At 41.5% G+C, this 131,709-nt stretch overlaps 1 protein-coding gene across 2 annotated transcripts; it reads left to right on the top strand.

Annotated features, from left to right (window-relative positions):
* The first annotated feature begins 34,141 nt into the window (after window positions 1-34,141).
* TMEM181 (transmembrane protein 181) lies at window positions 34,142-131,374 on the top strand. Of its 2 annotated transcripts, none has more exons than XM_089669722.1 (17): window positions 34,142-34,526; window positions 66,307-66,410; window positions 70,753-70,808; window positions 73,211-73,301; window positions 77,548-77,669; window positions 77,873-77,992; window positions 81,233-81,313; window positions 93,195-93,294; window positions 93,808-93,938; window positions 96,162-96,253; window positions 102,272-102,329; window positions 117,822-117,924; window positions 119,688-119,739; window positions 119,878-119,960; window positions 123,713-123,802; window positions 126,016-126,082; window positions 129,289-131,374. In XM_089669722.1, exons 1-17 carry the CDS (start codon window positions 34,396-34,398, stop codon window positions 129,365-129,367), a joined length of 1,560 nt encoding a protein of 519 aa, XP_089525848.1. In that variant the 5' UTR covers window positions 34,142-34,395; the 3' UTR covers window positions 129,368-131,374. The 2 variants fall into 2 exon arrangements, with proteins under 2 accessions (XP_089525848.1, XP_089525849.1); XM_089669723.1 differs by lacking the exon at window positions 34,142-34,526 and adding an exon at window positions 41,363-41,508.
* Window positions 131,375-131,709: the final 335 nt, after the last annotated feature.

The following is a 131,709-nucleotide window of genomic DNA, read 5'->3' as shown; positions in this document are numbered from 1 at the left end:
CATCAGGGTCAGAATTTGGTGTAAACAACATGAAAGCATGGATCCATCTTGTCTTGTGTCAACGGTTCAGGCTGGTGGTGGTGGTATAATGGTGTGGGGGATATTTTCTTGGCATTAGCAAGGTGTACCTAATAAAGTGTCCGAGTGTAGTTTTAAAATGGGCTCCTTCATGTGACTTAAAAATAGCTGACACTTTTGCCTACTTTTATTGCTCTACAGTGGTAGTTAAAGTGTGCCTTTCCTCCTGCTTTCTGTCTGATGGAACATTTGTCCCCAAGACGGTATGTGAGGGGAAATCTCAGCTGGAGCACAGAATATTTATAAACCCATTCTTCCCCACACTATCCAAAATGTTTTTTTTTGTTTGTTTTTTTTACTGGATATACATGTTAACCTCTTCACGCCGGCCACATGCAAATGTGCGGCCTCCCAGCGTCTGGGCCTAGACGCCGAGAGGCCGCACATTTGCGTATATTAAAAAAAGACATATGTGCTGAGAGCGCGTGCCCTGCGCTCTCCCAGCACACAAGTCTGGTACTCACGGAAAGGTCCCAATCTCCTCTTTCGATCGGGACCTTTCCCGATAATGTGACGGCGTGTCACGGCGGTCACATGACCCTAAACCCCACCCTGCCTCCCGGCTTCTGAAACCCTTACAGGGCCGGGAGGCGCCGACATGAAGGGGTTAATATCTGGTCAAGTATCTGATACCCTCCATTTTGTGTCTGTTCTGTTTTGTACCTTGTATATGTACACACAGCTTTATCTATAGGGATAACATGGGATCTGCCACTTCATGTAGAGGTGCAGGGCTTGGTATTGGATTTATTGCCTGGTACGTTGCTGACCTGTAAGTATGAAGAAAGGACCTCAGGCTTTTCAGACTGCACTGGCAACATGCTTTCTCCTGGTCTTTGAGACATTAGTGAAGCCAGTCTCAGGATCATAGTCTCAAAACCTGGAAAGAGACAGATCCTCCATGGCAGCTTCTATATTTCCATCCATTCCATTATAGGTTCAATAAAAGGTGTAACTAAACTGTTGTGTATAACAAAAAATTAAAAAAAAAATCTTGTTAAATACCTTAAGTTTGTCATAAAAGATTAACAAAATTTAGCTCCTGGGACTTCTTTTGTAAGGGTGACAATGCTATCTTTGTCTGTCCTGTACACAGCAGCAGTGTTTTCGGCTTACGCGTTTGTCCCACCAGCATCCATCCAGCACCTCTGAGAGCTTCCTGCACCACCCACCAGGGTCACGAGTTTCTCTGCAGACCCAGAAAGCTCAAAACTTGGTAGAAGTGCTGAATTATGTTGTCTAATAGCCCACTATGGGAATAAGCATACTTCAGGTTTACATCTAGGTATAGCTTGGCTACAATAAATCAATCTATTCCTTTTTCTTTTTTGGTTACCTTGGAACTCACTTGCTTGTTCAACTTCCCTGCTGGCTTTTACATACGGCAAGTCAAAAGTAAAAATTTGCCAATTCTAACATGGTTTTTAAATGACACATTTAAGAAATATTTTAATAAGTAGTTCACAAATACAGGCATACCTCGGTTTACAAATTTAATTAGTTCAGCGGGACTTTTCAGATTGTGAAAATTTCGTAAACCGAAATGCTGTTTCCCATTGGAATGCATTGAAAACCAATTAATCCGTTCCAGAGGTCAGAAAAAAGTAAAAAAAAAAAAAAAAGTCTTATCTGTTCAAAACTCTTTATAAAGTGCACTTTAAAGGCATAAATACTGTAATACTGTACAGGGACATGATTAAAAATTAATTTGGAAATGCATTGAAAACCAATCAATCCATTCTGGAGGTCAGGAAAAAGTTTAAAAAAAAAAAAAAAAAAAAGTCTTATCTGTTCAAAACGCTTTATAAAGTGAACTTTAAAGGCATAAATACTGTACAGGGACATGATAAAAAAACAATTTGTAAATGCATTGAAAAACTATTTTTAATTCATTCTAGAGATCAGAAAAAAGTCTTTTATCTGTTAAACTCTTTATAAAGGGAACTTTAAAGGCATAAATACTGTACAGGGACATGATAAAAAACAATTTGCAAATGCATTAAAAAACTATTTTTAATCCGTTCCAGAGGTCAGAAAAAAGTAAAAAAAAAGTCTGATCTGTTCAAAACTCTTTATAAAGTGAACTTTAAAGGCATAAATACTGTACAGGGACATGATTAAAAAAAAATCGTAAATACATTGAAAACCAATTAATCCGTTCGTACTGCGAAAAAAATTCATAAACTGAGCCATTGTTTTCAATGGATTTTTTTTCGTAAACCGAGGTATACCTGTATAAACATTTCAAACTTGTCTTCTAATTGGTTAAGTTACTTTACAATATTGTTAGCTGTAATACAGTTGCCTTGCAGTTAACTTGTATGCTTTATTTCTGCACACAAAATATAATGAAAAATGATTATATATTTGATGTACTTGAACTAAACAAACACAGTCTTATGTATTCCGTGGCCACCACTGCAAAACACTGGTATCTGGGGGAGAATGTGCTCTCCTCCCATGATGCAGTGAAGAGGCTTAGATACCATTCTCCAGGCCTGAGAACTGTCAAAGGGAGATGATGTCACTGCTCCCCTGAGCTCCAATACCAAGTATAATGCTGGCAGCTGTGAAAGTGTAGGAAGCTGCAGGAGATCACTTGATGCACACCTGAGCATAGTAGCTGGGATATGGGGGGGGGGGAGGTGGATTTTCCATAGACACTGTTGTTTTGCTCTAAATGGGCACAGTGACGGTGTCTCTTTAACTCAAGTACATCAGATTGGTTAGCAGTGCGTGCACATTTTGTTGGGCTGGGATAAAAAGTGTAAACACCCCTACATGTAAAGGAGAACACATTTACACTAATACCTAATCTGTTTAGAATCATTTGCCATCTGTTTAAAATGGAACTGTCAGAACAGGAATATGAGAGCTTCCATTGCTGACTTGCTGTGAAAGTGCAAGCCACAGGGCTGAAATCTTTACTTTTCTTCATTGCCTGGTAAGTCACAAACTTGAAGCACGTAAGGATGCATATGACAGACCCAGAAACAACAACTCCCAAAACAATTTACCACTGTCAGTTTCCAGATTTCTATCCAGACACCTTTTCTTTAAACCATATACAGTATTTGCAGTTGAATTGTTTTCTAGTGTCTCTGTTCAGCCTTAGAGAGTTTTAGGTAACAAAGTGACCCATTCATTTTTGGGTTCAAAGGTCCATTATTTAGTTATTAATGATTTCTACTATCAACGTCACCATTAAGCCTCTACAATAATCCAAGCAAACATGATAATAAAGATAAATGAGAATGTATCTGCACCCTGAGAGGACTTATGATATGTTTTATGTCAAAAGTCTTAAACTTGTACTTCTGCACTATATTCCATTGATAATATTTAACACGCCATACTTTCTTTGGTACTATACAAAGTGATGATCTTTGGGCCAAATATATATCCTAAAATTGCCCTTGGGATAACAGGCTTGTTATGTCTGTTCTTACTGGTGTTTGTTTTGATGCAGCTTTCAACATTAGCAATCTTTGACCACATCTCATTTATATTTACAAGATTCCTATTCATTCCTAACCTGATATACAATTTTGGAGGGCACAACTTGCTTATCTGTTAGGAAAAGCACAGTGTGCACTAACATCAGTCTCTGGACTAGAACAAACAGTGTTGTAATGCAAATATCCCCTTATACCCAAATATCCCTTAATACAGTTGTGGCCTAAAATATTGGCCATTCATTTCTGTCAGATAATGCACCATTTCGCCCAGAAAATTATTGCAATTACAGATGTTTAGGCATTCTCATGTTTGTATTTGTGTGACACAAAAAAAGTGGAGGAACAAAAAGCCAAATCTGACACATTCCACGCAAAACCCCAAAAATGGAGAGGACACAATTATTGGCACCCTCAATTTAATATTTGGTAGAACACCCCTTGGAAAAAATAACTAAAATCATTCGCTTTATGTAACCTTCAATGAGTTTCTTACACCTTTTGAATTTTGAATCACTCCTCTTTTTACCAACTGCTTCAGGTCTCTCAGATTGGAAGGGTTCCTTTTCCCAACTGCTCTTTTGAGATCTCTCCACAGGTGCTCTATGGCACTGAGATCTGGTCAGTGTCCTGCTGTAAGACCAATGACCTCTTACAGAGACCCAACTTTCTGACACTGGGACCTACATTGCCCTCAGAATTCAGATTTCATAATGCCATGCACACAGTCAAGACATCCAGTGCCTGAAGCAGCAAAGCAACCCATCAGTGAACCTCCACCACGTTTGACTATAGGGACCGTAATCTTTTCTTTTAAAGGCCTCATTTCTTTTTCTGAAAACAGTAGAATGATGGGCTTTACCAAAAAGCTGTAATTTTGTTTTGTCTGTCCACATTCTTCCAAAAGGATTTTGGCTTCCTCAGGTAAGTTTTGGCAAACTCCAATCTGGCTTTTTTATAATTCTGTGTCAGCAGTGGGGTCCTCCTGGGTCTCTTACCATAGCGTCCCTTTTCATTTACATGGCAGCGTATAGAGGGAGTTGACACAGTTGTACCATGTGTCTGAAGGTCAGCTTGAATTTGTCTGGAAGTTGATTGAGGTTCTTTATCCACCAGTCGAACAATCCTTGGTTGCAATCTTTGATCAATTTTTCTCTTTCGTCTAGGGAGATTAGCTACAGTGCCATGGGCTGTAAACTTGTTGACAATGTTGTGCACAATGCACACAGGAACATTAAGATCTCTGGAGATGGACTTGTAACCTTGAGAATGTCCATGCTTTTCCACAATTTTTGTTCTCATCCTCAGAAAATGTTTTGCTGCTCTTTCTCTTCTCCATGCTCAATGTGGCACACAGACACATAACAGAAAGGTTAAGTCAATTTTTCACCATTTTAAGTGGTTGCTGGTGTGATTACTATATTGTTAGCACCTGTTAATTGATACAGGTGAGTTTAATTACAAAATCACAGGAGCATCACAAACGTGGAATGCAATTAGTTCTTACAATTTTGAGAAGGTGCCAATATTGTTGTCCTGTCCATTTTAGGGGTTTTGCATGGAATGTGTCAGATTTGGCTTTTTGTTTCTCCACTTTTATGTGTCATACCAATACAAACAATGAGAATGCCTAAACATTTGTAATTGCAACAATTTTCTAGGTGCATTATCTGACAGAAATGCAGGGGTGCCAATATTTTTGGCCATGACTGTATGTTTATATTTTTTATTCTCTAGCTTGGTGCAATGGGACAAGGTATATGTAAAAGTTTGTGTACTACTGTCTGTCTGTAAAACCCCTTACTGGCAGATGGCATAAGTATATTAAACCCATACAATTAAGGAATTTGACTGCAGGACGCCCATGACTGGGCATGGCATATGCATTTCTGAAGTCCCGTATGAGGATTTATGCTAAATGAAAGAAAAATGGTGAGTCAATGCAACACCACATCGCTAAAGGTCAAGTGTATTTGGTCAAGTTTATACTGACATTTTTGGCAAAAGGCAAGGTACAGATAGTACATTTACATTCTTGTGTGTTACTCACAGTATGCATTGAAGTATAGCTAAATCCAAGAACAAAAAATTTAATATATTGCAGATTACCAGTCCTTAGATTTGGTGGATACATTTGTTTTCTTATCCTAACACCTTCCTGCCCGGCCTATAGCAGATTGACGGCCAGGCAGGACACTCGCCATTGTGACTGAGTATCATATGACATGTCAAAAGCTGCCGTTCATGCAGCCACATGATCTGTCACGGGATTGATTAAAGCAGTCACATGGTACAGACAGGGCCAATCACAGCCCATCCGTGTCATGTGATGAGCTTTGCCCAATCACAGCTAATCACAGCAAAAGACTGAATTAATCAGTTTCATTCAGTAACAATGATTGCAAATATCAATGAAATACATTGGTATTGGCAATCAAAAAAAAAAAGTAAAATCTTGATCAATTGCCCAGAGTAGTTCAATGTTACTATGTTATTGTTTTGGTAACAGTGTGTTGAAAAAATAATGTAATAAAAAATAAACAAATTTGATAAAAAAAAAAATTAAATTATTTTTATTTTTTTTCATACTGTCACCAGTCAGTGTCCTTGATCACCGTCACACCAGTTATACAATCATGCTGTACTGGACTGGTGACAATATGTAAAAAAAAAAAAAAATTACAACCTCCATAAAACTCACCATGCCTCTTACTAAATACCTTGGACTGTCTATTTTTTAATAGAAAGTAGATTGGCCGTCAGTACATTGATCAATTATCAGATATATATACACCATGGTTTGTGGACTTTCTTCCAGACTAAATAATATACACTAATTTGGGGTATTTTCACCAAAGAAATGTAGCAGAATACATTTTGACCTAAATTTATGAAGAAATTTTATTTATTTGCAAAATTTTATAACAAAAACAAAGAAAAGGGAGGTTTTTTTTCCAAAAGTTTCAGGTTTTTTTTGTTTAGTAAAAATTTAAAAACTCAGTGGTGATTAATTACCACCAAAAAAAAGCTCTATTTGTGTGAAAAAAATGATAATTTTTTTTTATTTTTTATGGGTACAGTGTTGCATGACCACGCAATTGTCATTCAAAGTACAACAACACTGAAAGCTGAAAATTGGCCTGGGCCGGAAGGAGGTAAAAGTGCCCGGTATTGAAGTGGTTAATCATACAGTACAGGCCACATGAATTGATTCTTAGACCATGGGTTATATGCTGCTACCTTCAGTGATTGGAACTAGAAATTAGCACTCCTTGGTTGCCCCTCCATGAGAATTTCTCTTTTCAGGCAGCCCATGCCCTGTTTTATCCACTGAGGGTCACTAGAACGTTTCTCATCATTTTGTGGTGAGGTTAGATTCGCTACCTAGAGCCCTTTAACTTTGTTTTTCCATAACACATATCTCCCTGACTTACAACCCTCAGACTCTTTGCAGGTTAAGAACATTTTGATGAAGTACAGAAAGTACCTCTGGATCGTGCCAGAACTATACTTCTTACTTCCTATGCGATGAACTCGAAGCAAAAACAGTGTTGTCAGTGTTGTGTAAACTACTAATTCCATCACCACCATGCAATGAAGATGAATAAAGGCAGACATGTTTGAAGTCCAACCTGTTAGTCAACCATGTCTCCTATTGATACAGTGGGGAGGGGTGAGTGTAACCTCTCAGGGACCTTCTGTGTGTGTTATTCCCAGGGATTACCAGGTGATAAAATAAATTAAAAGGAAAAAAAAAAGAAACCAATGCAGCCTGCCTCATCTAAGGAGTTTTAATCTGCAATATATTACATTTTAGTTTTAGTAACTTTGATTTTGGTTTAGAAACACTTTAGGATCCAGTAGCTGAGCATTTCCTTCCCAACCCTCCATTATGCCAGTAACTGCTAAATGTATTAATAGCAGTGGTCATTTTTACAATATAACTCAAAAAGTACTAAGTTCAATGCTGTTTTCATCTTTTTTTTTCCCTGCTTGGTATGAAATGTTTTGGACCTTTGGCAGCAGATAAATGTTTGCAACACCACGCATTCATGATAGATATGGTACAGTTACACCCGTACACAAAAGACCTGTTTCCAAACTGTCTGAAATATTTTCTCTTGTCCACAGCAACGAGTAATAAGATTCCCTCTTGTTATTTAACCTGCTATGAAAAATGTTTGGTGGAATCTGATTGCTTGTCGAGTAATACAGCCTTTCTTGGGAGGCAATGTAATTCAATTTGCAGTTGACCTTCTAACGTTCTTAATTTCTCATTGAAAATGACTAGATTCTTGCTGTGAACAGATTTTGAAATCCAATTTCCAGCCAAGTTGTTTTCCATTTTGCATTGGGTGGTGAAGAAATAAAATTACTGTCAGTTTCTTTCTGTCAAAACAGAAAGTGATATATAATCTCTCCAATGGGTACACAGATAGTAGCAAAAAAACATTTTATTAGTAGGCACAGCAATAAAAGCTGAATACAGGCTCTACACTTGCATGCTCTATCCAAAACGAAATCAAAGGTTTTGGCTGGAGTTGGGCTTTAGCCTAGCAGCTCACATATATACACAATTTAATTCTCCTTCAAACAACCAGAAGTGTTAGACCGAACCATGTTCACCTCAGCCCCATAACTGCCCTACCTCCCTATGCTAAGCCTATGTGGCCTGTCACAAAATTTAGGTCTACCTAGAAAGCCTTTACCTGAACCCCCATTTTCAGAAAATGTGTAATCTTCTAAGCCTATGTGTTTTACTTGTATATTTTATGTTTAAAGATTAAGCAGCATGTCATTGCACTTAAAGATGGAGGTTACACATCACTTTGATACTGTATCTTTGTATATGCTTTCTATTCATCAAACCTGTGTTTTCTACTAATTCTTTAACCTGACCAGCAGGTGCACTAAAAGGATCCTAGATGGATCACTTATACATTGCATGTGCTGTACTATAGTCCATATATAAACTTTTTACTTCTTTGTGAATATTTTTTTTTAAGATGCCTTTTATTACTCATTGCATTGTACAAATAAGACGGATTTTGAGATTTTTCATGGTCTCTTTTAGATGCGTGTGTTATGTACTGTATTAAAACTGTGTTGCAGGTACCCGGAAGGCATTATGTGTTTTTGTCTGGTTGGTTAGATGTATATAATACATGATCGTAAAGAACTGACTGCCCTGTTTCTTCCAAGATGACTTGGATTTGTAACAGACATAATAGCTGTTGCTAAATAAAACAAACAAAGTTACTGTCAAAATCTGACCCTTTATTAATAATAGTATATAAGGTGCAGCGCTAAAATAATTTTTACATAAAATGTAAGAAACATATAAATAAAGTCCAATCCACAAGGCTTGAGGTATATAGGGAATGTGCCCCTCTCCCACGGATCCACAGCACTGGTATAAATGTCACAAAAAAACGCAAAGAGGAAGAAACCTTCACCAGCACCAGCTGGTGGCCAGCTCAATGGATTGCTTTAAAGAAGGCCTGGATTGTTTCTTGGATGCACAGCATATAATTGGATACTAACATTTATAGGTAAAGTTGATCCAGGGAATATCCAATTGCCTCTCGGGGGATCAGGAAGGAATTTTTTTCCCTGCAGGAGCAAATTGGATCATGCGTTGCTGGGTTTTTTGCCTTTCTCTGGATCAACTGTGGGTATAGGATTATAACTTTTTTTTTTTTTTTTTACGGTTCAACTGGATGGACTTTTGTCTTTTTTTTCAGCCAGACTAACTCTGTAACCACCAAACACACTGCCTCTTACTGGATGGTAATGACCCCCGATTAAGGATGGGTCAAAATGCGCTGTATGATCCCCAGGGACAAGCCATAGACCTAGGCACTCATTAAATCCAGATCTTCACACTAAATAGACTCAAGAATGAGCCTAAAAAAGTCCAATTCAAAAGATTAAAAGGATCCTCATAGTGTAGTAATTAAAATAAATTTTAATGCCTCAAACGCAGTAAACAACGTACAAACCAGCATGTCACCATGTCTCTGGTAGTAAGTTTCAAACCAACAAGATGGCCACTACATTTCGGTGCGCGATGACATCACACGCTCTGGCTCATCCCTAAGCGTTTCGTCATCAATGCCGTCGGGCGTGTATTAATAATGGTGACACAAAGATTTGTTTTCCCTCTAATCTATAATGCTCATTACTACCTATCTTTGTCTCTCCCTATCCACTGTAAATCAGTGTGCTTGATCCCTCTTAGCTGACTATGGAAATTCCTAAAGTGTTCCAGTACAAAATGCATAAATATTTATAATGCTGCAGAGAACACCTGATGATATGAGGGGGTGCCTAGGCACATGACCTGTCAAAGTCAAGTGACTGTGCTCCTCTGCTCCCTGCATTTTTTAAAATTGTTCATTGAGATGAATGACGTGGATACAGACATCCACGGACACAGCCGCATGTCAAAATTCAGGCAAGTATTGATGCCTGTTCTGCATGCAGGCCATGTTTAATATTGCCCCAAGCTGCATGCAGGTGCTACAGACACAGTTGATGCTCAGACACAGCCGCATGTCAAAATTTGATAAATGTGCAGGAGCGGGTGCATGGATCTGAACGCAGGCAGTGTACGTTCGGATCCATGTATTTTCCTGCATTTGGATCCATGCACCCGCTCCTGCACACTTATCAAATTTTGACATGAGGCTGTTTCTGAGCATCGGCTGCATCTGTAGCACCTGCGTGCAGCTCGGGGCAATATTAAAAATGGCCTGCACGAAGAACGGGCATCAATGCCTGAATTTTGACATGCGGCTGTGTCCATGGATGTCTGTATCCATGTCTTTAGACTGCCTGTATGCAGCTTGGGGCGAATGCAGATGCAATAACAAACCTGGCCAGCACGCAGAACAGGTGTTGACGTCCATCTGAATGAAGCCTTAAGCACATTTGCGTCATAATTGGGCACCTAATGTGCAGTTTTCAGGCTAAATATACAGAAAAGAAACCTGTATTGAGAGTGAGGTATAGGTTTCCATTTCTGTCCTCCATCCGAAGATGCTATTTGTCTTGACTAGCATCAGTGTATCTGAGGACTACAAACCAAAAATGCTATTTCATTAATTTTTAATATTCAAAGCAAACTCGCCGATCTATCCTTGTCTCCACGCTTTCTTTTGAGAAATCACTTTGAAAAACACCCCTCTAGCGTTTCTTGGCATAGCCATTTTGAATAAGGGCTGATGACTTGGGTAAGGGCAGAAATCCATTTGCTGTTAGCTCAAGCGTGCAGGCAGGAGGGTGTGCTTAGCTGGTAAAAAAGCCTCCTCCCCTCCTGAAGACTCCTGGGATGTTTGACATTTGCCTAGACCTGGCAACTTGGAAGTAACTGAAGAAATGTGGAATCAAGTTTAAAACAAATTAATATGATATACTTTCCTCTCTATTTACTATTGCTTGCAGCAAAAGGCCAGCCATACATGGGTCTAATTTCAAAATATTTTCTTCAAAAATCTCGATTTTGTATTATTGTTCGAATTTTGACCATTAGTGGGGACGCAGTAACGGCCCATTTTTGTGCGGCCATCAAACTTGAGTGATTGGGCATGTTGAAAATATTTTGAAAGACAAATGTATAATCAATGATGGGAGAATCGCACAAGAAATATAATCAAAAAAGAAATGCACATGAGCTGTTACCTGTAAGAAAAGATTCCCAGCCACAAAATTTCTTTTCCATAACAACATGGGGTGAAATTGAAGGTTTGCTTGGTTGAATTTCAAAATCAATGGTGGCACCATCAGATTACAAAATACACTCAATTTTTGATTTCCAATCAACAAATCGTTCAGAATCTGACCCATGTATGGCCTGCATAAGGATTAAAAATAGTCAATGTTGGCTGAGAGAGTGAAGTTTTTCTTTAACCACTTGCCAACCGTAGGCTGTCGTATGACGTCCTCGGTTGCAGTGGTTATATTGGGATGATTCCTGTAGGCACAAGCATCATCTTGGTATTAAAATTTTCAGCTGGCAATTCCTTTTTCTTCAGAAATGATCCCTCTCGCCACCACCTCCCCCTCTCCCAGGCTCCCCCGTCTGCTCACGGCGCCCGGGAGCGCTTTGACCAGCGGCAACGGCTGCACAAAACAGAGAGAGAGGAACTGACATTGTTCCTCCTTCTTGGTGTCCCCGGGAACTGGAAACAATGAGATTTTGACACTGCTGGTTTCGCCTCTCTGTTTAGCTTAAGCAGCATATCAGACTGATCTGTGTCTGATCAGCTGCATTGGAGGCCATAGGAGAAATTTGGGGTCTAATAGCTTCTGATAGAGCAAGCCTGCACGGGGCGGAGTGAAACCTAGTCTGTCTAAGCACAACAGAAATAAAAAAATAAAGATGCATGTAATGCGGTACAGATAATGCTTAGCAAAAACTCTGATGGGGAAGTTTCAGGGGGCAGCTTACAAAAGATAAACAGAATAACTAATAAAGAAAAGTAACGTAAAATATGTTAAGAAAAAAGCAGCAATGTTCACCCACTTTAAGGCTCCATGCACACTAGCGGGTTTTTTTCTTAAGCTCAAAAACACTGGTAATAGCGTTCTTCAGTAGAATTTTAGTTGCGTTCAGAAGTGTTTAGGAGCATTAGCGGTTTTACAGTACATGTAGAGGAAAAACATTAAATAGCTAGAAAAAAGCTGTTAGGAGCATTTTAGTAGCGTTCAGTGCTTTTTTTCTGCTGGGAAAACGCTCCAAAAACTACAGAAACAATTTTTTATCTGCTCCTAGATGCTGAAGCTCAAAACATGCTAAAGTAGTGTGCATGGACACATAGGATAACACTTTAGCTTCTAGGAGCAAAAAAAAAATATGCTGATAAAAGCTTTTAGGAGCTTAAAAAAATGCTAGTATGCATGGAAACTAAGACAATCTACACATATTTAATACAAAATATATATATAGAATAAGAAAACAGTAAACAATACATATACACAGAGAGAAAACCTCTATAGCTGACCATAAATTATACAGTCTCTGCACAATCCAATAGGTTTATGTAGTATAAAATGTAAAGGGACCTGTGCAATACTCACAATTACCAACTAATTAGGAAAGTAGGAGTACCAATTAGTAACCATTGGATCTTAAGGAGTCCATCCAATCTGATTGTACAGTGTATGGCCAACAAAATGGAACCAGATCATATCAAGGAAATACTGTAAGGTCACATTCTTCATACCCTTAAGGTATAGCGTGTCCATTTTATAAATACAATATAATGCCTCTGGATTAACAGCCTAGCCAAGTCTCCCTCTGCTGGTGGACAGTTGACTTCCTCAATCACAGTGAACCATAATTGTGAGCTGTTGTGATTTGCATTCCAGAAATGGCGTGCTACTGGAAAGGTAGGGTCGCCCCTCTTCACTTTGCTTCTGTGCTTTCCAAATCTAATCCAAACCTCACGTGAGGTTTGTCCATCATATATTACATTTTTGGAAGAGCAGTTCACAAACAACTTGATTGGAAACTTTTTCCCTGTTCTCGGGTGTGTGGAAAATATTTTCTAATCACAAAGTTACATTGAGAACAGTACCCCATGGTGTTTGATAGGTGCGTTAGCACCTGAGCTTGGCGGATCATTGCAAAAGGCAGCATGAACCATTCTGTATCTAATGTTTTGTGATCTTTTATGTGCAAACAAAGGGGGCTCTTTAAATATACCTGTCAGTTTCAGGTCGCTACTTAGAACATGCCAATACCCCAGTCAATGACATCACAAGGGGGCCGGGCCACTGCTTTACTATTTAAGAGCTGTCAGACTGCGGAAGATTTTTTCTGGTGTGGAGCTCTCTTTTTTTTTCTTTTCTTTTTTTTTTAGGTTCGGAAGCTGGCACTTATTGTGATTGGTATTGGATCTACATTGGGGGACATTTATTTTTTAATAAAGGACTTGACAAAAACTGGTGTATTTTTTCTCACTTTTTTGGTGAATGAGTAGCGGTACTATGTACACAATACTCAATCCCATGGGGTGGCCGGGATCTGGGGGGCCCCTTTTTAAAGGGGACTTCCAAATCCTGATAAGCCCCCCATCTGCAGACCCCCCCCCCCCAGCCACCGTCCAGCATTGTGGGGCAAAAACCCTTGTCCCCATCAATATGGGGACAGGGTGCTTTGGGGGGAGCCAACCCCCAAATCACCCCCCAATGTTGAGGGTATGTGGCCTGGAATGGTTCAGGAGGGAGGGTGCTCGCCCCCCCCCTTTCCTGACCTGCTGGGCTTCATGCTCAGATAAGGGGCTGACATGGATTTTGTGGGGGACCCCCACATCATTTCATTTTTAAATTTCGTTTTTTTTTTCTTATTTTATCATTGCCAGCAATTCTTTTTTTTACATTTTGCTGCCAGTGGGGAAAGCTGAGGAGTCATCGGTTGTTAAGGACGTGGTGGCCAGCTTCCTGGTTCTTGCCTTAACAACCAGCTACTCTTCACATAGAATTTGGATCAGTCAATAAATTTTCAACCGTTTCAAATTCGAATCGTTAGAAAATGAATAAACGAAATGAATCCACAAACGAAATTGATAATATAACGAATTTATCTGAAACGAAACTTAACACACTTGCACTGCCCACATTTGCACTGTTGAACCCCCCACCCACTATTTGCCTCTGAAGTTCCTCATTTGTCTCTCACCAGAAAAATTATCCCTCCAACAGCAACCCTACCAAAATCACCATCCACTGCTCAGACACACCTCTTCCACTACTGATAACCTCTGCACCCTTCTTCCACCACTTCTCACCCCTGCACCCCTCCCATTGGGAGGAGCCAATGACATCATGCAGCAAACCTGTGTGTGGGCCGCTGTCTTGTGAATGATTATACAAACTGATTCTTACAGGGAAACACAGCCTGTATTACTGAAGTGAATAAATGGGGAAGAGAAGAGGTGCCCAAGGAACCAATATAGTCAGGATATCGATTTTTTTTTAAAAATCACTAAAATCATATAATATTGCACTCACAAGGATGAAGTGTTTGCAGGCATGTCATTATGGCAGAAGTCCATAAACGCAGGCAGATGGATGGCTTGATCCACTAGGAGCTAAATGGACAGGCAGCCACTGGAGGTGCAGAGATGATGGGCACCTTAGAGAATGGGATGCAAAGCCTGGAGCGTGGCAAAAAGTGCAAGAGCTTCAGCCACTGTGTGCACTAGGGAATCAGAGGATTGGCGGATCAATGAAACCAAAGCTTCGCTGGAAAGGATGAGCAGCCTGGTAACACCACCAAGGAAGTGAGTGTGTGTGACTCTAGAGAATGCATTTTCAGAAGAACAACAAACTTCTTTCATCAGCTTGCTATGCATGAAGGTAAAAAAAAAAAAATCTGTGCAGTAGCCCTACTAATATTTACCTGAGCCCCTTTGCAATCCAGCAATGTGCACGAGAGCCTCAGCTTTCCAGGGACTCTCCCTCCTCATTGGCTGAGACAGCAGCAGGAGCCATTAGCTCACATTGCTGTCAATCACAGCAAGTGAGCCAATGAGGGGAGAGAGGGGGCAGGGCCGAACTCCTGGTCTGTGTGTGAATGGATACACAGGGCAGCTGCTTGGGAGCTAGCCTTCTCGGGTGCCCCCATAGCAAACTGCTTGCTGTGGGATCACTTGGCAGGACAAAGGGGCTAGGAACGTCGGCGAGGGACACCAGAAGAGGATCGGGGCTACTCTGTGCAAAACCACTGCACAGAGCAAGTATGACGTTTGTTGTTTTTTTTAATATTGCCTTTAATATCACTTTAACTGCTTTTCCGCCCCCCTATAGCAGATATACTGCTACAGGACGGCAGCGGTGTGCAAAATCACGTGTATATATGTGATTTTGCATTTCTGAGTAAGGGGCGTGCTCCCTACCTGCGCCGCTATTCGTGGCCTCGGCTGTTATCTTGCCAGCACCCGGTGGTCACCTTGCATTACCAACGGGGGAGAGAACTGTATGTAAACAATACAGTTCTCTCCCCTGTCAGCTCCTGCACACTGCTTTGTATGGCTCTGCATAGCAGAGCCATACAAAGCAGTGTGTTTACAGTTGAAAGCACACAGTTAACCCTTTGATTGCCCCAGGTTTTAACCCCTTCCTGCCCAGTGCCATTAGTACAGTGTCAGTGCTTTCTATTAGCACTGATCACTGTATTGGTGTCACTGGGGATGTCAGTGACACCAAGTCAGTTTCCCTCAGTGTCAGAATGCCCACCGCAGTCCCGCTATAAGTCGCTGATCACCATCATTACTAGTAACAAAAAAAGAAATTCCAGTATATATACCGCCATTAGTAAACGCTATAACTTTCACGTAAACCAATTCATTTACACGTATTGGGATTTTTTTTAGGAAAGATATTTTTTAGCAGAATACATTTTGCCCTAAATTTATGACATTTGATTTTTTTAAATGTTTTTACTGGACATGTTTAATATCAAAAAGTAAAAAATATAGTTTTTTCTCTAAATTGTCGAGCTTTTTTTATAGTGCAAAAAATAAAAAATGCACATGCAATCAAATACCACTGAAAGAAAGCTCTATTCGTAGGAAAAAAAGGACGTAAATTTAATTTGGGTGCAACATTGCATGACCGCGCAATTGTCAGTTAAATTAACGCAGTGCTGTAATGCAAAAAATGCCCTGGTCAGGAAGGGGGGTAAATCCTCTGGAGGGCAAGTGGTTAATTGAACTTTAATAAAATATAGTGGGAAACGGAAAGCACTATGATTATTTAAAGTGTTAATAAACCCAGTACCCTGCATTCACTCTATCTGGTCTCCCACACTACATGGAAATGCAATTATTTTAGTAAATATAATCTGCTAAATACCTTTTCTCATCAACAGTTAGAGCAGTCTTGTGGCTTCTATCAGTATTCAGCAGAGCACTGGTTACAGCTTGTAGGAGGATCCACAACCCCTGACCTCTGTCTGGACAGTGCTGATTGGCCCTGTGCTGATCACATGCACTCTCCCAAGAAAAAAAAAAAACTTGCAATACACACCAAACTGAGCATGTGCAGAGTGTCTTCACACAATATGTCTTATCAGGAGATAAGAGGGGACACTGGAAGAATGGGAGGATCAGAGAAGTCAGCATCAAACAGCATTTTTACACACGAAGAGGATTAACCCCTTAGGTTCCACAGTGAGTATAACAAGCATGCTTTACTGCATATAAAGATTGATTTTACTGTTGTGGGTTTAGTAATACTTTAAATTCTTTTGGCACCTAGTTTGGAATTTTATCCATGGATTAATGAGGATGGAGGTAAATTGAATATGCCTGGAGACTGCGCAGAAGGTAACCAAATGTGGCTATATTGAACCCCATTAAAGGACAAGACACATTTTGACCTAGAATTACCTTTTAGGTCAAGTTGTGAAGGTGAGAGCATTTGGAGACTGGTGTTGTGAATTACATAGTGAAAGGTGTATGGTGGAATATGAATGCACAGCAAGCAACATTTACACAGGACAAGTGTGCAACTGAAATAATAAAACGTCACTATCACTAGCGAATAATGGACACTAGACACTATTGAATGGTGGACCGCTTATTTTCAGATCTATATATAGCCAAAAGTATTGGGACACCCCTCTAAATCATTGGATTCAGGTGTTCCAATCACCTCCAGGGCCACAGGTGTATAAAATCAAGCACCTAGGCATGCAGACTGCTTCTACAAACATTTGTGAAAGAATGGGTCGCTCTCAGGAGCTCAGTGAATCCAAGCGTGGTACCGTGATAGGTTACCACCTGTGCAATAAGTCCATCCGTGAAATTTCCTTGCTACTAAATATTCCAAGGTCAACTCTTAGCGGTATTATAACAAAGTGGAAGCAACTGGGAATAACAGCACCTCAGCCACAAAGTGGTAGGCCACGTAAAATGACAGAGCGGGGTCAGCGCATGCTAAAGCACACAGTGCACAGAAGTCGCCAAATGTCTGCAGATTCAATAGCTAAAGACCTACAAACTTCATGTGGCCTTCAGATTAGCACAACAACAGTGCGTAGAGCGCTTCATGGAATGGGTTTCCATGGCCAAACAGCTGTATCCAAGCCTTACATCACCAAGTGCAATGCAAAGCATTGGATGCAGTGGTGTAAAGCATGCTGCCACTGGACTCTAGAGCAGTGGAGACGTGTTCTCTGGAGTGATGAATCATGATTCTCTGTCTGGCAATCCGATGGACATGTCTGGGTTTGGCGGTTGCCAGAACAGTACTTGCCTGACTGCATTGTGCCAAGTGTAAAGTTTAGTGGATGGGGATTATGGTGTGGAGTTGTTTTTCAGGGGTTGGGCTTGGCCGCTTTCAGAGCCAAGTGAAGGGAACTCTTAAGGCATCCGCATACCAAGATATTTCAGACAATTTTATGCTCCCAACTTTGTGGGAGGAGTTTGGGGATGGCCCCTTCCTGTTCCAGCATGACTGCGCACCAGTGCACAAAGCAAGGTCCATAAAGACATGGATGAGTGAGTTTGGGGTGGAGGAACTTGACTGGCCTGCACAGAGTCCTGACCTCAACCTGACAGAAAACCTTTTGCATGATGGAGCGGAGATAGTGAGCCAGGCTTTCTCATCTGACATCAGTGTCTGACCTTTCAAATGAGATTTTGGAAGAATGATCAAACATTTCCATAGACACACTCCTAAACCTTGTGGACAGCCTTCCCAGAAGAGTTGAAGCTGTTATAGCTGCAAAAGGTGGGCCAACTCAATATTGAACCCTACGGACTGCCATGACATTAAAGTTCATGTGCGTGTAAAGGCAGGCATCCCAACACTTTTGGCAATATATAGTATTGTGTGTGCGTGTATGTATGTATGTATATATATATATATATACATACACAAACACACAGCATCTCACTGAAGTGAGTACACCCCTCACATTTTTGTAAATATTTTATTCTATCTTTTCAGGTGACAACACTGAAGAAATGCCACAATGTACAGTAGTGAGTGTACAGCTTGTATAACTGTAAATTTGCTGTCCCCTCAAAATAACTCAACACACAGCCATTAATGTCTAAACTGCTGGCAACAAAAGTGAGTACACCCCTAAGTGACAATGTCCAAATTATGCCCAATTAGCCATTTTCCCTCCCTGGTGTCATGTGACTCCTTAGTGTTACAAGGTCTCAGGTGTGAATGGGGAGCAGGTGTGTTATATTTGGTGTTATCGCTCTCACTCTCTCATACTGGTCACTGGAAGTTCAACATGGCACCTCATGGCAAAGAACTCTCTGAGGATCTGGAAAAAAGAATTGTTGCTCTTCATAAAGATGGCATAGGCTACAAGGAGATTGCCAAGACCCTGAAACTGAGCTGCAGCATGGTGGCCAAGACCATACAGCAGTTTAACAGGTCAGATTCCACTCAGAACAGGCCTCGCCATGGTCGACCAAAGAAGTTGAGTGCACGTGCTCAGCATCATATCCAGAGGTTGTCTTTGGGAAATAGACATATGAGTGCTGCCAGCATTGCTGCAGAGGTTGAAGGGGTGGGGGGTCAGCCTGTCAGTGCTCAGACCATATGTCGCACACTGCATCAAATTTGTCTGCATGGCTGTCATCCCAGAAGGAAGCCTCTTCTAAAGATGATGCACAAGAAAGCCCGAAAACAGTTTGTGAAAGACAAGCAGACTAAGGACATGGATTAGTGGAACCATGTCCTGTGGTCTGATGAGACCAAGATAAACTTATTTGGTTCAGATGGTATCAAGCATGTGTGGCGGCAACCAGGTGAGGAGTACAAAGACAAGTGTGTCTTGCCTACAGTCAAGCATGGTGGCGGAAGTATCATGGTCTGGGGCTGCATGAGTGCTGCCGGCAATGGGGAGCTACAGTTCATTGAGGTAACCATGAGTGCCAACATGTGCTGTGACATACTGAAGCAGAGCATGAGCCCCTACCATCGGAGACTGGGCTGCAGGGCAGTATTCCAACATGCGAACGACCCCAAACACACCTTCAAGATGACCATTACCTTGCTAAAAAAGCTAAGGGTAAAGGTGATGGACTGGCCAAGCATATCTCCAGACCTAAACCCTACTGAGCATCTGTGGGGCATCCTCAAACAGAAGGTGGAGGAGTGCAAGGTCTCTAACATCCACTAGCTCCATGATGCTGCCATGGAAGAGGACTCCAGTGGCATCCTGTGAATCTCTGGTGAACTCCATGCCCAAGAGGGTTAAGGCAGTGCTGGAAAATAATGGTGGCCATACAAAATATTGACACTTTGGGCCTAATTTGAACATTTTCACTTAGGGGTGTACTCTCTTTTGTTGCCAGAGGTTTAGACATTAATGGCTGTGTGCTGACTTATTTTGAGGGTCATCAAATTTACACTTATACAAGCTGTACACTCACTACTTTACATTGTAGCAAAGTGGCATTTCTTCACTGTTGTCACATGAAAAGATAGAATAAAATATTTACAAAAATGTGAGGGGTGTACTCACTTCTGTGAGATACTGTGTATGTATGTACAGTATGTGTGTGTGTATATATATATATAATATATATATACCGGTGTGTGTATGTATATATATTTGTTGTTTAGTATTATTTTAAAGTATTTTAGCACATCATTTTTCATATATACATACTGTAGATACAGCGTTACACTGTTTATTCTATATAGCTTTTATTGCTATCAATATGCACAACCTAGCAATAAACATAAATGAATAAAGAACATTCATATTCATTTGCAATCCATGTGAAATTATTTGTGAATGGGCGATGTGAAAAAGTATGATCGATGTACACAACCAATCAATAAAAAAAAATTCATATACTTTCATGCTCACTCGTGATCCATGCAAACTTATCTGTGACCAGTGACTCCAGAAAGACACACACAGGACCGCCACCAGGAATCCTCAATGGGTGTATGCTCCCTTTAAAATTAGGTCCCTGATGTCACAATGATGAAACATGTAGGGTGGAGCTTCATTGATCCAGAAGAGAGAATGTCCATGAGTGAGCTGCTATATTTTGTTACCTTTCCTCCTCCAGCTGTGTCTATGCTGATTTGAAATGTGAAGGGAGGCGGTGGCTTGGCATTTCTTTGTGCAGTTACTCAAGCTCCTTATAGCGTAGCTCCGCCCAAAAGGGGAAGTTCCGCTTGTCTGCCTCCTCCACCTCTCCGCTGTCACATGTGGCACCTTTTGGAGGGGGTCAGGTACCTGGCTTTGACACGTACCCGCTCCCACATCTGGAAGAATTGGCTTGAGTGAGGAATCTGCTGGATGCCTGGACAGGCAAGTCCCCTACTATTAAATGTCAACAGCTACAGTATTTGTAGCAACTGACGTTTAATTATTTTGGGGCAGGGAGGTAGGAGGGGGGTGTGCCGGAACACTTTGAGTGCAATTTATGCTTTTAATCAATCAAATGTGTTTTATTAGTTACACTATGAGGCTTTCTTCTGTTTTTTGAGTTGAGCTCTGTGTATTGATTGTACTTAGCATTTGCATCAACTGCAGTATTTACACATTGTAAGCAGTCAAATAATTATAGTGGGCACCTGCTCCTGATAAAATCAAATACAAACAACCTTAAATTACATAAAAAAAAACTTGTAGCTGCCCCTTTAAGTGTTTCACACAGTGAGCTAAAAATATTAAATATGAATAGTACAGCGTTTAACACTATATAACATAATTGTGCTGAAGTCCATTAGCTAGTGTCCAGTATATTATTTCCAAGATCAATAAAGGTGAAGGTGTACTCACGCCTTGCTATGTATAATAATACTCTTAAATTTTCTACCCTTTTCCTCCTAATCAAAACCAGTGCTCCACGTGTGACACACAAATGCACTCACCATATACATACCTGTATGACCTCTTAACTAAACGTAATCCCACCTAGACAAGTTTTGCCACTGCGGCGTACTCAGCATTTCCCGAGTTCCAAAGTCTGGAAACCGGAAGTGACGTCACCATGTTACCGGAAATTACAGATGTAGTCCTGCCTCGACATGAGGACGCAATGGTGGCAAAACATGGCATGGTGGGACTATGTCTGTCATTTCCTGTAACGTGGTGACTTCATTTTCAGTTTCTGTGCTTTAGAAAGCATGCCAACTCCATTGAGCGGAGCGGTTGTGGCTGAGTTCATATTGGGCTGTGTGTATTGGTGCTGAGATACTGGGCACCTGTTAATGTAAGTGTGCAGTCTTTGAAAGTATTTTAGGCGCCTAGGCAGTAGGGGAAGTGTATGGGGTACAGGGAGGGTAATGCATGCAGTAGGAGGGGCAATTACTGGGACCAATCCTCTGTCTGACTCTCTCTGCTTCAGCTGAAAGTCAGTGGGAGGAAGAGGAGATGAAGCTATCTTTTAGCTGCTGCAGAGAGAGCCATACAGGACATCTGTTCCAGTAATTGCTCCTCCAGCCGCACCGATCACCATCTCTGCCCACATCCAATTCACCTATCTGCCTGGGCCCGCTGCTAGCCTGGGCCCCCTACAGGAGGGCTGGTGCTACCTCCTTATCCATGGCCCTGACTAAGGGGTCATATATTTGTGGTGAGTGCATTTGTGTGTCACACGTGGTGGAGCACTGGTTTTGGTTAAAACGAAAAGGGAATACAATTTAAGAGAGTATTATTATATTCAGCACGGTGTGGCACTTTTACACGTTTATTGATCTTGGATTAATATACTGGACATTATCTGATGGACTTCAGCATGATTATGTTATATAGTGTTAAGTGTCGTGCCTTTCATATTTAATTTAGTATTTACACATTGTCTGCATATTTTGGGTAAGTTTTGCACCTTAATAGAGTTCATTTGTTTGGAAACACAGGACATTTGACACATTTATAAATCAATTTATTTTAGAGTGCAGGTTTTGCACACAATGTTCCAAAAGGGGAGCTTAGAATTTAACTGAGGTATTTGCAAATAATATCTATAGGCAATGTTATTCAGGTAACAAGTTGTGGGATGTTCATACAGTTGCAATACAACACTTATTAAAGGCACAGTGTTGCAGCAAATATTACTTAGTAATGGCACAGTATTGCAGTTTGGCAGTGTTCCAGGCTTAAGCTAGCCATGCACATATAGATTTTCATTTGAGAATTTTCATTTCAAAAATATTCGTGTGATCTTCTATTCATTAGTGGGGTCAAACTGATACTCGTTTTTGACAGCAGTGATGGGAAAATTTCTCGATCAAACATGTTTTCGGCCAGTGCATGTGGTGATCATTCAGAAATTACATTCATTTTTAAGTCGAATGTTAAAAGCAAATGACAATACTGGAACGACATTCATCCTTTCATTGAATGTGCAAAGAATTTTCATACGACTTTTCTTACAAATATTCTCATCCAAAAATTTACACGTATGGCCAGCTTTAGCCTGTTTTACCAGAGGATGGCTTCTCTGGAAGAAGTGGTGAACTGCAGTATATGGTACTTACCTAGTTAGTCTGGCTGAAAAAATACAAAAGTCCATCCAGGTCAACCATTAAAAACAAAAAAAAAGTTATAATCCTGCACCCACAGTTGATCCAGAGGAAGGCAAAAAAAAAAACCAGCAAAGCATGATCCAATTTGCACCTGCAGGGAAAAAAATTCTTTCCTGATCCCCCGAGAGGCAATCGGATATTCCCTGGATAAACCTTACCTATAAATGGTAGTATCCAGTTATATTCTGTGTATCTAAGAGAGAATCCAGGTCTTTTTTTAAAGCAATCCACTGAGCTGGCCAGAACCAACTCTTGAGGGAGTCTATTCCACATTTTCACAGCTCTCACTGTGAAGAAACCTTTCCGTATATGAACCACTGATGTAATTATACATGTTGATCATATCCCCCCTTATTCTCCTCTACTCAGGAGAGAATAAATTCAGTTCCTCTAATCTTTCCTCATAGCTGAGCTCCTCCATGCCTCTTATCAGTTTGGTTGCCCTTCTCTGTACTTTCTCCAGTTCCCCAATGTTCTTTTTGTCAATTGGTGCCCAAAACTGAACTGCATATTCCAGATGAGGTCTTATGAATGTATGAATGTGAGTTAGGGACCTTAGATTGTACACCTTCAGGGTTAGGGACTGATGTGAATGTACAATATATATATGTAAAGCACGGCGTAAATTGACAGCGCTATATAAGTACCTGAAATAAATAAAACTAATGATTTGTACAGGGTAGTAACACTCTATGCTGCTGAAGAGAACACCAAATTGGTGGTCGGGGTTCTGGAATGCCTGTGGAGAACAAAATGTGTTCCTGCACTGACTGTACTCACTCAGGAACTTCTCTCTGAACTAATAACTCACTCTGTCAAATGGGGTCTCTATCATTCACCTATCCACACCCACCAGGTGTGTCCAAATGGGTGCCCTATTATATAGAGCCCCACACCAAAATAGCTACCAGAGGTCATCAGAGGTGGCAGCGTCCAATCAAACATCTGCAACCTCTGTAACAGCTACTGGATCTCTCAAAGAACAATTTTCCTCTAAAGATCCCACTCCATTGGTATAGTGGCATAGCACCACCTACTGAATGGAGGCCAAGTTGCACTTGCCTACACCTGGAACTGATATAGCAGCTTCCAGCACTGCAAAAAAAAAAAATTGTGTTCCAAGCAGAAGCTGTCCTGTCAAGTTTCCTTTAAATGGATGTCCTGATGAAGCACAATGTTCCTGATACAGTATGGTTGCACTGCCAAATCAGCAAAGCCTTCTGGAAAATCAAGAGCCCTCTTGTTTATGGTAGACCGTAACTGATCACTTTTGGCCATTGTAGAACTTGAAACCAAGTAAGTTTGCTAAGCAGGAAACTGACTCATCACATTTTACCTTTTCCTTTTTTGGTACACCAACAATCACTGGGGAAAATATAACTTTCCATTGATCTCATGTACATGAATAGTTTGCCTAGTATATGCTTTAAGATGTTTATCAAACATGACACCCATAAATTAACTTCATGTTCAAGTATAACAAGCTTACGCCATCACTAACTCCATATCAGTTATAACAGGCTTACACCATCACTGTCAGGGATCCGGGTATGACCAGAAATGTGTGGGAACACAGGCGTAGTCAGGACTGGAGAGGTGGAATGGTCAGGCAGGCCGTATCGGTCTGTAATGCACCACCTGGCGGTACCTCTAGCAACCCACGGAATAGGATTCCCCAGAGTGCGGAGTCTAAGTCCCAGTCTGATTGTTCACCAGGGCCCCTGATGGTAGGGATGGGCTTGGAGCAGACAGAGACCAGATTGCGGCCCCTGAGTACACCCACCCGTGATAGAGTGATCCGCCAGAGGTATATACTGGAGGAGAGCCTGCCGTGAAGAGGCGGATGGGTCCGTGCAGGACAGATGGATGGCTGAGCAGAAGCGTGGTCAGACAGGCCGGGTCGGTAACGGTGGGGACAGCACGGTACAAGGCAGCAGGCACAGAATAGTCGGGTCACTCGCTGGGTCAGTAACAGGAGATCAGATCCAATGAGGGTATCCAAGAGAAGTTAGACAGGCCAGGGATCAGGGCAGAAGAAGTCAGCAGAGGTCAGGATCAAAGCAGGGTCAGCAACAAATCAGGCAGATATGCAGGAACACAGGATACCAGGTACAGGGGCTCATGGGAAACAAACACCAAGGCACTGACTGCAGGCCTGGTCCTGCTTTAATACACCTCCTGCAATCAGCCTCAGGTGATGGCCTGATTGCAGGAGTGAGACACTGGCTGCTGAGAGCACCTGCTGGCCAGCACTGGTACTGCAGCCCACAAGGCAGGTAAGCCCCAGCACTACCAGAGATAAGACCATTCCAGACAATCACTAACTTCATATCAGTTATGACAGGCTTACACCATCACTAACTCCATATCAGTTATAACGGGCTTACACCATCAAAAACTCCATATCAGTTATAACGGGCTTAAGCCATCACTAACTCCATATCAGTTATAACAGGCTTATACCATCACTAACTCCATAGAACCTTTATCAATCCTGTAAATTGAAATATACTTTGTTCATTCAATAGGAAAGCAGAAAGTTGCACACCAATGATGTCAGATCACATCCAGTTGAATGTAATCTAACATCATCAGAGTGTGACTTTCTGTATTTTGAATGAGTGCATAGAAGGTGATTGAGCTTCCTTTGGTGGGCACCTGGAGTGCCAGAGGTGAGGGATTTTCATACAGGCTTGGAGCAGACATGTGTTTACCTTGTTCATTGGAGCAATTTTGGTCAGATACTCTTCTTTTACTCAACCCCCTTTTTGTTTTCTTTCTAACCTAAAACCTAAAGTGTTAGTTTACCTTTACCAAAAAACTGCCTATGCAAGTAAGGGGCACCTATAGATAAACAAACTTTACAGCTTTCACTAAAGTTGGGTAATGCCCTTGCCACAGGTATAGGCCATCTACATACCTCCTGAAGCCTGTCTGAAAAGCTTGCAGTGATGGCTTCCCCAATTCTGCCTTGTTGCTAGAACATCGATACAATACCCCCAGCTGTTGCTGCTCATCACCAGCATCCAAAAAGCGAGCTCTCAAACCCCCCCACATGCACGGTTCACTCTTTGTTGCAGCTTTATCTGATAATGTTAAATAACTTGAGGCCATTTCATGGGAATTTCATTGTAAGCTGACCATATGGACAAGCCAGCCAAATAATCTCCTTTCAGGAATGTGTGATGACAAACTGGCCAAGTCCTTAGAAGGTCAAATTGCTTGCAAGGGGAGTTAACCAATTCCTTACATACAAGTCCAGTATATAACACACAACTAGACTGGAAATATGTGTCTCGTCTCAGAACTGCGTTAAGCAAGCGTCTGTGGTCACCTGTGTGCCATGCCATATAATTGGAGGGACCCATGGCAGAAACAGCATCTTTAGATAAGCATTCTTGTTATATTTTCTTAATTGTTATCTGTATCTGTCATTACGTGTACTTATAAGTAATTGTGTGATTTCTCTTTGCACATATCAAATACAACCACAAAAGCATAAAAAAACATGTGATAAGAGAGAACCCAAGTGAGGGGGTTTGAATTGAAGAAGAGAGGCATTCTGCAGCCCACAGAGATTTTTTTGCACTTGTTGAACAGATATATTAAAACTCTTTCAATGGTATATTTAACAGATTAAAAAGGAACGACTAAATTATTGTTCGAGGTTATATACAGTACACTAGGGTTCCATGGAACCGTGGGGTTCCTCCAGAGCTTGGTAGGGGTTCTTTGAGCAATTTCTGACTCTCCGGATGAGTTCCCATTCCATTCAGCTGAACTAAAACATGTGACTTTTGTTAAAGCTGAACTATGGGCAAAACTTTAAATAGAAATAAATTCCTCATTAGCATCAAATAATATAACTCCACTTTGTGTGCACCAAATGCTTTGGTAACGAAGACATTGGGGTTGATTTACTAAAACTGCAGAGTGCAAACTCTGGTTCCGCTGTGCATGACAGCCAATCAGCTTCAAACTTCAACTTGTTCAATTAATTACAGAAATACTGCTACAGGGTGGCACGGGTGTGCAAAATCATATATATTGTAACAAGGTTAGCTCGGCAGCGGGTGTGTGTGACCCCCTGGATGGGTGCACAACACAAAAAGATAGGCACAGCACAACAATAGTGGAGGTGAAAACAAACAGGTGCAATTTACTTACAATATTTACAGAAAAAATGATAAACAAAAAGAGACATCAAAATAAATCCTGGCCAACTTGGCTACTTACTGCAACAACAGCTTTTCCCTAGCTACCCACTAGGTACAGCCTGCTGCTATACCTAGTTGCTAGTACTGGGAGGTTAGCCACACAGGCTTTGGTCTCTCTGCACACAGATAACAGGTCAGCTCCCCAGACAGTTCAGGCACAGATCTGGTTCCAGGGTGGAGCAACTCCCTAAGCACTCTGGGAAGCTTTATACAAGTGTTAATGAGCCCACTACCTTCAGCTGGGCTCATTATCTCAGTGCTGAAGGACTCAGCACTTCCCTCTAGTGGTACAAATCCCCATAAACCCTGAATCTCGGACAAATATATCGTCCATCCAGGACGCAACCAGGTGATTTCACCTGCCTATTGTCACATACCCCCCCCTCTTGTTTCAACCTTGGGGTTGTAACACCAGTAGCCAGACAGGCATGTACCCGGGATAAAGCATCCACATTTCCCATCTGAACACCGGGGCGATGCTTCACCGTGAAGGTAAATTCCTGTAGGGCCAGAAACCACCTATTTACCCTTCTATTGGTCTCCTTATTTTGAGCCATCCATTTCAAGGGAGCGTGATCTGTGATCAGGTCAAAATGTCTGCCCAGCAGATAGTACCGAAGGGAATCTAGGGCCCACTTTACCGCTAAACACTCCTTCTCAATCGTGGCGTAATTTTCCTCGTGAGACTTTAGCTTTCGGCTGAGATAGATTACCGGGTGTTCCTCCCCCTGCCAAACCTGGGACAGCACTGCTCCTAAGCCAACATTGGATGCATCTGTCTGGACCACAAAGTCTTTTGAGAAGTCTGGTGAGTATAGGACTGGCTGGCTACATAAGGCCCTTTTTAAAGACAGGAAGGCTGCTTCAGCCTCAGGGGACCACTTAACCATGACAGACTCCTTCCCTTTTGTCAGGTTGGTTAGGGGTACTGCCATAGAAGCAAAATGGGGAATGAATCGCCGATAGTAGCCAGCAATTCCTAGAAAAGCCCGTACCTGCTTTTTGTTATTTGGGCGTGGCCAATTCTGTATTGCTTCCACTTTGTTTATCTGAGGTTTTATTACCCCTCTCCCAATAGTGTACTCCAGGTACTTGGCCTCCTCCTGTCCAATCGTACACTTCTTTGGGTTGGCCGTAAACCCAGCTTTCCATATTGAGTCTAGCACAGCCTGAACTTTTGGCAAATGTGAGGCCCAGTCTGCGCTATGGATAATCACATCGTCCAAGTACGCTGCAGCATACTTCTGATGGGGACGAAGAATCTGATCCATTTTTCGCTGAAAGGTGGCCGGTGCATTCTGTAACCCGAACGGCATTCTTTTATACTGGAATGACCCTTCTGGGGTTACAAATGCAGTCTTCTCCTTTGCCGACTTAGCTAGGGGAATTTGCCAATAACCTTTCGTCAAGTCTAGTGTTGTCATGTACCGGGCTGCTCCCAGTCGGTCGATTAGTTCATCTATCCTTGGCATGGGGTAGGTGTCAAATTTTGTAACTTTATTCAACTGTCGAAAGTCGTTACAAAATCGCCAGCTCCCATCTGGTTTGGGCACCAACACTATGGGGCTGGACCAGTCACTTTGGGACTCCTCTATCACCCCCAAATCTAGCATTCTCTGTACTTCCCCACGTATTGCCTCCCGTCGAGCCTCTGGGATTCTATAGGGTTTCAGTTTTACTCTTTCACCCGGTGGGGTGATAATGTCATGCTCCACCCCCGAGGTTTGTCCCGGCAGCTCAGAAAAAACCTCTGTGTTGCGGAGCACAAACTCTTTAGCCTCCTGTTTTTGAATTGTAGACAAGGTGACTGCTATTCCAACCTCCGGAACCAAGCAGTTAGATGGCGCTGGTGACAAACCCTCAGCAACTAGGGATTCCCTGTCCCTCCAGGCCTTTAGCAGATTGATGTGGTAGATCTGCTCCGGTTTCCGCCTTCCTGGTTGTCTGACCCTGTAATTCACCTCACTCACTTTCTCAATCACCTCGTATGGGCCATGCCATTTGGCCAGGAATTTGCTTTCAACCGTAGGGATTAGCACTAGCACTCTATCTCCTTCAGCAAACGACCTGGTCCGGGCCCCCCGATTGTACACCCTCTGCTGCGCTAACTGTGCTTGGGACAAATGTTCCTTTACGATAGGCATGACCTGGGCAATTCTATCTTGCATTTGGGCGACGTGCTCAATCACACTCCGGTGGAGAGAACTCTCACTTTCCCAAGTTTCCTTGGCGATATCTAACAGCCCCCTTGGGTGTCTCCCATAGAGCAACTCAAATGGTGAAAACCCTGTGGAGGACTGGGGTACCTCCCGGATGGCAAACATCAAATAGGGTACTAAATAATCCCAACCCTTTCCATCCTTATCTACCACCTTCCTTAGCATTTGTTTCAGGGTTTTGTTGAACCTTTCCACCAACCCGTCAGTTTGGGGATGATACACAGAGGTGCGCAACTGTTTTACCTTGAACAGTTTGCAGAGCTCTTTCATCACCCGGGACATAAAGGGGGTTCCCTGGTCCGTTCAGCAGGTCCTTTGAAATACCCACTCGGCTGAAAACGAGGAATAGCTCCTTAGCTATTGTCTTGGCAGAGGTATTTCGGAGTGGAATTGCTTCTGGATAGCGGGTGGCATAGTCGAGTATGACCAACAGGTACTGATGCCCCCTAGCGGATTTCACCAGCGGACCTACCAAATCCATGGCAATCCTTTCAAAGGGGACCTCAATGATGGGAAGAGGTACCAGTGGACTACGGAAATGGGGCATAGGGGCCGACTTCTGACACACAGGGCAAGAGGAACAGTAATTTTCCACCTCCTTAATGACCCCAGGCCAATAGAACCGCTGCAGTACTCTTTCCCCGTGTTTTCTCCGCCCCCAAATGACCCCCAAGGATGTGTCCATGGGCCAACTCCAACACCAACTTCCTGTAAGGTCTGGGCACCACCAGTTGCTCAATGGTTTCTTCTGCCCCCTGAGCAACTCGATAGAGTAGGTCCCTTTCCACAAGGAAGTATGGATAAGCAGCAGTTTTCTCAGGACTCACTAGTTGGCCATCTACTTTTACTACATTTTCCCGGGCTTTTATCAGCGTGGGGTCTTTCAGCTGTTCGGTGGCAAAATTTTCCCTATGCACCTCTAAGTCCGAGAAATCCAAAACCGGCAGATTTTCATCTGAGGAGGTGGGCTCCTCCCCAGTTCCTTGGGTCTCCCCAGCTAGTACCGACAAGGGGAACTTGGGAGAGACCTCACCACACTCAGACGCTTTCTGGGATTCACCTTCCTGGTCTGCAGGGGAGACAGTGGGGGGGTCAGAACAATCCCAGAGTTCCCAGAATTTTGGAAAATCCCTCCCCACAATGGCATCATGTGGTAAATGAGGTACCAATCCTACCTGATGAGACAGGTTACCTTTGGGGGTCTCAAAAAACACAGTAGCCACGGGATACTCCCTAGTGTCCCCATGCACACAAATCACTGCCACCTTTTTATGCCCAGAGACCTTTGTAGTGACCATCTCCTCTCTTATCAAGGTTACCAAGCTACCTGAATCCAGCAACCCCACAATATTATTTCCATTAACAGTCATTTTGCACAAATGTTTCTCAGTGCCCGGGCTGGCCGTGCATACCACTGTCGCAAACAGCGACTGACGTCTATTGCTCAGAAAGTCACACTGCATAGGCTCATCCACCACTGGGCAATTAGCTGCAATATGTCCCTCTTGCCGGCAGCGGTAACAAATAATTTTTTTCACCGCTTCTTGCGGCCTTGGCCTTCCTGGCCGCTCTTGCCAGACATTGGGTAATACTCCCACCCTCTCACTCTCTCCACCCTCACCCCTTGTAGTCATCTTACCCGCCGCTGGGGATGGTCTGGTCTTAGGGTGGAAAGTCCGTGAGTCTCTGGAAGAGGAGGTCAGGTTCTCAGTAGCCAAGTATCTCTCCACTAGATCCACCAGCTTGTCTGCAGTTTCTGGGTCTCCATGGCTGACCCACTTTTGAATAGTATTAGGCAGAGACCTTAGGAACCGATCCATGACGACACGTTCCACAATTTTTGGGGCGGTCAAAGTCTCTGGCTGCAGCCACTTCCTGCTCAGGTGAATGAGATCATACATCTGTGACCTGGGAGGTTTCCCAAGCCGAAAAGTCCAATTATGTACCCGCTGAGCACGGACAGCGAGGGTAACACCCAACCGGGCCAAAATTTCCACTTTTAGCACATCATAGTTTTTGGCTTGGTCCGGCTCCAGGTCATAGTAAGCTTTTTGCGATTCTCCAGTTAATAATGGGGCCATCAATCCAGCCCACTGTTCTTTAGGCCACTTTTCCCTTTCAGCAGTCCTTTCAAAGGTGGTTAGAAACACCTCCGGATCATCCTCTCCAGTCATTTTTGGCAATAAACGGCCCACAGAAAATGATGGTGTTTTACCAGAATCATCACCAGCCTCAGTCTGCTGCCTCTGCTGGAGCTGCTTCAAAACAGCCTCAATTTGTTTCTGGTATTTCTGGTCCTGTTGCACCAGCAATTCCCTATGGCGGACCTCTGCTTGTTCCAAGGCCTTCTGCTGGGCTGCAATGCTCTGCTGGAAACTTGCATTTGCCTGCTGTTGATTGGCATTTGCCAGAGCCAACTGTCTGATTATCTCCTCCATGCTGGCCTTTAGTTACCACAACTGCCCGCCGTCCTCCACCATAATGTAACAAGGTTAGCTCGGCAGCGGGTGTGTGTGACCCCCTGGATGGGTGCACAACACAAAAAGATAGGCACAGCACAACAATAGTGGAGGTGAAAACAAACAGGTGCAATTTATTTACAATATTTACAGAAAAAATGATAAACAAAAAGAGACATCAAAATAAATCCTGGCCAACTTGGCTACTTACTGCAACAACAGCTTTTCCCTAGCTACCCACTAGGTACAGCCTGCTGCTATACCTAGTTGCTAGTACTGGGAGGTTAGCCACACAGGCTTTGGTCTCTCTGCACACAGATAACAGTTCAGGCACAGATCTGGTTCCAGGGTGGAGCAACTCCCTAAGCACTCTGGGAAGCTTTATACAAGTGTTAATGAGCCCACTACCTTCAGCTGGGCTCATTATCTCAGTGCTGAAGGACTCGGCACTTCCCTCTAGTGGTACAAATCCCCATAAACCCTGAATCTCGGACAAATATATCGTCCATCCAGGACGCAACCAGGTGATTTCACCTGCCTACTGTCACAATATATATATATATATATATATATATATATATATATATATATGTGTGATTTTGCAGTTCCGGTAGAGGGCACACGCATGCCCTACCCGACCCGCCATTTGTTGCCTTGGCTGTCAATCACCGGGTCCTGACCGGTGATTGCCAATATCTCCAACGGGGGAGAGACCTGTGTATAAACAACACAGATCTTTTCCCTGTCACCTCCCGCACACTGTTTTGTATGGCTCTGCATAGCAGAGCCATACTGAACAAATCAGTGTGCTTACAGTGGAAAGCACTCATACAGCACACAGTTAACCCTTTGATCGCCCCACATGTTAACCCCTTCCTGCCCAGTGCCATTAGTACAGTGTCAGTGTTTTTTATTAGCACTGATCACTGTATTGGTGTCACTGGGGATGTTAGTGACATCAAGTCAGTTCCCCCCCAGTGTCAGAATGCCCAATGCAGTCCTGTATCGCTGATCGCCGTCATTACTAGTAAAAAAAATAATGAAAAAAATTCCAGTATATATACTGCCATTTGTAAACGCTACTAAACTTTCATGTAAACCAATTCATTTACACATACTGGGATTTTTTTTTAGCACAGACACGTAGCAAAATACTTTTTGGCCAAACATTTATGATGAAATTTGATTTTTTTAATTCTCATTTAACTTCATTATACTTGGCTGACCTTAAGGGGATCTCTGGACCTGAGTTGGAGCCCTGGATGACCAACCATGAGAGGGATGCCCACCACCTGCTCTATGACGGATCCATCATCTAGGATGATCGTTGTTACATGCGCATAATCCATGCGTTTCTGGTGAGTGCGCATTGCTATAATTTGAGGCAGTATAGCTCTGGATATCCTCACTACCCCTGCGAGTACCAAGGATACTTGATTGACTTTCAGGTTGTTGTTTTTCTTGCTGCTTTCTTGCTGTTTTCGGCATTGGATCTATTTACAAGCGCTGCACCATTTTATTTATCTTTATACTTATATTCCATAGGCATTGTGGTTGCCTTAGGTGTTCTAGCTGCTTCAGTTATATTAGAGCGCTCACTACAGTTTGTTTTTTAAATGTCTGTCTAACGCCTGTCAAATGCTATAGGGGCGTTTGGCAAGAGTTAGAAACAGGGGCAGACTGACAACTCATGGGGCCCCCGGGCAATAGGGAATCATGAGGCCCCTGTGTCCTTGCCCAAACTCAAAAAAGCCTATGAAAAAGGTACTAGGGGCATCTCATGGGGCCCCCTACTGACCCCGAACCCTCGGGCAGTGCCCAAGTTTCCAAAAGGTCAGTCTGCCCCTGGTTAGAAATAAAGTCAAGTGTGAACGAGCTCTAAGATGCAAGGATGAATACACAGGACTCTTGTATTTAGACAATATTTGCTTGTCCCGGAGTTCAGCTTTAATGCACCTAACTGCTTGACATTAAAACGGAAGGCTTAGGGGTTTAAATCTTGCAAATAAAACAAAGCCATCTGGATAGGATGAGGTTAAATAAATACACAAGTCTGGTGGAGGATTTCTCATCAGTTCTTTTAGCTCCAGCATCCAGCTCTGCTGTCATGTGGTTCATGATGTAATTCCTATGGAAACCTGCATAGATGGCAGCACTATCTCTATGATGCATCCTGTGGGTGGTCTCCTTGCACACAGCACTACACTCCCCCTTAGCAGCATCACTTGCTTCTGCATAGAGACGAAGCAGCTGGCTTGCTTTAATTCAATAAGGCGTTCAGGAAGCGAAAAACAAAAGCAAACAGAAAGAAGAATCAGATGACATAGAAGTCAAAGGACATTGAAAGCAAATAAATGGGAATTGTAGACAACCCCCTATCCTATCAGTGATTCCCGGTTCTTCCACTTCACCTGATGTATGGCTGGTGAAATATAGCAGGATGGATCCAGATTATGCAGCATTTGAAAGTGCCCTATGTAATGAATTCAAAGACTTCTGCAAAAAGGTCAGTGATGCATACAAGGAACTGAAAGAAGACTTGACACCATACAGAGATGATCGCTACTACAGGTACTGTAATATGGCTCCTGCTACAATTCACCTGTCACTGCTGTCTCTTTAGGATATTACTGCAATAAACTGACTCATCACCAATGTGAAGATTGCACTGATGCTTTAAAATATAGGTTGTATGATATCAATAGGTACTGTATAGCGGGCAAAATAAATATATCTTGGGAAATCGGGCATAGACTGACATCTTCTCTCCCGTAAAAATGCCTCTGTAGTCTACGTCTGTCAGTCTGTTATGCTAAACTGCCTACAGGTTGTCTCAGCAACCTACTTTTTAGCAAGGGTTCAAAGCACTATACCATACTAATGTATTGTAACTACAGAGAATGGGAATTTCCACAAACTGCTAAGTCAGTCTATTCACCCCTTAAAGCAAGGGTGTCAAACTGGCGGCCCTCCATCTGTTGCAAAACTACAAATTCCATCATACCTCTGCCTTTGGGGGTCATGCTTGTAACTGTCAGTCTTGCAATGCCTCATGGGACTTGTAGTTTGGCAACAGCTGGAGGGCCACCAGTTTGACACCCGTGCCTTAAAGTGTTACTAAACCCAGGACCCTGCATTCGCTATAGTTGGTCTTCCACAGGACACAAAACATGGAAATGCAATTATTATAGTAAATATAAACTGCTAAATACCTTTTCTCAGCAGCAGTATATAGCAGTCTTGTGACTTCCTTCCGTGTCCACCTGAGCACTGGTTGATCTTGTAGGAGGACTTTTCATTCTCCCCTGACTGCCCTATGAGGCTGCATAACCCCTGACCCTCTGTTTGGACAGTGCTGATTGGCCCTGTGCCGATCACATGCACCCTCCCAAAAAAACCCTCTAGCAATATACACCAAACAGAGCATGTGCAGACTTGCCACTGCTGCTCTAACTATGGCAGTGTCAAGGTCCTACCTTTCCTCAGAGTTGGTGCTGCTCCATGTGCTGGCATCCATCTTAGGTTTCTGCAAAGCATGGTGGGAGGCTTTTATGCTTTCAGGCCTCTGCGTTCCCTCCTCCAGAGGGGTGTGGTTGATCACATTTAAGCCTGTTGTCTGCACTTGCTCTTTGCATTTGTGTCCTGTATGATTGTGTTGCAGCAAGCTCTGGTCCTACTCTTGTTGTTCTCCTGGAAACCGACTCGGCTTTGACTAAGACTATTCTCTGCCTTATCCCTTTATCTGACCTCCCGTTGCTGAACCCGGCTCGTGACCTGTGTATTCTTGCCTACCGTCTTGTCTGTCCCGCTGTTATCGACCCGGCCTGTCCGACTACGCTATCGTTTCCCATCTGGTTCCCACCAGCTATACGCCACTGGCGGCGGCCATTACCGCAGCTGGGGTTACTCGGGGGCCGCGACCTGGTCCCTGGCTGCGTCAAGTCCATCCCCACCATCAGGGGCCCTGGTGAAAGGCAGCCTGGGGCTTAGACTCCGCGCCCTGAGGGACTCCGGTCTGTGGGTGGTGGTTGTCGTCAGTCAGTGCGTGACCCTACCATTAGGCCTGCCCGTCCATTCCACCGCTCCTGCCCTGACAGGCAGATGGATTGGGGACAGCAAAAGAAAGGGAGGATCACAGAAGACAGGATCAAACAGCCTTTTTACACAATGCAGTGGATAAACCCCTAAGGTTCCATAATGAGTATAACAAGCATGCTTTACTGCATGTACAGGCTGATTTTACTGTTGTGGGTTTAGTAACACTTTAAACAAAATTATAGGCAAAAATATAACAACCACAAATCAGTCCCCTCCTCTAGCATCCAGTCCTCCTCAATTTCTACAATCTAATCAACTATTATTGGTACAGACAAAATCTATAATATTCCTGGTAAAAGATGAAAGTATGTACTGTTCGAGGAAAAGAGAAAACGTGTAGTCAATAAATAAGGCAAAGGCCAGGCCACAAAAACAAAGCATCAGTTCAGTGTCATAAGACTTTATGTGGGCCAGACTGTGACCAGTGGGAAAATGTGATGCTTTGAGGTCAGTAGGAGTAAGAAATTCCTCAGTTAGTGGTAAGATGGAGCAATAATGCCCCATCATCAGTTTTACTGAGATTAATAATGCCCCATTGTTGGTGTTCATGGGAGGAATAGTACTCCATCATCGGATTTAGAGGGAGTAATAGTGCCCCATCATTGGTGTCAGTGGGATTAATTGTGCCCCATCATTGGTGTCATGGGGAGGAATAGTGCCCCATCACTGGTTTCAGTTCGAGGAATTGTGCCCCATTATTGTGGTTAATTGAAGGAATAATGCCTGATTATTTGTGTTGGAGGGGCACAATATTACCTCATTTATGGTGTCAATAAGAGGAAGAGTGCCCCAAGAGCCAAATATATGCACGTACAGGGCTGCAGTTTGGGGAGTACTTATCTAGACTTAGAGGAAAACATCGCTTTTGTTTAAAAAAAAAAGAAAATGAAAAGAAAATACATCCTGCAATAGAAGATTGTTTACGCTCACCCATCCCACCAACCATTCCTCCTGTGTTTTTCATCTGTTGCAGTGCTACAGTCTACTATAAAATCTACACATCTAACACAGTTCTGGGTTTGTGAAAAGTTTCTGTCCCCAATTCATGTTGTGTTTCCATCTGCAAGCCCTTAGGTCACTGCTGTGTCCTGTAATGACATTGGGTGAAATCACTTGCATCTGACACACATGGAAGTGTCGGATATGAAGATTAATCTGGAGGCTGTAGCTCTGAAAGTAAGTGATGATTTGAAGAATGGCTAGTGGGACAGATGAGTATAAGCATTTTTCTATGTGCTAGTCACAAAATAATAATATTGTTAAGGTCATAAGCAAAAAGTTACCTTATTTTTGGGTAGAAGAGACGTTGGAATTTTTTTACTGCCAAAAAATAGCCTTTTTTTAATTTCTCAAAAGAGTCCAGAACAGGTCTCTTGAAAACCTACCCCTCACCTACTGATACTTGCCTTTACCGTACATCCACTCCCCCTTGCTCCACTCCTCTATCAGATCTCATACAGGGTTAAAGGGTTAACTCACCTCTGCCAAAAACTACCTGTGCAGGTAAGGGGTGTCTGTACATAAAGCCAAACTGTGCAGCTCAGGCTAAAGTTAAAAAATGCCTTGCTATAGGTTTAGGCCATTTACTTACCACCTGAAGAGTGACTGGAATACTCCCAGGACATTGCTAGGACATTATCACGTATTAAATCAGCGCCTGAGGAGTCCTACCACATGGATAAAATAAAACCAAAAAAAAAAACTAGAAAAAGAACAAAATAAATAAATTAAAAATAGAACAAAATAAATAAAACTTTCCCAAGCTGCTATATGAATACTACCCCACTGGGTAGGCCAAGTCTATGTAATATCAAATCCAGTGCTTAAAACTATGTCCACAATACAATTCTACAGTCACAGAAGATGCTCCTTATTGGGATTTGCACCAATCTTATGCACTCAATAGCTGATCAGGCCCTTCAGTCTATATATATATGTCTTTCTCTCCTCTTCTCCCCAAATGACTTCTCTATGTCTCTCTCACCATGTTAAAATATATATAAATCGCATATAGAATGGAATCTTCAAATATATTGATAAATCAAATATATACATGGTGAGAGAGACACAGAGAAGTAATTTGGGGAGAAGAGGAGAAAAGTGTTAGGACTCTTGCCTTTACACACACATAAACTTTAATGGCATCCCAAGCTTAGTTCGTAGGGTTCAATATTGAGTTGGCCCCGCCCTTTGCAGCAATAACAGCTTCAACTCTTCTGGGAAGGCTGTCCACAAGGTTTAGGAGTGTGTGTATGGGAATGTTTAACCATTCTTCCAGAAGTGCATTTGTGAGGTCAGGCACTGACGTGGGACAAGAAGGCTTGGTGGTCAGGTCAGGACTTTGTGCAGGCCAGTCAAGTTCCTCCACCTCAAACTCACTCAATCATGTCTTTATGGACCTTGCTTTGTGCACTGGTGCACAGTCATGTTGGAACAGGAACGGGCCATCCCCAAACTGATCCCACAAAGTTGGGTGTATGAAATTGTCCAAAATATCTTGGTATGCTGACACCTTGAGAGTTCTCTTCACTGGAACTAAGGGGCCCAGCCCAAGCCTTGAAAAACAACCCCACACCATAATTCCCCCTCCACCGAGCTTTACACTTGGCACAATGCAATCAGGCAAGTACCGTTCTCCTGGCAAACCCAGACACATCCATCAGATTGCCAGACAGAGAAGCGTGATTTATCACTTCAGAGAACACGTCTCCACTGCTCTAGAGTCCAGTGGCGGTGTACTTTACACCACTGCATCCAACGCTATGCATTGCACTTGGTGATGTAAGGCTTGGATGCAGCTCTTCGGCTATGGAAACCCATTCCACAAAGCTCTCTATGCACTGTTGTGCTAATCTAAGGGCCACATAATGTTTGGACGTCTTTAGCTATTGACTCTGCAGACAGTTGGCAACCTCTGCGCACTGTACGCTTCAGCATACGCTGACCCCGCTCTGTCATTTTACGTGGCCTACCACTTCGTGGCTGAGTTGCTGTTGTTCCCAGTTGCTTCCCCTTTGTTATAATACCACTAACAGCTGACTGTGGAATATTTAGTAGCAAGGAAATTTCACTGATGGGCTTATTGCACAGGTGGCAACCTATCACTGTACCACGTTTGAATTCACTGAGCTCCTGAGAGCATCCCATTCTTTCACAAATGTTTGTAGAAGCAGTCTGCATGCCTAGGTGCTTGATTTTATACACCTGTGGCCATGGAGGTGATTGGAACACCTGAATCCAATGAGTTTGGAGGGGAGTCCCAATACTTTTGGCAATATAGTGTATATATACAGACTGAAAGGCCTGATCAGCTTCATCATCTGGTGAGAGCATAAGGAGAACTGAGCAAATCCCAACATGGAGCGTCTTCTGTGACTGAGGAATTGTATTTTGGACATAGTTTTAAGCACTGGATTTTATAGTGCATTGCTAGGATGTTGCTAAGTGAGGCCTTGTCATTACTGCTCATCTCTTCATCATAGGAGTGAGCTCTTTCTCTGATCTCAGCCACCTCACATGCTCTTCTTCTCTGATATAGTAGCTCTGAGCTCAGCATTTCAGAGCTCACTCCTGTGACGGTGGAGGCGCGCAGTAACGACTAGGCCTAGGCTTTAGTAACGTCCTGGGAGTATTCCTGTCAGTCTTCAGGAGGTACATAAATAGCCTACACCTATAGCAAGGGTATTATTCAACATTAGTCAAAGCTGTTTGTTTTTATCTACAGCCCCCCTCCCCCCTTATCTGCATAGACTAGTAAAGGCAAACTAACCCTCTCATACAGGATAATGACTTTTTCCTTGTCTTCTTGTGACAGTGTGTAGGCCCAAGCAATGGATCCTGATTTATTTAACCCAACATATCTTACCAAAAGGTATGCATTGCAGTGGACCATAACGCACTGCCATGCATTGCAAAAACATACCTCCCAACTTTCTTAGATGGGAATGAGGGACACCTCCTAATAAAGGTATGTAGGCATATGACACACCCCCTGCCAGGAGAATTGTACAAAAAAAAAAACAAGTGCATTTTTTTAACCACAACTATTCCTTTATATTGACTTTTGAAGATTACAAATGCAACAATGTAAAAACTGAATGAAAGGTTTAGCACTGGGAAACACTTTTTGAAAGCTAAATCGTGCATTTTATATACAACTATATAGCTCAGACCAAAATGAGGAACAAATGAGGAGGAATGAGGGGCAGAGGGAGTTTGTTCCAAATCAGGGACAGTTCCTCGAAATCAGGGACAGTTCCTCGAAATCAGGGACAGTTGGGGGTATGCAAAAACAGCACATGAACCTAATTTGGTTCATTTGACATGTGTCTTACCACAGTGGACGTTAACATGTGCATGCAATTGCAGCGCAACATAGAGAACAGAATCTCTATGGCGGCTCAGTTTAAATGCTGCTGTAAGTGTAGAGCAGTGGTCTCCAAACTGCAACCCGGGGCCAGATGCAACGCTTTGCTTGACTCGATCCGGCCCTTGGCACACTTTTCCTCAAATTGACATCAATGATGAGGAACCATTCCTCCCACTGACACCATCAATGGGGCACTATTCTTCCTGCTAAGACCAATGATGGGGCACTACTCCCCCCACTGACACCGTAGATGGGGCACTACTCCCCCCACTGACACTGTAGATGGGGCACTACTTCCCCCGCTGACACGGTAGATGGGGCACTGCTTCCCCCTGCTGACACGGTAGATGGGGCACTACTCCCCCCGCTGACACGGTACATGGGGCACTACTCCCCCCACTGACACGGTACATGGGGCACTACTCCCCCCGCTGACATCGTAGAGGGGGCACTACTCCCCCCGCTGACACCGTAGATGGGGCACTACTCCCCCCGCTGACACCGCAGATGGGGCACTGCTCCCCCCGCTGACACCGCAGATGGGGCACTATGCCTCCCATTGATACCAACAATAGGACACTATTCCTTCTGCTAAAACCAACTCCGGGGCATTGTTTACTCCCACTGATGCTGAGACATTTTCTACTCACACTGGCCACAGACAGGCCCCCCTAAATCCTGAAGGACAGAAAGCTGGCCCTTTGCTTAAAAAGCTTGGAGACCCCTGGAGTAGAGCATGGCATGCATTACGTTTTAACAGTGTACATATATCCCTGGAATGATGGAATCATCAGCATCCCTTCTGTAGGCGTTAAAATCATTGTGGGTTTCATGACTACCATTGCAGTAGTAGCTCGACAACGTAGTTTTTTTCCTGCCAGTATTAAAAATGGCGACCTAGTCACCGGATGTAGCCCTTCACAGCCCTGGAATGTGTGAGTGTAGCTGAGAGAAGGGGGCGTGGTGTGACGTACACGGAAGAGGGCGTTTCCTCAACATGTGTGTAAGCGGCTGGGCTCCTCAGTGAGTTGGCAGCCGAAGGAAGTCAGCCGGAATAGTGGGGAGCAGTGGAGTCGTCATGGAGCCGTAAGTGTCGGGGGGCCGGGAGCTTCCGGAACCGATACCTGTGTGCTGTATGTGAATAGGGCGCTCCTTCGTGTGTTCTGGAGCCGGTCGTACAGTGACTGGAGGGTGTGTGACACCTTGTGTGCTGCAGTAACAGATTTCTGACCTCTTGTCTTGCGCAGGGTGCTATTGCAGCATTGTTGGGGCTCATCGAATCAGACTTTGTACGTGTCTGGGGAGCAATCCTTCTAGTCAGGTAGATGCTGCACTCCATTGTCAATGCAGGCTGAGATTGTGTCTGTAGGTGACCCATTCATTGTCAGATTGTGCCAGCAATAGACATCGTGTGTTTCTACAACTAGTACACTAGTATTCACTCCATCTGTTTGCAGTAATGCTTGTTAGGTGATCTGGTGTGATGTTGGACATTCTTTCAGCATGGCACCCCAACAACACTTTCTGATGTGCATTGCGGCGAAACGCGATCACATGAAGTGTGGGGCACCGTCGGAGAAGAAGCAGCGGAGATGTCACCAGCACAGCAAGGATCCAACACTTGATTTGTCGATTACAGCAAAAAAAAGAGCAGCGCATGTTTCAGGGCCACCCAGGACCCCTTCATCAGGTATGTGACAAGTGCGGCGTAGAACAGATTGATATTTAAAGCGGAACTGAACCTATCTTGTTTTTAGAACCAGAAACGACCTCTCCTGCGCTCTATGACCCAGAATAAGGGTGGATGGATGGAACCAGAACTTGTAAAATTTGACCGTCAATGCATATACGGTTGTGCAGCTCTAAACAAGGCTGGGGAAGCCCGACCAGTACTGCAAAGTGAAACAAAAAAGCGCACCAACCTTGCGCATTACCTCCGTAAACCATAATTTTATTAAATTCAGTATGATACAAACAATTAGGTAAATCAAGCATGTACGTCCTCAAAGGAACTTTAGAAATGTGAAGCCTGTGCGAGTCACATCGTAGGGGTAGACGCTCATAGTATGACTGACGCGTTTCGAAGGGCATCCCTCCTTCATCAGAGCCCTTCGAAACGCGTCAGCTGTACTCTGAATGTCTACCCCTATGATGTGACTCGCACAGGCTTCACATTTCTAAAGTTACTTTGAGGACTTACATGCTTGATTTACTTCGTTGTTTGTATCATTCTGAATTTAATAAAATGATGGTTTACTGAGGTAACGCGCAAGGTTGATGCGCTTTCTTTTTTGCTTCACTTTGCTATCTTGTTTTTAGACAAGGAAGCTGTCATCTTAGCTGTTTGATCTGCAACTGCCATGGTGTGATTTAGGTGTCCTTTTATGCAGTGGTAAATGGAGGTGTAGATCTCTTCTCCGAATGAGCAGAGAAGCTATCTACAAACGCTTTGAGCGCTAGAAAATGGCTGCTGTTGCTATAATCTCGCGAGATTACAGTGAGGGCTCGTTCACACTTGACTTTATTTCTAACTCTTGCCAAACGCCCCTATAGCGTTTGACAGGCTTTAGACAGACGTTTGGGAAGCGTTTTTAATGCTCCTCAAATGCCCTATGCGCGGTTTTGAGGCGGTTGATAGGCGTTTGCCAAGCAATAAAACCGCACCACAAACGCCTATAATGAAGTTAAATGGTATTAACGCTCTGCAACTGCACCGCAAACGCCTGCCAGGCATTTGCGGAGTGGCACCATAGACTTGATTGTGAGGCTTCAACTGCTCCTGACTAGACACATGGGGGTTTATTTACTAAAGCTGGAGAGTCCAAAATCAGACTCCCTTCTGCATAGAAACCAATCAGATTCTAACCTCAGCTTGTTCAATGAAGCTTTGGCAATGGAAGCTGATTGGTTTCTATGCAGAAGGGAGTCTGATTTTGGACTCTCCAGCTTTAGTAAATAAACCCCAAGGCGTCAGTTTTGCAGCAATGCTAACACTTCAGTGTGAACAGCACTGTGTGCTGCCATGTGCAGAATTTTCATAGGCGTTTGAGAAGCATTAAAAATGCTTCCAAAGCACCTGTTAACAAAGCTAGTGTGAACTGAGTCTAAAGATAAGTCAAACACTGTTAACTAAGCAGTGGTAAATTATCGCTGCTTCGTTTGCGATTCCCCTGATTCTCCATCTCTGGGCTGGAGAATCTGGAGGGAGAACACAGATCGCCAGTGAAGGGCTGACATCGCTCCTTCATACACTGGCAGTCTGTGTGCTGAGATGATCAGTGGAGAACATGTTCTCCGCTGATCATCTGTCTCCTAAACCACTAATGATTTGAGATCAATAACGATCCGTAGGATTTTCATAAAAGGACACCAGTGTTCTGACACCAGGCATTTGGTAGTTTGACAATTTGGTTGAGAGAACAGGCGAAAGTGACAGCATTCCTGGCATGCTGGGAATGTAACTGTTTTTTTTAAACTGTTAGGCCTTGTTCATACCATACGTGCAGAAAAACTGCTGGAAACTGGTACACAGATTTCACTTGCAGTGACATCAGGTACCATGCACACTTAAGCCTGAGTTCACACTGATGCGGTATGGAATTTGCACCGGTTTCTGTGCGCATTCTGCACCGCATCATAATCTTACCCTGTTCATACGAACCACTGCGGGTGTGAACTTTAAGTTAACGGCACCCCAAAATCAGTTCGCAAAACGCAGTACGATGTGCAGAATTGGATCGCATGGGTGTAAATACCTGTGCAATCTGATTCTGACGTTTTTGCACCATGGTGTGAATGAGCCCTTCAATTGATGGGTTTAATTCCGCTTTAACTGCTTGCCGACTGCATCACGAGGATGTTATCTGATACGTGATCCAGCTCTTCCAAGTAGAGGGCGCATGCCAACAGGCACAAGCCGATCTTCAGGTCCTGGCCCATGATTCATGGCTAGGACCTGCCGATTGGCAAAGCGAATGTCAGCATTGTAGACATCACAGAGCTCTGTCCCGACATAGGGGATGAGTCTGTTTTTGTTTCCCTGCAGAGCAAGGAATAAAAAAGCACATCCCTTAGTAAAATCAGCACATAGTAAACACACCAAGCATCGTTTGGCACACAGTTAACCCTTTGATTGCCCCTAGATGTTAACCCCTTCCCAGCCAGTGTCATTATTACAGTGTCAGTGTATATTATTAGTACTGATTAGCACTGATGCCAGTGGCACTTAGCCATGGGTACAGGTATAGATGTATGCTCCTAGACACCGACTGTCTGTATTCAGGGGTGCACATCCAAACCTGTGTACACTTAGGTGTGCATTTCTCAGTGTATAACCGCATCCTGTCATTGATTTGTACACAACACCTATGACTTCCAGACAGAGAAATATGGCCTTTTTTATATGGTGTAGGGATCTCTGCACCCATGTGCATATGCGAAGTAAACATAAAAAACTAAAATAATGTGGTTGCATGAGTGTGCACACCCTCTTATAACTGGGGATGTAGCTGTGTTCAGAATTAAGCAATCACATTCAAAATCATGTTAAATAGGAGTCAGTACACACCTGCCATCATTTAAAGTGCCTCTGATTAACCCCAAATAAAGTTCAGCTGTTCTAGTAAGCCTTTCCTGGCATTTTCTTAGTCGCATCCTACAGCAAAAGCCATAGTCCGCAGACATTTTCCAAAGCATTGGAGGGATCTCATTGTTAAAAGGTATCAGTCAGGAGAAGGGTACAAAAGAATTTCCAAGGCATTAGATATACCATGGAACACAGTGAAGACAGTCATCATCAAGTGGAGAAAGTATGACCAAGAACTGAACGTCCCTTCAAAATTGATGAAAATAAGAGAAGAAAACTGGTCTGGGAGGCTGCCAAGAGGCCTACAGCAACATTAGAGGAGCTGCAGGAATATCTGGCAAGTACTGGCTGTTTGGTACGTGTGACAAGAATCTCTCGTATTCTTCATATGTCTGGGCAATGGTGTAGCGTGCCAAGGCGGAAGCCTTTTCGTACGAAGAAAAACATCCAAGCCTGGCTAAATTTTGCAAAAGCATGTGGGGAAAATGTGTTATAGTCTGATGAAACCAAGGTTGAACTTTTTGTCCATAATTCCAAAAGGTATGTTTGGCGCAAAAACAATACTGCACATCACCAAAAGAACACCATACCCACAGTGAAGCATGGTGGTGGCAGCATCATGCTTTAGGGCTGTTTTTCTTCAGTTGGAACTGGGGCCTTAGCCAAGGTAGAGAGATTTATGAACAGTTCCAAACATCAGTCAATATTGGCACAAAACCTTCAGCTTTCTGCTATATTTCAATATGGCAATGACCCAAAGCATGCATCCAAATCAACAAGAATGGCTTCACCAGAAGAAGATTAAAGTTTTGGAATGGCCCAGCCAGAGCCCAGACCTGAATCCGATCGAAAATCTGTGAGGTGGTCTGAAGAGGGCTGTGCACAAGAGATGCCCTCGCAATCTGACAGATTTGGAGGGAAGAGTGGGCAAATATTGCCAAGTCAAGATGTGCCATGCTCATAGACTCATACCCAAAAAGACTTGAGTGCTGGAATAAAATCAAAAGGTGCTTCAACAAAGTATTAGTTTAAGGTTGTGCACACTTATACAACCATATTATTTTAGTTTTTTTATTTTTAGTTCCCTCCACCTAATATATTTCAGTTTGTTGTTCAATTGAGTTCTACAGTGTAATGCCTATGAAATGTGTTGGCCTTGGACCCTTTGTTTCTTGGGTAATTTTTACAATAAAGCATTGTTGTCCAAGTGCCAGGGGCATGAGAGGTGACTGATGTGTCATTTCTCTAGGCCAAAGGAACAGAGTCACGAGATATTCTGCTGAGGGCAAGATAAAAACTTGTTTATGAAAATTGAACATGTTTATGACATCTAGTAACCTCACATTAGGAGATAAAAACCTGTTTAAAGATGTCTACTTGCTTGAGAAGTTAGAAATCCTTACATCTGAAGTAGATGAGAAGATGTTTTGGGGTAGATAAGAAGCAAAAGTGTGACTTTTCAGATAACGAATATGGTGGTTGAACGTAACTCTGTTATCCTCGCGGAACCCTTCTGCTAGCTCCTCCTGTGGTGGGTGTGGCGCCCGCCCACTATTGGGCAGCTTCCAGAAAATTGGTTTAAAAGGCGGAGGTCCGGGCGAGCCCAATAGGAAGCCCCCTTTAGTGGCCAGAGGATGCTCTGACGCTGGGATTTTTGCCAAGGCTGTATGGGCTCATCGACTGGTCGCGCCTACAGCTTCCCTGTGTCCCCCTGGGCAGTGTGGTTCCGATGGGATCTGTTCCTTCTAGCTTCTAACATAGCTTTGGTAATGTATTAATTCTATGCTGTGAGGCTGTCAAATGAGGTGTCTGTTTCATGCTGTAATGCTCACATTCTTATTGGTGTGTGTTATGCAGATTGTGATGACTATAAGATATATCCTCTTGTGTGTTGTGTGATAATAAAAGTGGAGGTTTTGATAGTGCAAGAATATTGCAGTTGGGTTCTGTTATTTCTTGGAGTGCTGGGTGAATGCTATGATGTTCCAAGGCAGCTGTTCATTTGGTAGATGGTTTTTCACATGCGTAGAATATGTGATGGTTTAAATGCTGATTAAAAGGTACCTTCATGACTACATGTTGATTGTGTGCGTGTCTTTAACTTGTTTTTAGTTAAAGACTTTCTGAAAGCACACCAAAACTCCTGAATGTCGCTTTCTTACCTCCTGCTTTAACCCCTTCAACCCCACAGAAGCATACAGTTGCGGGGCGATTGGAAAGTGGCCCCATTTACTTGAATGGGTCGCGACAGGCAGGCAGTAGCACCCACCAAAAGCAACAGCGGGTTTAATGCCTGCTGCGGCATGTGTAAACCTTTGGCTGCTGCTTCAGCAGCTAAAGGGGGTAGGGATTGGAGGCTGTAAAACAGCTAATCAACTGCAGGGTTTTACCATCCCACAAGTGCAGCACACAATGCTGCTCCTCTGAAAAGGTATCTGTGTATGTTTGACAGATGGTGAAACCCACTCATCCTCCTGGCCCAGCATCCCGAAAAGTCTTGGACCTCCAAGAATGGAGCAGATTGTCACAAGATCTCCCTCTAGCCTATGGTTGGGACGCTAGTATAGTTTTTTTCTGTATAAAAGAAGTAGGGGGTCCAAATTTTCCAGTACTTTTCTTCTTGCTCCCTTAGCATCATAGTTAAGTTTTCCATCTCTCGGATCTCATTCATTTGAGCAAGCCAGTGCATTTTATTGTGAGGCACTATGCCTTTCTATAGAGCTGGAATGCAGGCTTTTGCTGCATAAAGGAATTGTTTCAATAGTCAATTTCTGTATTGTTTGTTTGAAAGTGGTGTATCATGTAGCAGAAAAGCCACGGGATTTCCTCCAAGAGATGCTCCCTTTTTTTATAATTTTTATCATCTGCTCCACCATGGTGCAGAAATCCCTTAGTTTAGGGCATTCCCAAAAAACATGGAGTAAATACTCCTCAGAATTCAGGCACTGCCAACAGATATGTTGGGGGAACATGTGATGAAGCACCTTTTGGCATCCTGTACGATCTCTTAAGAGGTTCGTATCCTTGTTCTAGGTGAACCCACAACTTTTTACCATGCATCACACACCAATCAATCACCCTTGCCAAGTGGGCGGCTTCAGGGTCGGGCAATTCCATACCGCACCCCAACCCCTTTCCCCTCCGCTTACGGAAAGAATGGATCTCTGAAGCCTCACTGGTTTGCCTGCACAAACGAATTTCAAGAAATTGGAGCGCAGCCCTTTTTAAAAGAAAAGACAAACCAGGTGGGAGCTTCATCAGTAGGGTTTGAAGCAGGTAATTAAGCCTGGGCAAAATATTCATTTTTAGGATGTTTATACATCCAAACCATGTGAACACATCTCTGTCCCAGCGTTTGAGATCTAATTTAATTTTCTGGGCCAGAGGGGTAAAGTTAAGCTTGAATGTTCTTTGTAAATTGCCAGGGATATTTGTCCCCAGATATGATATCTCTTATATGAGAAGTCCACTTAAAGTAGAACTGGGACGCTATCTGCTGTCGAAAGGAGTTGTCAATTACGATGGCTGAAGCTTCCGATTTAGAATTATATATTTCAAAATTCAAGAGTTTCATAACAATGGATTTTTTGCAACAGGGATGGAAATAAGATCAGTTGGGAGCTCACAAAAAATATCAGATCGTCCAGGTAGGCAGCTAATTTGTGTTCTGCACACTTAGTGTTGATGCGCCAAATGTCCGGATGAGCTCTAATGGTTCTCAGAAAGGGTTCCAGCATCGGAACAAAAGCCAAGGGGGATAGGGAGCATCCCAGCAAAGTGCCATTATGTATGGGAAACATATCAGAGAGTGCCTCATTTGACCTTAACTCGTGCAGTTGGAGTTGAGTACAAAGCTGAGATCCATTACAACATCCCAGCGTCCATGCCAATTTGGTCCAGGGTGGCCCTAGGAAACATCCATACAACCCTGTCAAATGCTTTCTCTGCGTCGGTGAAGAATCGTATCAAGGGTACATGCAATGTGTGAGAGTAATGTATGCTGTTTAAAACGGGGTGCGTATTTTCCCTATGTTCTCTATCCGAGGTGAATCCCAACTGGTCCGGGTGTATCAGTGATGGGAAGTACTTCAGCAGTCTCAAGGTCAAAATTTAAGTAAATATTTTTAGATCCACATTTAACAATGTTATGGGATGGTAACTAGGGCAGATGGAATGATCCTTACCTTCCTTGGGTATCATGGTAATGTGGGCCTGTACAGTAGTTACAGGAGTTAATTTCTGCTGTGAAACTGCAGGCAAGTTTTTCCACGTAGGGTGTTTGAATTTCATTGTCATCAGTTGTGTATATGTAATTCACAATGTGTTTTAAAATTAATAACTAAATACCAAAACGTCTTTACTATTTTAAGGTATTGCTGTTCCTACTTCCTAGCTGTGTAATACCTGTTGAGCAAACGAGTCCCCTTAAATTTATATGGAATTGCTGTAGAATGAGATTGGCATCTGTCATACAATATCACCCCAAGCTTGCAGGTGGCCTTGCCATTTAAACCTTGAGAACATATTACACAGCTGCTCAGGTCGCACCCTTCGCATCCTTGCACATCACCCATGAGTTGCCCCTCTGCACCTATATCAGTATTGTAGAGCGTGTCCCTCTTCCCATTCTCATTTGTGTTGGCTACCTCTGCACTGATTATCCTCTCTAGCAGACCCTACTCTGCAACAATCTCTGAAGCAACATGACTAATATTGTAGTAATTGATTTTCACCTAAAAGGTGAGGCTCCCGTAATTGTCAAACACTCCTGTTCCATAATACTATATTTTCTTTCTGCTGGAGTCTGCTTCCGACTCAAATAGACCACTGGGCGTTCTTCACTGCCTACCCCTTGGGACAAGACCCCCCCCCCCCCCTTCCCCCAGACCTATAGTTGAGGTATCAGTCTGGACCACAAACTCTTTGCTGAAGTCTGGGGCCACCAACACAGGCTGTTTACACAGGGCCTCCTTCAGACTTTGGAAAGTTGCTTCAGCCTCAGGGTTCCATTTAATTGCTACAGAAGAGCTTTTTTCCCTTTGTTGAGGTCATTTAAGGGTGCTGCATTTGTGGAAAAGTTTGGGATGAACTGCCGATAATACCCAACCATGCCTAGGAAGATTCTCACTTGTTTTTTGGTGGCAGGAGCAGTCCAGTTTCTAATGGCTTCTACCTTATGGACTTTTGGGTTTAGTTGAGCTTCACCCAATGGTGTACCCCAGATACTAACCAGCGTTTCTATTTGAATTTTTGACAGCCTGCACTTTGGGTAGGTGACTTTTACAATCTGTGATCCAAATAACCACATCATCTAGATAGGCTGCTGAATAGTGTTGATGTGGGTTAAGAATCTCATCCATCATCCACTGGAATGTAGCAGGAGCTCCATTTAACTGCCTCTGGCATTGCAAAAGCAGTTTTTATTCTTTTGCTTCCTCTGTCTGGACAACCTGCCAGTACCTTTAGTGAGATCAAAGGTGGTTATGTACCTGGCAGGGCCCAACGTCTCTACTAGTTCATCAACCTGGGGCATGGGGCAGGTGTCAAACTTTGACACTTTGTTCACTTTCCCAAAGTATTTACAAAACAGGTTTTGTAAGATCCATCCGGTTTGGGAACCAAGACTATAGGACTACACCATTTCCTTTTGAATTTTTCTATCACCCCGAGGTCTAACATCCTCTGTACTTACCCAGCTACTGCCTGCCTGCGGGCCTCTGGAATTCGATAGGGCTTAAGCTGCACACAAACTCTGGGGTCAGTGACAATGCCATGCTTTAATTACATTTGTGCAGCCTGGCAACTCTGAGAAGAAACCTTTGTTATGTTGTAGAAATTGCCTCACCTCATGCTGTTCTGATACCAACATAGACTCCGAACCTCACTTATGCTGTCCTCTTTCTTCAGTGGCTTATCACCCAGGGCTAGAAGGGCTTCCCTATTTTTCCTAGCTTTGCTTAAATTCACATGCTAGATCTGCTCTTTCTTCTGCTTGTCTGGTTGGTATACCTTGTAGTTTACCTCCCCAATCTTTTCCAGTATTTCATAGGGTCCTTGCCACTTAGCAAGGAACTTGCTTTCCAATGTGGGGACTACAATGACTACACAATCCCCAGGATGGTAAGTCCGAACCCTTGCTGACCTATTGTACTCTCGCCTCTGTGCTTCCTGTGCTTGCTGCATGTGTTCTCGGACAAGGCACATTGCCGAGCTAATTCTGTCCTGCATGGCAGAGATATGTCCTATGACACTCTGGTAGGGAGTAGTTATAGTCTCCCAGGTCTCCTTTGCAATATCCAGCAGCCCTCGAGTCCAACCATATGTAAGTTCAAATGGTGAGAACCCAGTGGAAGACTATGGGACCTCTCTAATTGCAAACAACAGATATGGCAGAAGACAATCCCAGTCTGTCCCATCTTTATCCATGACCCTTTTGAGCATATTCTTAAGGATTTTCTTAAATTGATCTACTAGGGGGAGGCATAGGGTCCCATCATTGGTGCCAGTGGAAAGAATAGTGCCCCATCATTGATGCCAAGGGGAGGAATAGTGCCCCATCATTGTTTTCAGTGGGACGAATAGTACCCCATCATTGGTATCAGAGAAAAGAATAGTGACCCAGCCTTGGTATTAGCTGAAGGAATGGTACCTAATTTTTTATATCAGTGGGAGGAATTGTGCCTCGAGGGCCGAATAGAGGCAGGCAAAAGGCCACATTCAGCCCACGGGCCGCAGTTTGGAGACCACTGTACTTAACCATCAGTCTGAGGGTGGTAAACCGAAGTATGCAAGTGCTTAATACTGAACAGTTTACACAACTCTTGGTCAACTCTTGGGAGTCCCTTGGTCAGTTAGAATTTCTTTTGGGGTCCTTGTACATGTAAACATGTGGAATAACTTTCTGTTGATCATCTTAGAGGAAGTGTTTCTCAAAGGAACAGCCTTGGGATGCTGGGTGGCATAGTCCATTGCCAGTAGCATATACTGATGGTCTCTAGCTGACTTAACAACTGGCCCTATCGGATTCATGGCGATTCGGTCAAAAGGGATCTCAATTACCTCAATTACCGGCAAAGGCACCAGCGGGCTACGGTAATGAGGCTCGGGGTCTGACTTTTGACACTGGGGACAAGATTCACAATAGTTTTTCACAACGGAAACTATCCCAAGCCAAAAGAAATTCTGTAAAATACATTCTTTGTTTTTTCCACATGCTAGGTGACACCCCCCCCCCCCCCCCCCCCCCCCCAGGGGATGTGTATTGGCTAAGCTCAACAATGTCTTCCTATAAGGACCAGGCATCACAAGTTGCTCCACAACCTCACCCTGAATTTTAACATGATACATGTCATGGTTAACTGCCCTATGAGGAAGATTATTATCCAGCCCTGTAGCTACCGGGATCCCATTGGTTACCTTCACATTTTTTCCAGGCCAACTCTGGTTCACCCTTGCTACCTCTGGTTCACCCACACACTGCTACAGGCAAAAGCCTACTTTCATCAGGGGTCACCCCTACAGTATTTTCATCACCCTCTAGTTCAAAGGAGTTGGGGTTTCCCCCTGCAGTCCCACCAGGAAGTTGAGATTCAGGATTCTTATCCTTTCTTTTGCAGAGCTCCTGTAATAGTGTTAAGTCTCTCCCCAGTATTACACTATGCAATAGGATAGGGGACACTGCCACTTCATGGCAAACAGATCCTGAGCTGGTTCAAAGGTTACCAGCGCTGTGGGGATACGTTTTACAGTCACTGTGCACACACAGCACTTCTACCTGACTCTGGTTCAGCTGTTCATGGTCCACCAGCCGAGTATGGACTAGAGTAACCAGGCTTCCAGAGTCCAGGAGGGCATGCACACTCCCCCCCCCCCCCCCTTATAGAGTTTAGAGTTCGATATGTCTGGCTCTGGCCTGGGCAAGCAAACAAGGGCATGCTTCTGAGTGTCACACTCCATTGGCTCTGAGTTCAGGGGAAACTTGGAAGCAACGTGACCCGACACGCTGCACCTCCAACACTGGGGATGCCCATGGGTTTCACTGGGGCTCCTTGGACAGGCTGTTTTAGAGGCCATTCCTCTGGCCACTCTCAGCAGCCTATCAAGACTTCCCCTTTTAGGCTTCACCAGTTGCGCTGCTGGGTTTGACCTTGTAGTTACTGGAGGGGGTCTTTTGGCCACAAGGAACCCTGTAGACCTTGCCTGCTGCAGGTGACAAGGTCATCTGCAGCAAAGTAGCATCCCACCAGCTCAACCAGATCATTCTTTGAACTTGGATCAGCTTGCCTCACCCATCTCTGCAACTCAGGAGGTAAAGCTCTCACGAAACGGACCATTGCAACTCTCTCCGCTATTTGGGGTCCTGTGAGTATTTCAGGATGCAGCCACTGTTTGACCAGATTAAGTCATACATTTGGGAGTAGGGGAATCCATTTGCCTTGAAACTCCAGCTGTGCTCTCACTGTGGTTGTCGCCCCCAGACGCCGCAAGATTTCAGATTTTAGTTTATTGAAATATGCCTTTTGGAAGTCTCCTGTTAACAGTGGTGCATTAGTGTAGCCCAGCGATCTTTACGCCAGGCCTGCCTCTCTCAAAAGTACATCAGAAGGCCTCAACAGCATCCTGGGATGTAATTTTTTTGTTGAAGGTGGCCCTTGATACCTGGCAGGGTGTCACCAGGGAATCCAGTGAAAACCCTTGCAGTCTGGTGTGGCAGCCGCTGTAGCCCTTCTGTTAGGGCTTTACTTGAGCCTCTGTTGCCTGAGCCAGGGCAGTTACTTGAGCCCTAGCTGTCTTAGCCAAAGCAGTCACTTGAACTTCCGTAAGTGCCATATTGGCAGCCAGCAGCCTATTGGTTTCCTGCTGTTGCACTGCAGCTGTTCTATAAGCCTGTTGCTGTGCAGCATTACTTTGGAGCAAGGCCTTTATCAAGTCCTCTATGCTGCCGATTCACAATTACACTGCAGTGCCCTGCTCCTTTAAATGGTATAGACACAGTCTGCTGTCCCTTTTATAAATCACTTCCCAACCGGTTCATAGACAAAAGACATGCTATAACTCTGGTATTGTTTTTTTCAGCCAGCAATTCTCTTTTTGCTAAAAGTGGCTTGAATGGAGGATTTGCTGCTAGATCACTTTTAGAAGCAGCTGGAATGTACGCCCTCTCCCCTCTTGGCGCTTTCTGGTGATTCTTGGGCTTTACCTGGAAGATCAGTGAGCCCAAGAACCCATCTGTAGATCTCAGCATCTGGGCATAGAGATGGGTGAAGGAAAGATGGCCTCCATTCATCTCTATGGCCTAGGAGGTCCGGAGCGACGTCATTACATCATTTCTGGTTCTGGCCTAATGTAAACAAGGCCATTAAAAAAATATTTTTTTTTTTGTTTTTTTAAATCTAAAGCTTTACATTGTAGAGTAGAGATGTGAGATCTTACTGACTCCAGATCTCTCCGTAAAGAGAACCTGTCACTACCTAATTCTGTTTCAAGGGATTTTACATTCCTTGTGATAGGAATAAAAGGTGATAAAAAAAATTATTTTTAAGGGGAAGTGTAAAAATTAAAAAAGATGTAAAGCGCCCCTGTCCCCATGGGGTTGTGCGCAGTGGAGAACGCATGTAGGGCACGCCCACATATGTAAACGGTGTTCAAACCACATGTGTGGTATCGCCGAAAATGTCAGAGTAAGAGCAATAATTCTAGTATTAGATCTCCTTTGTAACTCTAAACTGGTAACCTTTGAAAATTAAAGCATCACCATGGAGATTTTTAAGTACCGTAGTTTGGTGCCATTCCATGAGCGTGTGCAATTTGACATGTTGGGTATTTACTTGGCGTAACATCATCTTTCATATTTTACAAATATTGTGTTTTGTTTTTTTAATTAATTAAAGTGTATTTTTTTTTTCCCCAAAAAAATTGCGGTTGAAAAATTGTTGCGCAAATACCGTGTGACATAAGTTGCAGCAACCACTATTTTATTCTCTAGGGCCTCTGCTACTAAAGTATATATAATGTTTGAGGGTTCTAAGTCGTGTTCTAGCAAAAAAAATTGGCTAAACATCGCTGACACAAACTTTTACACAGCTTCCTTCAGTGCAGTTTTAACATCGGATATACAGCATAATCAGCAAAAGTGCCTTTCAGTGAGGATCAGTAGAAGGATTGCCTGCATCCTCCACCAGTTGAGGTTCAGCTTCAAGTGGAGCTTGCAGAGATGGCAACCAAGCTACATGTAGGGTTAAGGCCTTCCTGCCCACGTTTATTAACCACTTCCCGGCCGGCCCATGTATATAAACGACCGGACGGAAGCATTGCAGGAGCAGGTGGCCATTTATAAACGTCCTTCCCGCCTGTGCGCGCTTCCTGGGAGCGCGGCACCGCAATTGCTGTACGAGACCTCTGTGTGAAGTGCCGATAATGTGATCACCGATTGACTAATCGGGAACTACATGAATAGTAGTAAGCAAGATGTCACTTGCTGACTTTGCTTGCTACTAGTGAAATCTGTGACTGATCACAGAGGTCACATGGTACAAGGCTATTCACAACAGCCTTGTACCGTGCGACAAGCTGTGACCAATCACAGCTCACACAGTATATCTCAATGGCTACAAGAATGCAGCCAGAGAGAAGGATAAATTATTGCTTTTACATCCATAAATGCTGTAAAAACAATCCGTGAGAAAAAAAAAAATCATCACCCCCCCCCACAAGTAGTACAATGTCACTGCTAGGTTGACAGTATGTTAAAAAAAAAATAAATAACAAAAAAATGTCAAACATTTTTGAAAAATTAAACTTTTTGGTTATAAACTAATTTGGGTTATATATATATATTATGTGTTTATTTTTTTTTTTACTAAAAAGATAGCTGAATACATTTTGGCCAAGATTTATGAAGAAAGATTATCTATTTGCAAAATTTTATAAGAAAAACACTTTTTTTTTTTTTTTCAAAATGTTTGGACATTTTTTCATTTATAAAGCAAAAAATAAAAATCCCAGTGGTGAATAAATACCACCAGAATAAAGTTTTATCTGTCTCAAATGCTAAAAAATTCATATGGGTACAGTGTTGCATGACTGCACAATTGTCAAAGTGTGATAGCACTGAAAGCTGAAAATTGGCCTAGACAGGAAGGGGGGTAAAAGTGTCCGGACTTGAAGTGGTTAAAAGGCAAAAATAAAGCAAAAGTCCACCATAAGACAGACTGCCCACACAGGGGTAAAGATCACATTGCAAAACAAAGGATCAGCAAACAAATGTTAAACCTCCTGGTTAGTAAATAGACCTCGCTGGGTCTGCTTCAGTCCTGCAGACGTGTTGTTCTCACAGCCCGCTTGTCTCCTTTTTCTGCACCAATAAAGGATTAACCCAGGGTAGGACAAATTATACCCCAGGTGGGGAGCAAGGTGGGGGTCAATGCTTAACCCCCTGATTCTTGCTCCAAGCCTCTCACTGCCATCCATTTACCTTACAAATCCTATGCGGAAGATACACTTATCTACAACTGACAGGGACTGTTTGTCACAACTTTTATATATTCTTGTTTTGTTCAGTATTTAATCACAACTTAGTTTGGGAATCCCTGGGAAGCTTTACTTTAGCTTTCTTGCCACCAGGCAATTGCTGGCCAAAGTCTCAAAGCAGCTGACTCGATTTCTCAGAGGTGCTTTTCCCCGCAAAATCCAATGTACTGACTGACAGTGCTTTTAACCCTTTCCTTATCTATTCAAAACAAAAAAAAAAAACTTTAGATACACCTTAATTAAATAAACGTTTTCACCATTTACCAAATGTGAAAATCACTAAGCACTCTGCTCGATCGGTAGTTATCAGAGAGAGATAATTTCATATTGCTTATTGTGCAGTTGTCACCAAGCTTTTGAACTTTGTAACCTGATTTGTATTGTACTTTCATCCATGAGGTTTTCTTAAACACAATTTCCTGTGCAATAACCATCATTTTATCTCACTGCAGTTGATCCTTTTGTATGTATTGCACATTGCCCATCTGGTGCTCCGTGCTAACCACTCATTTCAGTGACCTTTACATCTCTGGGAAGCGAACATGCAATAATTGAGTGTTTCTCAATGTTGTTGTTTTTTTGTCTATAGTCCCCTTCCAACCCTGTTTTTTTTTCTCTCTCCCCTATTAACTGGTTTAATTAAAAAAAAATAAAAAATTAATGAAGGGGGGAGGCCCTTTCCAAACTGGTCCTATTACCGAAAAAAGGTTCAGGTTTTTTTTACAAATTTTTAGTACTTAGGTTTACAATAAAAAATATATATATTTTTTTTATGAGTATAGTGCCGTTGGTCTTGGTAAACAGATGCAATTTTTATGTAAGGCTCCAGCTAGTCTGTTTACTATGTCAAGGTGGGTTGCACATTTATTTAATTTCTTAGAGGTATTGTATCAAAAACTCACCCACTGAAACCTTGTTTTACAATGTGCGGTGTGAAAAATTGTTTGTCTCCCAATGCTGTGGAAACATTTGGAAATTGCACCGTTTACCCAATATAATGTTTGTTTCATTTTGAAAGCTCTTGAGCTTCTGTATCACTCTGTAGTTCAATGGGCAATGTAACATCAGCCGCGTTCACTAGATATTTTGAAAATTTACCAGGCTGGCGTATATACACAGTACATACCTGCCAAACCTTTTGACATACTGTTTCTCTGAGTATAGGGTGGAATTCTGTAAATACGCAAACCTTTATATCTTCATGCTGCTAGCTATTGTATTTCTACCAGACACAACTAACTGGAAATGTCAGATTCGTTAGCAAGAATGTTTATGTAAGTCAGGGCTGGTTCACACTAGATGCTTTCCAGTGCATTTTTATACCGCATTCAGACTGCATGCATAGTGTTTGCCATGTGTTCCAATGGCCGTAGTTAACACCAATGCTGTCAGTTCCAGCACTCTTAACAACAGTACAATCTATTGCATTTTTATTTTATCCAGAACACATCCAAATGTGTGTAAATGCACTGGAATGCACATTGTTCTAATGAAAATATTTTTCAAGTGTCAAAAAAAAAAGGGAAAAAAAAACCCCATTGAATTGTACGGAAAATGCATCAAAAGCATATGTATATTCCAAAACACATTCAGAACCTTGAAATGTTGGTTTGAATGAACTCTCAGGCCTGGACAAATCTTACCCACAATTAGGAGCTAGCTGTAAAATCCTAGAAGCTAGCCCTGTAAAACCTACAAAAACTACGTTTAAATATACACTATATTGCCAAACGTATTGAGGCACCCCTCCAACTCCTTGGATTCAAGCATTCCAATCCCCTCCATAGTCAAAAGTGTATAAAATCAAGCACCTTGGCATGCAGACTGCTTTTACAAATGTGTGAAAGAATTGGTCGCTCTCAGGAGCTTAGTGAATTCAAGTGTTGTACCGTGATAGGCTGCCACCTGTGCAATAAGTCCGTCTGTGAAATTTGCTTGCTACTAAATATTCCACGGTCAACTGTTAGTGGTATTATAACAAAGTGGAAGCAAGTGGGAACAACAGCAACTCAGCCACAAAGTGGTAGGCCACCTAAAATGACAGAGCGGAGTCAGCGCATGCTGAAATGCACTATGCGTAGTAGTCGCCAACTGTGCAGGTCAATAGCTAAAGACCTCCAAACTGTGTGTAGCCTTCAGATTAGCACAGCAACAGCGCGCAGAGAGCTTCATGGAATGGGTTTCTATGGCTGAGCAGCTACATCTATGCCTTGTATCACCAAGTGCAATGCAAAGCGTCCGATGCAGTGATGTAAAGCATGCAGCCAGTGGACTCCAGAACAGTAGAGACGTGTTCTCTGGAGTGACGAATCATGCTTCTCTGTCTGGCAATTCCGATGGATGTGTCTGGGTTTGGCAGTTGCCAGGAGAATGGTACTTGCCTGACTGCATTGTGACAAGTATAAAGTTTGGTGGAGGGGGGATTCTGGTGTGGGGTTGTTTTTTAGGGTCTGAGCTTAACCTCTTATTTCCAGCGAAGGGAACTCTTAAGGCGTCAGCATACCAAGGCATTTTGGACAATTTCATGCTCCCAACTTTGTGGGAACAGTTTGGGGATGGCCCCTTCCTGTTCCAACATGACTGTGCACCAGTGCACAAAGCAAGCACCATAAAGACATGGATAAGCGAGTCTGGGGTGTAGGAACATGACTGGCCTGCACAGAGTCCTGAACTCAACCCTATAGAACACCTTTGGGATGAATTAGAGTGGAGACTGTGAGCCAGGCCTTCTCATCTGACATCAGTGGCTGACCTCACAAATGCGCTTCTGGAAGAATGATCAAACATTCCCATAGACACACTCCTAAACCTTGTGGACCGCCTTCCCAGAAGAGTTGAAGCTGTTATAGCTGCAAAGGGTGGACCAAGACTACATTGAACCCTACGGGCTACAACTGGGATGTCATTAACGTTTATGTGCGTGTAAAGACAGGCGCCCCAGTACTTTTGGCATTATAATGTATTCCTCAATAGCCAGAAATGATATACAGTGGGTAAAATAGGTATTGAACATGTAACCATTTTTCTAGGTAAATATATTGCTAAAGGTGCTATTAACATATCATTTTCATGACATGTCGGTGACAGTTCATGCAATCCATACATACATATACAATATACATACATACCATATACAAAGAAACCAAACACAAATAAGTTCAGAAATTAAGTTATGTGTAATAAAATGGAATGACACAGGGAAACCGTATTGAACACATGAAGAAACGGAGGTGCAAAAAGGCATGGAAGGCCAAGACACCAGCTGAAATCTATCAGTAGTTAGAAAGTGATCCTGCCCCTTGTCGGTGCAAATAATAGCTGGTTCAGTCTCAACTGATGGCTTATAAAAAGGTGTCTCGTCACCAAGGTATCGCACAAGAATCAGCTCATGATGGGTAAAAGCAAAGAGCTTTTTCAAGACCTTTGCAACCTTATTGTTGCAAAACATAATGATGGCATTGGTTACAGAAGGATTTCTAAACTTCTGAATGTTCCAGTGAGCACTGTTGGGGCTATAATCTGGGAGAGGAAAGAACATCATTAAATCATAAACCAACCATACCAGGTGATCCTTGCAAGATTTCTGACAGAGGAGTGAAAAGAACTATGAGAAGAGTTGTCCCAAGTGCCAAGGACCACTTGTGAAGAGCTTCAGAAAGGTCTGGAATTAACAGGTACAATTGTTTCAAATAAAACAATAAGAAATTAACTCAACCACCATGGCCTGTATGCACACTCACCACGCAACACTCCATTGCTAAAAAGCATGTTGAAACTCATTTAAAGTTTGCTGCATAACATTTAGACAAGCCTGTGGACAAGACTGGGATAGTATAGTCTGGTCAGATGAGAACAAAATTGAACTCTCTGAATTCCATAATACACACCATGTTTGGAGGTCAAATAGCACAGCACATCACCCCAAAACTACCAATACCAACAGTGAAGTTTGGAGGTGGGAACATCATGGTGTGGGGCTGTTTTTCAGCATGCAGTACTGGCAAACTTCATGTCATTGAGGGAAGGATGAATGGAAAAATGTACAAAGACATTCTTGATAAAAATCTGCCATTTACCAGGATGATGAATATGAAACAATGGTGGACATTTCAGCAAGACAATGATTCCAAACACGAAGCCAAAGGAACTCTCAATTTGTTTCAAAGAAAGAAAGTAAAGCTGCTACAATGGCCCAGCCAATCACCTGACATGATTCCAATAGAAAATCTATGGAAAGAACTTAAGATCAGAGTTCATAGAAGAGGCCCACGGAATCTTCAAGACTTGAAGAGTGTGTGGAAGAATGGGCCAAAATCATACCTGAGCAATGCATGCGACTAGTTTCTCCATCCAGGAGGTGTCTTGAAGCTGTCATTACCAACAAAGGATTTTGCACGAAGTATTAAATAAATTTCAGTTAGCGTGTTCAATACTTTTTTCCCTGTGTCATTCCATTTTATTACACTTAACTTCACTTCTGAACGTATTTGTTTTGGTTTCTTTGTATGCATGGATTGCATGGGTTATTACTGACGTGATGAAAATTTCATGTGAATAGCACCTTTTAGAAATATATTTAGTAAGAAAAATGGTGACGTATTCAATACTTCTTTTACCCGCTGTAAATCCATGTTCTGACCACTTAACGCCTTTGCAAACCCAAAGACTACCTGATAAAAGTAGTATTGACTTACTAAACCCTTGACCCTGCATTCAGGGTCATATCTGGTCTCCCAACATACACAGAACATGGAAATGCAATTATTTTGGTAAATATAAACTGCTAAAAACCTTTTCTCATCAGTTGTATATAGCAGTCTTATGACTAATATCTGTGTCCGGCTGAGCACTGGTTAAAGCTTGTAGGAGGATTTTTCATTCTCCTCTGTGCTATAAGGCTGCATAACCCCTGACCCCCTGTCTGGACAGGGCTGATTGGCCCTGTGCTGATCACATGCACCCTCCCCCTCCAAAAAAAAAACTCTCTAGCAATACACACCTAACTGTGCATGTGTGTAGTGCCTCCTAGGGCTCTGTACTGTCAGCAGATGGATTGGGGACTGTAGGTGAAGGGGAGGATTGGAGAAGGCAGGATCAAACAGCCTTTTTACACAATGCAGAGGATTAACCCCTTAGGTTCCACAGTGAGTATAACAAGCATACCTTACTGCATATACAGACTGATTCTACTGTTGTGGGATTAGTAACACTTTAATAACTGTACTGTATAGTCTGTGCAGAAACAGAGCTGTGGGAGGACCCAGCAAACTTCACCTACTACATATTGTCTGCAGAAAAGTACAGGAGGGGTGGAGACAAGACCAGTCATCCAGTTGAAGGAGAGAACAGCATTGTCTGGTCTTTATTACAGGACGCTGCTGCACAGAGACAGTTTCACTATGGTTTACTGTACAGATCTGGAAGAAATACACAAAACACACCGAGATTTAAGTAACACATGATGCTTGTATTTACACAATATTTGCTTGTCCTGGAGTTCAGCTTAAAAAAAAAAAATCTATAAACCCAATGTTTCATATTCCTGATTTTTGCCTGCTGTACCATGTACTCGTGAAAAAGTGCTGTACACTAGGAACGAGAGCACTCAGTGGTCAGTTTTCTAGCTGTGCTGGAAACGGTCTACTCTCCTCCAATAATTAGACCTCTGCTCATGCGCACCCCCCCCCCCCCCCCGCACACCCACTGGGAAGACCAGTGTGCTGCTGTTTCTCCACCCTCACCTCTCTTTGCAGCTGAGAACAGAGGAAATGTGATAACTTCTAAAAAAAAAAAACGGGTGTGGGAAAAAGGTTTTATGTTTATATCTATACACAAATAACTGTATGGCCTGTATTATTACAAGGTGAGGGTTTACATATACTTTTAAGTCCTTGTCACTTTCTTGCAGAAGTTAAATTTCAATTAGTTGTCTTATTTAAACATTATGTTGCCAAACAATACTCTATATTAGTGTCTTTTAGATGTAAAATATCTAATAGCTGCCCTTAGCAAAATAGTCAAGTGCTTGTCTGCAGCATGAAACGCTGCCCTTAGGGTCCATAAAATGCTTACACCCCGCACACACAAGCCAAAATCAGCCGATTCTTGGGTCGTGTGTACAGCTGCTTGTCTGAAAGAAGCTGATCTCACAACCTGCTTCAGTCGAACGTGCATGTTTGAAAACCTACAGCCGACCGGCATCCGATCAGTGCTTGCAGCCAATGGCTACGAGCGCTGACCGGTGTGTTCTGGCGAGGGACGGTCCCCCTGTCAGAACACAATAGCAGAGCAGGTGAGATTGCTGTACTAACATTTGTTTTTGTTAGTACAGACATCTGTTAGTTTTTGTTTTTTTTTTTTTTTTGTTTTTTTTGTTCAGCCCACTGGACTGAATGAAAAAAAAAAAGCTTTCACTGTATACCAGGCTTAAGGGCAGACAATGTGAGGCTGCCTTCTGCTCCCAGTCAAGCTGTATTCAGAGGCGGGCAGCTAAGATGATGTGCAAAAGCACACATACTAATAAAAAAACAGATGACCAAATCCATGTTTTATCCATTCAATCCAAAAAATTCTAAAGGGTAAAATTTTTGCTGATCTGATTGGATGACATCACTGTTTAACCATTTTCTAGCTGATTCTTTTTGTGTTTTTTTTTCAATCCGTTTCTTCAGCCAAGTGGTGCCAACAGGACCACCCATGGCTGGAATTTTTGACCAATTAAGCAGTAATGGGTCTAAGTTCAAACCGTGCATGGCCAGCTTAACCTGTGACCTCCACTGCATGCTGTGGCGCCATTCTTTGGCACTACATGACACGGTAGTTACGTAGTAGTCAGAGGGAGAAACCGCATGCAGTGGTAAACCAAGCAACCCAAACACTCGGAAGTGTGTCTGATGCTGAAGAGCCTTCTCTGGCTTTACATCTTGAGCAAAGTGATGATCCATGTCAGCACCCTCCATGAAGATAAGTCTTGTTTGCGAGAGTGTCCAAAGAAATTCAAGTCTTCAGAGTCCGCTTAAAAACAACCTTTACCAGTTTAAGTATGTTCTATACAGATTATAATGGGAATTCTGACAGTCACTTTTATATGAATATGTGCTTTGACTATGCAGGGCAAGTAAAAGGTTTACTTATCTGCAGCCATCCCATTTGTTTATACTAAATCTGGCTATTCACCCATAAATTCTTTTGGCTGAGCAATATAAATCTCAATGTGATTGTAAAGGCTATTTTTTATCTTTAAAATAACACAGGCTTATACTTGCCTGCTTGGTGCACAGAGCATCCCCGAACCTCCTATTGTGGGGTCACCCACTGGCATCCTGACCCCTCCTCTTCTCGGTGTGTGCCACCATAGGAAGCCACTTCCTATTGTGGCTCACCCATGAGCTTGATCCTGAGCCACGCTGCCTGCTTCCATAGAAACAGACAGTGTGGCTCAGCCCCATTTCCCCCACTCTCTCCTCATAGGCCGTGATTAACAGCATCAGAAGCCAATGGTCGCCACTGCTGTCTCTGAGCCAATGAGTAGAGAGAGGAAGCTGCTCTCAGGTACTGTGCTGGATTGATATTGGGCTCAGGTACGTAGAAGATAAGTGTCTGCAAATGTTTAGGGATATCTGCCATCAGTTTGTTTAGGATGGCTGTGCAGGCACATTTAGGAACGTTGAAATTTGTAATGGTGCAGGTCAAGGTATATACTCCTGTCTAGAACTATGTTATTTTGGGACAAGGCTGCCATATGTGGAACATCATTCCCAGTTTTCTGCAGCCTCAAAAGCATCAGAGTAGATCTAGGCGATCCTAGCCAAAGCTAGGCACTTAAAGACTTTATAATTGGCTTTTATGAAGGTTGTGCTAGGTGTCCCTTTTTATGAATACTTATGATTTAGGTGTCTTCACTTTTTGATCCAGTGTTCCTGATTGATTTCCTCCATCAGTTCACCAAACCAAATTATGAGGCAGCTTGAAGTGTTTGTAACCTTAAAAATAAAAATGCATTTATTTGTCTCTTTTTAAGGTATTTATTTCTGCTATGTTATATTAATAATGTATTTGTGCTTTCCATGCTTCTATATTACCTGGTTGATCCTGCCAGTTCTCCTCTCCCTGTTAGTAAACTGACCACGCAAAGCATGGTAGTGTTGTCAGTTTGCTTCTCCTGCCATCCTGTTCTTAAATAGAGGCAGGCTGTGTAAGCACACAGCCTGCCTGTATAATTTGTGGCTGGTTTAAAGCCACACTCTCGCCCATTCCTCCTCCCTTTATTGATGGCGGCCTCCCCAGCCTCACTGTGAGGCTGCAGTGGCTCCCAGACATATGATCTGCTTTGATGTGGATATAGCCACCTGCAAGTCCATGAATTGCTGTTGAAGGAAATTTGATAACATAACATGCACTTTTGAAGCTGAAAAAAAAAATATATAGGCAGGTTTTTTTTCTTTTACAAATAGCTTTATTGAATATTAAGCAAAGATAAACAGACATTCGGAGCATAAATTCAGTGACCGACAATTATGAATCATATTAAATAACAAGGAGCTTGTTCAAGGCATGCATCAATAAAGGCATAAGCTGAAGAGTTTACATAGAAGCCCTGTAGGAAAGGATGGGGGAAGGGGTTATAAGGGAATGAATAACAAACCTTTGTGGGTCAATGATAATGTAAACTCCAAAGAGAGTTTTAGCTACATCAACATTATAGAAAACAGGAGAGGCACGAGAAGAGGCCTCTCCAAAAAATTGTTCATGTTCATAACCTAGAGTGTGCATAAAAAAAATCTAAATTGCGTAAATAGTATTGCGGATGTAGCGCAGAAAACAACAAGCACAATCCGTGAAATATGTTTAAGGAAAGATTGAACAGCAGGATAGGAAAAGACATACAGTAGAGAGACACGGACATCACAAACAACAAAAAAAAAAAAAAAAAAGGGGGGAAGTTGGGGCTCCAAGGGGATCACAGCAAAATCCAACAGGCAGGTTTTTTTTTCATAGACAAATGGAATAAGGAAATGTACGTTTTAAATAGTTTAACATGTACATTTCCTTATTCCATATGTCTAAGAAAAAAAATGATACAGGATTACTAAACTTCATAACTACTTTGATGGAAGAGGTGAACAACTAATATAATTGCCACCTCCTGATTCTTGTTCCGCTAACAACTGTTTTCATAAATGGTGTACTGTATTATCTACGGTCTGGTTTGTTTTTTGGATTTTTTTTAACATTGTATAGAAAATGTAGAATTTGGTGCATGTGAAACATCTCAATGGGGGTAGGGGGCACTTTTACTGTCTGAAATAAATAATCAGGGGTTTGTACACCCCTGCTATCTGAGAATTGTCCTATAGGATATAAACCTTTGTCTAACCACCAATTAAATCAATTGGAGTCTTGGGCTGGCAAAAAAGGCCGGGTTATCTGAAATGTATTTTGTTTATTTTTTTGCTTTTAAAGTGAACATTTAGACAGGCTTTCAACACCAGAGCATTTACTTACTTTCTGCAAGGAGTAAATACACATTGAAACATACCCCCACTGCAGCTGCAGGCACTGTGGAACAATTAATCTTCAGAGTTCACAGTAAAAGCACTTACACTCAAGTTAAAGAGTCAGACTTGGGCAAACGTAAACTTGCATCCTTCCCTAACATAATTGTGACTTACTTAATGATAAAGAACACTGCTTTTGCCATTTATGTGACTGAAACTAATAATTTTATATATGCCATGTTAATCAGTGATCTTTTTTTTTCTGTTTTGCAGGTTGGCCCCAATGCGATTATACACACTCTCAAAACGCTATTTTGTGTTGGTTTTTGTGGTATTCTTCATCTGTTTTGGATTAACACTTTTTATTGGCATTGCTGGTATGTGTTCATTTGTTTTAATACTACAACTTCCATGGAGACATAAAAGTTTTGATTTTATTAATTGCTTCGGACTTTTGCTGTCTCTACTGCATTTTTCTGTAGTTGGGAATAATATGTACAGTTGTGCTCAAAAGTTTGCATACCCTGGCAGAAATTGTGAAATTTTGCCATTGATATTGAAAATATGACTGATCATGCCAAAAAATGCTCTTTTATTGAAGGATGATGATCATATGAAGCCATTTATTATCAAATAGTTGTTTGGCTCCTTTTTTAAATCATAATAACAGAAATCACCCAAATGGCCATGATCAAAAGTTTACATACCCTGGAATGGTAGGCCTTGGTACAGACACAGAAGGTGACACACACGGGCTAAAATGCCAATTAGAGGTTAATGTTCCACATCTGTGGCTTTTTAAATTGCAATTAGTGTCAGTATATAAATAGTCAATGAGTTTGTTAGCTCTTACATGGAAGCACTGTCTAGACTAGATACTGAGCCATGGGGATCAGAAAAGAGTTGTCAAAAGTCCTGCGTAACAAGGTAATGGAACTTTATAAAGTTGGAAAAGGACATAAAAAGATGTCCAATGCCTTGAATATGCCAATCAGTACTGTTAAATCAAACAGAAAAAGGTATATAGTGAGCGCTTAATCCATAAGTAGCTATGCACTCAAAGCAACCAATATATGCAATAAATCGAATGATAAAAATAGTGCAGAGCTAAAAAAAAGTTATATAAGATCAAATAAAATCCAGAAAAGCGTCCATAAAGTCTGTGAGTTGTGACTGGTGAATCTACTGGATAATGGTGGTGCTCCGTGGGAAATGATAAAAATGCGCTCACCAGAAATAACATGAATATGAGCGTTGTATACAATTCCTCATCAGAGGTCTGGTCACCTTGGGCAATCCTCCCTTCTGTGTGATGACAACACTCAGTAAAGATGAATAAGATCCAGGTAACCAGAGGTTTCCTCAAGGGGGCTGGCTGGAAGGAACTGCCTGTTTACAGGGAATCTTCTACCTCTTGGTATAGTGCCTGGATCCTGGTACAGGGTTTCTGAAAATAAGTACTCCTCTTCCTCGCCGTGCACAATATCTGTGAGCAGTAATCCAATAACGAGGGGAAGGCTCAGCGATCTCCACAGCCCCATTTCCTTCTACAGAACCCCAGTCGAGCACTGCAGAAGGTGCTGCCAGACATTCACACAAATACACCCGTAAACGCGCCCCCTCTCCAAGTCTTCCTGTGGAGTTGGGCAACGGCAAGGGATGTTGCAGATCGTGGACAAGCTTTGAGCTTTGCCTCCTCACAACACACGGTTTATCCATTTATTGCTCATTGTTTTCACTACCAATCTTGTATTTAGGACGCTGTACGGCAGAATAGGGGGCATAGTGGCGTGTAGCTGAACAGTGATTTGTCCACGATCTGCAACATCCCTTGCCATTGCCCAACTCCACAGGAAGATTTACATCCAAAAACTAAAATTTAATTTTATTGCGGTTTATGAATCTTAAGATGTGGTGACTGTAAATATTTTCACTATTTCAGGCTAATAACATTTTCAGCAAGCGCAAAAAAATAAGTTTTCTCCTTGCAAGAACTTCGGTCGCTTCCTAAAAGAAAACACAGAGAACCTTTTCATTATGTAAAATGTTAGTCCCATCAATACAATATGTAATGAAAATGAACGAAGGTAGAAATGTTCAAAGTCCAGTCTGTGTGACAGCCATGACTGCCCTCACACATACAGTGAAGAAATTGAACACAAGGGGACAGGAAATATAGTATTTTCAAGACTACCAGTTAGAAAAAAAAAATGAATGCAGTGCCTACTGTTTTGGATTTAAATACCAGCAAGAATCCTCTGACTTTAGTAGCTGCCCTTAGATCCCCTAGGCTGCAACCTAGTCCATGGGCAGTAGCCTAACTCGAAATAATAATAAAAATGTGAAAAATATGCAAATCACAAATAGCGCAAACCAAATCACACAACTAAATAGAACCACCACCAAATAAGTGCATATTAATAGTGCAAACAAAAAATCAATAAATAGGGAATCTCAATATAGTCCATTCAGAAAAGTCCATATAAACATTATCCTCAGTAAATGAAGTAATAAGATCTTCCTTCATAAGCAATGTGGTATTCAGTGCTCAAAAACACCCCATCAAAATGCACACTCACCATGTGCTAGTAATTAACCAGCATGTCAGTATATAACTCGCTCTCTGTGACTCATCGCCACTAAACTTTTGTGGTTCTGGGTTTAGAGATTGGCAACTTTAGTTGATGGCTTTTGGAAAAGTCTTTGGCTTCAGGGCAGACTAAAAGAAGATCGGAACAGAAGCCCTTGTGCCACAGATAGGCATATGGATTTGTAGCAAGTCAAATCCTGTTACTGGACATAGCTTTTCTGACAAACCTTGCATTAAAAAGCTCAAATTAATAGCAATTCCAATGGCTTATTTATTGTGGAATTTTAATTATACCTGTATCTTTCCCTTAGCCTACATTTAAAAAAGATCGATGTGCAATGCGACCAGGCTCTAGCACTTTTTTCCCACTAAAAACCTAATCTAGATTTGTTTTGATGAATAGGCGTATTAAATAATAAAGAAGGCACAAAATGCAGTATTCATGGCAACCCATCAGAGTTCATTTTATATTGGTTGTTTTTAGCCAATTGTATCATTATTGGTTACTGTACTTTCTGCTTTACTCCTTGAACAGCTAATTGATTTAATATAAACCCAAGAATGCAAATTTATTTTATTGTAGTTTACAAGTACTGAAATGTGGTGGCTTCAATTGTTCATATTGTTTAGGCTAGGAATATTTTCAGCAAATGCAGAAAATTTTTCTCTTGCTAAAAATGCGGTCTTCTTGTCACTTCCTGTGAACTGAACTGAAAGCGCAAACTATTTTATCTTCTTCTGTAAACTACTAATCCCTGATTCATTGAGATGAAGAGAGGAAAACCTGTTTATAGTACAGCCTGGGTAACAACCATAGGCTGCCTCCATAGATACAGTGAAGTGGGTGAGCATTGCCACCCAGGGACAGGAAATGTGTAATTTACAAGATTACTTGGTGACAGTAAAGGGGGGGAAAAATGTGATTGGTGATGACTCAAGTAAAGATGGAGGATATTGCCAAACGCAGGCTTTAAAAGCAGACTTACCCCGGAAGAGATGTCAGAAATATGGCAGCAATGGATTACAAAGAGATCAGATTAAGATAGGGAGGACTTTCTCAGTTGAGCACAGATAAAGTTTCCTGGATAGCATTAATTTGTTAGCTCTTTAATATATCACTGGTTTGCAGCAGGGCTTCACAAATCCCAGGCTCCAGGTCACCATGGCAACTAGAAACTTCGAACTTTCCCCTGGGCTTTTGTCAGCCCCAGTGGTGTAGCATGGGGGGCTGCCAGCACAACCTTTAGAGGGAGTCATGGAACAGGTCTCCCGGAACAGACGCCAGAACGACAGGTGTCACTGTGCCACGTGTATGTATGAGGCTGGGGGGTGGGGAGGGGCGGCACTGCGGGTGGGTTAAAGGAAGAAAGGGGCAGTATTGTGAAGCGCGTGTTAGGGAAGATGAGAGGTTGTAGAGTAGTAGGAGGGGCAGGTCAGAGGAGGAGCGGAGTCTCCCGCTCCAGGCTCCTCCTACAGGATAACTGGGTGCGGGTCGAGCTGGCTAGGGTGACTCTTGGCCTCACCTCGCAGCAGGAACCAGTGGCACTGAACGGGCTCAGCAATGGCCTCGAGCCAGACACTCCCTCACAGGGGACCCCCAAGGAGCTCAAACTACAGCTCAGAGTCGGGTCTGCGCAGCCCAGGAGCCCACTACCCTCTGGAAAGCTGGTGTGGTCATCTATCAGTGACCATCATTGCAGCATATCTGTGACCATCAGTGTAGCCCCATCAGTGTCCATAAGTGCAGCCTCATCCTCGCAGTGGAGAAGAAAAGTTATTTATAAAATTAAAAACCCAGTGGTGATCAAGTACAACCAAAAGAAAGCTATCTGTATGAAAAAAAAATTATACAAAATTTCATATGGTTACAGAGCTGCATGACCGCTCAATTGTCATTGAAAGTGTGACCGTGCTGAAAGCTGAATATTGGCCTGAGCAGGAATGGGGGTAAAAGTAACCAGTAGGTAAGTGGTTAAAACAAAATCGGGCTCCTAACTTTGACAGGCTCCTAGATTGAAAGCAAATTTGACGAGCCCTGGTTGACAGGATCTTGTTCATGAATTCAAATGTTGCATGATCTTACTGCTCTAGCACCATTTAACTCTTATTAATTTCTGTCATTATTTTAGGCCCAAACGTCATCGACACAAAACCGTATCGAACTGGCCCATCCAATGTTTCCAAGGTATAAGCTGCTTCTTTTTTGTGTGTGTGTTTGTCCAAATCTGAAACTTCTAGTCATTAAGCATTCTTGCTGAGCAATGTGATTAACTAATATAATAGGGCTTACACAGATGCACTAGTTATGTTGGAGAATGAGTGGTAAGAAATTCCCTCCCTTACAAACTAACATGCTTTTTTTAAATTTTTTTTTAAAAGTTAATGCCTGTTGGGCTGGTTTAGTATGAGGGGACAATCTGTAGACTGCAGGGCTTTTTCAGCTCTGTAGCTTCATCAATAATTAAAATTCACTTTCTAGGCTATCCTATTTTCCATCTTTTCAGAGACACCCTAAAAGGGTGTTTAGTTTCTTAATATGTTTTTTAATATACCATGTGAGTCGTCATGTCTGGCCACCGAAAATAACTTGGTATAAAAGTCAACGGAACAGGTAATATGACAATCAGTCATTGAGAAGATTGACTACTTTTTTTTTTTTTTTTCCTGACCTGTTTTTATTTTACCTAATTTCTGTTCTTTAACTTCAAAGTTAGCATTTCTCAATAAAACTAAGGTAGTAAACGTCCCGGACAGGGCTGCAGGAGGAACATTTTAACTGGTGTCCACAGGGTCAGTTCATCTAGGGATCCAGTCCAACTCTCATTAAGCGTCTCTGTATATAAAACACCCAGTAGTGCTGATATCATCTTAGTGACTATTCTTCTTCCACAAGTGCCAAAAATCCTCTTCCTCCACTTAGTACCCCTCTTATAAATTAGAAAAAGCTTCCACAAAATCCACCTTGCTTCGTGGTTAGGCTCCTAAATCTGTCTGCCTTCGCATAGGAAATATACCTCCAAAGGAATCGCATATACTATTATATCTTCAAAATATTTTCACTCTGCTCGTGCTCCCCTCGTAACAAACTCCCAGTGCTAGTGAACACAATGACCGCCACTTCTTATCTTATGCACTTTACCAGACGATAAGATCCACTCGCTTAGAAAAGGGGGCTCTTCTCACTGCACAGATGATCCAGTTCTCAAATGCCATCATAACATGTAGCAAAGTACAACCAACATAGTGTAGTAGGCAATGGTAGGGATATATCTTCCTTTAATCAGATTGTGTTTACAAGTAAGACAAGGTGTCTCAGCATGTGTAGAACTGGCAAACAGTGTAAAACGCCTTTTCCAAAATGGCCGCTCCGTAACTTCCAGTTTACGTCTGATGTCACGTCTGGCGCGTTTCGTCACTTCCGACTTCATCTGAGGCTCTAGGGATCCAACTAAACCTTTGGTACCTTACTTGAATTAAGCCAGCTTCTGCTTATTAAACATATGCATTCTGTATAACTAAATTTAGTACCTTGGGAAGTTGTGGCCACTATATGCCTATACCTATTACATGTCTAAACAAAAATAATGTGATGACAAGTCATAATGTGTGTGTTTGGTCTGACAAGTCATCTAGAAATTAAACAACTTCCCTATAGCAATGTAAAAATTTTAAATTGTAGCCAAATTTGTACACAACAAATAACCTGGAACATATCCATCGATGCTATTCACTGGCTTATTTTTTTGGTTAAAGACTGAGGAGAAAAAAAATCAATTTAAAATAGTTCTATAATCCTTTTAATAACTAACGTATTTTCCATACAAGCTCTCTGACTTGATAGAGTACAAAGCAACAGGTAACTTAAATGTTGCCAGCAAAGAAAGGAGTCCTTTATTTCCTCTTCCTATGCCACCCAATGCATTGAAATGAGAAAACATTGCCCCCTGTTGTCTGTCCTGTAAAAACATGAGGGCTTACAGGAATAGCCACTGGATGCAGCAGGGAACACAGGAGATCGAGGGAAGCTTGGTTTATGCACAAGCTTGAAATGGACAACTTGGCCACAATGCAGGTAGCATTAGAGGCAAATATTTAACTTTTTTGCAGGCAATTTTTGCGTTAGTCCTTTTTGTTTTATTAAGCAACAGCCTCCTAAAAATTCAAAAACAATGATTTGTTGAGAATTGCTGTAAGAGTAGCTAGTGTTCCTTTAGATCCAGTTATAGTTGCCAGTTAAGATACTTTTTTTTTTTTTTTAAATATTTATTTTGATTGTTTTTTCTGGATATTTATTTATTTCAAGAATATACGTAGCACCAACAATTTATATAGTGCTTTACATATTGTACATTCACATCAGTTACCCTCAAGGCGCAATCTAAGGTCCCTAACTCACATACAGTCATTCTAAGGCCCATTTAGACTGGATACAGTTAGACTTCCCACTTATATTTAGTATAGGAAGAGACTGATGTACCAGGAATAAAACCCATCTACTCAAAGGGAGAACATGCATTCTGTATTGTGTCTTCATTTTATTTCAGTATGACGTTCTAAAACTATTTGTGACACTCATGTTGTTTTAAGGTTGGCCATTATTCTCTGGAATCCCCAATCTTGTCTACATATAACCAGCAGCTATGGCTAACGTGCCGAATTGAGCTAGACAAATCTGATGGTAAGCTTTTTCTTTTTTTTTTTTTTCTTTTTTGTCTTGTGTTTTTTTTTTTTTTTGTTTGTTTGTTTGTTTTTTTAAAGGTAAAAAGTCAGTGTTTTGCTAGAAACACATTTAAAATATAACTAAAAGGAAAACCTTTTATTTTATTTTATTTTGGATAGAATAAGGGAGTGTTCTATCCCTGTCAAGTTTATTGTTGCCATCTGTGTCCCATTGCAGAGGTTCTTTTCCCTTCAAATTCCATAGGCAAAACAGGAAGTGAAAGGAAATCCCTCCAGATGAGGTTGTAATCAGAACTAATGTGCCCATTAGAAGGCTTCCTCTCTATTTCTGTTCTGGTGACAGCCCAGAAATTTAGATTTTTGTAAACTTTTGCTCCTAGTGATAATGGTAAACAGACAGGGTCTCCCTGACGGGCACAGACAGCAAAAAAGAAATCTAACAGGCATTCTAATCCCTCTCCACTCTGTCCAATAAAAGTCTTGATTTCCAAAAAAAAAGTGTGTTGCATTTCTAATCCAGATATTTCTGTCAGACAGCACAGTCTCTGTATTATTTGGAGCTCCAGTTAATGTAGTTATGTAGTCATGAAAAACATTATATTAATTTTTTTAAACTAGTGAATGCACCTGAACATGACTTGACATCATCTTCCTGTAGTCTTGTGTGAGATGTACAGGGGTGTGGACATTTTTTTAAAAAAGTACTTGTCCAAGGTACTTAATTGAGATGCCAATCTACTTGTCCCTCAGTACAATCTAGTTGTCCTGATAAAATTCTCAGAATGGAAAATACAAAGGGTATTTTTCCAAAACACATTCAAGCTATAGTTATATACTTATATTTTTATTTTTTGTAGTCATCTGATTATAGTTATCTGCAGAAATATATATATATATGTATATATATATATATATGTATATTTACACAGTGAGGAGCAGAAGTATTTGAACACCCTGCGATTTTGCAAGTTCTCCCACTTAGAAATCATGGAGGGGTCTGAAATTCACATTGTAGGTGCATTCCCACTATGAGAGACCGAATTTAAATAAAAAATTCAGGAAATCACATTGTATGATTTTTAAAGAATTTATTTTTCTTGGACTGCTGAACATAAGTATTTGAACACCTAAGAAACAGCAAGAATTCTGGCTCTCAAAGACCTGTTACTGTGCCTTTAAAAAGTCCACCTCTACTCCACTCATTAATCTAACTTAGTAGCACCTGTCTGAGCTCTTTAAAGACACCTGTCCACCCCACAGTCAGTCAGACACTAACTACTACCATGGGCAAGACAAAAGAGCTGTCAAAAGACACCAGAGACAAAATTGTGGACCTCCACAAGGCTGGAAAGGGCTATGGGGCAATTGCCAAGCAGCTTGGTGAAAATAGATCAACTGTTGGAGCAATTGTTAGAAAATGGAAGAGGCTAAAGACTACTTTCAGTCTCCCTCGGACTGGGGCTCCATGCAAGATCTCACCTCGTGGGGTATCACTGATAAGAAAGGTGAGGAATCAGCCCAGAACTACAAGGGAGGAGCTGGTCAATGACATGAAGAGAGCTGGGACCACAGTTTCAAAGGTCACTGTTGGTAGAACACTACGCCGTCATGGTTTAAAATCCTGCATTGCACGGAAGGTTCCCTTGCTCAAGTCATCACATGTCCAGGCCCGTCTGAAGTTTGCCAATGACCATCTGGATGATCCAGAGGAGGCATGGGAGAAAGTCATGTGGTCAGATGAGACCAAAGTAGAACTTTTTGGTCTAAACTTCACTCGTCGCGTTTGGAGGAAAAAGGATGAGTTGCATCCCAAGAACACCATCCCTACTGTGAGGCATGGGGCTGGTAACATCATGCTTTGGGGGTGCTTTTCTGCGAAGGGGACAGGATGACTGCGCTGTATTAAGGAGAGGATGAATGGGGCCATTTATTGTGAGATTTTGAGCAACAACCTCCTTCCCTCAGTCAGAGCATTGAAGATGGGTCGTGGCTGGGTCTTCCAACATGACAACGACCCAAAGCACACAGCCAGGATAACCAAGGAGTGGCTCCGTAAGAAACATATCAAGGTTCTGGAGTGGCCTAGCCAGTCTCCATACCTAAATCTAATAGAACATCTTTGGAGGGAGCTGAAACTCTGTGTTGCTCAGCAACAGCCCCAAAACCTGACAGATCTAGAGGAAATCTGTGTGGAGGAGTGGGCCAAAATCCCTGTTGCAGTGTGTGCAAACCTGGTCAAGAACTACAGGAAACGTTTGATCTCTGTAATTGCAAACAAAGGCTTCTGTACGAAATATTAACACTGATTTTCTCAGGTGTTCAAATATTTATGTTCAGCAGTGCAAGACAAATAAATTCTTTAAAAATCATACAACGCGATTTCCTGAATTTTTTTTTTTTAAATTCTGTCTCAGAGTGGGAATGCACCTACAATGTGAATTTCAGACTCCTCCATGATTTCTAAGTGGGAGAACTTGCAAAATCGCAGGGTGTTCAAATACTTTCGTTCCTCACTGCGTGTGTGTGCGCGCGCGCGCGTGTGTGTGTGTGTAATATATTTGAACAAAGGCACAATTTTAGTTTTTTTCAGGTATTTACCAAAACATATTAAAGCTATAGTTATATAATGGATATGGGCTGAAAGTGCACACCATGTACATCCAAATTGGATGAAGGGTTTAGGAATTACAGCTCTTAAGAGTTGCCACCCCCCCTTTTTCAAGGGACCAAAAGTAATTGGACAAATTAATATAATCATAAATAAAATGTTCATTTGTAATATTTTGTTGAGAATCCTTTACTGGTGGCAATGACTGCCTGAAGTCTGGTACCCATGGACATTACCAAAAACTGGGTTTCCTCCTTTCTGATGCCAGGTTCTAACTGCAGCTGTCTTCAGTTGTTCTTTGTGGGTCTTTCTGCCTTTTAGTTTTGGCTTCAGCAAGTGAAATGCATGCTCAGTTGGGTTAAGATTGACTTGGTCATTGTAGAATATTCCACTTCTTTTCCTTCAAAAGCTCATTGATTGCTTTTGCAGTGGGTTTTAGATCATTGTCCATCTGTACTGTGAAGCAGTGTCCAATCAACTTTGCTGCATTTATCTGAATCTGGGCTGACAGTATATCTCTAAACACTGCAGATAATATCCAGCTGCTTCTATCTTCTGTCACATCATCAATAAACACCAATGACCCAGTGCCACTGGAAGCCATGCATGCCCATGCCATCACACTGCCTCCACCATGTTTTACCGAGGACGTTGTGTGCTTTGGATCATGAGCTGTTCCAAGCCTTCTCCACACGCTTTTCTTCCCGTCGTTCTGGTACAGATTAATCTTAGTTTCATCCGTCCAAAGAATGTTTTTTCCAGAACTGGTCTGGCTTTTGTAGATGTTTTTTGGCAAAGTCTAATCAGGCTTTACTTTCTTCAGGCTTATGAATGGTTTGAAACTGCATGTCCTGAGCATTGGGCAGTAGGAATTAAACATCCCTGATATAGGCCACCACTACTGACCAATCGGGCTCTGTTGCAGTGAACATGTACTAATGGGAGAAGATCATCATTCTGTAAATGCTTTTCTCCATTTGCACTTTTTTTCACAGTACCTCTAACGTATCTAAGTATAAGCAATATCATGCAGCAAGATTATCCAGTATTCTAAGTTACTAGAAACTTATTTGGTATAACAAAATGAGTCAGATTATTAGCTTTAATGGGACTGATTAGCATAATCACAAGATGGGAAATATTTCAAGCTTCTGTGAGAAGAACTGCACTGGAAAGCCAGAGTAAAATGACCTACCTTCCAGTCATACCTCTGAAAGGCGCTATATGAGGTGTGCTTTGAAATTCCCACTGAATACCATCAGAAACTGACAACTAGAATTCAAGAGGTGTGCAAAGCTGTAATTCCTGCAAATGGAGAATCTTTTGACATATGTTACATTTTGATAAATATGTGAATAAAGAATGTTATGATGCTGTCCATATGTTTATTGTAAATTCTGATCAGTTTAATACAACCTCGTTGAATGATATATTTTTTGTTGCTGAAGCATTTCAATTCCAGAGTGATTCTCCCAAATCTCCAGGGTTGCAGCACTCATTCTTGTATACATACACACTGTGTAATTTTTATTGTATTTATTTATTGGTGCATGTGCCATGTTTGCATGTTGGTGTGTAGATGTCTCTGTTTGCCTTTGCAATGTTGTCTTACCTAAATATCTGTTTTTACATGCAGACACCAGCATCCAAAGCAACTTAACAATACTTGTGAACATTCAGGGTATAGCTGAAGATGCAACTGTGTCTTATGTTGACAAGAAAGAACACAGTCATAACCGGATAATTAGCTGTGCACAGGTATAAGTATTATCAAAAAAGGTGCCTTCTTTGGTTTATTATATCACACACAAAAAAAAAAGTTTCTATTCATGTAAATGAAGCCATCATCATACACAACAAAGCTCAATGCTTAATGTTATGTTGTTATACTGATAATATTGGAGGTACTTCATAGTTACTCAAAACATGGAAAGTAATTTTTTTTCTTTTCTCTGTTACAGAAATGTGACGAAATTATAGTGGTACATCTAGGCTATCTGAACTATACACGCTACAAACTTTTTGTCCGGTTTGAAAATTTAAATCAGTTGAGATACACTATTACAGCGGTTACATTTAGTGTGAGTATGATATGTTGCCAAAATATTGCTAATGGTCTATCATTCGAGCTTCTTATTTTACTGTCATCCTATTCTGCATAGAAATTCTTGTGTGTTAAAGGCTTAAATTCCTTTAAAGATGTAGTTAACAAAAGTCATACACATGGAATTTAAAAAAAAAAAATATTCAGAATTAAAAGGAAATGACAAATGTTGAAACCAGAAAATTGCAAATAATGTTTCCTGCTGGCCTGTGTGTTTTGGTAATTTTTTGACCGCTAAACCACAAAAAATATCCAGCTGTGATCAACAAAAACAGTAAATAACAAATAAAAATATGTGCCACTGCATCTACATATACAGTATGTAGAATAAATAACACCAAGTCTCAAAATAAATGAACACTGCTGTTCCGCTAACACATTGTGCAACTGTAGTGAGTAGAGGTATCTTCCTGGGCAGTTAAGAGGAGTTATCCCTTTTCTGTGGTTTGGGCTTGCCCAGGGTCCTCTTCCAAATGCATGTGCTTGGAAATATTCCCAGGAAATCCCTCTGGGTGACAGCCATCTAAGATGCCTAGATGGTTTGAAAAAAGGCAACTTTTCAAAGGCATAATTTGCTGGCGTTTAGGAATTGCATAGTGGGTACCTACAGTGGGGCAAAAAAGTATTTAGTCAGCCACCAATTGTGCACGTTCTCCCACTTAAAAAGATAAGAGAGGCCTGTAATTGGCATCATAGGTAGACCTCAACTATGAGAAATAAAAATCCAGACAATCACATTTTCTGATTTGGAAAGAATTTATTTGCAAATTAAGGTGGAAAATAAGTATTTGGTCACCTACAAACAAGCAAGATTTCTGGCTCTAACAGACTTGTACCTTCTTCTTTAAGAGGCTCCTCTGTCCTGCACTCATTACCTGTATCAATGGCACCTGTTTGAACTTGTTATCAGTATAAAAGACACCCGTCCACAACCTCAAACAGTCACACTCCAAACTCCACTATGGTGAAGACGAAAGAGCTGTCGAAGGACACCAGAAACAAAATTGTAGACCTGCACCAGGCTTGGAAGACTGAATTTGTAATAGGCAAGCAGCCTTGTGTGAACAAATCAACTGTGGGAGCAATAATTAGAAAATGGAAGACAAACAAGACCACTGATAATCTCCCTCGATCTGGGGCTCCACACAAGATCTCACCCCGTGGGGTCAAAATGATCACAGGACCACACGGGGGGACCTAGTGAATGACCTGCAGAGAGCTGGGACCAACGTAACAAAGGCTACCATCAGTAACACACTACGCCGCCAGGGACTCAGATCCTGCAGTGCCAGACGTGTCCCCCTCCTTAAGCCAGTACATGTCCGGGCCCGTCTGAAGTTTGCTAGAGAGGATTTGGATGATCCAGAAGAGGATTGGGAGAATGTCATATGGTCAGATGAAACCAAAATAGAACTGTTTGGTAGAAACACAACTCGTCGTGTTTGGAGGAGAGAGAATGCTGAGTTGCATCCAAAGAACACCATACCTACTGTGAAGCATGGGGGTGGCAACATCATGCTTTGGGGCTGTTTCTCCGCAAAGGGACCAGGACGACTGATCCATGTACAGGACAGAATGAATGGGGCCATGTATCATGAGATTTTGAGTGCAAACCTCCTTCCATCAGCAAGGGCATTGATGATAAAACGTGGCTGGGTCTTCCAACATGACAATGATCCCAAACATACCGCCCGGGCAACGAAGGAGTGGCTTTGTAAGAAGCATTTCAAGGTCCTGGAGTTGCCTAGCCAGTCTCCAGATCTCAACCCCATAGAAAGCCTTTGGAGGGAGTTGAAAGTCCGTGTTGCCCAGCGACAGCCCCAAAACATCACTGCTCTAGAGGAGATCTGCATGGAGGAATGGGCCAACATACCAGCAACAGTGTGTGCCAACCTTGTGAAGACTTACAGGAAACGTTTGACCTCTGTCATTGCCACCAAAGGATATATAACAAAGTATTGAGATGAACTTTTGATATTGACCAAATACTTATTTTCCACCATAATTTGCAAATAAATTCTTTCCAAATCAGCCAATGTGATTGTCTAGATTTTTTTTCTCATTTTGTCTCTCATAGTTGAGGTCTACCTATGATGCCAATTACAGGCCTCTCTCATCTTTTTAAGTGGGAGAACTTGCACAATTGGTGGCTGACTAAATACTTTTTTGCCCCACTGTATGTCTAAAAGTACCCATTTATCCTGGTCATTGTATTCTTAGTAGTACTACTACTAAGTATTGTGGGTACTTGCTTTGTTCAGTATTGTGGACTGTGTTCCTGATAAAATGAAAAAGAAGCAGGACATCTAGTGACTTTCCAATAGTGTTTTTTTGTTTTTTTAGTTCTCACACTTAAATGTAGTGAAATGTTTAACCTCCTTAGCGGTTTTCTCGAGTGTAGCTCGGGGTAGAATTTCTATACCACAAGCGGTAACCCCGAGCTACACTCGGGCTTACCATGCGGCGCTGCTCTGGGGGTCCCTGCAGCACTTACCTTGTCCTTCGTTCCCACGATGTGTCCCCTGCAGCGTCCCCGGCCATCTCCTCCGGCCGATGCCGGCATCCGGCTTCTGTGTTCCGGTCCCCGTGACGTCGGGACGTACGGGCGCCGGCGGCGGCGGGAAATTTAAAAAATGTCATTTTTTTTTTTCAATAGTAAAACATTGCTGTTTCATCCCATTTCACATACATTTTGTCCCTAGTGCTTTGTCCTGTGCCCTGCCTGCATTTTGTCTGTTCTTTCTGCCTGGAAACTTAGAAAAGTCCATGGCGTCCAAAAAGCGTCCCTTTATGTCAAAAGCGGTTTTTAGACCGGCTAGAGAACAGCGATAGTAAATCAGAACCACTTGCAGAATTGAGTGATAATGATTTGTGGGGAAATTTTCCTAAAAATTACAGCCTACAATAAAAAACTATTTCCATGCGAAAAAATGGTACCGCTTTCAGCACAAAAAATCGGAAGGAATCATACCGCCAGGGAGGTTAAGTAGCCTCAGGGTTCTGGCATAGGCAGAATTCAGACTCTGCCGAGGTTTAACTAATTTTATCTTGTTCTTCAATATTGCATGCTGGACACAGGACGTTAAATGTTTGCTACCAAATAATAATGAACTACTTGAAACTAGTTTTTTGGGGGGGTTTTTACGTCCTAAATAGCATCAGTGTTTTGTTTGCATTAATAATAATTAGTTGAATTGTTTTATACAAATTTTTCCAGTGGAAAACCTACAACCCTACCTTTTCGCAAGTGGAGATCTGGTTTCGTTTTGTGTTTGTGGTGCTCACATTCATGGTGACGGTGAGTAGATAAAGCTGATGCTAGCATCTAAAAGTAAGAGCGAACATGACAGGACAGATGGATGGATCTGTGATATTTTTATTGGGATTGAGATGCCATTGGGACCATCATGAAATCCTCGATCATGCATGACAAGTGCTGGTAACTAGTTGGCAGATTTATTTTTGTCTAACCTAAATTTGAAGCTTAAAAAATTATGTTTCCATCTAAGGCAGCAATTGGATGCCTGTAAAGAGCTGAGATATTCCCAAAGACACTCATCCACAAACTAAGAAAGTCATTGGTAGCTGCCTGCATACTTTCAATTATCTAGGGTGATAATAAATAAAACTCGGCAAAGTAAACTGCTTTTTTTTCCTACATAAAGTTTATTGGATTTTGGCTCAAATTTCACTTACCAAGAAAAGACATCACAGCATATGCAAGTTTGCAATCCATATGGCCACACTAGTACTATATGCATGTATCATCATAGTACTAAGAAAAAGAGTTGATAAAAAAAAAAAAAGAAGAGGACTTAGATGTCTGTGGGAGAAAACAACTGCATTTTTATTAAAGTGTACGGTTGTCTTGGTATACTCAGTACTTGACAGAGATGAATAGAGGTCCAGAAATGGCTGTCAAAGTTTGCGGGTGAGAGCAAGAGCATCTAAAGGGCTGTGTTATGTCTTTGAGCCCTTCTCTACCAAGGTATCTTTATCAACAGCATGGTAGACAAGTGGTTTAATTAAGCTCACAGCTGCTGCTGCTGCAGGCCATGTGACCTTTAAAGCCCTCTGATGTGGACCTCGACCTCAAACCTAATGCAGGAGTTTTGGTTCGCCTTCAGAAAGTGCGCTACACCCACAAGACATAATAGAAGTCTATGGCAAAGCGCAGCTAACCCACAGAAAAACTGCAGGTGCACTGCGCTGCACGGGGGCGGTGCAGTTAAACCGCAGCACATCAGTGTGAATCCAGCTTTTTAGGGTACTTAGGACAGTAAGTGCTCATTTACATTTGTTTTTTGGGGGGTGGTAAAACACCATAGTTGAGATGTGTTTTACCACCCAATCCCAACCACTGATGGCGACCCCGCCTCATGCCCCAGGGGGCAAGAGGGGCGGCAGGGGTGGCATGTACAGAAACCAACTCTCTCCTCCTACAACTGCTGAATCCGGCTTTTCCTCTCCCTCCGCCAGCATTCAGCAGCTGCAGGAGGAATAAGTTAAGCTAAATTAAAAAAAATTTGAAATTCTAAACCATTTAATTTCATTGTGGCCCACGACCGGTTATAAAATCACTTAAGTGGCTCTCACTCTTCAAAAAGTTGAGCATCCTTGCTGTAAAGCTTTTAAAGCATTGTCTGTGGAAAATTTTGATGACCATAATTTTTTTTGCACAATATTAAGACTTGATTTGTTTTTCATCTATTTACTCAATAAATAAATGCTTTCAAAAAATATATACTTTTAGGGAGTTTACCGTAATTTCTAGCCAGAAAATGCAGATTTTAACATGTATGCATAAAAAGTAAACATTGTAGGCAAGTGGTTTATCCAGTATAAATCATCCTTGGCATAATGTGTAATTTAGAACAGTGCTTGATGCCTTTTCTTACTTGCTGACCCAAATACATAAAAGCATTCAGAGGTCACATAGCAGCTTACCTCCATCTATTTGCCTACCCATGTTTAAGCAAAATTGCAAGACTTGCTCATCAGCAGTTTTGGGAGAGAGAGTGGCTCGGCCCACAACAAATGCAAGGCTCACATTAAAAAGTAAAAAGTGCCAGATATCTGTTGGTCTCAGTTCTTTGTGTTTTTCTCTGGCCTGGCAGGAACAGCTTTACAAAAATTACTTTGTATTATAGCTATCATGCTAGTATTCAGTGGCCCCCACCCAGTCTAGACAATTTCAGAACAGTGAATGCCTAAAGACTCTTCTAACCTCAGGAAAAGAAAAACTCCTTTTCTCCTTCTGAGGTTAGTATTTTTATTTTTGTAGGCAACTATCCCCTTTTGGTTTGGTGAACTTAATTGGTTCGCTCTCATATAGAGTCTAAAGTGGCAACATGACTAGCTCAGAGTTTGCAGGACATTTGACCAGCTCCAGGACACTTCTCAGTCTATGCTTTCTTTTGTCAGACATGTTTCTGCTACTTGACACACTTATAATTTTTTCCACCTGTAATGCATCTCCCTCCAGCCCTTGCTTATGACTGTCTGGTCTCGTATAGTGTGATCACACCTTAGCATCTGCTTCCCAGAAGGAAGATGTATGTGTAGTAGCGAAAAGTTTTTCTTATGCACTTGCACCCAGTGCACTGTAATGTCACTTCCACCCAGCTCTTGACATCAGTTGGTATGCAGAAGCTGGAGATGAAATGTGGGCATGGACAGATCCACAGGGTGCACATGTTTCAAGCAGGACAGCATGGTCCAGCATTTTTGCAGACTACCCTGGACTAGGGCGATATGCAAATAGATTTTGTCTCCAGATTTTGAACCCCCCCTTAGTGACTCGAAGGTAAGTGGAATTGTGTGTTTGATGCATTTTCCCCTTCCCTTGTTGTTTTCAGGGATTTGGCAAGTTTTTCTCCCTTATCTTTCTCTGGACAATATGGTGTCCGGGTCTGATCGTTTTCTTGCGTAAGTGGATTCCTGTACTATTTTTTAGCTCTGGTGACCACCCCCCCCCCCAAACAAAAACATACTAAAACAGATTGTGAAGATATTTTATCAAGCAATGCTGACAATTATACGTATACGAATGCATTATGGCAACAAAAGTTTCTCTTTAAAGGGTTAAGTAATTCATTGAGAGAAGAGATGACCATTACTCTCCAGTCAGAGTTTTGCAAGACTTTTTGGAACTCAAGCCAGTTTGGATGTCCCTTCAGCAATGGACATCACGGCTTTAAGGCTGCCCAACTTTACTACCAGTGCTGTTGTAAAGCTTTCCTCATATGAAACCAGCAACTTCCAGCCCAGGAACTTTTCAGGGAGATCATTTCTATCATTCCAGTCTAATCCAGACTACCATTTCACATTGATTAATCTCAAAGGTCATGGTTTGGCCGTAGCTATTCTATTTCAAAGACCACTTGACCCTCATTCTTTGGTGAAGTGCTCATACACATTGTCACTCACATAGCTCCCCTTGTGCATTCAGTATAGATCTTTGGGGATCACTGCTTGGTTATGTCAGCTTTCTGAGAACTACCCTTTTGAATCTATCTGGCATTTCACCTTGTCTACACTCACTTATAAGATTGCCTTTCGCATTGCTCTAACCTCTGAGGCGAGTGTCTGAGTAAATAGTCTTATATAGTTACATAATCTGGTTGAAAAAAGAGTTCAGTCAATAAAAAGCAATAACAATTAAAAACAAAAATTATACAATCCCATATACCCAATCCTATACCCACAGTTAATCCAGAGGAAGGCAACCCCCCCAGCGAAGCATGATCCAGTTTGCTCCAGCAGGGGAAAATATTCCTTCCTGATATCCCAAGCGGCAAACTGATATCCAGTTATATTATAACTGAAAGAATCAAGGCCTTTTTTTAAATCAATCTACTAAGCTGGCCAGAACCAGCTCTTGAGGGAGTCTTATTCCACATTCTCACAGCTCTTACTGTGAAAAAACCTTTTCGTATTTGGAGATTAAATCTCTCTTCCACCACATGTCCTCTGTGATGACCTTAAAGTAAATAACTCTACACCAAGTTCACTATATGGACCACTTGTATATTTCTAATTGTTGATCATATTCCCCCTTTATCTCCTCTTTTCATGAGACAAATGCAGTTTCTCTAATCTTTCCTCATATCTGAGCTCTTCCATGCCTCTTATCAGTTTGGTTGCCCTTCTCTCTACTTTATTCAGTTTCCTGATATCCTTTTTGAGAATTGGTGCCCAAAAATGAACTGCATATTCCATATGAGGTGTTACTAATGATTTGTACAGGGGTAATATGATATCTCTCTCTCTGGATTCTATACCTCTCTTAATACAAGAAAAGGATTTTGCTCGCTTTGGGAACTGCAACCTGGAATTGCATGCCATTGTTAAGCTTACAATCTACCAGAACACCCAGATCCCTCTCCACCATTGATTCCCCCAGTTGTACTCCCCCTAGTATGTATGATGCACGCATATTCTTAGCCCCCAAGTGCATAACTTTACATTTATCAACATTAAACCTCATTTGCCACATAGTTGCCCAATAAAACAGTGTATTGAGGTCAGCTTGTAAGTTGGAGACATCCTGTAAGAGTGTTATTCCACTGCATAGCTTGGTGTCATCTGCAAAACCACCTGACATTGTACTTTTAATCCCAGACCCTATATAATTTATAAATTATATTAAAAAGTAAGGGTCCCAACACTGAACCCTGGGGTACACCACTAACAACCCTAGACCATTCAGAGTATGAATCACTAACCACTACTCTCTGAATATGATTTTTTTTTTTTTATTTTTTTTTAGCCAGTTTACATACTGATTTTTTCCAAGCCTGTAGACTTTACCTTACACATTAACCATGTGTGGACAACTGTGTCAAACGCTTTTGCAAAATCCAAGTATACCACATCCACAACCAGCCCTCTGTCCAAGGTTTTGCTCATCTCCTCATAAAAAGAAATCACATTTTGTTTGACAACTTCTGTCTTTCATGAATACATGCTGTCTGTTGCTTTAAAAAAAAAAAAATTCAAACAAGCAGTCACCTATGTGGTCTTTAATTAATCTCTCCAGTATCTTCCGAAATATAGAAGTTAAACTAACAGGTCTATAGTTACTTGGTAAAGACTTTGTTCCCTTTTTAAATCTAGGCACCACATTGGCCTTACACCAATCCATTGGTACTATGCCAGTCATTAAGGAGTCCTTGAAAATTAGAAACAATGGCTTTGAAACAACAGAGCACAATTCTTTTAGTACCCTTGGATGTATGCCATCTGGTCTAGGGGCTTTATTCACCTTTATTCTGTCTAAAGATTTGTAGACCATATAATTTGGGAGCCATTGTGAATCATTTGGGGCTCTGTCAATATCACCCTCATGCTCTTTTGTACACATAGAGACGGAGAAGGTATTTAATAAATTTGCCTTCTCTTTTTCCCAGTCACCTACTTTAGATTTTTTTGTAAAGTGCCTTAAAGTGTTTGTTCACCAATGCCAGAAGTCTGCCAATCAAATAGGTGAGTTGGAAGCTTTGGTGCATAAAGAGAATGGTGATTTATTTGGCTTTGTTGAACCTTGGCTTCATTCTTCACATGACTGGGCCATTAATATTCCTGGCTATGTTCTCTTTCGGAGAGAGGCTAAAAAGGAAGGGTGGTGGTGTCTGTCTCTATGTGAGAATTGACCTCAAAGCGAGTGTGAAAGAAGACCTAATTGATGGAGAGTGTGATGAGGCTGAAGCGTTATGGGTGGAACTACACATGGGGGTGTGCGTACTACAATCGTTGGAGTTTGCTATAGGCCACCCAGTGTTAGTGAGGAGTTAAAATCCCCCCATTAATATCACTGTCCCAGCCCTTGCAGTCCTTTCGATCTGTGCAAGGAGCTGGGACAGTGATAATAATGGGGGATTTTAACTACCCGTAAATTGACTGGAGTAATGGCATTGCAGAAACCGTTAATGGGCAAAATTTATAAACCTACTACAGGACAATTTTATGCTCCAGTTCATAGAGGCCCCTACTAGGAATGATGCTCTGCTTTACCTGGTAATCGCAAACCATGCAATGCTCATTACTAATGTCCATATAAAAGAACATCTGGGTAGCATCGACCATAATATGATTTCATTTATTGTTAGCTGTAAACAACAAGCACATACGGGAAAAATAAAAACACTCAACTTTGAGAGCTAATTTTCCAAGGCTGAGAGCTGCTCTCCAAAACTTAGACTGGGAGGGAATATTGGCATCTTAAAAAGACTGTATGTGAACACACTGCAAAATATATTTCCATGGGCAACAAATTTAAAAGGCTAAAAATCAAACCTACTTGGCTTACGTTCAAAGTTAAAAAAGCTGTATATAATAAGAAAAGAGATTTTATAAGCTATAAAAATGAAGGAATGCTATCCTCGTTTAAACATTACAAAGAATATAACAGAATATGTAAAAAGGAAGTCAAGGCTGCAAAAATTGAAAACGAACGACAGATTGCAAAAGATAGCATGACAAACCCAAAAACATTCTTCAAATATATTTTATAGTAAAAAGGTCAGGTCTGAGCATGTAGGCTCTTTACAAAATAATCTAGATTGGGTAGCTGGGGACAAAGAGAAGGCAAATTTTATTAAATACCTCCTTCAGCTCTGTGTATACAAAGGAGCATGGGGGAGCTCTTGTCCATAATGGACATAGTATTGACACAGCCCCAGATGATCCACATTGGTTCACAATTGATATGATCCAGAAATATTTAGACAGAATAAAGGTGAATAAAGCACCTGGACCGGATGTGGTGCCTATTTTTAAAAAGGGATCAAAATCTTTACCAATTAATTATAGACCTGTTAGTTTAACTTCTATAGTTGGGAAGATACTGGAGAGTTTAATAAAAGACCACATAGGTGAGTTCTTGCTTGAAAAAATATTTTAACCACTTCCGGTGCGGACACTTTTACCCCTTCCTGTCCAGGCCAATTTTCAGCTTTCAGTGCTATCACACTTTAAATGACAATTGTGCGGTCATGCAACACTGTACTCATATGAATTTTTTAGCATTTTTTTAGACAGATAAAGCTTTATTTTGGGGGTATTTATTCACCACTGGGATTTTTTATTTTTTTTGCTATGTAAATGAAAAAGTCCAAAAATTAAAAAAAAAAAAAAGTGTTTTTCTTATAAAATTTTGCAAATAAATAGTATTTCATCATAAATCTTGGCCAAAATGTATTCCGTTTTATCTTTTTAGTAAAACAAAAAAATAACCCAAATTAGTTTATAGCCAAAAATTATAATTTTTAAACTTTTTTTTTACATTTTTACATTTTTTTTTTTTTTTTTTTAACATACTGTACTACTTGTGGGGGGTGAAGATTTTTTTTTTTTTTCACACTGATTGCTTTTACACCCATAAAGGCTGTAAAAGCAATCATTTCTCCTTCTCTCTAGTTGCATTCTTGCAGCCATTGAGAACTACTGTGTGAGCTGTGATTGGTCACAGCTTGTCACATGGTACAAGGCTGTTGTGACTAGCTTTGTACCATGTGACCTCTGTGATCATTCACAGATTTCACACCTAGTACGCAATGATGTCAGAAGTGACATCTTGCTTACTGCTCTGCATGTGATCACTGATTGGCCAATCAGTAATCACATGATCGGGACCTCACATAGAGGTCCCGTCCGACGATCGGTATTCCGCTGTCTCCGGAGGACACAGCGGGCGCCGGATCGCGGTGCTGCGCGCACAAGCAGGGTGCGGGGAGGCCGTTTATAAATGGCCACCCGACCTTGCACTGCCTCCGTCCGGCCATTTATATACATGGGCCGGACGGGAGGTGGTTAAGCAACAGACAGCATGTATTCATGAAAGACAGAAGTTGTCAAACCTCAAACTCAAGAGTTTGTTCTGGCCAGCTCAGTTGATTGCTTTAAAAAAGACCTGGATCCTTTCCTAGATACACGTACTATAACTGGATGCTAACATTTATAGGTAAAGTTGACCCAGGGAATATCCGATTGTCTCTCGGGGGATCAGGAAGGAATTTTTTCCCCTGCAGGAGCAAATTGGATCTTGCTTTGCTTGGGTTTTTTTGCCTTCCTCTGGATCAACTGTAGGTATAGGATTATACTTTTTTTTTTTTTTTCTTTTTCTTACTAGATGGACTTCTGTCTTTTTTTCAGATGGACTATGTAACTATACATGCTCAGACCTGACCTTTTTTATATTAATATATTTGAAAAAATGTTGGGTTTGTCCTGCTATCTTTTGCAATCTGCTTGTTTTGAATTTTTGCAATCCCGATTTCCTTTTTACATATTCTGTTATATTCCTTGTAACAAATAAATGATAGTGTTCCTTTTATTTTTATATTTTTTAAAAGCTTTTTTCTTATTACTTTTAGCTTTTTAACTTTGGCTGTGAGCCACATAGGTTTTATTTTTAGCTTTTTAAACTTATTGCCCATTGGAATATATTTTGCAGTATGAAGAATTCCTATTTCTGATCTGTGTTCATCAATGCCAATATTCCCTCCCAGTCTAAGTCTTGGAGAGCAGCCCTTATCCTTGGAAAATTTGCTCTCTTAAAGTTGAGTGTTTATATCTTTCCAGCATGTGCTTGCTGTTCACAAATCATGTTATGGGCACTACTACCAAGATGTTCGTTTTTTGGTTTTTTTTTTGAACATTAGTAATAAGCTCTGCATGGTTTGAGATTACAAGGTCCAGCAGAGCATCATTGCTAGTCAAGGCCTCTAAGAACTGTACCATAAAATTGTATTCTAATAGGTTATAAATTTGCCCTCTAACTGTTCCTGTAGTGCTATTACTCCAGTCAATTTCCAGTTAGTTAAAATCCCCCATTATCACTGTGCTAGCCTTTGCAGCCCTGTCTATCTGTGTGAAGAACTGAGTTTGCACCTTTTCCTGTAAAGAGCCCTCCGTAGTAAAAGATGAGTAAGATAAGGTTAGGCTTAAGACCTAAGGCCTTCTTGCTTCCATGGTTGTTTCTTCCTTCCACTTTAACCAGGACATTGTGCTTCCCTCTCTCCTTGCTCTCGCATCCTGATCCCAAGCAGGCATAAGTACTATCCTGAAAATGATCTTGTTAGTATCCCTAGCGCCCTCCAGGAGGCTGAGTGAGATTCAGGCTTTGTCCGTTACAGCCCTTTTTTTCTCTGTATTTAATCAACAGAATTACTCCAGGAGGTGACCTGGGGTTTCTTCCTAAAGTAACTGTTCCAATTCAAATCACCTAAACGTTGTTATGCCATCCTTCTGTGATAAGCCATCAAATAAAAATGAGGCAGTCAACTACTGCCTGGATGTGAGAAGGGCTTTACTAGCTTACCAGGAAACAACTAAAGATTGGAGAAGGTTAAACAACTTTTTTGTATTAGATGCAGGTGCAAAAAGAGGGCGCAGAGCATCCAACAGCTGCATCGCAAGGTGGATAAGGTATGCAATTAAAGAGGCATATACTTTACTAAAGGGTCCTGTTCACACTTGAGCGTTATGAAGCTTGAAGCTCAAAAACACTCAATAGGCAAAAAACTATCAGTGGAAACACTTGAAAAGCAAGACATGAGCATTTTTTAGCGTCTTTTCAAGCGTTTTGTCACACGTTTTCTGCTCAAACCGCAGCTCTCCTGCTCTTTTTTTAGCAGCACACTAAATGCCTAGTTGAAAAATGCCTGACAAAAACTGCAAAAACTTGAATGTAGCCCCTGCCAGATGGAGTTGGATCATACTCTGCAAGAGCCATTGCAGCCACTTGGGCAGAAAAAGTAGGGGCAACTGCTTGGACCAGTTTCAGTACTTCCATCAAGCATTACAGATTAGACCTGATCTTCAGCCAGTACAAAAGATATGGGAGAAAAGTCTTGCAATCAGTAGTAGTACCATGCTAATAGGTTTGATTTCTTACTTTTTTCCTCATGTGTCCTAGAAGATGTTTAAGGATTAGTTACCTGGTAACCTAATTTCCAAGAATCCTCCAGGATAGCAGGCTGTTAAGATCCTAAGTATATATTTTTTAGAGAAGCATGTCTTGGTTGCATGTTGTTGGTGCTGAATGTAATCTGGTTCTTTTATATTAACTTTTGGGTTATTATGTCATATTTTTGTCATTCTACTTTTTCTGTTGTCCCCTTGAAAATGGCCCAGATTAATTTTAAAGTAAACCGCTGGGTTATTTCGTTGACAATAACATTACCGTATCTTAAAGTGAAACTAGTTTACTTTTGAAAAAAATTGCCTACCCATTTTAAAAAATAAAACAGAGCTCTTACTGCAATATTTATCTTGTCTCCTGTGCTGTCCCCCACAGTAACATGATCAATCTGCCTATTCTGGGTAAATAATGGTCTATGACATTCATCCCTATTCCTGTAAACCAGGGGTATTGAATTAAAATTTAAGGAGCTCCGGTCACCAAAATTTTCTTCTGGTCGAGGTCCGAATAGGGTGTGCCCCCTTACATAAGGTGTCACTATCCGAATGCAACTTTACATCATGTATTCCCATCACATTAGGTGTGCCCATCAGAGTTCTCCTTTACATCAGCTTTCCCCATCAGAGTGCCCCTTTACATCAGGTATCCCCATCATATTGCCACCTTATATCAGGTATTCCTGTCAGAGTGCCCCATTACACTCAAAGTACCCCTTTCTATCATATTTCCCCATCAGAGTGCCCCTTTCCATTATATTTCCCCATCAGAGTGCCCCTTTCCATTATATTTCCCCATCAGAGTGCCCCTTTCCATTATATTTCCCCATCAGAGTGCCCCTTTCCATTATATTTCCCCATCAGAGTGCCCCTTTCCATCAGAGTGCCCATCAAAGTGCCCCTTTCCATCACATGTGACCCTTTCCATCACATGGGCCCGTCAGAGCACCCCTTTCCATAAAGCGGGCCCGTCGGAGCGCCCCTTTCCATAAAGCGGGCCCGTCGGAGCGCCCCTTTCCATAAAGCGGGCCCGTCGGAGCACCCCTTTCCATAAAGCGGGCCCGTCGGAGCGCCCCTTTCCATAAAGCGGGCCCGTCGGAGCGCCCCTTTCCATAAAGCGGGCCCGTCGGAGCGTCCCTTTCCATAAAATAAGGGGCACGCTGATGGGTACATTTTGAATTAAGGGGCACTCTGGTGGGCACATTTATATTAAGGGGCACTGTGATGGGCACATTCTATGTTGTGCCCATCAGAGTGCCCCTCTAAGACTATACCCTACCTTGAGGACAGACAGTGGCTGTACCGGGATCCTTGATGGATGCTTGTGTACAGGCAGGGAGCGGGAGGCGGAGAGACAGTGAGCTGAAAGGGGTGGGGCGCACATGTGATGTCATGTTGCCATGACGACCGCCCTGCTCAGCGGCGGATCTGGCAGTCCAGGTGGCAGCGCTACTGGAAGCATTCGTGGACCACGGTCCATGATTTAGTGACTGCTGCTATAAACCCAGGCTGTCATGGACACCTCCCCCAGGCAGGTGCGTCACCCCTTTTTGACTGGGGTTATAGTATATTACTGTGGAAGCTGTGCTTTTTCAGCTTACAGCTTAAAAGAGCGGCAGAAGAGGATTGAGGGGGGGGGGGGGTAGCACCTTCTAAAAAAACAAAACAAATGGAATTCAACTTTAAGTGGCCACAGGCAACAATCTTCTTTCTTATATACTGCATATACATGTAATATGTTTTTATTCCTTTCAGACCGGAAATATTTCTTTGTATTAAAGCGGAACTTCACCCATAATGACTTGATAAAAAATAATGTTCTTTAGCCGGGAACGTATATTCCCCATTAATGATTGATAGCAAGATAAGTGTGCGCTGTAAATTGCCTCCATCATTGTTCCTGTTCCATCTTGCAGGAGGCTGCCCTTTTGCTAAAGCCCAGAGCCCCTGAGCACTAGTAAATCTTAAGGCTGTTCGCAGATCATCCTCTACATTTTTGGCACTGTATCAAAGAGAGCAACTGAGCATGTGCAGAGCAGAGTGAGACAGTGTATTATTGAATTTTAAACAGTATAGGCACTTATATTTTTAATGTTTTTACTAAGCTATACCTGCAAAAGGGGCCATGCTAAAGTAATCTAGCAGGACTTAAATTTCTAACTAAAGTTTCACTTTAATGTTAACATGCATAAGACATGATCATGTGTGGGTTTTAGTTTTATTTTATTTGATTAATTGACTGATTTATTTATTTGCAGTGTCTATTTGCACATTCCCTTCGGAAGTTCTCCATGAGAGACTGGGGTATAGAACAGAAGTGGATGTCGGTCCTTTTGCCACTGCTTTTACTTTATAATGGTATGATTATTTTTCCTTTTTTTCAATAGGTTCATTTTGCTATATTCCCAGGTGACTTATACAGGTCTTTTTAGTATTTTATTTGTACACATTTAACATCATATATAATCGAATGGGTAAGTCCACCTAGAACTGATATTTTAGTCTGGGTGGATGTCAGCAAGTTGAATCGTTTTTGGGCTTTATATTAGTTGTCAGGTTCTCCATCTGTGAGATGAATCCCCAGTTCCATCAATGTGCTATGCCCAATATGAGATATTGGGATATTTTTGGAGGTAATTATTGTGCTGTTACATGGATTATATAGATTTTAAATGCTGTGTGAATTATATGAAAATGTGTTTTGGTGCTTGTGATCTTTATTTGAACCTTAAGTAGAGAATCTATTGGCCTGCTGTTTTCAGTCATCTCATTGCTGATTGTTCTCTGACAGACCAGCTAGAATTTCATGTAGATTGTTACACTGAACAGTGGTTCATTCTGGTCACACAATGTTTCACCTGTTTCTTGCAGATCCATTCTTCCCTCTCACATTCCTGGTTAATAGCTGGTTTCCTGGCATGCTGGATGACCTATTTCAGTCACTCTTCCTGTGTGCACTTTTGCTCTTTTGGCTTTGTGTTTATCACGGCATTCGGGTGCAGGTATACCAAATATTCTCTTAGGGCATGTCTTTTATTTATTAAATTGTGTACATTTTTCTGAATATACAAATACGTTGTTATAACAAAAATTTTCTCGGACATTAAGGGACACAATTATTCTGACATGATTGGATTATACCGCCTTCAGTAGAAATTGGACACTGGCAAACAAAAAAAAAAATAAAGCCATCTTCCAGTCAGGTATAACCTTCTCATTCCTGTCCTACTTCAGTTTTTTTCTTGAAGTCTTAGCAGGATGGACATCTTTTCTCTATTGAGAAAAGATTAAGCTATTTCTCCAGCCAATTTCTCTCTTTTTTAATAATTATTTTCTTCAATCAAGACTTCATCCACATGCTGCTGAGCTCTTTTTATGCAGTTATCCGGATCATCGCATCTTCAGCAATAGCTATAAATGATTTCAATGGACCTGCCTTGAATGCGACCTTTGAGTACTGGGCTTTGCTTGTGATGCTCTCTTAATCCCTATGTACTGTTAGCCACAGAGCACTTCCAATGGTGTGAACTGGTCTCTGAAGTGCTATATGTACTTGGTCCCCTGGGGTGTTAACAGGCTGTGAATGCAGGTGACCTTTAGAAACGTTAACCCGCTTCGGCAGCGCTCCCATCTGGTTGTTTATGTACATGGGCTGGATGGGAAGTGGTTAAATCACAATGATAACAGGAGTCACCCAAATAGCCCTGCTTAAAAGTTAACATACCCTGGAATGTTTGGCTTGGTACAAGTGTACAAGGTGATACACAGGTTATAATGGCAATTAAAATTTAATTTTCCCACTTCTGTGACTTTTTAAATTGCAGTTGGTGTCTGTGTATAAATAGTTGGCAAGTTTGTGAGCTGTCATGTGGATGCACTGTGCAGGCTAGATACTGAGCCATGGGAAGCAGAAAAGAACTGTAAAAAAACCTGCGTAAAAAGGTGTTGGAACTTTATAAAGATGGAAAATTATATAAAAAGATATCCAAAGCCTTGAATATAAATGCCAAAATTTCACAATTTCTGCCAGGGAATGCAAACTTTTGAGCACAGCTGTATTATGTTGGCATGCTGAAGTTTTCTTACTGTTGCCCACTCCTCTGCTTTTCGCCGTCTCCGTTGTCTTAAAATACCTGAATCCTGTGTCTCAAATGAACAAGAAAAGAAAATTTTTTTACTTCCCGTTAAATCCGTTTCTTGGTGTTTATTAGGTGACACAGGCTGAACCCCTCTGTGTTTATGATCAATTCCTAGTACTGCTTTTCTACAAAACTGAGACCTGATGAGCGTGGAAGGGGTTATACCTGGCTAGCCAACAGCTTTTTCATTTACCAGCATTCAGTTCCTCTCAAAAGCAGCAATTTTTGTTTCAAAATAACTTAAACCTTGGTTCCTGTGTAAGTATAAAATACCGTTTTGTTATGTAGCCCACTTTTGTTTTTCCATTTTAGATAAAAAGAATAAACACAACTGTATAATATTTTATACATATGTCCCCATTCTGCAATAAAACTTTTAACAATTTTTTGTTCTTTCTTCAGTACCGTAGTCAAAATTATCCAGTTATTTAGCTCAAATGATTTGTGTTGATTAAAAGTGTAATATGGTAGCATGGCATTGAGTGTGTTGATTTTATTCGGAAGCTATATGAAAGAAATATGTTCAAAAGAAATTTTTCATTTGACAGCAAACATCTTATGCAGCACAAACTGCAGTCAAGCACTATATAGGAGTTCAACTTGTACTGCGTTAAGCCCCTTTCACTCGGGCAATCCGATCAGGTATGCCTGGCAGTTTTTCAGGTGGACCTGGTCGGACTGGTCCATGTATCTCTAAGGACTGTCAGGTGTCTACCTGCCTACCTCCAATGCGATTTGATCTGCTTAAAAAAAAAAAAAAAAAAAAAAAAACTGAAGGGGATCTGTTCCTCTCCATCAAGATCTGAGGGCAGTAGGGTGTAAACAAACAGCCAGTCCGTTTACACCTGACTGCCAATAGGGCAGAGCAGGGCTGTGTCCGCTCTGCATAAACTGAGTGGACACAGACCTGTCATCTGCCCGCTCTGCTCAGCAGGGATCAGTGGACACATTCCCTGCTGAGCAAAGCGGATCTGTCCAGTTTGAAAGGGGCCTAATAGATATTTACTTGTAGTTGAGCCCGGACATCAGTATGTTGCATCCTTTTTCCTGTATTGTTTGTCTCCAATCTCTTTTCCTGTTCCTTAGGGGGAGAGAAAGTGCATGACTTTCTATCTGCCAAAACTGTTAATAGTTGGACTTCTGTGGCTTGCTTCTGTGACTCTGGGCATATGGCAAACGTAAGTAATGCTTTGTAAGTGATTTTGGCTTAGTGGCTCTCATGTGTAACTGAGTTTTCATGCAAAGAGAGCTATGTACTTGCATTAGACCAGTGCCTGGACAATTCCAGGTGCTCTAAATGTGTTTTGTTTTATTAGTTTTTGAATTTCTATATTAACACTCCTCCCTGTGACTGGGTCTCATATGACGTCCTGTCAAAAGGAGCCACATAGGGGCACGTTCTGTCACCAGCTGTTTCCTCGGGACACAGCCGATGACATATCACTACACCGGCCCATTGCCAGTGTCATGTGACTGCTGTGACCAATCACAGCACGTCACATGTCAATTGTATACAATGGATGGCTTCTATTGTATACAGTTGTGGTGTTAGCTGTGATTGGTCAAAGCAGTGTCCCTAATCACCGCCAAACCAGTTATATAATAACGCTGTACTGGACTGGTGACTGTTTTTTTTTTGTTTTTTTTTTTTTATTCATTTTCCCAAAAAATGTAACAAAAAATGACAACCTCCAAAAAACTCCCCATGCCTCTTAAATACATTGGACTGTCTGTTTCCCCAAAAATAGGTAATATGGGGGGTATTTGTGATGGGCTGTCAGTACATCAGGTTTGATTGATTGTCAGATATATACCATGGTTTGTGGACTCTACAACTTTCCTGCAGACTAAATATACACTAATTTGGGGTATTTGCACCAAAGAAATGTAGCAGAAAACATTTTGACCTACATTTGTGAAGAAATTTTATTTATTTGCAAAATTTCATAACACAAACGAAGAAAAATGTTTTTTTTTGTTTTTTTTTTTTTGTTTTTTTTTAAGTTTCAGGGGTTTTTTGTTTAGCAAAAAATAAAAAACTCAGCGATTTAAATACCACCAAAAGAAAGCTCTATTTGTGCGAAAAAAAGATAAAAATTTTTTATGGGTACAGTGTTGCATGACCGCACAATTGTCATTCAAAGTGCGACAACACTGAAAATTGGCCTGGGCAGGAAGGAGGTAAAAGTGCCTGATATTGAAGTGGTTAACCACTTGGCCTCCGGAGGATTTACCCCACCCCCCTTCCTGGCCAGGACATTTTTTTTTTTGCGTTGCGGCGCTGTGTTGCTTTAACTGACAATTGCACAGTTGTGCAACGCTGCACCCAAATGAAATTTGCATCCTTATTTTCGCATGAATAGAGCTTTCTTTCGGTGGTATTTGATCACCTGTGTGGTTTTCTAAAAAAACCAACAATTTTGAGAAAAAAAACAATAGTTTTGACTTTTTGCTATTAAACACGTCCAGTAAAAAAATCTAATTTTGTTATAAATTTAGGCCAAAATTTATTCTGCTACATGTCTTTGGTAAAAAAAAAAAAATCCCAATACGTGTAAATTAATTGGTTTACGTGAATGTTATAGCGTCTACAAATGGCGGTATATATACTGGGATTTTTTTTAAATTTTTTCTAGTAATGGCAGCAATCAGCGACTTATAGCGGGACTGTGGCGGGCAGTCTGACACTGGGGGGAACTGACTTTGTGTCACTGACATCCCCAGTGACACCAATACAATGATCAGTGCTAATAAAAAGCACTGACACTGTACTAATGGCACTGGGCAGGAAGGGATATGGGGGTGATCAAACGGTTATCTGTGTGCTGTTTTACTGTGGGCCGTGTGTGTGCTTTCAACTTTAAGCACACTGCTTTGCATGGCTCTGCTATGCAGAGCCATGCAAAGCAGAGTGCAGGAGCTGAAATGGGAGAGAACTGTATTGTTTACTTACAGTTCTTTCCCTCTGTCGGTAATGCTATGTAATCACCGGTTTCCAGCGAGTAATCACTGGCCGGGACCCGTTGATTGACAGTTGAGGCCGCGAGTAGGATGTGCGTGCGGCTCATGCGCACCCCCTACCCAGAAATGCGAAATCACGTGTGTGTGTATATATATATATATATATGTGATTTTGTGCACCCCTGCCGCCGTGCTATAGGGTGGCGAGAAAGTGGTTAAGTGGCTGTAAAAGTTCATGTTTTGGTTTTTTTTTTTTTTTTTTGCTATGGGGGCACTGGCTCGTGCTGTGCACACAGTGTTGATCAGCCCTGCCCCCATGTTCCCTCAATGGCTTACTCTGCTGTTTGTGAGCTAATGAGAATGGCGCGAGCTAAAAGAGAGCCTCTGCTCTTGTGCACATCACTAGATCGAGAGTGGGCTCAGGTTGGTATTGGGGGGTGGGGCTGGAGGGGGAGCAAAAGTACTGATGGTTTTTTACCAGCATGCAGAGAATGCATGAAGGCAAAAAAACCTTCAATCTTCTGAACTGCTTTAAATGGCTTAGAAAACTGTTGATATCATGGATGTCTTTTTCTTTATTGTGTGAATTGTTCCTCATTTCTTGTGTGGTCACTGGGACAGGAAGTAATGGAAATCTTGCCAACAGAAATAAAAACCTGATGGAAGATCGAATCCTTTCCCAATCAACTAAAACAAAAACTTATATGGCCAGTTTGCTAAGCTGTAGGAGTTATTGTAACTAATATTTTAGGTAGTTTTATTGAAATATTCAGTTCACAAGCATAAATATCAAACAGGGGTAATATTTTTATTCTTAATAGTAAATCCTTATTTACCACTAGAGGCCTTCATTTCCCGAATCATTTTTATCTTATAAAGTGCCTTTTTTTTCCCGAATAAAGACTGGCTCCATTTTATGCTCTCATGAAACTTCATAGGGTGTTGTAATCATCACCACTCAGCAATTGGGATATTAAAGAATTACAGTAATAGTGATGTGACTTACTTTCAGGCAATAAGAAAAAGCAATAACATAATGTACTGCATATTGCCTGCTTCCCGTTCACCGACTTACTAGTACATTACTGGATTGGAAGGGTGATATCTCGGTCCCCGCTGCAAGGATGGTGATTCCCTTCAATGTAAAAGTAATCCTAGAAGCTAAGAAGCTGCTGGATTACTTTTACAGGCGGTAGGAGGTGGTCCTACCCCCCTCCCTCCGCCACCTTTACTGGGCTCTTCCATGTGATTGGGGAGCCTGGTTAAGATGCAGTAGGTGGCATCTGGTTCCAGGGACACAGTGAGAGGAACTGATGTTGTTCCTCCCACTGTGTGATGTCAGAAATGGGAAGCAATGAGAATTTAGCCACTTCGGTTTTGGTCCCATGTAAACAAGCCATTACCAGCTTGAACAAGCATCTGATCAAACCCATCCTTATTTGATCAGATACTATGTAGGCCAGAGGAGAGATCTGGGGTCTAATGGACCCCGGATCTCTCCATAAGGAGAACCTGTAATGGCCCATGCTATCACAAGGGATATTGTTCAAAAGAGTCGAAAAATCTAAAAATGCAGTGTAAAAAAAAAAAAATATATATATATATATATCAATATATATCATTAAAAAATGTAAAAAAGTTTTTTAAAGCGCCCCCTTTCTCCATGCTCACGCACAAATGCGAGCATGCATGTACGTCCTGGACACATATGTAAACGGCAATCACAGCACACATATCAGGTACTGTTGTAAATGTCAGAGTGAACAAAGTTTAGCACCAGACCTCCTATGTAACTCTAATCTGATAACCTGTAAATACCTTTAAAGCTTTACTTTTGGAAACTTTTAGGTACCATAGTTTGGCGCCGTTCCACACGCGGACACAATTTTAAAGTGTTGACATGTTTGGTATCTATCTACTCGACGTAGCATCATTGTTTATATTTTACCAACAATTGGGTATTATATTGTGTTTTTATGTATTAAAGTGTATTTTTTTCCAAAAAAAGTTGCTTTTTAAAAACCGCTCCGCAAATATTGTGCAACATAAAAATATGCAACACTCACCATTTTATTCCCTACTTCTAAAGTAGTTTTTGCTTTTTTTTTTTAGCAACAAAAGATGTGTTGTTTTTTTTTTTTTTCTTCAAGTAGGAGAGGAATGTCAGAATTGGCCCAGACTGGAAGTGGTTACTTGCAATAAACCATGATGGTGTGATTGGGCCTATAGTGAGTGTTTACTTCCAAAAATTGAAGAATAATGCACAGTAATACAAACCTTGCTTAAGCTACAGTAAAAATACCCTTAGATGCATCAATATTGGAAAGGTTTCCCTTCACTTAATGTGGTCATTGGGAAGTGAAGAATATTTCCCTAACTAGGACACAGATGGCAATCAAAACTTCTGACCTATTTCCACTTTATAGAGAAGTATGGCCAAAGCTCTTTTGGCCATACTTCTCATGTTGTTCACAGGAGTGCACTAAGGAGAGCTAAAGCTGTTGGCTGACATCACAGAGCCAGCTGTTGGCTGACATCACAGAGCCAAACTCCTAAATGATCCTGGCCATATTGTCAGGATCCACCCAGATGCCTGACCAGCAGCTAAGTCAGCCTTTCAGTACGCTACTGAGAACCTGAAACAGCCGCTTCCGACCCTCCACAGCCTGGCGCTCCACTGGAGGGATAGAGCAGAGAGCCAGTGACTGAAAGTCATCTCGCTCTGCTCAGTGAAAACCAAGAACTGAGCGATCATGTGATCATTCAGTTCTCAGTCTTAGAGCCAACGAGGGACAGCTGCAGCATAGGACTAATGCTGCAGCTACAGTTGTGTTCAAAATAATAGCAGTCAGACATCACTAACCTGATCAATCACTGTTTTTGGCAGAAATGATATTTCTACATGGCAAATAATTTACTAGCAGGTGTAGTAGAGTAATAGAAATCCAACAGACCCAACAGTCATGACATGCATGCTGCTGATTCTGTGTAATTGAAATACTAATTGAAAGGGGCATGTTCAAAATAATAGCAGTGTGGAGTTCTATTAGTGAGGTCATTCATTCTGTGAAAAACAGGTGGCAATTATTGCCCTTATTTAAGGAAGGAAGGCAGTAAATGTTGTACATGCTGGTTACAGTGCATTTCTCTCTGAAATTCTGAGGAAAATGGGTTGTTCCAGACATTGTTCAGAAGAACAGCGTACCTTGATTAAAAAGTTGATTGGAGAGGGGAAAATATATGAAGAAGTGCAGAAAATGATAGGTTGCTCAGCTAAAATGATCGCAAATGCTTTAAAATGGCAACCAAAACCTGAAAGACATGGAAGAAAGCAAAAAACTACCATTCGAATGGATAGAAGAATAGCCAAAATGGCAAGGACTCCGCAAACAATTAGCTCCAGGAAGATCAAAGAAGGTCTAAAGTTACCTGTGAGTACTGTTACAATTAGAAGACGCCTATGTGAAGCCAAGCTATCTGCAAGAAGCCCCCGCAAAGTCCCACTGTTGAAAAAAAGACGTGCTGAAGAGGTTACAATTTGCCAAAGAGCACATTGACTGGCCTAAAGAGAAATGGCGCAACATTTTGTGGACTGATGAAAGTAAGATTGTTCTTTTTGGGTCTAGTGGCCAGAGACAGTTTGTCAGACGACCCCCAAACACTGAATTCAAGCCACAGTACACTGTGAAGACAGTGAAGCATGGTTACGCAAGCATCATGATATGTAGATGTTTCTCATACTATGGTGTTAGGCCTATTTATACCAGGGATCATGGATCAGTTTGAATACATCAGAATACTTGAAGAGGTCATGCTGCCTTATGCTGAAGAGGAAATGCCCTTGAAATGGGTGTTCCAACAAGACAACGACCCCAAACACACCAATAAACGTGCAACATCTTGGTTCCAGGCCAACAAGATTGACGTTATGGAGTGGCCAGCCCAATCCCCGGATCTTAATCCAATAGAAAACTTGTGTGTCTTACATTTATAACCATAAAGAGCAGCATGTTAACACAGGGATTTAATTGCTATTATAAATCAGTTAGGATTTTATTAATTGTCAAAGAAAATTACAGCACATCTTATAATGTTTTTATGCCTTTCTCTGGATTAAATATGGTTTTGAAATTTTTGTTTTTGAGGTTCACACATGCATACAGTCTTTTCAAATACTTTAAAACCTTTTTATGTATAATTTAAAAACATAATTGAATGTATTTTATTTTGAACAGTGTTAACGAATTACGTGATCCAACTTACCAGTACAGAGTAGATGCTGGCAATTTCCAAGTAAGTGCTGAAAGTATGTGTAAATGTATGAATATCTGTGAGGTATGGTGGGTATATTTATTTACTAATGTTTAGGTGTGACTTTTTGGTTGTGTAGATTTTTGGGCATAATTTAATTTTGGTGCACAAATCTGTCCTATACCAGTGGTAATAATATTTGACCTGATCACAGTACCAACCCTAGCATTACTGAATTAACAAAACAATGTACAGTACATACCAGGGGCAGACTGACAACTCATGGTGCCCCCGGGCAATAGGGGATCATGGGGCCCCTGTGTCCTTGCCCAAACTCAAAAAAGCCTATGAAAAAGGTACCAGGGGCATCCATTGGGGTCCCCTACTGACCCTGGACCTTTGGGCAGTGCCCGAGTTTCCAAATGGTCAGTCCGCCCCTGGTACATACTATATCCAGTGGTCTGAAACTTCTGCATGAAGAGTCTTAACACCACAAAAATTAGTAGATGTAAAGCCTAACAAAATGATTGAATGATAAGGCATTGTGTATAATTAACAAACATATATATAAGGTGCAGCGCATGAAGCATATAAAGTGAAAGTAATAAAATATCAAAGTAAAATAAACATTTATATATCAGTGTGACCCATATGCAATTAAACAAAAAGTCCTTCCAAAATAGGAAGCTGACAGTGTGGGAGAGTCAGCGGGGAGCCGGAGAGGATCTCTTTCATGGCCTCGCTAGCCTAGAATGAGGGGTATCCTAACCAGCAAGTGAGGGGAAACCACTAGAAGAGAGCGTGAACACACACTAAGGAGCTGTGGAGCTACACTACTGATAGTGGTTTGAACATTTCCCCTTAGGACTTAATTGGACCAGCAAAGGTCAGAGCGTGGACAACATTGATCTTTTGTCATATTTGCAATATAAACAAGCAACCCTCTGGTGAGTGCATAGTGGTGGTGGATTGCACAATGGACTCCAGAGCACTGTGTGGAAACTAACACGATTTGCTGTGATTATTTGTATCGCATCACTGATACACAGATTGTTTGTTTTTTTTGGGAAGGACTTTTTGTTTAATTTCATATGGGTTGCACTGAGGTGTGTGTGTGTTTTACTTTTGATATGTTATTACTTTCACTTTATATGCTTCATGTGCTGCACCTTATATATGTGTTTTTGTTTAGTGAGTTTTTTTTGTCACTATCTCTGGTGCTATCTGCTCCCACTTGTTATGCGCTTGCCTTTTGCATTTTGAGACTATGTATAATTAACATTTGGCTTACTTCAAATATTACTAAAATGCTTGTTTTTACCTTCTTTTGTCCTCTGTTGTATTGCATAACTGCTGAACCCACTGATGTTTACATGTATACACTCCAGCCATGGCTATCAGCCACTTCTCAGTCTTTCTCTCTCAAGCTGGCCAAACGTTATACAATTTTCTTCAATTTCCTTTAGATTTACCTTCAACTATGTAGTGCAAGGGCCTGGCTGATTGCATACAAATTGAAAGTGTTTAGGTTTGACCTCATATTGTATGGTTTTGGTAAATCTAAAGGAAAATTGTATAATGTATGGCCGGTCTCTTCTCATCTTGCCTGATGGTGACAACAGGGGAGCATGCCTGTGTATTGTATGTTGAAATGGCCATTTATGTAATTTCCATAGAAAACCTATTTATCATGGTGACAAAGGAGAAGTACAACTTGGAGACAAGAACAGAGTGTTTTCAGTGCCTGAACATGATCCTTCATGGGAGTAATATTTTAATGCACCTGTGGTTTTCAGAAATAATGAAAATTACTTTTGAAATTAATACAACATGTTAAAGAAACCGATTGAAAATGTATAAAATGCAATGTGTTCTCTGTATGATGCCTGTGCAGGACCCAGAAGCTAGCAGTGATCACTGTTGGTAGCGGTGCCCTACTACAGTGAGTTCCAGCTTCAACAGGGATTGGCAAGGTATAGCATATGTTGATCCAAACGGGACCAATGTAAGTGCAAGAAAAGCCATACCTAAACTTTTAGCTTTAAAAATCTCACTTAACATAATTAAACAGGGAATAATGTCACCATAAAAAAGTAACAGAGTATATTTCAGTTAAAAGAATGCCTTTTTTTTTCCCCACAAATCAAATTAAAAATGCTGCTCGATGGTGCATAGTGTCAATACTAACTTAGACAAAAATGACATGGTCTCTGGTTACCAGATGCATTGTGAATATTTGGATCTATTACAAACTGCAGATTTATAAGTGAAGCACTATAGAAAATATCAACATACAGTAAATCTAACCACCAAAAAAAAACACAAAAGTATAAAGATCAGTTTATTACTTGAAACATTAATTATCATAAATTGTGCACACTCCAGCATAAACAATATTCAAATATTGTGTGCACAGATCATAAAGTTCACGCTATTATTTTCAGTACATTTTGCTAAAATGCTGTAACCCATCTTCCACCTTCCAGCACAGTGGTGGGGTGATATTGGTAAGAGCACTGCACGTTTTATGCATTTTCATGCTGTATATTTGGTTTTGATATTGTTATTCGGTGCTAGCAGCTTACTTAGAGTTTAAGTGAGGTATTAGGTTTACGGCATGGAGGTTTGTTACTCGACTGCAGATAGACTTTACTTTCATTAAGAGAAACCTCATCAGTTAGAAAAGAGGATCAACAGATAGCAAATAACCAAAAGCAAATGTATATGCCCCTTGTGTATCACCCAGTCAGGTCTCTAATCCTATCAGAATTGCACTTCTTTGCAAGAGAGTAGGTTTTCTCCTCTCTGGTGGCCCGTGTTTCCTCTGTTCCAGTGTTGCAATCACAGTCAGTCTCTTCAGCGAGTCCGACTTCTGGGAATGTTGGATACCCTTACCCTATGCTTTACTTCTAGTTTCGGTATTTGCTTACCTGTCCAATATCTCAGCTGCCTGTAATTTTTATGGAAGGTCTAATAGGCCCCAGATCCCTCCATAAAAAGTACCTGCCACTTCCCAAACTATACCAAGGGAAGTTGTTTATCACTTGCGAAGTTGAATAAAAAAAAGTGCAAAAAAAAAAAAAAGTACATTTAAATTTTTTAAAAATTTAAAAAAGTAAAGATTCCCCATGCACATAGGTCCTGCACACATATGTAAATAGTGATTGCTCCTCACATGTGAGGTATTTTCACAAATGTTAGAGCAATTAACTCTAAACTGGTAACCTGTAAATGCTTTTAAGCATTGCCTATAGAGTTTTTCATGTCCCGTAGTTTGTTGCCATTTCACAGGCATGCAAAATTTTAAGTCTTAACATGTTTGATATCTGTCTTTATATTTTACCAAATCTGGATATTATATTTTTATTGTATGCACTAAAATGCACTTAAGTGTTTTTTTGTTTTTTTGTTCCTTAAAACGTATGTTTGATAAACATAAAAAATTTCAATAATCACCATTTTACTCTCTAGGGCATCTGCTTTCAGAAAAGTATGTAATGTTGGGGGGTTCTAGGTAATTTTCTTGGAAAAAAAAGCAGTTTTAACATGTATGTGAGAAATGTCATAATTGGTGTACATGGCAGTTTAGAAGGAATATATATTTTAATTAACTTGCACAGCAGCCAGAACAAAGCTTATTTTGGCAGTCAGATGGTTTATAAACCAGAAATCTTGCAGAGATAGTAAGACCTCCCTCATCATTACCATGGCAGGTGTACTGACCTGGAAACACAAGCACATATATCTAGTTGCTGCTTTTCTGAGAGCTAGGAGGAGCCAGAGGGCAATTTAGCTCACTGGCATCTGCCATAAAATGAAATCATTTTGGGTGAATTGATCCTTCAGTGCATATTTGAAGCCTTAAAAAAAAAAAATCCTCCAACAGAAAATAACTACATCGTTTGTATAAATTTATAAACAAATTTACAGAACCGATACAAGGGAAATATTCTAGGTGAAAATTGATAGCATTAATGTATATGCAAACCCAGTCATTAAAATCTTGTAAACGTTTTAACATGTTGATGTGATAACAAAAGTTGTTTTCAATATTTTAAAATTTGCAGCATTCACTAAAATAATACCTGGCAGTCTTAACATAAAGGTCCTTGTTCACGCATTTCCTGTTATAGGGAGACATCCCTAAGTCCCTGTCTCTCAACTGTGTGTCACCCTGCCTTCGATGGAGACAGCAAGTGGCCTTTTCAATGCAGATTACAAAAGCAGATTTTCCCATGGTGACAAAAGTGGACTTTGAGAATTCCATGCATTTAATGCTGAAGCACATGTAGGCAGAGGAAAAGTTTTTTACAGACCAGACAGCACACTACAAGTCCTAGCTTTCACAGGTATATATAAATAAGATTCACGTTCAGTGATGGTCACAAAGGACCATGCAACACAGGATCCTGCGGGTTTGAACGGTAGATCCGGGTAGATCAGCAGAGCTCAAAAGATAAAAGAACAGAAGCATGGGATCCCCATTAGCATATAGATTCCATTTATTTCAAATAAAAACATAGCACACTTACTTATACGATTCTTGACATCAGCATAGGAATAACTTCCTGGACACTGTCAGCCAGTAGTCTGCAGCAGAAGTTGGTATCTCTCATGTTGGCATGTGGATTGTCTGACCGACAGCTGTCAGCAGGCCGCCGGAGTTCAGTGTCCTGCAGTGCTATGCACTGCCTCGTGGCGATCCCATGGTGATACTGAGATGTGTGGGCAGTGAGTTATCACCTCCTACCCACCGCCCACACATTTCAATATCACCTAGGGATCGCCACGAGGCAGTGCATGGCACTGCAAGACACTGAACTCCGGCAGCCTGCTGACAGCTGTCGGTCAGACAATCCACATGCCGGCATGAGATACACCAACGTATGTCCAGGGGTTTTTCCTATGCTGATGTCAAGAATCGTATATGTAAGTGTGCTATGTTTTTATTTGAAATAAATGGAATCTATATGCTAATGGAGATCCCACGCTACTGTTCTTTTTATCTTTTGTAGGCAGAGGAAGGCTACTGGAGATCAGCAACACTGAGAGATCATAACGCATGAAAAACTGGAGTAAAACAAAAACTAAAAAAAAAAGGCAATTGTTTATACACACAGTGCTTTAGAAAACATAATGGCATACAGTTAGGGTCTGCTTTACCTTCAAGCATTTATAGCAGTATCTGTCAACTATGGTAGATAAAGATGCAGAACTACATATTCCTATGAACTATTAGGCATTCACACACAAAATTGTCTATAAATGTCCCGAGCGGTCCCTCCAGACAGCTTAGCAAGCCTGTCCGCCTTACATTCTTCCACTGCTGTTTTAGAAATTTAACTGTGGTTATATAAATATGTCGTAGACCCACCTCTAGTCTGCTGACTGCACAATAAAGGACTATCACCCTGCTAACGAAGTCACCATACAACTCACTTTTTCCTGTCAGCAAGCTTCCAGTATAAAAGGCTAAGTTCCACTTTCATTAAAAAAAAATTAAAAATAAATGCATGTTTTTGCAGTTAAATGTGTGTTTATAATTTATATTCTACAGGGGCCTGCTGAGCATTGTAGCCGCAATCAGTGGATCGCGGGTGCAATATCAAACTCATGCACACTCTTTCTTCAGCTTTCTGCCTGTACCTCTGTACAGGCTTACTGTTTGAAAGCTGAAGGAAGTGTGAATGAGCTACAAGGGTGCTCATCAGAGCTTTCACAATTCACTGAGAACTACAAGCCATATGCCATGGTGCCTGATTGGATTTGAAGTTTATTCATTCACTAATCACTGTTCATGAATGAGTCGGCTGTGCTAGTGGAGCACTGCACAGTTGCGCCAGTTTTAAAATGTGACAGTAGCTGCGGGAGAGAGGTACCCCTTGACTGCTGCTGTTGCAAAGGAGGATATGTGTGGGGGGAGAGGGGGGGGTGCTGCATAGTAACATGTTAATAGATTAAAGTGGTTGTGCTGTCCCTTTTAAAAGTCAATCAAAAAACATTTGTGAACGATAGAACAACCATAAAACATTAATCAATGTACACAAGTATGTGAAAATACAATGTTGACCAATATTTGTTCATCCTTCTGTAAATTCCACGTGGCATAAAATATAAAAAGAAAGAGAAAGTGTAATTGTTCTTTGGTAACATGCAATGCAGGCTTAAAGTATAAGTTCACCTTTTCTAATATTTTACACCTGTATTTCGGGTGTAACATGTTAGTGTTACAGCTGCCACTGCGCCCCCCACTTCCCCTCCGATCCCTGCTGCAACAGCAGAACGTGGATCTTCTTTGGCCTGCCTGGCTGCATCACTCATTCACAGTATTCTATGAATGGGAAACTACAGTACTGTTGAGCGCTGTGGTTGTTCATTGAGGCGTCCTGTCTGAATGAGCAGTCCGTTACACACTAAGTACGAGCAAACAGCTTACACACAGAGTCTGCAAGAGCCCTGCATAGCACCCACGATCTGCCCACTATATGTTTACAGGCTCCCATTAAAAAAAAATAATAAATGCAAATTTTTTTACATGCAAAAAGAAGTGCATTTGTTGTTTTTGTTTTTTTTTTTGAGAAAGGTAAACTTATCCTTTTAATAGTGGCTGCTATTTCTTTGTATTCTAATTCTTTTTTTATTTTATTTTCTATTTTATGTCACGTGGAATTTAAATGAGGTGGAGCAGTTATGAGAAGATTGTATTTTCACATATTTTTGCACTTTGAAATAACCTTGAATAATTCACAATCTTTATGTCTTTCTTTGTGGTTTTTTTTTTTTTTTGGTTGACTTTTAAGAGGGACAGTGCAACCATGTTCATCAAGTCTATACTGCTTGCTGTATTCTGGCAATTATATAGTGCTGCTGTCCTTTTTGTATTTATATTTTTAATTTGTTACACTAACTGCAGTGTTTTCATTTATAGTTATGTTATATGATAAGCCCTAAATACAGGTGTAACATGTTACTAAATGTGATCTTATTCATTAAATTGATAAGAGACTTGCAATTCAATACAGCCTGAACAGCACAAAGTGCTGCCCCTCCATCTCAAAGTTTTGAGTCCTGCTGTGCAAAGGATTACATATAACTAACTAGAAAATCTACAATTTCTGGGGAAATTGTGTGAAGTGTTCTTGCCTCCACCAGTAGTCTACAACTGGAGTGGGCGGAGTAACTGGGCGGAGTAGCTTTTGTCACTCTGCTGCCTGCTCACACACCTGGGTTCCTATGGCAACTCACTCTACAGGAGAGGCATGGTTATAAACAAACTGCTCCAACTTGCTCACTTCACTGGCGGTTGCCATATTCAAACGGTTGTCGTTTTGAAACTATAAATCCTACAGCGAAGAGCTTTATATTGTAAGAATCACAAGAACCAGACCTACATTTTGATGCATGGTATGTCTCTGAAATATGAAAAATGAAGGCACAGTCGCAGTTTAAAAATTTCCCTTCAAATTTCAGGTGTCTAGAGTGGAGTTTCAATGAATGTCAATGGGCGGCGTGAGTTGCAAACAAATGGTCATATTGTGAAAACTATCAGGACTATGGCTTAGCCGTGGACATTGTTAGTGACAGCAGGGATAGCTGAACGTTTTGATATAAGATATGTGTAGGTGGGCTTGAAAATGAGGGAGTGATGGCAGTTTACAAATCACGTTCTGATTTTTCAGCTCACACTCTAGCTTTTGTCAGCTCCCACTCTAGTTGCGCCATTCATTCCTATGGGACCAATTTCACCACAAAAACCGCGATATTTTGTGAACCATTCGGCGAAACGTTCCACAAAGTGATAGCCCACCAATCGGGAACAATCCGCACGTTTCGGTATATTACTGTCTATGTAGTGTAAGAACTGTGGGAGGAGTTAGGGTGGCTATAATAATAAGAATCTATATGTGAGATAACAGGGAGGGGTCTGCAATGCAGGAACACCTAAAAAAGAGAGGCAGGGAACAACGCTCAACTTCCAAGTGTTCTGGAATGGGGCTCAGAGAAGTCTGTATTGCCCTCAGTGTCACTGAACTTCTCTGTGACATCCTCTTTGTCAGTATCATGAACTTCCCCAGAGAGATCCTCATTGTCCGTATCACTGAACTCCCCCTGAGAGATCCTTATGTATCACTCCTGTCAGTAATCACTGAACTTCTTTCAGAGAGATCCTCACATCAGTATCAATGAACTTCCCCTCAGAGGAATCTTCACATCAGTGTCACTGATTCGGCCCCAGAGAGATCCTTCACCTGGTGTCCATTGAGCTTTCCCAACCTCTCCATCTGCTCAGTAAGCTTCGAGTCTTTTTAAACCGTCCGAACTACCAAAATATCAACCTATGGAGAGTCAAATTTGAATTTAACATTAAAATCTTTCTTTTGGCTTGTATGTTCACTTCCAAATATTTCTGGCTCTATAAACCATCTAAAAACACAAATAATTCAGATTTGATCAATCCTGAGGTGGCAAAACCCATTTCCCAGAATCCTTTGCAAAGATATGCAAATGAGCAGGTTCAGCCAGTAACATTCAAATCATACCTGTGCTGATAACTGTCACCAGTGTGCCTATGAGAGCTCTCAACTGACTTTTCATGCCATAGCTGGACACAGGAGCAGGACCACGGCAACCGCCTGTAAAATGACAGCTTTCTTAACTACAAAGGTGGGGAGGGGGAGGGGGGATTCTGCTTTAACCATTTGCCACCCGCCCTATGGCCGAATGGCGGGCGGGAAATGTCATCAGCGTTCCAGGTGGACACCACACAGCGTCCTCCCGCACATGTGCAGATTGCGCTCCTGCAGAGCGGCGCGATCTGTCACCGGCCGTGTACCTCGGACACAGCCAATGACAGATCTGAGTACCGCCCCCCGTTGCCGGTACCATGTGACCTGCTGTGACCAATCACAGCAGGTCACATGACAGTTGTATACAATGGATGGCTTCATTCATACCATCCATTGTATACTACTGCCTAGCTGTGAATGGTCACAGCAGGTCACATGCACATGTCATGTGATTAGCTGTGGCCAAATCACAGCTAAGCACCAAAAAAAAAAAAACCTGAATGAATCGATGTCATTCAGGTAAATGCTTGCTTATAGCAAAGTAATTCTTTGCTATAAGCAAATTGCGGAAAAAAAAAAAAAAATACTGATCACTTCCCCAAAGTAGTACAATGTTACTATGGTAACATTGTACTACTTTGGTCATAGTGAAATATGAAAAACAAATCTTAAAAAAAATTTAAAAAAAATAAAAAATAAAAAAATTAAAAAAAATAATAAAAAATAAAAAAATATATATATAATTTACTGTCACCACTCATTGTCCCTGATCTCCGCCATGCCAGTTATATGATGACGCTGTACTGCACTGGTGACAATATGTAAAAAAAAAAAAAAAAATAGTGAAACTAATTTTTTTAATTTTTTAATTTTCCAAAAAATGACAAAAAAAATACAACTTCAAAAAACTCGCCATTCCTCTTATGAAGTACGTCGGACTGTCTACTCTGCAAAAAGGGGTCATTTGGGGGATATCTGTACCGTCCTGACATTTGGGGGATATCTGTACCGTCCTGACATTTGGGGGATATCTGTACCGTCCTGACATTTGGGGGATATCTGTACCGTCCTGACATTTGGGGGATATCTGTACCGTCCTGACATTTGGGGGATATCTGTACCGTCCTGACATTTGGGGGATATCTGTACCGTCCTGACATTTGGGGGATATCTGTACCGTCCTGACATTTGGGGGATATCTGTACCGTCCTGACATTTGGGGGGATATCTGTACCGTCCTGACATTTGGGGGATATCTGTAGCGTCCTGACATTTGGGGGATAGCTGTACCGTCCTGACATTTGGGGGATATCTGTAGCGTCCTGACATTTGGGGGATATCTGTAGCGTCCTGACATTTGGGGGATATCTGTAGCGTCCTGACATTTGGGGGATATCTGTAGCGTCCTGACATTTGGGGGATATCTGTAGCGTCCTGACATTTGGGGGATATCTGTAGCGTCCTGACATTTGGGGGATATCTGTAGCGTCCTGACATTTGGGGGATATCTGTACCGTCATTTGGGGGATATCTGTCCTGCCATTTGGGGGGTATCTGTCCTGTCATTTGGGGGGTATCTGTCCTGTCCTGACATTTTGGGGGTATCTGTCCTGTCCTGACATTTGGGGGATATCTGTCCTGTCCTGACATTTGGGGGATATCTGTCCTGTCCTGACATTTGGGGGATATCTGTACCATCCTGACATTTGGGGGATATCTGTACCGTCCTGACATTTGGGGGGAAAGTGGGTGGAGTAACTGTTGTGTGGTTGGAGTGGGCGGAGTAACTGTTGTGTGGTTGGAGTGGGCGGAGTAACTGTTGTGTGGTTGGAGTGGGCGGAGTAACTGTTGTGTGGTTGGAGTGGGCGGAGTAACTGTTGTGTGGTTGGAGTGGGCGGAGTAACTGTTGTGTAGTTGGAGTGGGCGGAGTAACTGTTGTGTAGTTGGAGTGGGCGGAGTAACTGTTGTGTGGGCGGAGTAACTGTTGTGTGGTTGGAGTGGGTGGAGTAACTGTGAAAAGGTTGGAGTGGGCGGAGTAACTGTGTGGAGTGGGCGCAGTGAGTAAAGATAGTAAACATGACACTAACCAATTGATTGATCAAATTTAAAAAGTGCCCATGGCAAGCTTGATAGAGTGAGAAATGCATTTCAACTTTTATTTTTCAGCTCACACTCTAGCTTTGGTCACTCTGCTTCCTGCTCACACACCTGGGTTCCTATGGCAACTCACTCTACAGCAAGGGCAGAGAAGAGTGGTTAAAAACAAACTGCTCCAACTTGCTCACTTCACTGGCGGTTGCCATCTTCAAACGGTTGTAGTTTAAAAATTATAAATCCTACAATGAAGAGCTTTATATTGTGAGAATCACAAGACCCACACCTACATTTTGATGCATAGTATGTCTCCGAAATATTAAAAATGAAGGCACAGTCGCACTTTAGAAATTGCCCTTCAAATTTGAGGTGGCTAGAGTGGAGTTTCAATGAATGTCAATGGGCGGCGTGAGTTGCAAACAAATGGTCATATTGTAAAAACTATCAGGAGTATGGCTTAGCCGTGGACATTTTTAGTGGCAGCAGGGATAGCTGAACATTTTGATATAAGATTTGTGTAGGTGGGCTTGAAAATGAGGGAATGATGGCAGTTTACAAATCATGTCCTGATTTTTCAGCTCACACTCTAGCTTTTGTCAGCTCCCACTCTAGTTTGGAACATTCCGCCATTCATTCCTATGGGACCAATTTCACCACAAAAACCGCGATATTTCATGAACCATTCGGCGAAACATTCCACAAAGTAATAGCAATCCGATCGGGAACAATCCGCACGTTTCCGTATATTACGGTCTTTGTAGTGTAAAAACTGTGGGAGGAGTTAGGGTGGTAAATTTTGCTATAATAATAAGAATATATTTGTGAGATAACAGGAAGTGGTCTTCCAAGAACACTTAATAATAAACAAGAAAATCTACAATTTCTGGGGAAATTGTGTAAAGTGTTCTTGCCGCAACCTTTACCAAGTAATGATGACATGTAAGCAGTGCACATTGCAAGCCTGACAGAGGCAGAAATGGATTTCTGCTTGTATTTTGCATCTCACAGTCCAGCCTGTGTGAGTCAGCTGTGTGTGAGTCATGTTTGGTTGCTATAGCAACTCACTCTGTCAGGAATGTGAGCAGCTCTGCTCTAAAAACGCTTTTTAAACTTGTCAAGTTCACTGGCGATTGCCATCTTCAAACGCTTGTAGTTTTTAAAGTATAAATGCTACTGTGAAAAGGTTTATATTGTGACAATCACAAGAAACAGACCTAAATTTTGATGTATAGTATGTCTCTGAAAGATAAAAAATGAAGGCACAGTCGCAGTTTAAAAACGTCCCTTAAAATTTCTGGTGTCTAGAGTGGAGTTTCAATGAAAGTCAATGGGAGGGGTGAGGTGCAAACAAATGGTCATATTGTGAAAACTATCAGGAGTATGTCCTAGCCGTGAACATTTTTATAAAAAGTTGGATAGTTACTTGTGAGCCACTAGGAGTTTTCTTTCTATATATAAACTCTATTGTTAATTGATATCATACATAAAAAATTATAAAAAAATATATGTGAAAAATATATAAATAATAAAATATTACAAATTAATTACGAATTAATTAATTAATTGCGTGCTAAAATTAGTATTAATTAAATATTAAAGAAAAGAAACATAGTGTCTTATCCGGGATATCAATTATTTATTTTTAATTTTATTTTCATTTTTATTTTTATTATTTTTATTTTCTTTTTAATTTTAATTTTATTTTAATTTTATTTTAATTTTATGTTTATGTTTATTTTAATTTTAATTTTATTTAATTTTATTTTATGTTTATGTTTATTTTAGTTTTAATTTTATGTTTATGTTTATTTTTAATTTTATTTTTATTTTTATTTTAATTTTATTTCAATTTTATTTTAATTTTAATTTTTATTTTATTTTTATTTTCTTTTTTATTTTCATTTTCATTTTTTTTATTTTTATTTTATTTTTATGTTTATTTTAATTTTATTTTTATTTTTATTTTATTTTTATCCAGACTGAATAATAACACCATCTCATTTATACAGAAGGAACTGTTATTCCCACTGCAAATATTTTTTATTTTTTATTTATATTTTTCATTCATAGTTTTTGTTTTTTCACATTGATAAATTAATTTATTTTATATATTTACACAAATCATATATTTAAGTATAATTAATTGATGTAATTATTTGATTATCGGTGTTACACTTATGAATTCATTATATCACATAAGGTAGAATATATTGGAGCGCGGTACACTACTGGCATTCGTGAACATTTTTAGTGACAGCAGGGTTAGCTGAACGTTTTGATATAAGATATGTGTAGGTGGGCTTGAAAATGACATAGTGATGGCAGTTTACAAATCATGTTCTGATTTTTCCTTCCACACTGCAGCTTTCTCACTTCTCAGTCTAATGTGACTCAGCTGCCCCCTGAGTGACCTTTGGTGCACCTGTGACTCAGTCAGTCACAGGTGTGTGAGAACCTCTGTTCTAAACACACTGCTCAAACTTGCCAAGTTCACTGGCGATTGCCATCTTCAAACGCTTGTAGTTTTAAAAGTATAAATGCTACCATGAAAAGGTTTATATTGTGACAATCACAAGAAACAGACCTAAATTTTGATATATAGTATGTCTCTGCAATATTAAAAATGAAGGCACAGTCGCAGTTTAAAAACGTCCCTTAACATTTCAGGTGGCTGTGAGTGAAGTTTCAATGAAAGTCAATGGGAGGGGTGAGGTGCAAACAAATGGTCATATTCTGAAAACTATCAGGAGTATGTCCTAGCCGTGAACATTTTTAGTGACAGCAGGGTTAGCTGAACGTTTTGATATAAGATATGTGTAGGTGGGCTTGAAAATGACATAGTTATGGCAGTTTACAAATCATGTTCTGATTTTTCCTTTCACACTGTAGCTTTCTCACTCTAATGTGACTCAGCTGCCCCCTGAGTGACCTTTGGTTGCACCTGTTGCCTCAGTCAGTCACAGGTGTGTGAGAAGCTCTGCTCTAAACAGGCTGTTTAAACTTGCCAAGTTCACTGGCGATTGCCATTTTCAAACACTTGTAGTTTTAAAAGTATAAATGCTACCGTGAAAAGGTATTGAGACAATCACAAGAAACAGACCTAAATTTTGATGTATAGTATGTCTCTGAAAGATAAAAAATGAAGGCACAGTCGCAGTTTAAAAACGTCCCTTAAAATTTCTTGTGTCTAAAGTGGAGTTTCAATGAAAATCAATGGGAGGGGTGAGGTCCAAACAAATGGTCATATTGTGAAAACTATCAGGAGTATGTCCTAGCCATTTTTAGTGACAGCAGGGTTAGCTGAACGTTTTGATATAAGATATGTGTAGGTGGGCTTGAAAATGGCAGAGTGATGGCAGTTTACAAATCATGTTCTGATTTTTCTGATTTTTCCTTTGCACACTCTAGCTGTGCTCTGCTGCTCAATGCATTCCTATGGGAAAATTTCGCCGCAAAAACCGCGATATTTCTTGAACGATTCGGCGAAACGTTCCACAAAGTAATAGCAATCCGATCGGGAACAATCCGCACGTTTTGATATATTACTTGTATTTGTAGTGTAAAAACTGTGGGAGGAGTTAGCGTGGCAAATATGGCTATAATAAGAATAAGAATATATACAGTATGTGAGATAACAATAAGTGTTCCTTGCTATGCAAGAACACTTAATTAAAAAAATAGACTTGAGTAGCTGCATTAGCTGATTTTCATTTAATTTGTGTTTTTATATGTGCCTTATCTACCTGGAGTTCAACGTCAAAAGGCCATTCAGTTGAAGACTGCTCTAATATTTTTGCTACGGGAAAATCCATGCATGACAGGAAAATTCTACGCTTCACTTTAGTTGTAGAGCTACTGGTTTGATGTCTAAGATCTAGATCAGTGTTTCTCAACCTTTTTTCAGTCAAGGCTCCCTTTAAAATTATAGACGGTCCCGAGGCACCCTTTAAAATTATGGACAGTCTTGAGGCACCCCATTCTGAAATGGGTGCCTCAAGACTGTCCATAATTTCAAAAGGGCACCCCATTCTAAAATGTGAAAAACTATTCTAATAGATTTATAGAATGCAGCAACATCCACATATGTAGGACACCCAACATTAGAGGGGATTTATTCTTCCAAAGCAAATACACTTTTGCGCACTGGTACTGAGTAGTATTCCAATGTTTCTCTTCTCACTCAGTTTTTATCCATCACTGAGCTAATGTATCGCTAGTGCTGATGGAGAGGGGCAGGGGAGGGTCAAACTAGGATGGTGTTCAGGCAGCTGACATCCTCATCATCTGATGATGTAATTGGTTGTCAGGACTCCAGCAGCTAGAAGGTCAGAATGGTGCACAATGAAAACCTGTGTCTTTGTGTAGCTAAAAGGCAGTTTTGTTCCACCCGCTGGCTTGTATACAAGTTTTGGGCAATTTTTAGACATGTTGCAAAGGCACCCCTGAAGAAACCTCAAGGCACCCCAGGGTGCCTGGGCACCCTGGTTGAGAGAGGCTGATCTAATTGATATGAGAAACAAAAAAAAAACTTCACTGATGATTCCATAAAGTGGAGACTGAGATAGTCTGCACTCTGGTGTATGGTGTATTGCCAATCCTAGCCAAGAGATCTTTGGAAGGTTGCTGTGATGGTTTGTACCTGGGCATATTACCCGTATACTAACTTAGCAATAGGGGTTGTTTGGAAGGAAGTTTACTGCCTCCTTGTAGAAGCAGCTCTGCCTGTGTAGTACCCATTTGGCTCCTATTTTGCAATACGTTTGATGAAATCTTCATCATGGATGTTTTGAAAACTTAAGTATAGCTTAAAATGTATAATTAGAACAAATTATTGATGTCCTTCTGATAACTTTCTATGTTCTCTTTAATTTAGGGCATGAAAATTTTCTTCCTTGTGGTGGCAACAATGTACATCCTATATCTTTTGTTCCTTGTTATACGAGCGTGCTCTGAACTACGAAATATGCCATATGTTGGTAAGACATTTTGCAAAGTTAACTAAAGTGGGAAGTAAAAGTGGGTGTATCTTGTGGGTGTATCATGTCAATAATAGAAACAGCTTGCATAGCTTTTGTGTATGTCAGAGAGAGTGCTAAAGATTTGTTTTAAACGTCTTGACATATTTGGAGCTGTCTGATAATGGGTATGACTTTAATATTATGCACAGAAAACTAAAACTTTGACAACACAGATTCTCCATTTTGATTATCTAAGGGTTGGAAATAATTTGTATTTCATTTTGAAGTGAATTGACAGCAATAATTAAAGTGCACAGCGCACAGTACGGGCATTTTCAGACTATAGGTTGCATTGAAGGCAGCTAAGGTATTTTGAACGGGCTGGCAACATTCTTTAACACCATAAAAATGGACCTTACATTTTTTTTTTTTTTACATTTTTCATACAGTGCATGAAATTTGCATTGTGGTGCACTGTAGAGCAGATGCGTTCCCCAATACTATAATATTGCATTTGGATGTCATTCAAAATAAATGGCACCACAACAATCTGCTTCATGATTCTCATCATTTGTGCTTTGTATTACTGTGTGATAAAACCTTTAACTACAACATATTGAATGGGGCACTAAAGGTATCATTGAGTAGAGGGGAAAAAAAAGCAGCTCATTATTGATGGCTTCGGCTGTACAGTCAGTTGCTGTGGAGTACCTCACACTTGCTGTTAAAGCAGTATTTACTCCCTCCTCGCCGCACATGGCAGTACTCTTTTTGCGAGATCACCTGTAGACAGGGCCAGAAGCTTGGAACACACAGTAGCTCTAGCACATACAGGTTTATGTCCATTTAGACTTTAATACTTTTTTTTTTTTTTTTTGGATTGAGTAACGAAGACATATTTTTTTGCTGTCGCTAACAATATTCACCTTCTCTATTTGTCCTTGTAACCATTGTCTCCATTGCAGAGAGTGATGGGAAATATGAAACTTTACAGTTTTCATGGGAACATGTAGTGAGGGGAAATCTTTCATTAGGGATGCCTATTTAAGTGGAGCAGCCTTTAGAAGGAACTTCCCCTCACTTTGAAGAGTTCCCTCACTTCCTGTTGTGTCAGAGGGACAATCTCTGTAAAGGGAACAAGTGGCAAAAAAAATCTGTCTGATTCTAAGCTTTCCTTTATACAAAACTAAAGGAGGAACACAAACATTTTTGACTATAGTTTGGGGTGTGACTTACTAAAATTACTATTATTATTATACAGGATTTATATAGCGCCAACAGTTTGATCAGCACTTTACAATATAAAGGGATACAGTACAGCAACCGTAAAATTCAATACAAGAGGGTCAAGAGGGCCCTGCTCCTGAAAGCTTACAATCTAGTGGCAAGTGGAACAAAAGGTAATAATTGTGAGAGATGAGTTTTCAGGGATTGCCTAAGAGTGGAAAGAGTAGGAGATAGCTGGACAGATTGGGGTAGAGAGTACCAGAAGATAGGAGAGGCTTTGGAGAAGTCCTGGAGATGAGCATGGCAGGTGCACACAAGGGAGCTTGGAGGGCAAGAGGACTTGGGAGGAGTGGAGAGGACAGTTTCTGTGATATTTTGAGACAAGACAGATGATGTAGGTGGGAACCAAGTTGTAAATGGCTTTGTATGTTGTCGTTTAATATTTAAAATTTTGTTAGGCAATCTGAAGCCAGTGGAGGGATGGCAGACATTGTGGTTGGTGACTTTTCTGCTTCCTAATGTTACGTTTATTTAAAATATATTCTGTCTTTCAGATCTGCGGCTCAAGTTTCTTACAGCTTTAACTTTCGTAGTGCTTGTTATCAGGTATGTCAGTGGTAAACATGTATCTGGAGATTATCTGCTTTGCTTCAGAAGAAAAGCAAACATGATTGTTCACAATATAAAAAGCTTTGCATTTTTGGTACTGAAGAGTTTATTGTATTCTCCTCTTTTGTCTTGCAGCATTGTCATTTTATATCTAAGATTCGGCTCACAAGTTTTACAGGACAATTTTGTTGCTGAGCTGTCAACACATTATCAAAATTATATCCTTTTGCGTGGTACCTTATTAACCATTTGCCCTCTGGAAGATTTACCACCCTTCATGATCAGGCCATTTATTTGCAATATGGCACTGCGTTTACTTTAACTGACAATTGCGCGGTCATGCAACTCTGTACATAAATTAAATCTATAATTTTTTTCCCACAAACAGGGCTTTCTTTTGGTGGTATTTGATCACCTGTGCATTTTTTTATTTTTTGCACTATAAACAAAAAAGGCCAACAATTTTGGGGGAAAAAAAAACAATATTTTTGACTTTTTGTTATAAAACATATCCAATAAAAATAAATTTTCTTCATAAATTTAGGCCAAAATGTATTCTGCTACTTGTTTTTGTTAAAAAAAAAATCCAATCAAGTGTATATTAATTGGTTTATGTGAAAGTTTTAACATTTACAAATGGCGGTTTATATACTAGAATTTCTATTTATTTTTTTTATACTAGTGATGGTTGCAATCAGCAACTTTCTGCAGGACTGCTGCAGGCATTCTGACACTAACTGACACTGGGTGGGAACTGAATAACTGGCACTGATATCTGCAGTGATACTAATAAAGAGCACTGATCACTGTACTAATGACACTGGGCAGGAAAGGATTAACATCTGGGGCGATCAAAGGGTTAACAGTGTGCGGTTTTGTGCTTACTGTGTGCTGTTTTTTTAGGGGATGTGCTGCTTTCTATCTCTCTGCTTTGCAGAGAGATAGAAAACAACATGTCTTTGCTGACAGGAGAGAAACCTGTGTTGTTAACACACAGATCTCTCCCCTGTCCACTTCTCCGCCGATCACTGATTCCCAGCACATGAATCACTGGCTGGGACCCGGTGATTGACATCTGTGGGAGCCAATGACAGGGCAGGTAGGGCGGCGCGCGCACCCTCTACCCAGAAATGAAAAATCACGTATATATATATGTGATTTTGCACAGTGCAGCCGCCCTGTCGCAGTATATCTGCTATAAGGTGGTCCTTAACCACTTGCCTACTGGGCACTGTTACCCCCTTCCTGCCCAGGCCTATTTTCAGCTTTCATCACTCTTGCACTTTGAATGAACAATTGTGCAATCATGCAACACTGTATCCATATTTACATTTTTATAATTTTTTTTTCACACAAATAGAACTTTTTTGGTGGTGTTTAATCGCCACTTGGTTTTTTACTTTTGTACAAATAAACAAAAAAAGAGCAAAAAATTTACTTCTATTATAAAATTTTGCAAACCGATAAATTTTCTCACTTTTTCACTGATGTGCATTGATGAGGCTGCACTGATAGGCTACACTGGAGGAAACTGATGAGGCGGCACAGACGGGCAGTACTGCTGGGCACTTTTGGGGCTGCACTGATCGGTGCCCTGACTATCAGTGCAGATGTCCTCTGTGACAGTTGCCGGTTATCAGCAGTACTTTCCTCAAGTTGTGACAGCGTGAGGAAAGTGCTGCCAATAACCAGCAACTGTATTTACTTTGTGATCAGCTGTGTGATTGGACACTGCTGATCACGTGATAAAAGGCCGCTGTGATTGGCATTTTACCTTGTCATGTGATCAGCCGTGTCCATAGGACACAGTGATCACAGACAGTGCCGGGTGCGTGCCCTGGAGCGCATTGTGGGAGGACGTCATAGGACTCCCTCCCAGAACTGGACAACCGCGCTGTAGCTGTCATTCAGCTATAATTCGGTTGTCAAGTGGTTAAATGGCTAAAATAAATCCAACTGGTGGTAGTAGCAACATATTGCCAAATGTTTTGCATGTTGTACTTGAACAATAATAATCACAATATGAATTACTATTGATTGATATGTTTTAATGTGTTTGTAGCTCCAAAGTAATTTGTAAATTGCTTGCCAACATCCCAGATAATGGAGATTCACCCAAGAAACCAAGTATTGAGGTAAAATTCCAAGAAAAATTTGGTGTGGGTGTTCCACATAACTATCAACTCTAGTAGATCTTAAGAGGATATTCTACATGCACAAGTTTCTTGAAATTTTATCTCAGTACTTGGTTTCTTTGCCGTTTAAAGTCCCGAACAATTTTGGGGGGAATCTCCATTTTCTTTGTGTGATAATGGTATTCAGTATATAAATTTCTTTCTATCTTATGTATTAATATTTTTGTCCTTTTTTTAAAAGAAGTAAAGGCAGGGGTGAACAAACTACAACACCGCCAGGGTTGCTAACCATGGTCATTTTTTATTCACATGCTTTAACCACCTCCTGCCCGCCATATAGTAATATGACGGACGCAAGGTGGTTCTCTCGTTCTGGGAAGACGTCATATGATGTCCTCCCATTCTCACCGCTCATGCGTGGCTCAGGGAGCGCGAAGCATGGCGATAGGTGGTACGCTGTGTCCCTCGGACACAGTGGATCACCGATCACAGAAAGAGCCAAAGATGTCGGCTCGGTCATGTGATCAGCTGTGTCCAATCACAGCTGATCACATGTAAACAGGGAAATGCCGGTTATCGGCATATCTCTCCTGACAGCTCGAGAGGAGAGGAGAGCCAGTAAATCGGCTTTCCGCGGAGGGGACATGTACACTGATCATCCGGGCACTGATGATCAGTGTGCCCTGATGATCAGTGTAGCCCCAGCAGCGCCACTTGTCGGTGTCCATCAGTGCCTCGTGCCAGTGCCCATCAGTGCCACATCAATGCCACATATCAGTGCCCATCTGAGCTGCCTTTCCATTGTCACTAATCAGTGCCAGTCAGTGCCACTTATCAATGCCAATCAGTGCAGCCTATCAGTGCCCATCAGTTCAGCCTATCAGTGCCCATCACTGTAGCCTCATTATCGCACATCAGTGAAGGAAAAAAAAATCACTTATTTACAAAGTTTTATAACAAAAACTAAGAAAAAACGTTTTTGGTTTCTTTAAGAAAAAAAAAAAACCCAGAGGTGATTATATACCACCAAAATAAAGCTCTATCTGTCAAAAAAAGGATACAAATTTCATATGGGTACAGTGTTGCATGACCACCTAATTTTCATTCAAAGTGCGACAGTGCTGAAAGCTGGAAATTGGCCTGGGCAGAAAGGGGGTATAAGTGCCCTGTAGGCTAGCGGTTAAAGAAGCACAGCCAAAGCTTTTTTGGCTTTACTTCTGTAGATCACAGGAGTGCAGTTTGTTCTACACTCCATTGACCAGTTTTCAGCCAGCAGGCTAAAGTCTGCTGTTGGCTGAGGTCATTGAGTCAATCCAGGCTCTGAAAAGATCCTGAACATATGGTCAGGATCCACCCAGCCAGCCCCTACTATTCCCTACAGCCCAGCGCTCCAGTGAGCGCTGGAGGGGCAGAGCAGAGCCGTAAATGACAGCCACAGCTTTCTGCTCAGAGCAAAGGGGGAGAACTGAGCAATCAGCTGTGTTTGATCGCTGAGTTTCCACTGCTGACCCAGCGGGGAACAGATACAGCATTGGATCGATGCTGCATCCACCTAGGTGAGTATAATTTATTTATTTTTTTAAGTATTCCTAATTCTTTGTGTGTGTAAATGTAGAGAAAAATATTAATAAAGACCTGAAACCTATAAATGGAAACCCTTATAATATTGAAGATACATGTCTTAAATGTATAGTTTTATGAAACATTGTATTTTTCATGATAGTGGTCCTTTGGACATTAGATTAAGCATTACATTGTTCTTCCAATGGTTATCCATGTTCTAAGTACAAGCTTCTGAGAGAAAACCCCGTTTCATTTCCCTTAACTCTGAACACCAGCAGAGTTCTTGTCCTTCTATGGCTTGCTGAATTTTTATCTATACACTTTAGCATTTGTCTACTCCCCATCAAAAAATGCACTGTATGGTAAGTGTTACCCTTGAAATGCTTTTGTTTTTTAAGCAAGTTCACATTAAAGTGTTATTAAACCCACAAAAGTAAAATCAGTCTGTATATGCAGTAAAGCATGCTTGTTATACTCACTGTGGAACCTATGGGGTTAATCCTTTGCATTGTGTAAAAAGGCTGTTTGATTCTCTCTTCTGATACTCCCCTTCTTCTACTGTACTCAATCCATCTGCTGATAGTACAGAGCTCTAGGAGTCACTCTGCACATGCTCCGTTTAGAGTTTATGGCTAGAGAGTTTTTTTTTTTTCTTTGGGAGGGTGCATGTGATCAGCCCAGGGCCAATCATCACTGTCCAGACAGAGGGTCAGGGGTTATGCAGCCTTATAGGACAATCAGAGGAGAATGAAAACTCCTCCTACAAGCTTTTACCAGTGCTCAGCTGGACACTGATAGAAGTCACAAGACTGCTATATACTACTAACGAGAAAAGGTATTTATTAGTTTATATTTACTGATGTAATTGCATTTCCACGATGTGTGTATTGTGGGAGACCAGGTATGTAGTGAATGCAAGGTCCTGGGTTTAGTAACACTTTAATTATCATAATGTTTGCTAATAATTAACTTGTGAGTTGAATTATGATTTAATATTTTCATTATTTTATATTCAGATTTGTAACTGCTTCCATATGTTGGGAAAAGGGGGTAACTTTTCTGCTTTTTTGTTTTGGCAATATCTTGGGTCTACCCACATGGTTTTTTAGGTTTTGTAGTCATTGGTAACATATATAATATGTTTTATTCAGGACAGAAAGGACTTCAATTTGGTAGAAAAATTGCTTACATATTTTCTCATTTGTTTTTTGGGGGGTGTAAAGAGTGACAAATTAGAAACTTAAAGCCTAAGTGTAGCTAAAATTCCAAATATAAAAATTAGCACAAAGGATATAATCTGCGGTTAGTATGATGTGTTCCATGTGTTGATTCTTCTGGTTTCAGGAGAAATCCTGTTCTGTCCTATGCATGACACAGGATATCTGGATGGAGGGTGGGCAGATGATGGCTCCACCTACTCCATACAGAGACCCTGTGTTATTTATTGAAACAGCATCTATGAATGGTGGATTAGGCAGGAGAGGGTGGGCATAGGCAAGCTCTTTTGATCAGAGCTCCTGACAGCCCCTTAGCTGTATTAACCCCGGCCATACTGGGGGGTAGGATAGAGCAAGATTGCTGCTACTCTTCTAGGCAGATGCTTACATTCCAATTCTCTTAGCCATCCACATCCCTGGAGGTGGACCTCCTAAGCCGCCAACACATAGACCTTGGAAGAGGGGTCTATGCACCTTGAGATGTTTCAAAATCCCTGTCAGATGTGGACATCCTGGTCTTAAGGTTCATAAACAAGCTGTATAGAGGCCCAGGAATCCTCCAGCCTTTGCAGTAGATGCTCAGGTGATTCCTTGGATTCAACTCATGCTGGTTTATGCCTGGCCTTAAGGAACAGGTTTCTGTTTTATTCATGAAGTTTCCAGAGTCCTGTTGCCTTGCAATCCTTTATTGACTTTTAGGAAGTTGCTCATATAAATCCCCCAATTTGACCACCTGCATCACCTTTGGATCTCAAGCTTGTTCTATCTGTCCTTCACAACCCCTTGGAACCGATTCCTTTGTTAGGTGCATTTTTGAGTTGACAAATTTCTTTTCTTAATTTGCACAGAAACAAAGTGGTCTTGAGACTAAAACCTTCTTTTTACCTAAGGTAGTCTCTTCTTTCCACTTCAATGAGGACAGTTCTCCCTTCCCTCCGTTCTGCCCCAAAACAAAAGGAAATTGCTCTACACTGCTTGGATATGGTCTGGGCTGTCAGGGTCTCCCTAGCAGCCACGGTTTCTGTTCTCAAGACTAAATCCCTCTTAGTTCTGCCTGTAGGTTTTCATAAAGGACACCCTGCCTTTTGCTCCACAATTGCCAGGTGAATCAGCTTATTTACAGCTCCTTAAGAAAAAGGTTCCTCCTTTCCCCATCAGAGCTCATTCCAACAGCATCAAGCATTTGTATTCCAGGCTTGTAAGGCCACCACCCGGTCCTCTTGTTCTCACATTCTCTGAGTTCTGCCAGGTGGATGCTAAGGCCTCCATGCTTCAGCTGTAAAGTTCTTTTGACTAATAATATGATGGATTTCTTTATTAGAATTGTATCAGTTAATTTTCTTCTATTTCTCTTACAGAATCACAGTTGAAAGATAATCCTGCCTTTTCAATGCTAAATGACTCTGATGATGATGTAATATACGGGTATGTCTTTTGCTTTTGTGCAATTGTGGAGTATAAAAAAGATTTTATTATTTCACTACTGTTCACATCTTGCATTTTTGTGCCTTGAGACACATTGCTTTATTTTAGCCCATTTATTTTTAAATGTAAACCATAAAAGAGAGAGAAGCAGCGTCATCTAAGTGCAGCAATACAGGTGAAACGCCAAAAATTAGAATATCATGCAAAAGTTCATTTATTTCAGTCATGGAACTTAAAAGGTGAAACTAATATATGAGATAGACTCATTAAATGCAGAGCAAGATAGTTCAAGCTGTGATTTACCATAATTGTGATGATTATGGCTTACAGCTCATGAAAACCCCAAATCCACAATCTCAGAAAATTAGAATATTGTGAAAAGGTGCAATATTCTAGGCTCAAGTGTCCCACTCTAATCAGCTAATTAAGCCATAACACCTGCACGATATTCTAATTTTTTGAGTTTCACCTGTATATGCAAATTTATTTCCACAAAATTGGCAACTCACAAAAGTACTTTAACAGACAGTGCCACGCAATACTCGTGCTATAAACAGTGCTAAAAACATATATAGTGCATAACATTTGTGCAAGTCCTCCATATAAAGTGCATGTTACAACCAATGTGCAGATATCACACATACAATTTAGTTATCTTGCAATATTTCACTCTCAAATTACTGTTCAAATCCTTAGAAATTGTGCAAAATCCTCCTTGTTTAAAAAGTCCGTATATTTTCATAAATATTCAAGCAACTTCCTGCCGTACCGAAAATCACCCATTTATATTCCTCCTCCACCAACACACATATATACTGTCACCTCCTGTATTCGACCCATATGTATTTAGGTCCAATAGCGCTTTTTCCCTTTTTCTCTCCAACCTCCAATCTTCTCCACAATCTAATCCAGATCGATCCTCCTATTCTTTATACAGCGTATCATAAAAAGTGCCCAACTGGGACACTGCAGTTTAACAGACTACAGTATATTAATTTTCCAAGTTCAGCGTTCTTTGGGCACTCACAAGATGGCAACTCGCAAACTTCCGGTTGTGCTGCTTGATGTTATCGGCCCACCCCCTCCCACAGAGCCTCCTGTGTCCCCCCCTCCCACAGAGCCTCCTGTGTCCCCCCCTCCCACAGAGCCTCCTGTGTCCCCCCCCCCTCCCACAGGGTCTCCTGTGTCCCCCCCCCCTCCTGCAGAGTCTCCTGTGTCCCCCCCCCCCTCCCGCAGAGTCTCCTGTGTCCCCCCCCCCTTCCGCAGAGTCTCCTGTGTCCCCCCCCCCCTTCCGCAGAGTCTCCTGTGTCCCCCCCCCTCCCGCAGAGTCTCCTGTGTCCCCCCCCCTCCCGCAGAGTCTCCTGTGTCCCCCCCCTCCCGCAGAGTCTCCTGTGTCCCCCCCTCCCGCAGAGTCTCCTGTGTCCCCCCCTCCCGCAGAGTCTCCTGTGTCCCCCCCCTCCCGCAGAGTCTCCTGTGTCCCCCCCTCCCGCAGAGTCTCCTGTGTCCCCCCTCCCGCAGAGTCTCCTGTGTCCCCCCTCCCGCAGAGTCTCCTGTGTCCCCCCCTCCCGCAGAGTCTCCTGTGTCCCCCCCCTCCCGCAGAGTCTCCTGTGTCCCCCCCTCCCGCAGAGTCTCCTGTGTCCCCCCCTCCCACAGAGTCTCCTGTGCCCCCCCCCCCCTCCCACAGAGTCTCCTGTGCCCCCCCCCCCCTCCCACAGAGTCTCCTGTGCCCCCCCCCCCTCCCACAGAGTCTCCTGTGCCCCCCCCCCCCTCCCACAGAGTCTCCTGTGCCCCCCCCCCCTCCCACAGAGTCTCCTGTGCCCCCCCCCCTCCCACAGAGTCTCCTGTGCCCCCCCCCCTCCCACAGAGTCTCCTGTGCCCCCCCCTCCCACAGAGTCTCCTGTGCCCCCCCCTCCCACAGAGTCTCCTGTGCCCCCCCCCCTCCCACAGAGTCTCCTGTGCCCCCCCCCCCTCCCACAGAGTCTCCTGTGCACCCCCCCCTCCCACAGAGTCTCCTGTGCCCCCCCCCTCCCACAGTTTCTCCTGTGTCCCCCCCCTCCCACAGTTTCTCCTGTGTCCCCCCCTCCTCCCACAAAGAGTCTCCTGTGTCCCCCCCTCTCCCACAAAGAGTCTCCTGTGTCCCCCCCTCTCCCACAAAGAGTCTCCTGTGCCCCCCCCCTCTCCCACAAAGAGTCTCCTGTGCCCCCCCCCTCTCCCACAAAGAGTCTCCTGTGCCCCCCCCCCTCTCCCACAAAGAGTGTCCTGTGCCCCCCCCCCCGTCTCCCACAAAGAGTGTCCTGTGCCCCCCCCCCCTCTCCCACAAAGAGTGTCCTGTGCCCCCCCCTCCCACAAAGAGTGTCCTGTGCCCCCCCCCTCTCCCACAAAGAGTCTCCTGTGTCCCCCCCTCTCCCACAAAGAGTCTCCTGTGTCCCCCCCTCTCCCACAAACACACACACCACACACACACCACCGCCTACCTGACAGCATGTGTAGAGCGGAGATCAGAAGACAACACAGTGCTGGGTGGAAGGCGGGAGCAGGAGCTGCCAAGCTAATGATTGGTTGCTTGGGCAGACTAGCAACCAATCACTGAGCAGCTTCCTCCCCTGACCCTGCCCTCCATCCAGCACTATGCTGCCTCCTGCTCTCCGCTCTGCCTGTAATATGAGAGCGGCGGAGGCTGTGGGGAGGCAGAACCACGGTCACGATCGACCTGGCAGCTCCCCATGGTTGACCAGTTGATTGTGATCCACAGGTTGCCGACCCCCAACCTAAAGGATACATTTATGGGCAAGGCAATTTCTCAACAGCTCATGTCACCCTGCTTTCATCTCCCAGCAGTGACTCCATAGCCCTTCAATCATAAAGGTAAACACAAAGCAGGTGTTCTGGGAAAGGAGTGAGCTGCGCTGCTGAGAGAAGGTCTTCAGTACTTTTTATGTCATTTTTGAGGATGGATTACTCCACAGTGTCTGCAGATTACAGGGATCAGTGAGGGCTTGTTTTAAATTATATATATTTCCTGTTAATTTATAATCACTTGAATGTACCTGAACACTATATACACAAAAAAAATACTGTATATTTGAATAACGTTGCTTTCTACTTGTAGCGTCACATAACAGTTATGTCTTTCATTCATATGTTATTATATGCTTTGTTCTAAGCACATTGGTGACATAAACACTTTCTAATATACCTGTCCACAGGAGTGACTACGAGGAGATGCCTCTTCAAAATGGACAAGCCATAAGAGCTAAATATAAAGATGAATCTGATAGTGACTGAGTGGATTGGGATCACCCCGGCGGAGTGCCTTCAGGTGTAGGAGGAAATATTCCGAAGGATGGACATTTTCTTTTCATTACAACTTTGTTGTTATGGATTGCTGCTCTTTCTACAGAGGATTTTTATGTTGTTTTATGTGTTATTTTTCTGGTGACCAAATCCTAATGACACAGGGGAGTCTTGAGGACAGATGTCAGTCTCTTTTGTAGTGTATACAATGAAGCTACGAACCACCATGTTCTAATTATTACTTCCAAAGCACAGCGAGCTCTGTCAATATTTTTTTTATTTAGGAAGTTGCTGGAGTAGCATGACTCTTAATTGGAACAAGTCCTCTGCAAGTGTGAATGTGATGTCTGTATGTTTTATTGGATCGGATTCTTTATTCTTTAGGAGATTGTATTTAATGAATTTTGCTGCAGTTTCTTTTTTAAATGTTGGTGTGAAGTCCGTTCTTCCATTGGTTCTATATTAAAGGCTATGAAATACGGTTTACATGAAGGACATTTGTAGAGGTATTTTATCTTTTAGAACTATAATAGACACTAATTTGAAAAGGGATGTTTCAGTACTAAATTATGATATAATTATTTGAACAGCTGATGAGAATTGTCTGAGCGGTAAGTATGCAGAGAAAACCTTTTTCTATAGCAGAAGTGCTCCCCTGGTTTGGGCATTGGGTGTTAGCGTGCCATTTCTCTGTGACACCCTTCTGTGAGCCAAAAGCTTGTGCTTTCCAGTACAGCTGATTATACTGAGAGTTAATGCTGAAACCTGGCACTACATTGAGGCCTGAAGCATGCACATGCATCTGTCCCTCCATTGTCAGTTTGATGTGCCCCACATTACTAAAGCTACTAATGCTGTTTCTTCTGGTTTAAAGATGGCCTTTCCTTTTTTTTCTGAGGTGAAAAGGTTAAATTTGTTGTGTGACCCAAATTGTCATTATTTTTTTCTAAAGTGGTTTAGGGAGTCTTTCACGTGGAAGGGCATCTGAAAGAGTCCACTGATGATAGCAGATCAAGCTAGTGGTAAACTTTTTTTTTTTTTTTTTTTTGGATGCGTGTTAAATGCTTTGTTGTACATGTTCTTATAACTATGTGCGAGGAGTTTACATTAAAGAGGCCCCAGTAGAGAAGAAGATCGCTGCTTGAAAAACTGCAAATTTATTGAAGGTATCAAAAGCTATAAAACAGCTATACCCCTTCATCCGACACTATAAAAAAAAAAAAAAAAAAAAAAAAAAGGAAGTCAAAAACATAATTTTGGTCATATTTGTGGAAAGAATGTGCACTAGGAATTGATCGGCTTGCACCAGTGTGTGTGCATGTATATACAGATATGTGTGTATATGTGTGTGTGTGTATATATATATATATATATATATATATATATATATGTGTGTGTGTGTGTGTGTGTGTGTGTGTGTATATATATATATATATATATATATATATATATATATATACACACATATCTGTGTGTGTATATATATATATATATATATATATATATATATATATACACACATATCTGTGTGTGTATATATATATATATATGTGTGTGTGTATATATATGTGTGTATATGTATATATATATATTCTGAAATTTCTTATGAAGATGCTGTCTACTGGGACCTCTTTAATGTGAACTTCTCGCTCACAGTTTATTTTGCTACATATGGTTCAATAGAGTGAGTCAGCCGTAAACTCTTAGTATTTATCCTGCAGTGGCTCCTGTTATTTTTAAGTTTTATAATATCTTCTAACTATGTACCTATGCATGTACGATCCATGTGGGATTAAAGCAGTGTGAAAAGGACTGTGTACATTGCCATTCACTGTACACTTGCTACGAGCGGTTTTATTAACAGCTGTGGTCATTGTGAATGGAACGCTCACCTGTGCTTTATCAATTTTAAAAGGCAGCATTGTTCTAATTCTGTTTTAGTGTAAAAATCTTGCATCCTCCATCATAAACCTCAATAAACAGGGAGTTACAAACTGAGCACTACCCGCTCACTTTCTTGCAGTTCGTGTGTGTATGTATGTATGTGTGTGTGTATGTGTATACATATATATATGTATATGTGTGTGTATATACAGTCAGGTCCATAAATATTGGGACATCGACACAATTCTAACATTTTTGGTTCTATACACCACCACAATGGATTTAAAATGAAACAAACAAGATGTGCTTTAACTGCAGACTGTCAGCTTTAATTTGAGGGTATTTACATCCAAATCAGGTGAACGGTGTAGGAATTACAACAGTTTGCATATGTGCCTCCCACTTGTTAAGGGACCAAAAGTAATGGGACAATTGGCTTTGCAGCTGTT

Source organism: Staurois parvus, unplaced genomic scaffold (assembly GCF_062004578.1).
Source record: "Staurois parvus isolate SC_StPar_1 unplaced genomic scaffold, SC_StPar_1.0 ptg000081l, whole genome shotgun sequence".
Classification (NCBI taxonomy): domain Eukaryota; kingdom Metazoa; phylum Chordata; class Amphibia; order Anura; family Ranidae; genus Staurois; species Staurois parvus.
Note: the sequence above shows the minus strand (reverse complement) of the source record. Positions and strands in the feature narration are given on the sequence as shown.

What these genes read in the sequence shown, in the direction of transcription:
- TMEM181 (XM_089669722.1), top strand. Translation starts at nt 34,396, where the DNA reads ATGGATCCAGATTATGCAGCATTTGAAAGTGCCCTATGTAATGAATTC. An exon ending in GCCCATCCAATGTTTCCAAG is followed by an intron (nt 70,809 to 73,210) that starts GTATAAGCTGCT and finishes TGTTGTTTTAAG; the next exon opens with GTTGGCCATTATTCTCTGGA. An exon ending in TGAGCTAGACAAATCTGATG is followed by an intron (nt 73,302 to 77,547) that starts GTAAGCTTTTTC and finishes TTTTACATGCAG; the next exon opens with ACACCAGCATCCAAAGCAAC.